The following is a 144,179-nucleotide window of genomic DNA, read 5'->3' on the forward strand; positions in this document are numbered from 1 at the left end:
TGAGAGTTGTTTTGGATACCCTTTTGGGCGTTCTTCGACCTTATGTTGTTGCATTTTGAATTCTATCGATTTCTCTTGAAATTCAATTTTTGTGTTTCTATTTTAGTCTCTTGGGGTTTAAAATATATCGTTTAAGTATAAGAAATATATGTCAACTTATACTTAAGATATATTCTAATATATGTGACAAATCATTTGAGATAGGTTTCAAACCTCTCGAAGATAAGTTATGGATTTTAGGAAAATTCAGGGCTTCAAAAATCCAGACTTAGCCAATTTTCAAGGCTTCAAGATTTTAGGCTTAGCCAAATTTTAGGATTCTGCATTTTACCCCAGCTTGGTGTTTTTTTGATGAGTGGTCATTTCTTGTGCCCTCATCTTGTTGTTGTGGTTGTTGGCTTTTGTTTGCGTGTGTCAGTTTGGTAGTGGCGTTCGGAGATCTGTTGGTTGCTGGGATTATGGTGAAGTCTTCCATTGTGATCGTTGTGATCCCTGTATGATGTTGTCATGTGCATTCATACTTGTAAAAAAAAATATCTTGGATTTATTTGAATCCTTGTTTCCAAGGATCTCTGGGCAGGGCATTACATGATGTATACTATGGTATGTACTAGGCCAGATATTGCACATGCAGTGGGAGTCGTTAGCAGGTATATGAGTCATCTAGGAATTGAGCATTGGAATGTAGTCAAATGGATTCTCAAATATTTGAGAGGCACATCCAGTAAGTGTTTAAACTTTGGGGGCTCTACTATTGATTTACAGGGCTATGTTGACTTGGATTTGCTAGGGGATATTGATACCATGCAGAGTACTATAGGTTATGTCTTTACTATTGGTGGGGAAGCCATGAGCTAGGTTTCTAGATTACAGAAGATTAATGATCTATCCACTACAGAGGCAAAGTATGTTGTTGCTACAGAGGTAGCCAAGGAGATGATATGGCTTTAGTTCTTCTTGGAGGAATTGGGACATTCTCAGAAGGATAATTATTTGTTTACAAATAGTCAAAGTGCCACTCATCTTGCAAAGAATTCAGCTCTGCATTCTAAAACTAAACACATACAATTGCGGTACCATTTCATTCTATTAGTTTTAAAAGATGGACAATTAAAGCTAGAGAAGATACATACAAATGACAATCCAGGAGATATGTTGACAAAGGTTGTAACAAGGGAGAAGCTAAACTCCTCTTTAGCTTTGGTTGGTCTTCTAGACTGAACATGAATGAAAGAATAGCAGAGTCCACGGTGGTTTGATCTAGTGGGAGCCCTATGTGGTAGTGGTATTGCTCCAGGATCAATCTCCAAGTGGGAGATTTTTGTTTAGTGTGGAGCCTAATCAGTCCCCAAGTGGGAGATTGTTAGATTGTGGTGACTAATCAGGAAAGTATTGTACATACTTCATAAATTCTTTGGGGTTCGGGGCATCGCCACAAAAAAAATTTTGGGCCATGGTCGATGTTGTAGCTGACATATGGTCGACATGTTGTAACCCTAAAATAGCATAAAATACTTGTATAAAAGGGTTTAGGGTTAGGTATTTTCATTATGATGTGATGCAAAATTGGTTCTTGTAGTGGTATTGAGCTATAAGGGATTACAGATTGTAATCAAGTTGTAATCACTGGATTGTAATAGTATCAAACTTGCAATTTGGTGGACGTAGCCCAAGGATTGGGTGAACCACATTAAATCTTGGTGCCTTGTGTTCATTTCTGTGTGATCTATTATTTTCTGTTATTGTTTATTTTTGCATGTAGTTTTTATTTCTATATGTGGTTTATCCTAACAAAATTCTCAATGTCTCTCTAAATTTTAGAATTTAAATCATTTCAATAATTAATTGGCATCTTCCACTTAACTTTTCAAAATAGTTATTCCATATCTTATTAACAGTTCTACAATTTCTTTCTGACATTTTATCATGCATTGTTTATTAATGTCAGTTAGAAACTGTGGCTTTCTACAAATTATTCTAGGAGGTGTAGACAATGGTGCTTTAGGTGAATTCAGTGCATTAGGTGAAAATGTGACTAGGAAAATTAAGTGCATTAGAATAAATAGGTGTGTACTCTTAATTTTTAATTGGTGTATGCTCTTGAATTTCATTTGCTACATTAGGTGCATTCATCATTTCAATATCAATTAGTGCATCCTCACCACTCAAATTGTGTGTGTTTGATGCTCTAGCTTGACATAATCTCCTCATATGCTCCCTTTTTTTTTCCTTCATTGCCTCTTGTACCTCAATTGATCTTCTCTTGATCTTTCCCGTTATTGATAATCTACAAAATAATAGCAAAATTGTAACATTTTGTTATGATCAAAGCTAAAATTGGTATAATTACATGAACATAAACTCAAAAGATAATTCAATTCAATCATTTTATAAAAAGGTGAAGTTGCAATGACTATAAAAAGTGTTAGACTATGGTGACTAATCAGGAAAGTACTGCACACACTTCATAATTAGTGGGGTTCGGGGCATCGGCCCGGAAAAAAAAAAAAAAAAAAATTGGTACTATTCGTAGATTCGCCACTAAAGTTATGACTAATTTATGGCCGACATGTTATAACCCTAAAGTGGTTTAATACTTGTATAAAAGGGTTTAGGGTTAGGTATTTTCATTATGTTGTGATGCGAAATTGGTTCTTGCGGTGGTATTGAGCTGTAAGGGATTACGGATTGTAATCACGTTGTAATCACTGGATTGTAGTAAGATCGAACTTGCTGTTTGGTGGATGTAGCCTAGGGATTGGGTGAACCACATTAAATCTTGGTGTCTTGTGTTCATTTCTGTGTGATCTATTATTTTTTGTTATTGGTTATATTTGCATGTAGTTTTTTTATTTTTGTCCATGGTTTTATCCTACCAAAAAGGTGAAGTTGCAATGATTATAAAACATGACCAAGATACCCAAAAATAGGAAATTTCAATCATTTCAAAGAATGAAGACATAAACAATGTGTGCACGTAGCAGAACACCTTGTGTCATAGCAGCAGGGCCTTGTAACAACTTGCAATGGTTGTTTAAGGTCGTTAGGAAGTTAATATATGCATCATGTACAAAACATGATCACATTATGGATATCTAAACATAATGTTCTATTTTTCCCTTAATGTGTAAACATAATTTATATTTTTCGCTTAACACAATTGGGTTTTGTCCATTGCATCTAGTTCTGCAAAATGTGATCACGTAATGAAGAGCTAACTATTTCTCCATAACCCCATCAAGTTATCCAGACCCAAAAGCAATGAGAGATATTGAGAGTGATAGAGAGTGCTAGAGATTGAGAGAGCTCTAGATGGAGAAGGGGGGGATAGGATGGGGAGAGAGAGAGAGGGGGGGGTGGATAGGATGTAGAGAGAGTACGAGATAGGAAGAGATCTAGAGGGGGAAGAGAGAGTGAGAGAGAAGTGGATAGGAAGAGAGCTTGATGAGATAGGATGGTGAGAGAGAAATATTAGAGGATAGAGAGAGAGAGAGAGAGAGAGAGAGAGAGAGAGAGAGAGAGAGAGAGAGAGAGAGAGAGAGAGATGGTATATATAGAGAGCTCATTATAAGGAAAGGGAGAGAAGAGGATAGGATGGGGAGAGAGATACAGTGAGAGGGAGTGATAAAGACAAGGGTATAGGAAGAGAGAGGGGATATGATGGAGATAGGGGGGAGTGATATTGGTAAGGAAGGAGAAAGCAAGAATGTAGCTAGATGATATAAACATATTTTTATATGTATATATCTAGAGACATATTACATGTATATTTATATATTTAAAGATAAACAAAATATAAATATGTTAGTAGATATATATAATATTAATTAGAAGTTGCAATTGACTTTAGTTTTACATAGATATAATGTGATCGCATTAAGGCTAGTATGACAATTTATTTTTACTAGATTCATAACACAGTCACATTTTTTAAAACATAAAAGTGTGATCATATTTAGGATTGGTAATATGCCCATTAAGCTACCCAAAGGCTTGGGTTGATGTTTTCCCTCCATTTTCAATGTTTTATTGTTTTATCATCTTCTAAGATTAATTATCATATTTGACTTCATCAAGTTTGCAAATGGCGAAATGGGTATCTCTAAAATTACCATCATAATCTCAAACATTTTCTTACCTTTCTAACCATATAATTTTTATAATTTTTTGACAATATTAGCATTGTAAAGTTAATTTTTCAATATTAGTGTCGTTACAATCCTCTCAAACATATGTTTATCATTTTTTAAATAACTTTTGATCTACTTAACCAAATGGAAAATAAAGTATATATTATTTTTGTACAATTGATTATATACACTTTTTTTTATAAAATGTTGATTTTAAATTATTTTGATTCAAGTTATTGTTGGAAACTACAATTGGAGAAATGGTTATGTTGTCATTGATGTTAAACATATTGGTAAGACTAAATATCAAACCTACTAGATAGATATTTAATTATAGTGTGGAGTGTCATATCATTTGATTGATCAAGAGGGTTTGAAAAGAAAAGATCATGAGATGACCTAGTGAAAGGTTTAGTTGAGATGTGATCAGTATCATGGAAATACAATGATCACTTGATAAATTAGTCCTTGACAAGATAATGTGTTGTTCAATCAACACATGAAGTGAAGAAGAAATTTGGATGAAGCTTAGAGTTGAAACAAGTCAAAAGGATAAGCTTGATTGAGTATCCATTTTGCTTGATTAATGAAGGAATGAAAGAAAAAGTTTAAGGAACCTAAGTAGAAGCTGAAAAAAATATTTCAAGCCAAGTATTATTTATTGCCAAGATAATTTATGAAGAAATGTTAGTAGTGATCGAGCATAGTAATGGTTGAGTAAATCTATTGATGTTGAGTGAGAAAGTGTAGTGTATGTTGAGCTGAAAGTGTAGTGTATGTTGAGCTACACAGTGATGACCCAAAAGAAGAACACAGTGATTGTCAAGTAACAACAATAGTTATAGTTTAAGAAAGATTTCAATTCAAGGCTGACACAGTTGGAATTTTGAGTTAGTCAAAGCACATGGAAGATAAGAATTGATGAGTTGGCATATTTAATGCATGGGGAAATTTTTTTATGTGATCAAAGGCAAGGATTTGATTAGAAGTTTCTAGAAGAAGAAGGAAAACAAAAATATGGAAGGATTCAATGAATGTGACCTAATCCTAAGATCAATGGTGATGCTTAAGAGGCAAAAGATCAAAATTACTTATCTAAGGAGGCATAAGAGATGTTTTCTAAGGTTGGTTCTTTGTTGATTGGCAATATTAAGGAGAAGTTGTGATGAACAGAACAACAAAGGTGAAGTGTGAATAGAAGTTTGAAGAGTGATTTCTTGAGGAGATGCCAAGTAGATCAATGATGGTGATGGAGATGTAAATGGAGGTCAATCAATGAACCAATAGATAAGCGAATGGATATCTAAATTTGAAAAGTGAGTTGTACTTTACATATTAAACCTACTATTACATTCTAACCATTGTATTAGTCAAAATATTTTAGTCAAGGTTGACCTAACAACCATTTTGTAAATCATTTAATCAAGGTGACATTCTAATGGAATGATCCAAAGTCCTCTAACAAGGACACTCCTAACAATATAATTAAATCCTTTAACAAGATCACATTTAACACTATGTTTTACAACCTTCAATAGGGTTGACTCTTAACTGAGCTAAATAGAGTTAAGTAATTACATGAAATATTGATTTATTGATGACATGCTATAGAGACTAAGTGGGTATCTAATATTGATTGAGTTGTTTGAAGTAAAAGTTGAATTGGTACATCTAGGGTAGAGAATAATGGATTCACACCCCCCCACCTCTCAGTTATTCAAAATCATTATAATAATTATACCCAACACACAAAGAGATACTAGAATTTTAGGATGGGGTCACTTCAAAAATCATAGAAAAAAAACTACTCAATAGAAAATTGTGAAAAAATACACAACTTCTAGATCTCACTCTTACCTATCATCCTACCAAAGTTTTCTTCAAAATACTATATATAATCATTTTTTTTTTGGAGTGGATGAAAACAATTGTTAGATTATGGTGACTAATTAGGAAAGTACTGCACATGCTTCATAAATTCTTTGGGGCTCAGGGCATTGCCCAAAAAATAAATTTGGGCCCTATTTTATCAGGATTTTGGGCCGAAATGTAATTATTAACTATAACCCTAAAGCTGTAAAAATACTTGTATAAAAGAGCTTAGGGTTAGGGATTGTTTTATAGTGGTGATGAAAAAATTGGTTCTTGCAGTGGTATTGAGCTATAAGGGATTACAAATTGTAATCAGGTTGTAATCACTAGATTGTAAAAAAATTGGACTTTTTGTTTGATGGAAGTAGCCCAGGGATTGGGTGAACCACATTAAATCTTGGTGTCTTGTGTTCTTTCTATGTGATCTATTATTTTTTGATATTGTTTATATTTGCATGTAATTGTTATTTCTGTCTATGGTTTAATCCAAACAACAACTATGTTATATTTTTTAGAAAAAATAAGAATAGTTTTGTGCACGTGGAGTTTGACCCTCTTAATCTTGTCCACTTTTTATTTGTAGTTTAGAAACTAGATTCGAGTTACTACAATTTTTTTACACATTTTCTCATTTTGAGTGCATGACCTTAAAATAATTCTTCCAAGATCAAGTTTACCTAATTTTAGAAAAAATTTGTCCACTCATACCCTCCTTTTGTACACTGACTTGGTGCACTTACCTGAATATGGTATGCTTTCTCATCATAAAATATCTCACTCTGGAGGGACATTTTGGTGTTATCTGTTATTATCACTTCCCTCTCTTAAATTATTTCCATTTCCATGATTTTGTCTCTATTTCTTTTTTTCTTCCTTCAAGATTTAGAAGGTTTTGTTATGGAAGTCTAAGAATGAAGGACTCTAGGCAAGAACTATGTCATTCTTTATTAAGGCTTAAATCTTATGCATGATTGATTTTTACTCTGCACTCTTCCCTCTTCTCAATAACATTATCTAGAGTGTTCCTACTAATACTAATATTTCTTTTGACCCATGTGATGGTTTTTCTACCAATCTTACTCCTCCACCATCCTATGTGGCTACCCCTTCTAACATTGGCAATAAAACAAGAACATTACCCATGTTTAGTCTAGTTCTAATAAAAAACCTAAATTAGATTCCCCTATAGACCTTGGTGGCTTAGATGTGGAAATTGGTGAAGGTCATAGGCACTCCAATAGGGTTGCTTTGAACATAAGGAAGAAGCAAATGGTGGTTAGAAATAAAAATGTTGTTGAGGAGGATATGGAATCAGGGTCTAAGGAAAGTGATAAATGAAGGCTAGTACTAGACTGAGGGAAAATGAGAAGGTGGTGAGGAGTGGATATATTGTAGAGGAAGATGAGATTTTTGAGCCCAAAAGCCACAATGCCAACCTAGAGGTCAAAACCATTGCCAACAGTAGGGACTCTACGCATGTGTTTGCTAGCTTTAAAATCAACATTGTTGATTTTACAGCCCCTAAGGGCTCTAAAAGCCTCAAAGATTCTTAACCTATGAAAACCACTTCCCCACTTGGTCCTACTAATAAAGATGCTTCACTTGTGATAGACACTTCCCCCGGTGGTCTTACTGATAAGGCGAAGAAAATTTTAGATGATTTTCCTGACCCTAGTTGTGTGCGGGATGAAGCTAGTGTCAAGGCTAAAGTTAGTTGTCAGGATTGTGGTTGCCTCATGGAAAAGGTGACAAATTTGAAGAAGGAGATGGAGAGCATTTATGGAATGTTCACTGATTTGGATGATAGATTCTCTACCTAACGAACCTTTCTATTAAAGTTATGCACCTAGCAGCCAATACCTTGCAACTCCTCATGTGAGAGAAGGAGAAGGGGTTGGAAGACAATAATGAAGGAAATTCCAAGAGGTTATATAGGTTCTTGGTGAATGACTTTCTGAGAGTTTTACTCTCAAAATGCCTAAAAACCAGTACTAAAATGAAATGAGTTTTTCCAATTTTTGTTTAATGTTTCTCTTTAGTTTTGTAGTTATTGCTCTCGAGTACTTCCCGAGTGTAACACTTGTTTTTAGCATTTCAAACTTTAATAATTATCATAGTAGTATGTTTATTCTCTTTATTTTTATGAATTACAATACTCTTAATTGGGATAGTTAGTTTAAACTATTGTTACTGGATAGATGGGATGGGATTTTTATATTAAAAGGGGGGATTGGTTAAGATTGTGTTATTTTTTGTTTTTTATTTGTGTTGTTTGATGATTTGCCTCCTAATGGGTCAACCCCCAAGTTTTAGTTGCTTTTTATATAGAAAATAATAATATGATTTTTTATAACTAAATATTAATCTATTTAATATTTATATAGTGATTGTCATCTTAAAATTCGATTATCCTACCTATGGTATAAGGTGTAGTCATTTCAATGTCTCTCATTTTACACTTTTAAGAAAAACATCTATTATCCAAAATATTGGAAAGTACATAAAATTAAGAAATAATTATAAACTAGTAATAATATTTTTTTTTTAAATCCTAAACAAATTTTAAATTAATATGTTCTATTTTAAAAAGACTCTAAATTAGATAAACAAATAATAATAATAAAACATAGTAACAAAAAAATCATTTAATAATTATTAATAACATATTATAAAAAAATGAGAAAAAATAAACTAAATTTTAAATATTTATATCTAAATATATTTTAAATAAATTTATATTTTATTATAAATATTTTAAAATAATTTGTGTTTATATTATAAAGTAATATAACATATATTACTTATAATTAATTTTAACAATTTATTAATAATTAAAAATTCACATCTAAGAAGTTTTCAAACTTTCATAATGCCATATCACAATCATTAAAATATCTTCCAAGAAAATAAATATCTCCCAGCATTACATACTCACAAATACCCACGAGCCACACCAAATTTGATAGCTTAAAATTGCTCCAAATACTCACCAAATTATAGACCTAAAAATTCCTCATTATATTCTAACAAAATTTGTCATTATATATGACAAATAGTCAACACCAAAATCTATAACACCAAAAATTATCCATACAAAAATTTATGGCCACAATTGCCTATAGACCCACTTACAAAATTCACATTGAAAACAAAAAACCTCAATCACTCCCGAGCAGGCTTGAAATTTGACGGCTACTCTTGCATGTGATATGATTTATTCATATTGATTAATCTTTTTCGTACTTTTAAGAAAAAATTTGATTATCAATTTTTTAAAAAATAATTTAATAGATTATTTTAAGTTTATATTTTAGAAAATAATAAATAGTAATTAGCTACTAGAATAACTTATAATTATAAATTAGTAATCTATACAAAACTCTAAAATAAAAGAAACAAGTTTCTAAATTCATGTATATACTTTAACAGATGTTTAAATTAATATAATTATTTTTTAAAAATAAGTTTTTAAAATTCATTATATTCTATTTCAACAAGTTTGTAAATTAGTATGATTATGCAATCATCAAAATACAAAATAGAAACATACCTAACTAAAAAGAAAAAAGAGAAACATATAAATATAAAATAACATATATGTATAATACATATATTATAGATATTATAAGATCACATTTATGTATATTAAATAAAATACCAAGTTGCCTATAATAAATATTGATGGTTTAGTAATAAATGTAGTTGTCATATTGACCACTCTTTGAAAACTTAGTCTATCAATTCATACAGTCTTACAATTTTTTAATCTGTCATATACAATTCAAAAGTACAAAAACAGCCAATATAGACATCAAATTCAAGGCCTACTCCCAAGTCCCGAGTGTATGGAAAGACGCTAGATGACAAATGACACGTGGCATCCCTAAAGGCTCTAAGCAACCGTGAAACAAGCTCACTAAAGACTTTTCAAACTTTTTGTTTCCTTCCACATTCATTTTGCCACAATGTTAAACTCTCAACTTAATCTTTTTCATCATTTTTTTCTCTTTGATCTTATTAATGTCTTTAAATTATGTAACAATATTTTATTTTAAGAATAAAAGATTACAATGTTATTGTGAAACTATTCATTTTTAAAATTAGTTGCTATCTTTTTATAAAGTTATTGTGAGGCCTCGCCCTGACCCATCCTAGCATCGATGATACATTATTATTTTGATACTCATGACTCCATATGTCAGAACATTATTGATGCACTGAACATTAGTATGCTATTTATGATGTGTAATGCTTTACTTCAGTTATTTGATTTCGTCATTTAATGCTTTATGCACATGTTTAATGATGAAGTAAATGAATGCAAAATTAACACTTTGTTTTTCCAATTTTAATGAATAGAATGAGGTAAAGAATTGATTTGTAGAAAAATGGATGTTTTAATTTACATGAATTTCTTGATACGTATTCTTACATACATATACATATACATGTGTTTCTTGAACTACTGATGTGTGCAATGAGTGTGCAGGAAATTTAGCTGAGAAACCTCATGGAAAGACGGAACTAAACCCCTTGATTTGTGCTATCTTTGCATTGTCTTTATTTGAAGGTTGTTAATTGGTCTTAAAAATCTCCTAGCTTTTGTTGGATTCTATTAAGTCTTTAAGGCCTAAAAACATTAAATTTAAGTACCCTAGGGGTAACGGTATGGGTGGGGAGTACTTTCCACCCCTTTAGCCTCCTTGGTTGACTTTTAGGGTCACTCAAAAATCCAATTTTTGGTTGATTGCGAAAATTGATTGTATCTTACATGAGTTGGTGACTCAAACTCCATCTTGAGTTACTTGAAGTCTAGTTGAGTTAAGGATCATAATTAGAGACATTTTGGAATAGTTTTGGAGTTGTTACCCAATCTCTAGTTTTAGAGAAAGTTTGAAGATTGAAGGAAGATAAGGAAAAGCTCTTCTCAACTTTCTATTTTACCATAACTTGTTGTGAAGGTAGGAATTCTTCACTCTTTTTGAATTGTTTCTTCATGTTGTTCATGCTTGAATCATGCATAAGGCATTGTGTTGTTCTTGGTTTTTCTTGCTTGTGTGTTGGGATTGATTTGGAGAGAATTTAACTTGTTCTCAATGTTATTATTATGCTTGCTTTGATGCTTTGTTTTTTAGGGTATTTCATGGGGATTGTTTTGGCATTACTCACCTTTGGATAGGGAAGAAGTGGCCATGTATGGGGGGAAGGGAATTAGTTGGACCTCAATGGTGTAGAGTCTCCTCTCATGGTGAGAGGAGGGAAAGAGGGTAGGGTGTATGGGCCTCTACTTGTCATCACATACCTGGTTTGATATTGTGAATTCTTGATATGGAAAGCAATAAAAATCTTTGTGGTAATAGCCTCGAAAGGGCCTTGTAGAAGAACGGAAGTTTTTAAGATTTAGCCTCAAAAGGGCTATGTTATGGTATGGTGATTGACGTCTCCCATTGGGAAAATCCACCTCCCCCCTAGTCAGGTTCTATGCTTGGACCTATTGTGTAAAATTGGATTGGGGTGCATGTTTGAATTGTTCATCTTAGTATGTTGTTTTACCTCCATGTTGGTTCTTGTCTTTCCCATGGTTCCCTTGATGCATTGAAGACATTGGAAAAGATCTCTTGTGAAAGCCCTTGAAGAGAATTCAATTGAATTGTAATATTTGTAAAAATGTATTTTAAATTTTGATGTATTTGGCAAAGACGTCAAGTTTTCTTACTAGTTCTTTCCCGATGGAGCCTTGAACCAGGATGAATAATAGAGAAAGAGTAAAAAAAGATTATGAAAATATCCTTGCATTGCTCTTATTTGATTTCAAATTATGCATATGTATGTGAGAGATAGATTAATAGATAATGTCTTCAAATTATGAATTCTCAAGTTTTCAATTATGTTAAGGAAAAGTAATTTGATATGTTGAAGTTTCCAATTCGATGTTTTATGTATTAAGAGGAAATAAAAATCTTACATTGTGGACAATGAAGTTATCTCTCTCCTTGTTGAATTTCATATTTGACAAAATCAAATTTGATTAAGAGATTATGCATCTCCTTGAATTTTAAAAATAAGGAACATATACCTTTGTATTATGATGAATTATAAAACATAAATTATAGGAGAGAAAAGAAAATATAACCATATACTCATCCTTGTATTAGTATGTGTTGGAAATGATTGAAAAGATCATGAGGAAAGTTGTTGGAATGATCATATGGAATTGGTAAAGAATGTTCTCAATCATTGTTTTGTCATTGATGCCAAACTTGCTACTTGCAGAAATGACAATTTCTTTAGTGATCCAAATACTATCAATTAGTTGATTGACAAGAAGGAGGCAATCAACAAGATGTAACTAGAACACCAAGAGAAAGGTTGAAGTTATGATGTTGTAATGAAGTACAAGGATTAGTCAAGCCATTGATGAAAATAAGTGTGTTGATGGCGTACTATAAGACACAGAGAATGGGCACACTGAAACATATCAAAGATGTAAGGTTTTAGCTAAGTCTTTTGTAAAGCCCAACTAAGATTATTAGAGAGAGGGAGTCAAGAAAAGCTAATAGGTGCTGAATAGATTCCTAGTTGAAGCCGAGCAAGTTAAACTTCAAATGCTGAGTGATATCAAGTGCCGAGAAAATACAAGTGTCGAGTGATATCAAGTGCCGAGCAAATACAAGTGTTGAGTGATATCAAGTGCTGAGCAAATACAAGTGCCAAGCAGATATAAGTGTTGAGTAATACAGAGGTGCTAAGCACCAGTAAAACCAATAGTGCTAAGTAACACAGAGGTGCTGAGCACTAGTAAATCAATAATGCTGAGTTGCTACATTATTTTGAAAATTGAAGATTCGCCAGATCTAAGCCAACAAGGTTGTTATCTAAAAGTTTGTGAATTAAATGGAAGATAAGAATGATGAGCTAGTGGCACAGAACACCATATAGAACATTTTTAAAAGATACAACTGACAAAGTTTCTAGATAAGAGCAAGATATGGGGTAGATTAATTGTATCCTACCTAATTCATTAGAAACCCTAAAATTGGAGAGGGAGAATCGAGCGGCAAAGGCAAATCAGATTTCTATTTAAGGAGTCATAAGTCCATAAAGGAGAGAGAGAAGTGGTCAAGCATGAAAGCATAAAATGCTGAAGGAGATGCTAAGGAAGAAAGAGAGGATAGTTACTCTGTTTCAATAAGAAGACCTCAGATATGGATGCATTGGTATGATGAGTAAGAAGACTTAAGGAGATGAAGCTTGAGAGAAAGACAAGCAGTTAGAGCTGAAGTGATTGAAGCCAAGCAAAAGATTGAACTAAAAGTGTGATCTGAAATCTGCAAAGTATGTTGTAAGTTGTATCAGATCAAAAAGCCATTATCGTTACTCTCTAGCAATTGTAACAGTTAGTTTAAATCTTATGGACTTAGGTTTGTTTAATAGCCATGAAATAAATCTTTTAATAGGGTGATATTCCAAGTGAATATTCTAAAGTCCTTTAACCAGGCCCATTCCTAACAGTTTGGTGAAATCCTCTAACAAGGTCACATTTAATAGTGTGTTGTAAGCCTTTAACAAGGCAAGCTTTTAACAGGGCATCATTTTAGAAGAGTGAAAATCAAGTAGCATGTTATTGGTGGTTTTTTCCAAATTGGATTTCCACGTAAATCATTGTGTCATGTGTTGATCTTGCATGTCTTATCTCTGCATGTTGATTTACTGTAACTTGCTAATATGGTTATTTTAAGTTTGGATGAATGAAAAGTGTATGGATTCATTCAAAGTAGTGAAAAAGTGTTATTAGGGCATTTGGACCTTGGATAACTAATTCAACCCCCCCCCCCCCCCCCCCCCAGTTATTCTAAAGAATTCTAACAATTGGTATCAGAGCTAAACTGTTGATTCAGTTTAAAGGGACTATAAGCAGAAAAGATCAAAATGCCTAAGAGAGAAGTTCCCAAGCTCAACAAAGACAACTTTTTTGCATGGAAAAGCTTGATGAAGTTACATCTTGGATCCATAGGAGATTATGCCCAAAATTCAATTGTCACTGAACATGTAGATCCAACTGGTACTCTTACTGTAGAAGACATGAAAAACAAACAGGAACACAATCAGACAATGATGGAGATTGCTTTTGCACTCCACTATGCTGAATTTGATGATATCAAAGGTTGTGACACTGTATTCAAAATGTGGAAAGCCCTATCAGACATCTATGGAGGAGATCAGAATGTACAAAGAGCAAAAAGAGAAAGTCTTAGAGGAAAGTTTGATGATATGAAAATGGAGGAAAATGAGAATGTTGCTCAGTATGGCGCAAGAATAAAGGAAGTGGTAAGTGCAATAAGATGCTTGAGTGGTCAATTGGATGAAGATAATGTTAACAGTAAGTTATTAAGAACCTTGCTCCCTATCTATGCTATTAGAGTATCAGCAATACAAGAACTAAGATGTGTGCCAGGAAACAATCTAAGTTTTGAAGGTATAATAGGTAGACTCACTGCATTTGAGTTATCTAATTTTGACAACTACAGACCTGAGAATGTTGAATCTTCTTTTAAGGCCAAGCTATCACTGAAAGATGCTGAATAGGTGAAATCAAAGAAAGGAAGAAAAATGAAATATGTATCTAGTGACAGTAGCACTGATGAGGAAGATGTGGAACAATTGGAAGCATTGCTTGTTAAAAAATTTCACAGAGGCAAAGGAAAATTCGAAGGTAAGATGCCTATCATTTGTTTCAATTGCAATGAAGTAGGTCATATTGCTGCTAGGTGTACATAGAAAAAGGATTACAAGGAAGGAAACAAAAACAAATTCAAAAGAGATGATGACAAGAGAGAGTACAAAGCAAAAGGAAAAAAGTGTTATATTCTTGAAGAAAATTCTGATGATAATGATGATGAAGTTGTTTATGTAGCCATGAAGGACCAATCTGATGAAGAAGAGCCCACAACACTGGTAACATGTATGAACAAGAATGACAGGTGGAACATAGACAGTGGATGCTCACATCACATGACAGGAGACAAAAGCAAGTTTGTTAACTTTACTCAGTATGATGAAAATAGTGTTAGATTTGGTAATGATGCTCCATGTCAAATCAAAGGAAAAGGTTCCATTAAGCTCATAGAGAAAATTTCATGTGATAATGCATACTATGTTGAAGGATTAAACTACAATTTGCTGAGTGTCTCACAGTTAGGCAATATAGGATGCAAAGTAGAATTTGGAAACAAAATTGCAAAAATCTATGATACTGATGGTAAATTGATAGGAAAAAGAGATCAAACAAGGAGTAATTTTTTTTACCTTGATATGGATGATGTTTCTTGTCTCATTGCAAAATTTGATGATGAATGGTTATGGCATAGAAGGCTATGTCATGTCAACTTTGATAATCTGGTCAATATCAGTAAAATGAAGAAAGTCAGAGGTTTACCAAAAATGAAGAAGCCTGATAATATCATGTACAAACAGTGTCAGCTAGGAAAGATGACAAAGTCAAGTTTCAAAAGCAAAAACTATACATCTAGAGAAGTACTTGAGTTAGTTCATATGGACTTATGCGGTCCAATGGAAGTACAAAGCTATAGAGGAGATAAGTACATAATGTTGTTTGTTGATGACTATTCCAGGATGATGACTGTTATGTTCTTAAAGAAAAAATATGATGCTTTTCAAATGTTTAAGTGTTATGTGGCTAGAGTTGAAAAGGAAACAAGAAAGAGCTTGAAATGCCTGAGATCAGACAGAGGTGGTGAATTCACATCAAATGAATTTGAGATATTTTGTAATGATAAAGGAATCAAAAGACAAACGTCAGCTCCTAGAACTCCCCCATAGAATGGAATTGCTGAAAGAAGAAATAGATCTATGATTGATTGTGCCAGAACATTACTGATGGAAAAGACTGTTGCTCTAAAATATTGGAGAGAAGCTGTAAGTGTAGCTGTTCATACACTGAACCGAGTACAAGTCAAGAAAGGTATAAATACAACACCTTTTGAATTATGGTATGGTCACTCACCCAATGTAAAACATTTCAAAGTATTTGGTTGCAAATGCTTTATCCTTAAAGATGCTAGAAATGAAAAATTTGATGCAAAAAGTGATGAAGGCATATTCCTTGGTTATTTCACTAGAAGTAAGGCATGCAAGTGTTTGAATACTAACACTAACAAAATTGTGGAAAGTGCAAATGTAAAATTTGATGAGCACATAGAAGTCCAAGTTCAAGAACCAAAGAAAATGGAAGAATACAGAACCTTTGTGTATTCTTATGAAGGAATGACTTTTGATGAGGATGATGTCAATCAAATTGAAACTCAACAACAAATTTCAGTTTCAGTCGAGTCCCAACCAGTGAATGCCGAGTTGCATTCAGAAGTCGAGTTGTAGAATGAAAAAAATGCACAATCTAATTCTGAAGACAGTACACATGAAATAAATGAAGAACATCCTGACAATGAAGTACATAGTGATCCTGAATTTGAAAAATCAAACATGGAAACAATGACAGAGCCAAGATTATCCAAATATGTAAAAAGACATCACCCTGCTGAACAGATAATTGGTGACAAAGATGCAAGACCAATGACAAGGAACAAACCAAGACATGAATCATGTCTGATCAACAAATCTAAACCTAAGATAGTATATGGTGCATTACAAGATGATGACTGGTATAAAGCTATGGAAGAAGAGATTGATCAAATAAAGAAGAACAAAACTTGGAGTTTGGTTCCCAGACCAGTTGACAAGAATGTGATTGGCACCAAGTGGGTATTCAGAAACAAGCTAGATGAGAATGGTGAGATTACCAGAAACAAAGCTAGACTAGTATGCAAGGGTTATGCTCAAGAAGAAGGACTAGACTATGGAGAAACATTCACCCCTATTGCTAGAATGGAAGGAGTAAGAACTTTACTTGCATATGCTGCATATAAAGATTTTAAAGTCTATCAGATGGATGTAAAGTCTGCTTTTTTGAATGGTATACTAGAAGAAGAAGTCTACATTGAACAACCAAAAGAATTTTTTAATGAGAACAATAGGGATATCGTTTGTAAGCTACCTAAAGCACTCTATGGTTTGAAACAAGCACCTAGAGCATGGTATGAGAGACTTCACAAGTATCTAGTGCAAATAGGATTTGAAAGAACTGATGATAATAGCAACATGTACATCAAAGCAGAAGAAGGAAAGGATATTAGTGTATCTAAAATTTTTGTGGATGACATAGTGTTTGGTGGAAAGGAAGTGTTTTGCAAAGGCTTTGCTGACAAAATGAAATATGAATTTGAGATGTCTATGTTTGGAGAAATTAAATTTTTTGTTGGATTGCAAGTACATCAACTCAAACATGGTATATTTTTGACACAATCAAAGTACATCAAAGAGATTCTTAAAACATTTGGATTGGAGGAGTCCAAACCAGTCAGCACACCAATGGCAACAAGAAATAAGCTATCCAAAAATGATGAATCAACTGAAATTAATCAAACAATGTACAGATCTATGATTGAAAAACTACAATATGTTGTACATAGTAGACCAGACATAGCATTAGCAATTGGAATAGTGGCTAGATTCTCTGCTAATCCTAAAGAAAATCATCTCATAGTAGTAAAAAGAGTAATGAGATATCTTAAAAGAACTGATAACTTTGGTCTATACTACAAAAAGAATGAAAAATTTGAGCTCAATGCATATACAAATGTAGATTGGGGAGGCAACATTGATGACAGAAAAAGAACAAGTGGAGGTGCATTATTTCTAGGCAAAAGGCTAGTTACCTGGACTAGCAAGAAACAAACATGCACATCCCAGTCCACTGCAGAATCAGAATATGTGGCAGCAGTAGTCAATTGCATAAAGATTGTGTGGCCCACACATCTATTGAAAGGAATGAAAGAAGAGGTAACAAAACCTGTGATATTGTATTGTGATAACACAAGTGTTATAAACATATCCAAAAATTCAGTAATGCATGCAAAAACCAAGCACATCGCAATCAAGTATCATTATGTCAAAGAATTGGTAGAAGACAAACAAGTGAACTTGGAATACATTCACACAAAGGAACAAACTGCAAATATCTTCACCAAACCATTGCCCAAGGATGCTTATGAATATCTTAGAGGCAAGTTGGGGGTAATACCCCTAACTCAAGCAGTTTAAAGCAACAAGGAAGCTGCCCTACATCACCATCAATAAATCATTGAAATATCAATAGATTGATGCAGAGGATGATAGTAGGAGCAGAAACTCCAAATCAGTCACAAGGATGGTGACAAAGGGAGAAAACATCAAGAAGCCAAAGCTTATATTTTGCATGATAAAGATGCTACATCTTTGGCATTTATGTCAAAGAGGGAGAAATATGCAGAAACCTGATCAATACAAAGCAAGAGGGAGATATATATGAAAGAGGGAGATATATGAGATCAGTAGTAAAGATGCAACAGCCAAGAAAAGTAGCAGACGACGTATACAATCTTGGTGGTAACTAAGTTGATTAATTGATCAGTTTGGTTTGCCATCAATGCCAAAGAGGGAGATTATTGGAAATGATTGAAAAGATCATGAGGAAAGTTGTTGGAATGATCATATGGAACTGGTAAAGAATGTTCTCAATCATTGTTTTGTCATTGATGTCAAACTTGCTACTTGTAGGGATGACAATTGCTTTAGTGATCCAAATACTATCAATTAGTTGATTGACAAGAAGGAGGCAATCAATAAGATGTAACTAGAACGCCAAGAGAAAGGTTGAAGTTAGGATGTTGTAATGAAGTACAAGGATCAATCAAGCCATTGATGAAATAAGTGTGTTGATGAAATACTATAAGACACAAAGAATGGACACACTAAAACATATCAAAAATGTAAGGTTTTAGCTAAGTCTTTTGTAAAGCCCAACTAAGATCATTAGAGAGAGGGAGCCGAGCAAAGGTAATAGGTGCCGAACAGATTCCTAGTTGAAGTCGAGCAAGTTAAACTTTAGATGCCAAGTGATATCAAGTTGCGAGCAAATACAAGTGCCGAGTGATATGCCGGGCAAATACAAGTGCTGAGTGATATCAAGTGCCGAGAAAATACAAGTGTCGAGCAGATATAAGTGCCATGTAACACAGAGGTGTCGAGCACCAATAAAACCAACAGTGCCAAGTAACACAGAGGTGGCGAGCACCTGTAAATCAATAGTGTCGAGTTGCTGCATTATTTTGAAAATTGAAGATTCGCCAGATCTAAGCCAACAAGGTTGTTATCTAAAAGTTTGTGAATTAAATGGAAGATAAGAATGATGAGCTAGTGGCACAAAACACCATATAGAACGTTTTTAAAAGATACAACTGACAAAGTTTCTAGATAAGAGCAAGATATGGGGTAGATACATTGTATCCTACCTAATCCATTAGAAACCCTAAAATTGGAGAGGGAGAATTGAGCGGCAAAGGCAAATTAGATTTCTATTTAAGGAGTCATAAGTTCATAAAGGACAGAGAGAGGTGGTCAAGCATGAAAGCATAAAATGTTGAAGGAGATGCTAAGGAAGAAAGAGAGCATAGTTACCCTGTTTCAATAAGAAGACCTCAGATATGGATGCATTGGTATGATGAGTAAGAAGACTTAAGGAGACAAAGCTTGAGAAAAAGACAAGCAGTCAGAGCTGAAGTGATTGAAGCCAAGCAAAAGATTGAACTAAAAGTGTGATCTAAAATCTGCAAAGTATGTTGTAAGTTGTATCAGATCAAAAAGCCATTATCGTTACTCTCTAGCAATTGTAACAGTTAGTTTAAATCCTATGGACTTAGGTTGGTTTAATAGCCATGAAATAAATCCTTTAACAGGGTGACATTCCAAGTGAATGTTCTAAAGTCCTTTAACCATGCCCATTCCTAACAGTTTGGTGAAATCCTCTAATAAGGTCACATTTAACAGTGTGTTGTAAGCCTTTAATAGGGCATCACTTTAGAAGAGTGAAAATTAAGTAGCATGTTACTGGTGGTTTTTCCCAAATTGGGTTTCCACATAAATCATTGTGTCATGTGTTGATCTTGCATGTCTTATCTCTACATGTTGATTTACTGTAACTTGTTAATATGGTTGATTTAAGTTTGGATGAATGAAAAGTGTATGGATTCATTAAAAGTAGTGAAAAAGTGTTATTAGGGAATTTGGACCTTGGATAACTGATTCAACCCCCCCCCCCCCCACCCACCCCCCTCTCAGTTATTCTAAAGATTCTAATAGTATGCTTGTTCAAAGAAATCTATGTTGTTACTAGGAGAGAAATCACTCCTTGTATAAAAAAAAATATAGCAAGAAGAACATATCAACACTTAGAAAAATTGGCTTTCAAAAATAAATGTGCATCTCCAGGAGTAAAAAGTTCTCTGGAAAATGTATGAGAGGAAATTTTAATTCCCCCAAGTTCACAGAGAATATTCTCTGAATTATTCATCTTTGAAAATTCAACAAAATCATTGTTAATTCCTTATGCCATATAAATTAAATAAATTTAAAATTAAAACATTTAAATGTATATCTTATTGTATCTCTCAACAACAAAACTTTAGCATTAAATCCATTCTTCTTGAGAAGGCAAGGTACTTGCCTAGGTCATTATACCTATTCATTTATTAATCAAAAAAATTTAAAGCTACCCACTAAATTAACTTCTCCCCACATTTTCTTACCATTTTCTCCAATCCTATTACAAGCTAGGCGTGGGAAATGCCCTATCACCTACAGCAAGTACATGTGTCATGTTGATTTTGGGGAGGGCAAGAAAATTGTTTAAATTTAAAATCTTACCTTCTAATATTTTACCCCCCCCATATCTCCCCCACTTTATGTGCTAACCTCCCACTTGGACAAGACACACGCAAGGGGAAGAGGGCAGGCCTATCAGCTTATATTGTGGGTGCCTAGGGAGAAGGATATCCCATGTTTAAAAACTTATAATCTCCACACTTTTCCCAACTCCTCCTGTCCTATGCACTTGCTTGATGAGGGTTGCTCGCGCGTCAGGGAAGGGGGGGATAGGTCTGCGCCTGCAGACTTGGGGTAGCGCACAATTCTTGGGGATTCGCCCAAGTATGTTGGTGATAGGTTTAGGTGGGTGGTTATGGTAGGTAGGGGAATCCACTTGCCAAGTGGATTAGAGGTAAGTAGAGGTTAGTGGGAAGTTAGTGTAGGTTACTATGTTTTTAAGATAGTAAGTTAGTTTTGTATTAAGATTGTTAGTTCGGTATTAGTTTAGTAGGATTAGATGTTAGGTTAGTTTTAAAATTTACTTAAGTTAGAATGTTAGTTACCTTTATTTTAGTTTAGTTTGTTTTGTCATTTAAAATAAGTTTAAAAAAATTGGTAGAATTTTAATATGTACATTTAATCATGAATTAATATTAGTTAGTTAATGTTAATATAGTTTAGGTTATTTGCCTTTAGTTTTGATTTATGTTAGTTTTAGATTTGTTATAGTTTTAAATAAAGTTTAGTTTCCCTTATAGATTTAACTAAAATAATTCTACTCTTCAATTTTATTTGTAATTGATAGATTAATAAATTAGAATGTCATAAGTATGTTGGAGAGAATTATAAATTAAAATGTAGATAGTACATTTGAAAATAAAGTTTACCTCTATTGAACATGTATATCTAAGGTTTGTTTAGATTTTGGATTAAAATTTTAAAAAAATGTAGTTAGCATAGTTGAATAGTTAAATTTAATTGATCTTCTAGAGTTTCAAATTCTCTTAATGTTAAATGATTAAAAATTGTAATGTCGATCAAGCTATTAATTTAATAGGAGGGACTAGTTAATTAGTTAATTATAAGGTTAGTGGTATTTGATCATAATCAAATTGATGCTAAACAAGGTTATATAATTAAGAGATAGATGTCACTTTAGTTAGTAGGTCATTGTGACATAACGAATAAGTTGTTGTGTTAATCTAGTGTCATCCTTAGGAGGTAATATTTTAAGGAATTATCAAAGCAAATAGATGGATTAGGACTTTAGTTAAATGGATTAGTCGTTTAATTTAATTAATTGATTTACTAAGAAATTTTCAGTTCACCCAAATAATCCCTTCTACAAAATGTTCAAACTAAGTTGTAACCTTTTTATATCATTGGGAACTTGCATCTAGCTTCAAAATACCTATGGTTATCTTAATTTTAAACTACTCGAACAATTAGTTCCATTATAGTTAAACATCTAAAATCTTTTACGACCTTAATATCTTATTTAATCATAGTTCTTAATTTTTAAAAAAAAATTGTTGTGTGTTTTGCCCATGTATTTTGGGCATGACAGTTATTAAAAATTAAGGGATTTAATTTATAAAAAATAATTTGAAATCAAATTTAATTGTATTTCTAAGAGATTTGAATCTTTGTAGATGACATAATATTTCATAATCTTATTAATTGTGCTCAACTAATTAAAGAAGCAGCTAATTGATATTGATACTTATCCAAGACAAGGTGAGATACCTTTTAGATCATCTAAGACAAACACGTCTCACCTCTTAAATTCAAAAGCAGATTCTACCCACAAGTCTGAAGCCAACTCTAAACTTTTCTCAATTGTATTTGTTATATATGTAAAATTTGTTCATATAGATACATGAAAATTCATACAACTTAAACATCACACAGTAAGACTTAATTCCTAGGTTAAAAGTGTTACAAAGTCAAAGTTGACTTATATTTACAGACTTAATTCCTTCCTTATTGTATTATGTTGATGACCCATGAAAACCTCAAAAGAAAAATGTTCCTTGCAAAATGTAAACTAGTTAAATTCTAATTTTATAGAATAAGATGTTTGTGTGAGGGGCATTGATGGATAGGATTGTGTTCCCAACATTTTTATGTTGTCATTCTAGGCTAATGAGATTAAATTTGGAGACTCTAATGCATAAGAAAATAGAATCCCTTCATACACTAGACAAGTCATGGCAACGTGTGAGCTCATCTATCAACTAGCACTTGCACCCAAAGGAGTCGCAAGAGGTACGCCGATAGTTTTAAAAAAAGTGTACGTCTATATATAATAGCCCCCCACATATTTTTCTTGTTAAACATCTAATATAATATAAAAGGAAATGTAAAAGAGGAAAGCAAAATAAAAATAGTTAAATAATATAAGGCCTAGTCGCATACATAGTTTGTTCTTGAATTCACTTTTCTTGTAGCTTTACATTGTTAGATATTTGGGCATTATTTCCTCAATTGAACCTTATATTAAGGATATATGGTTTTGGATTTTTAATGTAGGACCACTCTGATAAACTTCACCCAACCAAGGTCCTGATACAAACTACCTCACACTTCGGCGATCTGCTTGTACACTCAGGATCTCCTGCTTTGATACCACTAGTGTAGATACGCTCTGATACCACTAACGAAGGTACGCTCTGATACCACTGAAAAGGGCCACACCACCCTTACCAACTCATGACAAAGAATGCAACAAGATCTCTCAAGATCTAATCCAAACCCAAGCTAGCCCAGATCCACACTCTGGTAGAAACCTCAGAGATCTCAACTTGTGCTCGCAAGCCACCAAGCAACCTCCTTATTTCAAAACCGCAGTCACTAGCTCTTCTCCAACTTTATCTAAGATCCAAGTGTAAACTGCCTCACATTCGGCGCTTTGTCTACACTCACAAGTCCATCACAATCCTGCTGTAGACTGCCTCACAAGTTCAATCTTCCATCTTCACATCCATTAATCAATCTGCATGTCCTCCCAAGCTTTCACTTCTCAAGCTTCTACTCCTCGAGCTTTTCCCTTCTTCTCAAGTTTCTCCTTGAGCTTCTACTCCTCAAGCTTCCACTTCTCAAGCTACTCCTTGAGCTTCCACTTCTCAAGCTACTCCTTGAGCTTTCACCTTCTTCTCGAGCTTGATTAGAAATGCTCATATGCCTTGCTTAAATAGGCACTTACCACCCAATACATGACTTATCCACAACCTTCTAGAATTCCTCCACAACCTTCTACAACTTCCATAACCTTCTACAATATCCACAACTTTCTACAATATTCATAACTTTCTAGAATTCTACCCACACACCTCGATAAATGGAATGACAACCATTTTTATTTTATTTTTTCTATTATGCCACCTATGCACCTCGAAAATAAAAATTTCTCCTTTTCTCCTTTTTCCCATTTTTTTTTAAAAAATTATTTCTCCTCTAATTTTCGTCACTTTCTCTCTCCTCCACAATTTTTTTAATTTTTAATTTTTTTCAATTTTTTTTTTGTTTTTTCAATTTTTTTCTTTTCTTTTTCCAATAATTTTCCCATGCAAGATGCTCCTGCATCAATTTTCTCTAAGATTAAATACAAGCATAAAAAATGGAAACCTCAACTATTATCTTTTGCTTGAAGGGTTCAAATTGTGTAAAAAGTTTTATCATCTTATGCAATCTATTACTTATTTGCTTGGTTGTTTGCCAATTATTAGTTCAATATGCTAGAAGATATTTGAAGAGACTTTTATGGTTTGATGGATTAAGTAAGAAAAAAAGGCATTGTGCCAGCTATGATTAGTGTTGTAGATCTAAAGTACTTGGTGTGTTGGGATTAAAGGATCTTAAAATGTATGGTGTTTCTCTTGCTGCCAAATGGATTATCAAGGCCTTGGTTGGAAATGAGCCATGTAATTTTTTATTAGAATTTTTTTTTGTGGGTCTAATATTAAAAAAAGGTAAACAATGGAAAGATGTCCCTACAAGTGATATTATTTTTGGGGAATTCGACATGAACATATTTGGATCTTCCATCTTTCATGCCTTATGGAAGGCATGAAAATATTTGGATCTTCCATCTTTCATTCATTATGGAAGGCATGGTGTCAAGTGATGAAGCTTCTCTGTTGCACAAAAATCGTTAATAAATCTCATGCATATGTTGTCCTTGAACAAAAAAATGCAATATTTACTCAATCTTCCTGCTACACTTAGTATTGTAGTAAGAGAACACCTACAGCCAAACCTTGATATTCAATCAACTTCCAAAAGAACTTTTTCTATGTAAAGGCCAACGAACAATGTTAACAAAAAACCTTTGGATTGAAATGGGCCTTGAAAATGGATCACTTGGGGAGGTGGTAGATATTGTGTATACATCAGGTCATAAACCCTCAGAACCACCTCTATATGTGGTTGTCTAATTTGATAATTGCAATGACCCACCTTGGCACCAAGATGTCCCTACAAGTGATATTGTTTTTGGGGAATTCAACATGAACATATTTGGATCTTCGATCTTTCATGCAAGAGTTCAAATGTTCCAAAATATTAGGAGTGATGGCTATGGGCAAAGTTCAAATATTTATTTACATAGTCGGAATTAGATCAATTATGGTAACCCCTCTAAAGGCGAAAGTTAAAATAGTGTCAAAGTGTAACATTTTTGGGGCAGTAAAGACCAAAAGTGATCAACCACTAGTTGGGCCCTAATAGAATATAAATTTTAACCTTTTCAAATTGTACACATAAATCCACACCAAAATAGAAAGTGATGATTTTTGGGGACCTACAAAAACTTGTAAGAACAATTTGGGCTCCACACACCAAATGGGCATGTAACTTGGAATAGAAATGAGAAGATCCACACATTAATGGAAGCTTTGACTAACAAATATAACTAAACCACACAATAATATAGTCTGACACTAGTGAGATCTCAAAAGATAAGGACGCAACTATCCTCCCTACAAACTATACAATGACTAATTTTCAAAAAATCAAAAACATCATGGATTTTTTTGAAAATTTCAGCATTTGGTCTTCACTACGTTTTTGTGAATCTAGAAAAAAAAAAATTGACTTCATTGTCTTTAGTACATTTTGTCTGGAGATTAGTCTATCCCAAGACATAATGGATAAGAATTACTTTCATATAAATTTGAAATACATAAGGCAAAGAATATGTCAATTTTTGTCTGCTGGAATCCTTTCTAACTCCTAGTTTATGAATGCTCATATGACAGGTTGATAGTGTTTGAGGATAGCTAATTATATTATATACTTCCCCAACATATATGGCCTTGGTATTGTTGTCATTTCTTTGCTCCACATCAAACTCCTATTATTCATCCTCCAACAAGCTTTGCAAGTCATCGGTATGAAAGGATGACTACTGAAAAATAAATCCTCATAGACACCATGAGATGTAATAAATCCACAACTCCTTCATGTTTTGAAACAATTCATTGTTTCACACTTTTTTTTTGCAATTACTACATTCACACGTTGAAATAAAATAGAAAACTCCCAAATTGACAATAAAAGAGACGAAATAAAACCTCAACTACTAACATCTAATGAATCGCTTCATTATGTACTATTATTTCTCTATTGTGCTTGATTGTTATAATCATTTATTTTTATATATAATTTTGATATACAGTTTAAGTTGATGATTTATCTTCAAGCTATTATTTTGAATGTTACAAATTATAGTATTTATATGTTAGAACTCATATTAATGTATTTTCTAATACTTTAAAATTAGTATGATCGATGAGAAAACATTTTCTTTGAGTTATTCTTTATATATTTATTTACTAATATCCTAATATGTCTTGTCAAAAAATCAAACAATTATAAATTATCAAAAGCTTAAATGTTCCTTAGCCTAGTTGTTCTTTTCATGTTCTATAATCTAGACATCTTTCTTGCAAAGAGAACATCATAGTGTTGCAGATCCTTCATTTCAACAAAAAAAATTGAACTTTCTAAAATTTGTGAACATGGAGAACTTGATCTATCCATTATGCACTTGTGTATCTTAACTAAAATTAGCAAAAGAAGTTTTTTCAAGAAAAGATGATGTCCGTCAATTATAGGCTTCTATACAAAGTAAACAATTTCATATACTAATCAACCATTCAAGACTACCAAAACACCCTAGATCAACATAAAACTAATCAAATGTATTAAAGACTGACTATATTGCAATTCAAAAACATAAAGAGAGTATAAACTATAAAGACTGTCAAATCTCTTTTCTTGCTTTGTATTTTGATGAAAGATCATAGTTTTTTATCTAATATATTGGCGACAAAGCATATACATGATTTGATAAAAAAAATTAAACGCACATCCCATTTCTAATAGAATTTATTGTGTTCTCTAAATCATTTTGGTTTCTTTGTATAATTATTTTTCTTTATTGACTTTGAGGGTCCACTTAAATTTGATTTTCTATATTTAATTTGGTCAAAAATTTGACAAATAATTCTATATATTGTTTACAAATTTGCACGTCAACGTTCATTTATTTGAGAGTTCAAAAATTAAAAATTTGACACGAACAAAAGACTCATAGTGAGTTGACGGCATTCCAATGGCAGAATTCCCCCACCATATTGTGAAAAAAGTAGGGAAAGAGTCAAAGTTTCATACACTAACAACATTTATTCTAGTCTCAGGACAGATCACTTGACAAAGCATTCATTCCTCCCCTAGCTGATGAATCCACTGCTCTTAAGGAAGACATCTTAATGTCTAGTAGCTTACTCTGTATGGGTTTGTTTGGTTCGTGGAAGATGATAGGAATTGGCTTTTTCAAAATCCGGATTTGAAATTTTGTGTTTGTTGCAAAATTGGGAAAATGAAATTAGAATACCAGACTTCTAATTTTGTCTCAAAACTAGGTTTTTGGACTTCCTACTAGCACGTAGGAATTGAAAATCAAAACTTGGTTATGCTTTTTGAGGAGTGTAAAAACAATAGGTTGGACTACATTTTTGGAGTCTACTTGCAACTCCAAGCTTACACATAAAAAAGTGCCTTCCTACTCATCTTCCAAATAAAACAAATGGTGCAAGTAAAATCCCACAAATATGAATGAAAATTTGCAAAACCTTGATTTGGTTAAATTATAATTGTAGTCAATAAAAGTAACGAGCTTATCAATTAACTCATACTCTACAAGAAATAAAAGTAGAGTTCATTAAATGATATTTAGAAGTACATTAAATAGTTGAGAGACTCACATTTTGAACTTGCCAATCAACCTTTTGATAGTATACTTGTCCCACATTTTTAAACTGGAAAGATATGGAATGAAACATTTCTATTGCACCTGCAAGCTTCTTGTGGCATAGAAAACAAATATGTAATTGTACAAAAGATAATCTATTTCAGTTTGGTTTGGATTTTGTAATTATCCACTCAGAAAATCAGAACACATTAGCAACAAAAGCATCGCTGTTGAGAATGTGGCAAAATATCTTCATTGCGAAAAATGGGGAATTGCTCAAATGAAATAACATCAATGCTTTGTCTCCATTGAATAATGCTTTGAGGAGAAAGCTATGATGCATTTACCAATTTAATAAAGAGGTATAGGCCTTCAACATGTAGAATATAAATAATGAGAATGCCATAAGTAGAACTATAAATGGTATCTTACATTGTCTCTGATTTATATAAATATCAACCATATTACTATGATCTCCCCAAAAATTCAAACAAATCATGTTATATAATGGATAGTATGTTTCACAGTTGCAGAATTGTATCTATTTTTGTACATCAATTTCATTCATGCCAGTTGACCGCACTATATGATATTCGTACAAGGTTGCAAACCTTTGGGGGAAAATTCGTGGTTGGAAACATATCTATGCTATCAAACAACATGCAAAAGCTATTCAAGATTTCAAGTTAACAGTTGTAATTTACAGTCTGAAACCAGAGCAAGCAAATTTTTTCAAATTCCTTTGATCTTGCGATAGGATGATTTATGATATGATCTCAAGTGTAGTAATCTTTTATTGCAAAAGTGCTTGAAATTCCTGATTCAACATAATTGATTCCATACCACATTGTTAGTCAGGTGCTTGTGCATTCTATAGCCACCTGAATGTTGCAGTTTGCTATTTTTGTCAAAGTCTAGAGAGGACTTCCTCCTAATCTGAAGACACTCAAGTCCAGAAATATGAAATATATATATGTCACCTTTATTGGAAATCTGTTGGCTTACCAATTCCACTTCCTTGTAAATGTCTTAGTGTGTTCACTGAGAATGAGACAACAAAATGTGCAAGATCCAAATGGAGATACAAGATTCCAATTCAAGTTTAATGAAATCTTAATTGCTCTATATTTCCCATGGGTTTGTAATTACATATTCTATTATGAGAGGCTTCAAACTATGTAGTTAAAGGAAATGGAGCACATATCTAAATGATACAATCACATCCTTCAATAAACCAAATCAATCTAGAGCATTCTTACAAATGTCATTTTCTCCATATGTTGTAATCATATGATTTCATGAGATGGTACTTCTTTGAAGTAATTTGTTAAAGAATTTATAAGATTTGTGTATGCTTCGACATTTGACATACATTCTATCACTACAACATCTGAAAAGAAATCCACTGTTTATTTTTCTTTGCTGAATGCCCATATCCTGTAAGAAAGTTTCTAATTTTGGCACAGGCTAGAGTGCAGTATGAGTTTACACCTGCTTATTGCATCTATTTAAAAAGTTTAAGGAAATCCATTTTGTGAACATCCGCAATAATGGCAGTCCATGAGACCATAGTTTTTAGACTTTTTGTCGAACATGTAACACACTTTATGAATGATTCCATATTTTGGATACATGAAAACCAAGGCATTTACTAGTACGATATTTTTCAGAAAATCCCTTTCAATTATGCTTCGATGGATGCTCATTCCTTGTTCCGAAGCTGCTAATTTGGCACATACTGAAAGTATGCTGGCAAAGTTTGTGGAGTAATACTACATGTTTTAAAGCTTCCAAAGCCTTCTCAGAAACCCACGGATTTTATTATTCCCCTGTTTCGTCATTAAATTGGGGATTTATTTGCTCCATGCATTCGAGCAATTTGGATTGAACAGCACCAGAAACACACTTCTCACAATTGTTTTAGAGGAAATTTCCTATCCCACTCAGGATAGGAGGCTAGTTCCAACCTTGTTTTAGCCACAGATTTCCTCGGATGTTATCGAGCACCCTACATACAAGCGTCACTAAGGGTTTCTAAGCAATATTAGACAATGATCTTTGAGCTGGCATATCTCTGAGCTTGTGCAAGGTATAGAAAAATAGTCAAGTTCTATAGGATCATTTTGTTGAGCCCTAGAGCAACCTATCTCAGTTTTAGGAGATCCCACTTTGTTTGGATCCCCTATCCAAAATATTCATGCAAATCGCTTTAAGGATTTAACTCAAATCTGATTTCTTGGATCCGTAATGGGTTTAAAGTTAAACACTTTAGCAACTCGAGAATGCGAAGGAATAGGCATGAAACCTGAAAGCCTATGCTTTCACTTTCTTTTCCAATACTTCTAGAATCAGAAGTACAATGGAAAACTGAAATTACTAAATGCATGGCAGCCCAACATCTATAACCAAAATCCTCAAATCTGATATGAAGCTCAAATAAAGTCAGTCTGCAAGCAAACAAGAACAATCAGGAGAAACTATCTCGTTCCCCTCATGTTTCTACTACAGTCTAACTTCCCAATTGCATAGTTGGTGTGAATCACCATCACATAACTACATAGGCCTCAAATAAACATCTCCAATCTAATAGAAATCAAATAATAAGCAAGAGGAAAGAACAAGGAATTCATCCCACACTTGATCCATAGCTACATTTGTCCTTTACCCTGCAACTATCATTCTAAATCCTGTCTTCAATCTTATGAAATGTGATGCTATGAATAACTCCCCTGTTTCCACTGAATGCTGTCATAATAGACCAACTCAACGTTCACCAATCAGAAATAATATAATACATTATATGCCAAACATTTGTCAAAATACTGCCTCCAAATAAGAAAGCCACCATAAAATTAATAACTATTAATAATAAATAAAATAGAAGATGCTTCATAAATGTTCTCATTAGCCAAATCCTCTACAAGCGAATCAAATTGATCAACTATGACAGCTCCATAGCTCCAAAATCTGTAGCAAGACTTCCAGTTCTACTTATCACCTGGATACCCACTTGTGAAGAGATGCAAATTTGTGTTATACAATAGCCACAACCACGAATAGCCAAAAGCAGAAGCTCCCACAAACTATGTCAAGAAGATGCCGCTGAGCTGACATGTGTCAAACTCATATGTTAGATTGAATGCTAGGGCTTGACCAAATGATTTACCAGATATTTTAGGCTTTATTATCTAGGATTTATTAAATAAATAATTTAAAACTAAACTCTTGCAAAAAATTGAATAAAATCTTTTTATTGATACAAGTTGCCCTCACATCCCAGGAATCTACTGCATCAGAAGACACTAATCGATACTCACAACGCTTGTGTGAAAGCTTTCCTCGGACACAATGTCCTGCCTCTTTTATCTTCTAATTAATACCTCTTTTGCTTCAGGTAAACATCCGTTTTTAGGGCAATGGAGTGTTTAAAAGGTAGGATTTGGATTAGATTTCACCTAAAAAGGAACACAATTTGTATACAGAATTGAGATAGATAGGGGAGAGGATCCAGTAGTTGTGCACCTTAACTTCACGCTTCTCAAAATCCTATGTGGAAATTTCAAATCACTCTCATTTTTTGATAGTAGCTTACTTGGCAAGTCCGCTGCTTATAACTAAGGTTTCAGAGCCACATCATCAAATATGATGCCACATCAGCATGCTTTTTGTCAAAGTATCCAAAACAGCCCAAAAAAAAAGTGAGACCAATCATAGTGCATTGGAGACCCCATACTTGTGCAGCTGACGTGGCATCACACTATTGGTTGTTTTTTGGGAAAAGGGACACTTTTCATTCACTTATGGGTAATCATCATTAACAAAAATAACTTTAAAGTCACATCCATTAGTACAATCTTGTCAAAAATATTGGATATTAAATCAACAAGTATGGGTATTAAGTTAACAACTACTGTCACAACTATTAGAATGTGCACAACTATTGGGTCCTCTCCCCTAATCCATCTAAAGATTTCAAGGATCGTGCACAGATTTGGGACAATCAATCTAAAGATTTCAGCGATCTTATAGAGATTTGTTGAGATCTTTCCAGCTTTAATGCAATTGATTTTATATGAGATTGTACATGGATCTTCATTTATTGTTGGATGGGTAATTTCTGAGACTAAAACAATTAATGGTATCCGGTTCGAACAGGTTTTGGTGAAATGCCCACCTATAATAGCCTATCCGCTAATCATTGACCCTCTTTTGCTTTATCTTTGTCCTGGAATGTGTAAAATATAATTTGCATTTAGCCTCTTTTATTGTTTCGCTCCCATTTATTTAGTTGATTTCCATTGGAAGTCCTATTTTCTCAAGATTCCTAATACAAATTTTAGCTTCATCAATTAGAAGGGTTTGTATTGGAAGTCCTATTTTCCCAAGATTCCTAATACAAATTTTAGCTTCATCAATTAGAAGGGTTTGTACATTTTAGCTTCATCAATTAGAAGGGTTTGTATTGGAAGTCCTATTTTCCCAAGATTCCTAATACAAATTTTAGCTTCATCAATTAGAAGGGTTTGTACACTGGAAAAGAATGAAGCTGGAGAGAACGGCTATGACAGATTGGGATGATGTTTTACTTCCAGATCTGCCGATGTGGCTTTGTTTTTCTAAATATTGGGAATTTTTTCCGTAGATATATCAAATCTTCTACTTCCAAGATTTTCAATGGCATTCAACGGACTGTCTTGAAAACTCTTGCAGACTGGGTATGTCCCCTGCTGCTCAAGTCCTGGAAATGGCTATGTATTCAAGCGCGAAATTCTTCTTTTGTAACACAGTTTTAGTGTTAAATTTTTTAATCAGTGAATTTGTTTTGCAACCAACCTTTTCTATCTATCCTCTTATCATTAATGCAATTGGCAGATTTGGATGATAAGGGACACTGCTATTCTCCAAACAAAATGTTCCTGTGATTAAAATTGAAAAAATCAAAAACACTTAATGAGATTTTATCATTTGTTCTTCATAATCTATATGTTTTGTAATTTAAAACAACAAATTTTTTTAAACAAAAATCACTGTGTATTGGGAGATTCGTCTGGAGGATAGCCTGCCTGGATGATAAGTAAAGGTCAGGCTAATGATGATAAGTAGAGGTTATTGTTATTTTGCCACTTTTATAGATTTCACTTCCACTGCTTGTTCGTATAATCACCTTTCCAAGAATATGTTTCATGGGAATATGTAACATGAAGAGCTAACTGAATGAATTTGGTATGTTCTCTTTCACAGTCCAAGGGATAAATATAGTGCCAATGCCTAGTCTAGAGCATACATATTAAATGAATCTATTGTTTTATCTCTCACTTAAATCACATATAACGTGCTGAGCTATTGTTTTAGTTTCTTTCGAGGATTTGGAACTAATGAGAAGGAAGTCATAAACATATTGGCTCACAGAGGTTTGATAAAGGAAATGAATGAGAAAATGGAGAATCAGGATCTTTTGAAGCGGTTAGAATCAGAGCTTACAAGAAAGTTTGAGGTTTTCTTCTTCATCTTCTCATTACTTTACTTTTTAGACTTTTTGTCGAACACACTTTATGAATGATTCCACATTTTGGATACATGAAAACCAAGGCATTTACTAGTACGATATTTTTTCGATGGATGCTCATTCCTTGTTCCGAAGCTGCTAATTTGGCACATACTGAAATTATGCTGGCAAAGTTTGTGGAGTAATAGTACATGTTTTAAAACTTCCAAAGTCTTCTCAGAAACCCACGGATTTTATTATTCCCCTGTTTCGTCATTAGATTGGGGATTTATTTGCTCCATGCATTCGAGCAATTTGGATTGAATAGCACCAGAAACACACTTCTCACAATTGTTTTAGAGGAAATTTCCTATCCCACTCAGGATAGGAGGCTAGTTCCAACCTTGTTTAGCCACAGATTTCCTCGGATGTTATCGAGCACCCTACATACAAGCGTCACTAAGGGTTTCTAAGCAATATTAGGCAATGATCTTTGAGCTGGCATATCTCTGAGCTTGTGCAAGGTATAGAAAAATTGTCAAGTTCTATAGGATCATTTTGTTGAGCCCTAGAATAACCCATCTCAGTTTTAGGAGATCCCACTTTGTTTGGATCCCCTATCCACAATATACATGCAAATCACTGTAAGGATTTAACTCAAATCTGATTTCTTGGATCCGTAATGGGTTTAAAGTTAAACACTTTAGCAACTCGAGAATGCGAAGGAATAGACATGAAACCTGAAAGCCTATGCTTTTACTTTCTTTTCCAGTACTTCTAGAATCAGAAGTACAATGGAAAACTGAAATTATTAAATGCATGGCAGCCCAACATCTATAACCAAAATCCTCAAATCTGATATGAAGCTCAAATAAAGTCAGTCTGCAAGCAAACAAGAACAATCAGGAGAAACTATCTCGTTCCCCTCATGTTTCTACTACAGTCTAACTTCCCAATTGCATAGCTGGTGTGAATCGCCATCACATAACCACATAGGCCTCAAATAAACATCTCCAATCTAATAGAAATCAAATAATAAGCAAGAGGAAAGAACAAGGAATTCATCCCACACTTGAGCCATAGCTACATTTGTCCTTTACCCTGCAACTATCATTCTAAATCCTCTAAATCCTGTCTTCAATCTTATGAAATGTGATGCTATGAATAACTCCCCTGCTTCCACTGAATGCTGTCATAATAGACCAACTCAACGTTCACCAATCAGAAATAATATAATACATTATATGCCAAACATTTCTCAAAATACTGCCTCCAAATAAGAAAGCCACCATAAAATTAATAACTATTAATAATAAATAAAATAGAAGATGCTTCATAAATGTTCTCGTTAGCCAAATCCTCTACAAGCGAATCAAATTGATCAACTATGACAGCTCCATAGCTCCAAAATCTGTAGCAAGACTTCCAGTTCTACTTGTCACCTGGATACCCACTTGTGAAGAGATGCAAATTTGTGTTATACAATAGCCACAACCACGAATAGCCAAAAGCAGAAGCTCCCACAAACTATGTCAAGAAGATGCCGCTGAGCTGACATGTGTCAAACTCATATGTTAGATTGAATGCTAGGGCTTGACCAAATGATTTACCAGATATTTTAGGCCTTATTATCTAGGATTAATAAAAAACTAAAACATTTAAAACTAAACTCTTGCAAAAATTGAATAAAATCTTTTTATTGATACAAGTTGCCCTCACATCCCAGGAATCTACTGCATCAGAAGACACTGATCGATACTCACAACGCCTGTGTAAAAGCTTTCCTCTGACACAATATCCTGCCTCTTTTATAATACCTCTTTTGCTTCAGGTAAACATCCGTTTTTAGGGCAATGGAGTGTTTGAAAGGTAGGACTTGGATTAGATTTCACCTAAAAAGGAACCCAATTTGTATACAGAATTGAGATAGACAATCCATCTAAAGATTTCAAGGATCGTGCACAGATTCGGGACAATCAATCTAAAGATTTCAGCGATCTTATAGAGATTTGTTGAGATCTTTCCAGGTTTAATGGAATTGATTTTATATGAGATTGTACATGGATCTTCATTTATTGTTGGATGAGTAGTTTCTGAGACTAAAACAATTAATGGTATCCGGTTCGGACAGGTTTTGGTGAAATGCCAACCTACAATAGCCTATCCGCTAATCATTGACCCTCTTTTGCTTTATCTTTGCATTTAGCCTCTTTTGTTGTTTCGCTCCCATTTATTTAGTTGATCTCCATTGGAAGTCCTATTTTCTCAGGATTCCTAATACAAATTTTAGCTTCATATTACAAGGGTTTGTACACTGGAAAAGAATGAAGCTGGTGAGAACGGCTATGACAGATTGGGATGATGTTTTACTTCCAGATTGCCGATGTGGCTTTGTTTTTCAAAATATTGGGAATTTTTTCCTTAGATATCTCAAATCTTCTACTTCCAAGATTTTCAATGGCATTCAACGGACTGTCTTGAAAACTCTTGCAGACTGGGTATGTCCCCTGCTGCGCAAGTCCTGGAAATGGCTATGTATTTAAGCGCGAAATTCTTCTTTTTAATCAGTGGATTTGTTTTGCAACCAACCTTTTCTATCTATACTCTTATCATTAATGCAATTGGCAGATTTGGATGATAAGGGACACGGCTATTCTCCAAACAAAATGTTCCTGTGATTAAAATTGAAAAAATAAAAAATACTTGATGAAATTTTAACATTTGTTCTTCATAATCTATATGTTTTGTAATTCAAAACAACAAATTTTTTAAACAAAAATCACTGTGTATTGGGAGATTTGTCTGGAGGATAGCCTGCCTGGATGATAAGTAGAGGTTATTGTTATTTTGCCACTTTCATAGATTTCACTTCCCACTGCTTGTTCGTATAATCACCTTTCCAAGAATATGTTTCATGGGATCTTGTTGAGCCTAAAAAGTCACTGGTTTTTTATGTAACATGAAGAGCTAACTGAATGAATTTGGTATGTTCTCTTTCACAGTCCAAGGGATAAATATGGTGCCAATGCCTAGTCTAGAGCATACATATTAAATGAATCTATTGTTTTATCTCACTTAATCACACATAACGTGCTGAGCTATTGTTTTAGTTTCTTTCAAGGATTTGGAACTAATGAGAAGGCAGTCATAAACATATTGGCTCACATAGGTGTGATAAAGGAAATGAATGAGAAAATGGAGAATGAGGGCTTACAAGAAAGTTTGAGGTTTTCTTCTTCATCTTCTCATTACTTTACTTTTCTTGAGTATGATGCTGTTTTAGCAGACGAAGCCATTAAAAAGTGGAGTTCAAAAGACACTCTTCTCATAGAAATTTGCTGCTCTGGATCTGCAAGTGAAGTGCTGCTGGTGAGGAAAGCATGACATTGCTTCACATGCAACTGGGGATTTCCAGAAGGTATTGGATGTTGCCATTAATTCTTCATGTCAAAGAATAACTTCCATCAATCAAATGGAACATGAAGAATTTTTAAGGTTTAAGACAGATAAAAACTTATGATCATGTTCTTTGTCAATTTAATAAGTTGGATTTCATGGATTGTAGAGGCTTGGTTTTTTTTTGACTTCTCTATCTGTTTGATAACAGAGTATTTTGTATATGTTTGTAATTGGCATGGCTGGAAATTGTAAGAAAGATAAATGATACAGAAATTGCATAGGAATAAATCATAAAATGCATTGGTTTGGAATAAAATTAATCATTGTATGTAAGTTTGTGGATTTGATTGTAGAAAAGATTTTAAAAATTTTGGATCATATTTTATGATCTATTATATTAGTAACATGAAGGAGAGTTCAAGAAAATTTGAAATTTGAAATGTTTGTGAATTTGATTGTTGGGAAGATTTTAAAAATAGCGGCTTCAACTGTTTTTGTAAGGTCTACTACATAACTTTATCAATAGCTTCTAAACTGTTGCATAATCTTTGCTAACATTGATTAATTTTGACTTGTTTAGCTTTTGAAGAAATCTAAGTCAGAAGAGTTTCAGGATGCAGTTGAAAGAGCAATAAAATGTATCCGCTGCTCCACTAGGAACTTTCCTAAGGTATGAACCACATAACATTTTTATTATTGTAATAAAAGTTTCAAGTCAATTAGTTATAAATTACAATGTTTAATGCTTTATTTGATATTATATTATAATTATTTCATAATCAAACATATCTATCAATTTTTTAATGCAAATTTTGATTTGATATACAATGTTGTTCATGTTCCATATACATTTAAGATATATCATTATTTGGTAGGTTGTTATAATTAAATATGGAAATTATATTGTACTTCACAATATTGTTTATATTTTTATTAATACTATATAATAATAGACTGATTCTTGATGTTTTACATATATTAATCTATGTTGTTACTGTGACTTTTTATAATCTTGTATACCTTATTTATTTTATTTTAACTTTAAATTTCTATTAATTCTAATTATAATATTCTCTTTTTTATTTTACTAATTTCTTAATTCTAATATTCTCCATGATTATTTGTTATTAATCCCTGCCTTATATATAAGGCAGGGAACTAATGTTCCCATTTGTGATTGAAAAATTGATGTTGACTTTGTTTCTATTTTCATAAAAAAAAAATTGGAAATTTAAGCAATCACAAGAAACAGATTATTGTACACCCAATCATTTTTCCTATTTTAGACATGTCACCGTCACAAAGAACAGATCTATCATTTTAAACAATGATATTCCACTCAATTTAGGTATATTCAGGCATTTGTATGTTTAGCACAAAATTTGAGAAACTCTCATAATTTGTATGTATTTATATGCAATAAATGAGAGGTACGAGTGTTTTGACAATTTATTTTAGAAAAAAGGTATCATATATTTTAAAAGCATTAAATTTTTCATCTTTTTCATCCTAGTAATTTTAGATTATTTTATTTTAATTTTCTACTTGTGTTTTGTAAGACATAAAATTAAAATTAAAATAAACTTGTATAATATATTTTGTTCACTTAATTTGATACTATTTCTTGAAAATATTTTTTTTTCTATTTTTTTTTAATTTTATATATTATGTATTTATGTTAGCATAAATTTTATATTTATTCGCAAATGGATGTTTAAAAATTGATTTTGTGCATCTATTTTTTAATTAATTATTTATATATTGTCAAATTAAGATTAAAATGGCATAAAGTAAAAGTGACTAAAATGAAATGACATAAATATAGACAAATGAAGACGAAGTAAAAGTTAAGAAATAATAACATGGTGTACTTATGTAAAAAAATAAATTTGGAATCAAATATCAACAAATTAGAATATTTTTATTAAAAAATTTATTTTTTTTAACATTCTTCTTTTTATTATTTTAATAATGATATATCAATTAATTTGATATTTTATTGTTTAACATACATATTTAATTACTATTTTAATATATAAAAGTTATTTTAACAATTTTTATTACATGTTTCAAAATTTAAAATCTAACTGTTTATGTGTTCCAACTTCATCCCTCCTCTCATTTATTCGAAAGTAGGGATTCCAGCTCACCAAGAACTCTTGTTTATAACACTAAATTCTCTAATACACATCTCAAAAATATCTCGTAACAAATACTCAACACTATATAAGATTAGATAGCTCAAATATATCCATAAGAAAAACTTGTGGCCACAATTCCTTATAAACCCACTCCCACCAACCAATCAAAATATCCTAGATGACAAGGGACACGTGGCATCCACTCAAGGTTGTCAACAACTATAAAACAATGAGTTCATCGCATACCTTTTCACCTCCTCTTTTCTTCAACATTTAGTTTGCGTAGGTGTTAAACAGATGTCTTTATCTCATGCGAGGTTCCATTGAGATTATCTATATTATTCTTTTCTTAATTACAATGGAGATGGTATTTTATTTTTGGATCGCAGATTATAATATAGTTTGAGGATATTCAGATAATATATTTTTATTAAGTTTTTTTTAATTTAGAAAATAGTGAATTCAATTATAAGTGTTACTACCACATATGACTTATAAAGACTACATAAATTGAATGACATTTTTACACTATTGAAGCTAATGTTCCACCTATTTATTCTTGTTGCATAAATTTTAGGGCTGTGACAAAAGAAAATTCATGTGGAGAATATTTCATGATGATAATTGTTAGCAAACATAGCAACACATGTTTTGCTAAATATTTTTTAGAATAACTTGTCGAATAGAATCAACAATTACATAATTCTGCAAGCGAGGGTCAAGAATAGCTTCCTTCCAATTCAAATCATGATTAAAAATTGCTAAGAGATCTTTAAATATAGCAGATTATTGATTTTTGACATAAAGGCAATTGCAAAATATATGTTACTCTCAATACCATTACAAAAGGGGCAGTTTGCTAGTTGGGACTATAAATCTCATACTATCTCCCACTAGTAGCTTACAATGTAGAATTTTCCAAGAAAACACTTGTGCATCAAAATCAACATTGGATTTCCATATTTGAACACTCATTTTAATTCAAAACTTAGAACTAAATAAGCATTTCCATTTACAATTCAGCTAAGGAGTAGGATGCCAGCTAGGAAGTAATAGAATATGAATCTTCTTTAAAGAAAAGTAGTTAAAGTGAATGTTGGAGAACCACTTCCAATCCTTAAAAGAAGTAACAATCCCTTGAGGTACAAAACTTCTTAGTCAATTGGGTAGAAACTAATGAATAAATAAAAATTAAATAGTGCTTATATTTGTTAGTTAAACCACAATGAGTCTTTACATTGCCCTATGAAGCCCAATCAAGTATACAAGAGTCTCAATTATCTTTTAATTGTCTTATCCCTTTTTTAAATAAGTAATGTGCTTGTATTGGGAAGGAAATAGTCAAAGAGTGGTTGTGATAATTAATAAGCTTATTACACCAAATTGAAGCTAAAACAATTTAGTAAACCATGTTGTAGTGAAGAACCATTCCATTCTAAAAATTTGCAAACTTTGTGTCATGTTTTCCAAATATTGAAGAGGAGGTGAAAAGATTGTTACTATGACACCCTTATGCATCGAGAAAAGACATTATCAGAACTACGATGAGCCACTCCCCTAATGCCAGCAAGACATAAATTTCCCTGGGAAGAACCATCAATGTTGACTTTTAGAACTCTAGGAGGTGGAGGAGTCCAATGCCCCTCTCGATTCACCCGTTGCTCGAACCCCTCCATGAAGATGAAATTGAGGTGATTGCAGATGGTAATGTCACTAGGATCCATACCCCCTTCTAATACACACTTAGCCTGAATTATCTCATGTAGAGAGTGAGAAGTCTTCCACCAGAGTTGCATAATTCCAGTCAGAACATTTTGAAAGATTCTCATGTTCCTCTCCAACCAAATATGCCAAAGAATGAATGAAGGACCAGTAACCCACTCAATCTGAAGAGGAAATGCTTTAGTGGGGGCACTCCTCAAGTAATCCCATAAAGCAAACAAGGAGGAAGCATGCCTACAAGGACAACCCCAAGCATTCCACCAAAGGTGCCAAATCTGGGTAGAATAGGAACAATGGAAGAAAAGGTGGGAGACCGACTCCCACCTTTATTGAATATTTCATAATCTTATTAAATGTTCTCAACCAATTAAACAAGCAGCCAATTGATATTGTTACCTATGCAAGACAAGGTGAGATACCCCTTAGATCATGAATAGGCAAACATCTCACCTCTTAAATTCAGAAGCAGATTCTACCCACAATCTGAAGCCAACTCTATTATCAGTATAAACATTTTTCAATTGTATTTATTGTATCTAATTTTAGATGAAATCAAAATATTAGTACAATAATTAATAATCTAGAATGTACAATTTATTCATATAGATACATGAAAGCGTAAAAAAAAAACAAAACCAAAAAAGTTCCTTACAAAATGTAAACTAGTTAAATTCTAATTTTATAAAATAAGATGTTTGAGTGAGGGGCATTGATATATAGGGTTGTGTTCCTGAACATTTTTGTGATTTCATTCTATTGAAATGAAATTTGGAGGATCTAATGCATAAGGAAATCGAATCCCTTCATACACCTGACAAGTCATGGCAATATGTGAGCTCATCTATAATCATTGACCCTCTTTTGCTTTATCTTTGTCCTGGAATATGTAAAATATAATTTGCATTTAGCCTCTTTTGTTGTTTGGCTCCCATTTATTTAGTTGATTTCCATTAAAATTAGTACATTATGTCTAAAAGATAGCGGACACCCATAATAAGTACAATTCAGACTAATGAATTTTTTCCATTTCTTTGAATGGGGTTATTTTTATTTTGCCACTATCATAGATTTCATTTCCACTACTTGTTCGTATAATCATCTTTCCAAGAACATGTTTCATGGGATCTTGTTGAGACTAAAAAGTCACCGATTTTCAATGTAACATGAAGAGCTAACTGAATGAATTTGGGATGTTCTCTTTCACAGTTCAAGTGATAAATATAGTGTCAATGCCTAGTCTAGAGCATACATATTAAGTGAATCTATTGTTTTATCTCTCATTAAATCGCATACAATGTGCTGAGCTATTGTTTTGGTTTCTTTCAAGGATTTGGAACAAATGAGAAGGCAGTCATAAACATATTGGCTCAAAGAGGTGTGATAAAGAAAATGTATGATAAAATGGACAATCAGGGTCTTTTAAAGCAGTTAGAATCAGAGCTTACAAGAAAGTTTGAGGTTTTGTTCTTCATCTCCTCATTAATTTACTGTTCTTTTAATGCCAACTTTCAAGGGTTGTAGTTAAAGCCATTGGATATGAAAAAAATTCCATCTCACAAATCTTTTATATTCTTCTATGGATTTTGGAGCTTGGTGAGCATGATGATGTTTTAGCACACGAAGCCATTAAAAAGTGGAGTTCAAAAGACACTCTTCTCATAGAAATTTGCTGCTCTAGATCTCCAAGTGAAGTGTTGCTGGTGAGGAAAGCATATCATCTCAAGCATAAGAAAATCTGTGGAAGAGAACATTGCTTCACATACAACTCGGGATTTCCAAAAGGTATTGCATATTGCCATTTATTCTTCATGTCAAAGAATAACTTCCATCAATCAAATTGAACATGAAGAATTTTTAAGGTTTAAGACATACAAAAACCTATGATCATGTTCTTTGGCAATTTAATAAGTTGGATTTTATAATTGTTCGTTGACATTATGGACTGTAGAGGCTTGAAATTTTTTCAGCTTTTGTATATGTTTGATAATAGAGTGTTTTGTATATGTTTGTAATGGGAATGGCTGGAAATCGTAAGAAAAATGATACAGATGTTTCATAAGACTTTATAGTTTGACAAAAATAAATTATGAAATGCATTGGTTTGCAATAAAATTAATCATTGTATATAAGCTTGTGGATTTGATTGTATGTGAGGCTTTAACTTTCTAATATTTTTTATTATATTTTAGGGGTGGGATAAGCTCCGGATAGAATGCACTCTAAAACAAAAATATTATAATTTGTTTTCTTGACATTTGCGAAAATACAATGATTGTTTTGCAGATTTCTTATTATTTTCTATTAAAAATTATTCAGATCATGCAGAATTAATCTTGAAATTTTGGTAAAAATTTACTTGTTTTTCAAATTTTGAAAATTGGACCACGGCTTGAAACTTGGCTAGGTCCCATATTTTATGGTCTATCAGAAAGATGAATGAGAATTCAAGATGTGAAATCTGAAATGATGATGATTAAAAAATTTGCCCACAATCAAGTCTAAATTTTCTCTATCTTTTCCTTTTCTTTATTGATTATGTATATCGACCTCATTTGTTTTAATCTCTACTACATTTCTTGTTGAAATGAAGTTGACTTATATTTAGACCATCTTAAGAAGTGGCCATGATATTCTGTAAAGTTTTAACATTTGTTTTGTTTTCTCTGTGTATGGTGTATAGTTGTTTGTCTGTCTGAAATGTTTGTGAATAGTGCTTTCATATGAAAATAAATATGTTCACATTGCCAATGATGTCTAAACATGTAAATCTTGTTCAAGGGGAATATTTAGCTTTTGTTAATATTTACATTTATATGACTGATATTTTAATTTGTTACACTTAGTTTTTGTTAACTAAACATCTTAATTTGCTATTTTGCCAATTCCCAAATTGTTGAGTGTATGAAGTCCAATTGTCATTAATTGCTGATCTTCTTCTCTTTGTTTCTTCCTACTGTATTTTCATATGTGGAAATTTTAAAACTAACTCATTGAGATGATATCATTTGTAATTTGTTGCGACTAATAATTGTTACTCAGATATTTTACTGCTAGAGTTAGTTAAATTAAGTACTAAAACTTTTCTCTCCCCCCATACAAAAAATTCTCTCTCTACGTACTTAAACTTTTCTCTCTCCGTGTACTTATAGTCATTCTCTCTCACTATGTACTAAAACCTTTTCAAAGGTTAAGATTAAGATTAAGAAGTTAGGGTTTGGCCGAACCACATCTAGAACTTTTTGCCCTAATCCTGACCCATACCTTGTCAAGATTCCTGACTCCAACCAAAACTCTCATTGTGAAATAACTATCATATTCAAAGATCTAAACAAGAACCAAAGTATATACATTCGGGAAAAGACTATACTTGAACCACGAAGAAGATGGTGCATTCAATATGTAAGCGAAAGTGTGGAGCAAAATATTCCCAATTTTATTTTAAATTTGTGGCTTGTTGTCTGCATCATCTGTCAATAATCTTGTTTGGTATAAGCAGGCCCGATAGATATCATCATGTGGAGCTCATCGGCAACTCTAAATAAGTTATGAATTTGTCTTTGCGTATATGGTGGGAGTGTTTGAAAAGCTTTTTCAAACTTAGTAAATGGTGAGAGCATTCATGTATGGGAGCCACAGCTATGCACATGGACAGTTTGGCATAATGCATTGGGAAGAACAAAATGAAGGGGAGTGTCTGAACCGCCGGGAGAATTGCAAAGTATTTGACTGGAGACTCCAAACCCCAGCCTATGGCCTAGTTCCACTAGTCAAGAGCCTCTTTCAATTTTGGAAATGAAGATGAAGAGCACCCTAGTGCAGAGCCATAGGTGCCCAATATGTTTGATGAAGTGCCTAATTTGGTGCCATTTGAACACTTCAAATTCAATTGCTATGGGAACATTGGTCACCGTTGAGATTTCAGAAGTCTTTGAGCCACGCAATTGGCTGTGTGTGGAGTCTAAAGTTATCTAAGATTTTATCTTACCTTCCTCTGAAATTGTACATGAATCTCACTAAAGTCAAAGTAAAACAGAAATACCAAAAGAAGTCTTCTAAGTAATACTGGATAGCAATGTATTAGAGAAGCCTGCTAATTGTTCGACATATCGTCTCAAAGAGAGGGCATCTCATGTCGTGTGATAGTTGGAGGTTCTACATGAAAAGAGTTTTGGCTAGATTCTAAAGAGTAGCAATTGGTTAAGGTGCCCAACTACTCATGCCACCTCCACAGAATAATTGATTTGAAGTGAGTTTTGTCACAGAGCCGACCATGTTTCCAACTAAGATCTTTGATGACAAATCATCACCCATGGTACCCAATGAAGGCATTTAGGAAATGATGAATAGGAAAGAAACCAAACGGTCTAGCTTGTGGTCGATAGCATCAAGATGTTAATGGTTACTCAAAATATCTGATTTGGGAGCAATCGATGTGATGAAATGCATATATAAGGTGGAAGCATTGAATGAGCATGTGAATTGATGACTCTGTAAACATCATCTCACATGGTACCGAGGTTTCATGGTTGAACACTTCTATTAGAACATTGAGGAAATGTATTTGTTTAAATACAACTACTACTGAGCTTGTACAGCCGCATGGATATATGACAAACAAGACAATTTTTTAAGACACCAAGCACGTGAATTGTTTGACTAAATGCCTCAAAGTGTTGGCCATCTCATGGGCATTGAGTATAGAGAACATAAGGGTAATCTTTCAACTCAACAGAAGCTAGGAAGTGTTGGTAAAGCATAATGTTGCACATATAATCCTTGATCTATAAAGAGTATGGGCATTTTGCAGTAAAAATATATGATGAGACATCTTAAAAGCCACAGGATATAAATGATAGACAAGGTAGTGATGTGTTTGATAAAATGTCGAAATTAAAGATTTGAAAATGTGATTGGCAAGAGTATGCATAAAATCAAAAAAATAAAAGCTTGCTAACCTCTCCCAACCATGTTGTGAAACTCAAATGTCACTAAGGGAATCAAAATATGCAAATAGATTTTTGGGTGTGTAGTCAAAGACTTCAAAGCTCATCAACTCTAAAGCATGAGATCAAAACTTTTGAAATTCCAACAGCAACCCAAGGAAGACAGAGGACATTAATAATGTCTTAAGTTAATCATTAATGCTCCATTATCAATTAAATATGAAGATGGAAGGCTACCTCAACAAAATCAACATTGTGGTCTTATCTCCACAATAGATTTTTAATTATCTTGTGGTGAAAAGTGACTTATGCCTCTTATTGTAACTAGAGTTAGGATCTAGAGTTTTTATTAATATGGGTTAGAGTTAGAGTTAGTTTTCAAATGCATTCCAAATTCAAAACTCTAACTTTTTGAGTGGTTACGAACCCAAAAAGTTAGTTAAGCCAAAATGACATATAAATTCATAAACACTACATGTAATCGGGGACTTTTTGGATTTTGGAATAAGGGGACACTTATATTTTCGATGATAAGACAATTTTTGGAAAGTTTGTACAGAGGTTGTCTTTGTAATCAGTTTCTTCTTATGTTCTTGGTGCAAGGAAATAAAGGAACATACATTTTGTATTGTCTTTTCTTCAAAGTCTGAACTGTTTGGTTGTTGATTTTGGTTGTAATTAATATTTTCACAGTATGATGCAGATGTTAGTGAATGATCAAATCATCACTGAGCTAATGCTAGCATTCAAGCGTAGTTCTTGATCGTTATTATTAGCGGTTTAAGTTATTTAAGAAGGCTGTGAAGTTGTTTGGTGCATTTGTCGTCAGTAGCTTTCTCTTTAAACTTTAATTTTGAATACATTTTATTGAAAAATCAAATACACCCATCATGCGAGGGAGTTGCCCCTCTCAAATGCAGATGAAGATTGTAATCTGGTAATGATCAATTTCAATCTCTCCAATTGTTGGCACCATTGTCACTGTTCATAGGATCAATCTTAGAAGTAACTATCATAGTGACAAATGTGTTTACCAAATATAATAAAACAGAGGTTGCCCTGCTTTTTGAGTGGATGTTTATTTTGTTGTATATTTCCTTTTTATGTAACAATCACTTATCAAAATTATAATGTCTAATTTAAAATAAAATAATTTCAATTGATATCTTCCTACATTATTTTAGGTAAATACATTTAAGATAAGTATGAAACTAGAAGTTTCCATGAAACAATAAAAGATAATGCAAAAGACAGATGATATGATCAAAATAATCAGCACAATCAGCAGAAGGAGCAAAGCTCAATTGAATGTTGCATTCAATCACGTAAAGAGATGATTTTGGAAATAGTATTAACTATGTTAGATGTGCTTTAAAAATTAAGATCCATATCCTTTCATGACTTCTTCAACTTTTTTTTAAGGTCTACTACATAAGTTTGTCACTAGCTTGTAAACCGTTGTATAATCTGTGGTTCAGAATTTTGTATAATTTGTCGTTCAAAATTTTGCTAACACTGAGTAAATTTCATTTCTTTAGCTTTCAAAGAAATCTAAGTCTGAAGACTTTCAGGATGTTGTTCAAACAGCCATAAATTGTATCAACTGCCACACTAGGTAATTTCCTAAGGTATGAACTAAATAACAATTTTACTGTAATAAAAAATTAAAGCAGATTTGTTATAAATTACAATTTTTAATGTTTGGTGTGTTATTAGTACTTGTTTAAAGTACTATTTCGACATATGTTAAAAGTAATTATTTTTAAGTTTTATTATAAAAATAATAAATTGTTTACAATATAGATGCAAGATTTTTTAACTTTATAATTTTTACAAAATATTTTCAATTAAAAATGTTAAAACAATAATATATACTTTTATATTATATAACATTTTAAGAAATACTATTTTATATTATTATTATTAAAATTATTATTATATTGATATTAGAATTTCTTTATAATATGATAGTAACATATCAATACAAAATATATATACAAATAAAATAAAATTTAAGATTTAAATTAATTATACTTTATAACTAACAATTGATAATTATTTATATAATTATAATAAAAAATTCTTTATTATAATAATTATCAAAACTATAACTATATAATACTTTTATTACTTTAAATATTTTATATATTATAATAGATTCATTAAATTGAAATAAAGTTTGTAGTAAAGGCAAGTATTATGGCACTTGTTTAATATTAAACAATACTTTTTTTGAGAAATAAATATATTGACCAATTTATGTAAAAATTATTTAAATTCTAATTTGATATGTGTTGTTATGTTTGAGACTTTTAGACATCACATAGTAACAATTGATTTATATGCAAAAAAGAGACAGTTAACTTTTTCAAACATAACTTTTCCATGTTTAAGAATAGCTAATTATAATTATATATAAGAATTATATTGTACTTCACAAATAGACTAATTTTTAATGTTTTGTATGTATTTTTTATTTATGTTATTACGATGACTTTTTATAATCTTCAGACCAAATTGTTTAATATAATCTTTGAAATACTATTTAAATGTATATCTTATTTATTTTAGCTTTAAATTTATGTTAATCTTCACTCTAATACTCTCTTTTTCATTTTGATAACTTCTGGATTCGAATATTCTCAAATTCATTATGAATATTGATTATCTATAACATCAAATTTCAGGCCTGAGCTGATTGTTGATAAACACCTCAAAAATTTCTCCCAACAGTGTATACTGACAAACACTGAATAAGACTAGTGCTTGCACCAGAAAGAGGTGCAAGGGGTACGTCGATAGGTTTTATTAGAAAAGAAAAAATTAAGAGATGTAAAATTAATGGAAAGGTTTTAAATTGATAACATATAATCAAATTTTTATATAGAATAGTGGCATATACACATCACTAATCTTTTTAGAGGTTCAAACATTGTACAACATCCCAATTCAAGAGTTGATTTGAATAGTACATTTTTTGAAATATTTTTTGAACTATAAATACATTTAAATGAAACATTTGTAATATCATGCAATTAGTCATGTGAGGGTTTTTTCTTTCCAAATTCATTGAATACAATTGCACAATTCCTCAGCTGTAGCTACTCCATCTCGTATGGACTCTTTGGCTTCACACTTTTCCTCATCAATTCCTAACTTAATAAGAATTATACGAACCTCAATCAATTCCATTTTCATCTTGTATATGACATAATCTTGTATAAAATAGTTTAGGATTAGAGATTCCATGTGGCATGAAAATTTGTCGATTCATAAAAATGTCAGGACATTTGTACATGCTCATTGAAACAATGTGCATGATGCAAAGCCACTTTTCACAATGCATGTTGACAAAAGACGTCATGAACATTTCATTTGTTTCATTAGTCCTTCTTTTTACATACTTTATTTATATATTTTTCTACTTTTTGCTTTTTCCTAATGGAATTGGGATGTTGGAAATGATCTTGGTGTGCAACAAATGTGTAAAAAATGGGTGAAAAGTCAATAAAGCAAAAAAATGGTCTTTTTCACATGCATTTATGTAGTAAATGAGGATGAGGTTAATCGATAGTTCATTGAGAAAAGGATTTTTTTTGTTAGCAAATGTTCTAATGGACAAGTGATACCTTCAAAGGAAATATGCATCAATTTTCATGAATGTTTGAAATAAAACCTTTGAATTGTCACCAACATGCTTGTTTTATGTCTACAATGGAGAAAGGGATAAATAAGGAAAGAAGGGGTAGAGAAGAGTGGGGGTGGGTGAGGGGAGGGTGTGGGGCAAGGTCCATTAGAGGGAGTGAGAAAGACAGAGAGAAGGGGAGACATGTCTAGAGATAAAGAAGAAAGGAAGGTAAAAGTAGATGGGAAGATAGTAGGAGATTGATAAAGAAGAAGAGATAAAGAGACATTAAACATTAAATATATATATAAATATGTAAAAAATAATTTTTATATTTATGAATGAAAAATATATATATTTATATCAAACATTATAATAATAACAAACGTAACCAATGTAAAGATAATCTAATGTCAATATGTACATCCTAGATAGAGTAGAGTGCATGTCTTCCACGTTTTGTTAACACAGCTAAGGAAAATGTGTTTCACCACACAAATACATATAGTTGACCCACTTAATGATTGGCACTGGCACATTTTAATTATATAAACATTTGTACCTTCTAAATAATATTATTTTAACATTTTTATATTTAAAATACTATATTCAAAATAAATCTAGCGATGAAAAATAATTATTATTACATAAAGTAAATGTAATTAAAATGGTAACATTCAAAAAATACATTTGAGAGTTTTTAACTAAAAGAGGGGTAAAAACTTTATTGAATATCAAAGAGAGCTTAAAAACACAAGAAACAAAGAGAACTACATAGCTTTATCTTGGTCCACAAGTTGATCTAGCATCTGAGATAAATCAAGGTGAAGCATCCTAGGATCAAGAATGTTCCAAGCCAGCCCCTGCTCAAAGGCCCATTTAGCCAGGCAATCAGCGACACCATTCCACTCACGAGGGATATGCATAAAGGACACAAAATCCAGAGAATTGCATAACTGAATGATCTGGGTAATAACCAGAGCCAAACGCCAATCCACATGCACAAGGTTCCTATTATGCAATAAGTTCACAACCACCTGCGAGTCAGTCTCACAGATGATTCCTTTCCAGCCACGTAGACAACACTGTTCCACTGCAACCAAGATAGCCAGGGCTTCCATGAGGTTATTAGTATGGTAACCCTTGTCTATAAAAAATAGAAACTGGATATCACCAGAACTATCACACCCAACTCCCCCAATACCAGCCAGACTAGGATTTCCTCGAGAAGAACCATCAGTGTTGATTTTAAGAGTGCCCACCTCAGGAGGAGACCAACGTCCCTGAAGATTAACTCGCTGAGGGTGTTGCTTAGCTCTATTCCCAAAGCGGGTGTGGGGGATCGAGGGAGAGCAACCTTGAAGAGGAAAGGAGAGGCAAGAGTAAATACCAGCATCAATAGGATCCAAACCCCCACCGATGTCACATTTAGCAAGGAGTGTTTCCCGAAGAGAATTAACAATTCTCCCCACATGTGCCTGATCTCAAACTGCAAATCATGAAAGATCCTTCTATTCCTTTCAAGCCAAACATGCCATAAAATAAGGGAAGGGCCGATAGTCCAAGCAACTTGAAGAAAAGAAGTCTTGGAAGGGGAATGGTCCAAACGGTCCCAGAATTCAGACAAAGAGGACACATGCCAGCATGTGCATCCCCACACACTCCACCAAAGGTGCCAAATTTGTTTGGCAAAGGGGCACTGGAAAAAAAGGTGAGATACAATCTCTTCACTATTGCGGTAGAGAACACAGATGGAAGGCCCCTAGAAGCCTCGCTTGCAGAGATTATCCCAAGTGAGACAATGATTGTAAACCAAAATCCAGAGGAAAAAGTTACACTTAGGCCATGAAAAACTATTCAAAACTTTCTTCCACCAAGAGATCTCCACCTCACCAAAAAATTGCGTTGTCAGCGCAAGGTACCTAGAAGAAACAGAATACTTGCCAAAAGAAGCACCTTCCCAAGCCAAAACATCAGGTTCCTAAAACAAGCTGCACTCCCTAGAAGCTAATATCTAAGATAGTTCCAGTCGATCTCCCAGTGAGCCACCCAAAGGCCAATCAGAATAATTCTTCCATCTATAACCCACAGCAAGGCCCAGGTTAAAAGCCTCCTTATAATGAGCCACCTTATTCCATCCAGCAGAAAGGAAAGAATCACAAAGAGCCTGCAAGTAAGGATGAGAGGAAAGGAGAGGAGGATGCTCATTCCAAGAATCACTCCAAGATAGAGCCTTAGTGCCTCTGTTGCAGATCCAAAATAAACTTCTCTTAACTAGGTGAGCACCAATCTTGAGGGTATGTCACACCATAGAGCCTCTTCGCTCAAGAGAAAACTTGGAAACTTCTGAAGGTTCAACACTAGGTAAATACTTGTGTGACAGGATACGAGCCCAAAGCTGAGACTAACTAGTACACCAATGCCAATAGAGCTTGGCAGCAAGAGCTTGACTGCATAAGATAGCAGACTGAAGGCCAAGTCCTCCTTCCTTTTTTGGCCTACAAACAGTATCCCAATTGATGAGGCTCCATTTGGTATGTTGCAAATTTCCACTCCAAAGAAATTGGTGAGAGAGGGCATCAAAGTCTTTAAGAAAATACACCAAGACAACCTGAACCATGCTTCTGTATATGGGAAGAGCTTGAATTACAGATTGAAGGAGTGTCACCCTACCAGCAGTAGAGAGCCACCTGTGAGTCCAATTATTGGCCCTTTGTCGAAGTTTGTCAAGTAAGCTTTCCTAGAAAAGCCTAGGCTATCCACCCACCACAATAGGGACCCCCAAGTAAGTCAGAGGGAGAGACGCAATGTGAAATCTCAAGATATTAGCAATCCTCTGCTGGATCGGCTCGGGAGTGTTGAAGAAAAAAATTAAGGACTTGTGGTCATTAATTTTCTGCCCAAAGACATCCAAATAAGAATCCAAGGTGAGCTGAAAGGCTTTAGCTTCTTGAATCCGAGCTCTCCCAGCAAGGGCAGTATCATCAACAAACTGAAGGTGAGAAAGAGCAGGAAAACCATTTCCCCATTGCCATCCTTGAATCAAATTTTGGGAAACATGAAACTTGATAAGTCGACTAAGTCCCTCGGCCATAATGATAAACAAATAAGGTGAGATGGGATCTCCCTGACAAAGACCTCTAGAAGCCCCAAAAAGCTCTGTCGATTCACATTAAGGACTGAGAAGAAAGGAGTAGTAACACAACTAAGAACCCATCTAACCCAATCTTGACTGAAGCCAAAAGCAAGCAGAACTTTTCACAAGAAATCCCAATTGACTCTGTCATAAGCCTTAGCCATATCAAGCATAATAAACATAGCACGTTCCTTGGAAGTAAACATAGAGTGAATAGTTTCAAAAGTAATAACCAACCCATCCAAAATTTATTTTCCTGCCACAAAATCCCCTTGTTCCTCAGAAATAACCATAGGAAGGCAAACTTTAAGCCTCTATGCTAGGAGCTTAGTGGTGATTTTATAGACCACATTACAAAGAGCAATGGGCCTAAAAAATTCTAGCTGATTAGCCTCTTCCTTTTTTGGAATAAGGACTAAGAAAGTAGCATTCAAGGCTTGAAGCATTTCTTTGTTGGAAAAGGACTCTTGAACCACATCCAAAAGGTCATGATTCATAATATCCCAAAATTCTTGAAAGAATTCAACAGGGAAACCATCCAGCCTTGGAGCTTTGCCCTTCTGCAAGCTAAAGACCATCCCCTCCAATTCAGACATACTAATTGGCCTCATAAGAGAATCATTCATCTCCCTGGTCACAATAGAGGGAATACAAGACAAGATAGTATTCTCCTCAATCTCTATTCAAGGTAAATCATCTAAAAAAAGAGCTGAGTAAAACTGAATAGCTTCCTTGGAAATAGCTTGAGAAGAAGTCAGATGCATCCCATCAAAAGTAACAAGAGAAGAAATGTAACCCCTGTTACGTTGAACCTGCACAGATTTTGATGCAGGAGCATCGAGAGGTATAAGGGCAATCTTGTGTCACCCAAAAAAATGTACTTAGACTTAGTTTTTTTTTTATGTGTTTTCATTTCTAGATACCCATTTGGGTCAAATAAAGGTTCCAACTCTCACACTTCCACTATAAGTGTTCTAGGTTAGAGGTTTTAATCACCTTTTGATACATGTAAATGCCAAAAAAATAGGAGTATGTAATTGAGACCTCATTTTGGTAAACTAGAAGGTGTAAATTGGTCGGACAATTGTAATTGTAATTTAGAGCATTCCAAAAAAAGAATCAGGTCAAAAGGCCCCACGGTTTGAAAGTTATCATAGTTTTAAGAATGCTTCAAAGTTAGGTTAGGGGCATTAAATGACATTGAATAGGGCTAGAAAATGAGGGACAAGGGAAGCTAGTCCATTGGGCTATAGAGTGCTTCGAGAGCTTTCCAAAAATGTAAACGATTTGTCAATCGGAGCTACGATTGAAAAGTTATGCCTCCCGAAAGTTCGGTTACCATTTCTGGATTCTTCTAATTTTGTGCCAACTTCTAATGCGACTTCTAGAGCCTTCTATTTGGTCGATGGATGCCTACTAGCACTTTCTAGAATTTATTCCTAATCCTTAACCCTCCGGGGTCTATTTAAGAACATTTCTGGCATTGTAAAAGGTAGTTCAGAGTGGAGTTTGAGAGAAGGTACTGGGAGAAGAAATTATCTCCAGTTTTATGCTATTGTAAGCCCATAGGGCCTGTTTTGGAGTCTGTTTCTCTGCACTAAGTGTACTAGCATATTTTTACAATTAATAAAAATTTTCCTTTCCTATTGTGTCCATTTTGTACTTGGGTTGTGTCCACAACAAGTGGTATCAGAGCTAGTTTTCTTAACTGTGTAGACAGAGCGCCGACTATGAGGCATTTTGCACTAGGACTGTGTGGTTGTGGGTTTGAGTTAAGAAGATGCCTCCATGAAGAGAGCGTGGTGGAAGGGCCAGAGCTATTAATCCTGAGGAGGTTAGAGCCCTCCAAAGGAAGGTACAAACATTGCAAGAGGAGCTCCGTAGAGGAACAAATGTTGCTGCAGGTGACGAAAGTGAGGATGACAATGAAGAAGAAGAAATTGGACCATAAGGGGAATTTGATAGGGAAGTTCTAAATCAGGTAGAGGAGAGGCTTTTTAGGGCCATTACTAAGTTTGGGAAAATACCTACAATTGATGTGGGTGTATTTTCAAGAAATTTGAAACCAGATGAATTGATCGATTGGATCAATGAACTGGAAGAGTACTTTGAGTATGAGGATATCAGGGATCCAAATAGGGTTAAGTTTGCAAAGGCCAAAATGAAAGGCCATGCCAAAATCTGGTGGCAAGAGGTTCAATTGGAAAGAAATAGAAGAGGACAGCATAAGATCACAAGGTGGGATCACATGGTGGACAAACTAAAGAAGCAGTTCATTCTTGTTGATTACGAGCTTGATTTGTTTAAGAAGATGCATAGGTTAAAGCAAGCAGGAAAATTAATCCAAGAATATACAGAGGAGTTTTATCAACTTCTGATTAGAATAGGGCATGCAGAAGCAAATAAGGAGAAGGTTGCTCCTTATATCAGTGGGTTGTGACCTAGCATCCAGGAGGAATTAAGTCTGGTAAGAATGACCAGCGTTGAAGAGGCATACGAGTTTTCCCTATGAGTTGAAGAGAAGCTAAATAAGAGGTTTGAAGGGAGACAAAGAGGGTGCGGTCAAGGAGGAAGGCGTAGTGGTAGGTCATCTGGAGGCTGGAATGAAACCCAAAAGAAAAATGAAGATGTGGGTACTAGCAGGAACCAGAGGAACGAGGGTTTCAATCGCTCCTGAGATCAAGACTTTGGAAATCAAAGAGGAAGAGGTAGAGGACAAGGACAAGGAAGAGGAGGCTTTCATGGTACCTGTTTCCATTGCAATGAAGAAGGTAATCGTGCCTTTGAATGCCCTCAACGACAAGGAAGGACAGATAAGAGAGCTGAGGGTCAAGCTAGGGTTGCTCATGTGGATGAGGATGCATAATCATCACATTCAGAGGATGCAGAAAGAGGAGAGACTTTAGTAAATGAAAGGGTCCTACTAAGTGGTGAGATTGAACTAGGACAAAGGAGGAGTTTATTCCATACCAGGTGCAAGTGTGAGGATAAATGTTGTGATGTGATCATTGATGGTGGTAGCACTGATAACTTGGTATGAGAGGAGATGGTCTCTAAGCTGAAGCTCAAGAGGGAAAAACACCCCCAGCCCTATCGGATTGCTTGGCTGAAAGATGATCATAAGGTCCTGGTAAGTGAACAATGTTTAATGAAATTCAAAATTGGGAGTTACCACGATGAAGTTCTCTGTGATGTTATTCCAATGGATGTTTTCCATCTATTTTTGGGAAGACCATGGCAGTTTGATAGGCATGCAGTACATGATGGTCATACAAACACATATTCTCTGACCAAGGATGGAGTTTCCCACAAACTAAAGCCCATGAAAAAGGAAGGCAAAAAGGTATGTAGCAGTGCTAGGATTTGTCTTGTTGATGGAAGGAAGTTTTTAGATGGCATGAAACATCAGCGTATGTGCTATGCTTTGATTCCTAGGAAAGATAAAGAAGGTAGTAGTGAAATATCACTTGAATTTTCAAATTTACTAGGTGAGTTTGGAGATATCATTTCTGATAATGTTCTAGAAGGATTGCCACCAGTAAGGCAAATCAGTCATCAGATAGATTTAATCCCAGGAACTAGTTTGCCTAACAAGGCTGCTCACAGGATGACTCCTACTAAAACTGAGGAGCTAAACAGACAAGTGCAGGAGCTATTGACAAAGGGCTTGATTTGGGAGAGCCTAAGTCCATGTGCAGTACCTACAGTACTAGCACCAAAGAAGGATGGAGAGTGGAGGATGTGTACAGATTCTCGAGCTATAAATAGGATAACCATCAAGTATCAGTTTCCTTTGCCAAGAATAGATGATCTTATGGATTGTTGAAGTGGAGCTTAGTACTTCACAAAGATAGATCTCAAAAGTGGCTATCACCAAATATAGATTCAAGGAGATGAGTGGAAAACAACCTTCAAGACCAAGGAGGGTCTTTATGAGTGGTTAGTCATGCCCTTTGGATTGACGAATGCCCCAAGCACCTTCATGCAGCTTATGAATGAGGTACTTAAGAAGTTCTTGGGAAAATTTGTTATTGTCTATTTGGATGATATTTTAATTTTCAAAAAAACTTTGGAAGAACATTTATTGCATATTCGTAGTGTCCTTGAAAGGTTAAGGGAAGAGAAACTGTTAATTAATCTAAAGAAGTGTATCTTTGCAAAAAGGGAGTTAGTCTACTTGGGCTTTGTTATATCACCTGAAGGTCTCAAAATGGATCCAGAGAAGGTAAAAGCCATCTTGGAATGGCCTACTCCAAGGTCTGCTACTGAGGTAAGATCATTTCATGGTCTGCTTAGTTTTTATAGGAAGTTTATTAAGAATTTCAGTGGCATATGTGCACCCCTAACTGACACAATAAGAGGGGATAGAAAAGAGTTCAAATGGACTGCGACAACTGCGAGAAGTTTTGAATTGCTGAAGAAGAAGGTGACAGAACAACCTGTGTTGGCATTTCCAAATTTTAGAAAGGTGTTCCAGGTGGATTGTGATCCTAGTGGCAGCGCTATTGGGGTTGTCTTATTGCATATTTTAGTGAAAAATTGAATGATGCAAAAAAGAAGTATTATGTTTATGATCAAGAGTTCTATGCAATAGTTCAGGCCTTAAAGAAATGGAGGCATTATTTATTGCCAAAGGAATTTGTTTTGTATACTGATCGTCAGGCATTACAGTACCTAAATAGCCAAGGTAAATTGAATCAGAGGCATATGAAGTGGGTAGAGTTCTTGCAGAGTTATACATTTGTGTTGAAGCATAGAAGTGGAAAATCTAACAGGGTTGCAGATGCACTAAGTAGGAGACAATTGGGTATGTGCAGGATCATGGTGTGCCAAAAAGTGGCGATGTGAAAAAAAAAGAGTTTGAAGATGCCTAAAAGCGCTTCAAAATCCGCTCTGACTTTTTTTCACCTATCTAGGAACCAAACCTGGAAGGTAAGGCCAAGCCTTATCGGATATCCGATATAATATTGGATATCCGATTTTAAATCGAATATCTGACATGTGACTAAATATCTGATAATTAGAGTAATAATATTATACCGTTATTATTATTATTATTTAATATTATTATAATAATTATTATTATTATAATATAATAGTATGATATATTATTATTATTATTTAATATGATATTTTATTTAATATTAATATTTACTACATGATATTATTATTATTTAATATAATATTATTTAATATGATATATTATTTAATATTAATATTTAATATGATATTATTATTATTTAATAATAATATCATATTAAATATTATTATTAAATAATATATCATATTAAATAATAATAATATTATTATTATTATTATATTAAATAATATTAATAATAATATTATTATTATTATTATATTAAATAATATTAATAATAATAATATTATTATTATTATATTAAATAATATTAATAATAATATTATTATTATTATTTAATATTATTATTATAATTATTATTATACTATAATATAATATTATACTATAATAATAATATTATAATGTATTATATTATAATAATATAATATAATATTTAATATATTATAATATATAGTAATGTAATATAATATATATATAAGATATAATATAATAATAAAAAGTAATATCTTATAATATAATATATAATAAAAAAGTATAATATATTATAAATCTTAATAATATAATATAATATTATTATTATTATATAATATAATATTTTATATTATAATATATAGTAAATTAATATAATATATATAAAATATAATATAAAAATATATAAAATGTAATATAATGTAATATTTATTATATGTTATATGTTATATTATATATATTATACTCATTATATGTTATTGCGGCCATATCGAATATCCGATGTTATATCGAATATCCAATATAATATTGGATATCCGATATAATATCGGATATCCGATACCTATGCATTGGATTAAATAAAATCACAGACCCATAGGCCCTCATTTTACGTGAATTTGGGGCTAGTATTACCATTATCGATCGAATATTAGATATTTAGGTATGTTTTTTTTTTTTCCAACTCATTTTTAACCTAAATTTAATAGATTTTAGGATGATTTTGTTTGTTTTAGTTGAATCTAGGGTTTTTTTGACAAAAATGGTTAAAATTTAGATTTTTTTTTAATATATACTACGTTTTGCAATTCATTAGGAATGATTGATCATAATGATGACTACTGAGGTAGGGAATAATATTCCTCGTAACCCACCACTAAACAATCCAGTATCCCCACCAAATGATCCTCTACCTCCTCAAAACCCTCCTCGAATCAAAGATTTGATAAATGAAAATCTCACCGAGTTGAGAGGTTTGCATAGAACATATAATAATGTACCTGCACTGGCTCCTATGTTATCCACGTTAAACACCATAGTGGATAACATTGAAACCCTTATGAACCAACAAAATGCCGCTCTTCGTTGGCGTGATGAAATGCACCAGATGTTTGATGATGGTTTGGATTATGATGAAGTCGCGGCCCTCAACATAACTAAAGATGATTTGGCTAGCCTTTTTGCTAACCCAAAAACGGGTATACTAGTTGACCTAAAAAAAACCAAACTATCGATTAAATGGTGCACAAATGATGCCATACGTGCAAATTTTTTGTATTGTTGGTGGATGGTCTTTGATATCCCCCCACATGGCAATTTAGACATACCATTTTATTTCCTTAGAAAATTATATGCAGAATTTGTGTTGAAACTTAAAGTGAACTATTGGAGCATGAAGCCCAACATGGGCTTAGGACTAGGAGCTCCTCGGGATAGACCCTCTTCCCAGAGGAAGAAACTTGGCACTTTTGTCCCCCCCCTGATATCTCCCCCCCTCCTCAAGTGCAGCATCCAGATATTATGGCGGAGGCTAGCTCTCAGACCATCAAAGCCATTCATAGGGTGAGTACCCTAATGATATCTCAGGCTAGGTCAGTCCTGCCTCCTCGTGTTGATGATGTTGGTGCCAATTCATTATCGGCTAGCTCATCACATGTTTGTGTGCCTCACACTTGCATTACATACAAGAATATATGCCTCAGTCCCATAGGTGATCTTCCTGAGTATCATTTTGTATTAGACAAGGATACACCAAACGCACGTGCAGAGGCTACAGACCCTGATGCAAGAGAGGAGGGGAATGTAGAGGCATGGACTCCTTCAGTGTCGGTACGTGTATACATTTTTTTGTTATGAAATATGCAATTTAAAGTTAATTTTTATAATAGAGTAATTTTAATTTTTAAGCCATACTAACTTTTACGTGTATGTGATTTTCATTCATGTTTAGTTGATGACCGAGGAGGAGCTCAGACAGATAGACGATGCTACACTCTCGGCCATTTCATTTGGCCTTGAGACATCTACGGTACATTATGTTGTGTTCGCATTTTTTTTTCTATTTGATATTGTAGCATATATGGTTGCTAATCTTTCTTTTATCTTGCAGATACCACCTACCCCGGGGGGACAAAGTGTGGGGGGTGAGCCAGCATGCACTGACAAAAGAAAGGTAATTAGATGTTTTCTAATTGATTAAATATCGATGCATTCTTGTAAAATGTTTTTGGTAATCTCATTTAATTACATTCTTTATTGTATATAGGGTGTGGCTACTAGCGATGAGCCTATACAGATTCGACGTCCTAGATCATCAGGGATTTCCATTTGCATAGAGAGCCCCATTGTATGTATAAGTATGATTTATTTTTTATTTTTCTTATTGATGCAGAGGAAAGTATGATTGTTGTTCTATACAATTTCTGTGATTTTTTTCGTACCAATAATGATTCATGTCTTGCATATGTTCATTACAACTTAAATAGGCTTATATGCACTTGTCCAGCAGACCAAGTTGGTTACAAAGGTTTATTTAATCAAACAAATACCAAATTACTACTTTCCCTCCAAAACTAATATGACTATTTGAATTTGAAATTCAAATTTCAAACTATAGTTTTTATGCATTCCCTAACTTTCTAAACTATTCCATTAACTCAAAATTGGTCATATGGATTTATTAAATGCAACTAAGTATGAAACTATCCTAAGACTACCCCATATGGCTCTTTTGGCCATTTTACATCATGTTGCCCTTAGGTCCTTACTAGGACTTTTATGACTTTTGTCTTTCAAAGTACATTGTTTATTACATAATTCCATTATTGGTTTTAATATATCTCAATTAACAATCAATGATGTCTTTGATCCTCTATCTTCATCTGGTACCAAGGCTCTCTTAGATGATTTAATAGGTGCCCCTGCACCAAACACCCCACCTTCAAAGCAACTCTTGTCCCAAGAGTTAAGGGGTACTATCTTCTTTCCTCCCATCCTTCTAGAGGGATGTCTGCAACTTTGCACATGCAATGTATTACCCTGCACACCTGCATACAAATCATTAGAAACAAAAAGCATTGGATCCTTGTTACCAATCATGGTAACCTTACTGCCTGCTGATTGTGAACAGTCATGTTTTATCCTTGACAAAGGCTGAATAACTTGTTGTCTAAGGTCATGTTGACCTTGCCTCTTATCCTCCATGGATATGTTCACTTCTTTGTTCACTCTTGTCACCAAAGGACACCATACTATTCCTATCATCACTCCTTTTTCTATCACAATCTGCTTGTAAGCAGAATTCTAAGTTTTGTCTTGAAGAATCTCATCCTTCATAACCAAAAGAGATGGCTTCAGTGGCAGATCTGTCATATCATTTTTACTCTCCCTTTGCTCCTGCAAGTCCACAAACTCTTTCTTGCCAAAACAAATAACTCTTTCCTCATCATGACCAGTCAAAGGATTTAGCTTAAACTTCACACCATCTTTGTGTACTATATAAACATTTGATGAGCCAAAATGAATAGTGTTCCTTGAGGCTTGCCAAGGCCTTCCAAGGATTACATGGCAGCATGTCATTAGAATGACATCACATATAACTTGATCTTTATATTCTCCTAAAGAGAAATCCACTATTGGTTGCTCCCTTACAACAATATTTTGTGCATCACTGACCCAAGATGCCCTATATGGTCTATCAATAGGATACTTCTTCAATCCTAGTTTATTTACCATTTCATAAGACACTAAATCATCAAAGGAACCAGAGTCTATTATCATCTTACAAATCTTACCATGGCTCATGCAATTTGTCCTGAAAATGGATGGTCTAGTCTCCTTTTGCTGCTGCATTTGTGGTCCTCTTCTCACCATCAAAGATTCTCCTTCAAGTTCAGGGTTTGCATTATCGTACTTCTTTTCTTCCTCTTCTCCTTGGGTCAAGGTGACTCTCCTCTCCTCCTTCCTGAAATTCACACCTTTCTCAGGGAACTTGTAGGATTGATTGCCTACTCCTCCACATGTGAAGCATTTACCTGTGAAAACACTATTACCTCTTCCACTTCCAAATCTTCCTCCCCTGAAACTTCCTCTTGTCTCAGATGTAATCTCTTTTCCTTTATCTTTTTCTTGATTTTTTGAAGTGTCAAACTGACTTCTTACACCTCTTCATCTCATTGTTCCACCTCATCTCTGATTTGCTTGCCTTTCATTCTTTTTTTTCAACTTCTCCTCTGCCTGGATTGCCAACTGAAAACATTCTCCAAGTGTCCTTGGTACATTCAATCCTATTTCATCTTAAATATTGTACTTGAGGCCATTAATGTATCTAGCCACCTTCTCATCTTCATCTTATAGTCCTCCCCTAATACTCAAGGTATGGAATTGCTCAGTATAGGACATGACATCCATATCCTTTTGTTTCAAATTTTTCCTTCTTATCTTTATTTGGATTGCTAAATCAAATGGCAAGAATTGATTTCTCACCATGGTCTTCATTCTCTCCCAATCTAAAATCTTATTCAATCCCCTTTTGACACAGAGTCTACAGCAACTACCTTCCACAAGCCAATAAATGGCTGTCACAATCCAACTTAGGATTCTAGGACTTCTCACAAGTCCTCTTACCCACTCTAGGTATACTCAACCTCCAAGTCAAACAAGGAAATCCCACTTCAAAAGACTCACCAAATTTCACTAGAAATGGAGACAATCATGGACATATTTTTCCAACCCAAAATCATCAATTTGTTTGGTTCCACCAAACTCTCAACACACCTTTGCACTTCTAGGCCTACAAACCTTGTAGCCTTCCAATTAGCTTCTTTGCACTTTTCTCCCAGTATCCCTTAACAGCATAGGGACTTCTCCATAGGTCCAAACACCCTTCTTGGCACCTACTAAGAATCCAAAAGCTTTTGGGCTGATCTTGCTCCAGCACCCTCCAAACTGCTTCTTGGTACCTAGGCCTAATTGATCAAGTTAGGGTAGGGCTTCAAGGAAGAATGGGCAAGGTGGGTTCCCAAGACCCAAAACACTTAAGGCAATCTCCAACACACTCAATGCATCCAACTCCAGCACTCAAACGTATCAAAAGTGCCTGCAACCATGACTGTCACCAATTACCTTGCAAAAACCGGTCAAACACATGGGATTGCTTGACCTAGGGCTGATTTGGAAAAATAGTTGCCCTTCTCTCTATGCCTCCAACCTCTGGCATTATGTTGCCTAGTCTCCTAACTTGCATATCCCTCAGTTTTAGAGGGTTCCACCAGTGGGAATGCAAATTAGGGATGCATTTGTTGAAGGGTCTAGGAAACAAGGCTTTTTAGACCACCTTCTACTAAAATGCAGATAACTTTTAAACCCCAACTCTTTTTTGAGTCAAACCAAAACCAAAAGTTTCCTAACTCACCCCTGCAACTATTTCATACACTTAGAAATCATAAAAGGTCTTTATGGATCTGTACCAATGTAACAGCCAAGCGATTACTAGTAAATTTCCAAAAAATTGAAGTTTTTATTGTTTTTTCTCCAAACCACCGTACTCTCTTATCTCCCCCTTTCAACTGAGATCACATATGACATATATAAAGGTCTACATGATCATTGGAACAACCATATAGGAATTCCCAACCATAAAACAAACAAACAACCACTTTTTGCTAATACTATTTAGACTCTAAATACCCTATTCTAAGGCCTTTTGGTCCCATGGAGTCACTTGGTTTATAACCACACCAAAATGCTCGTGGGCCTTACATCTGCCTTTATTACAAAACATAGACCAACTTGTAAAATATGGACCAAACCTTTATTCCAACTTCCTAATCTACTTGAATCCTCACTTTCATGGAGTGGCAAGGTGTCCGGCAACATAGATACTTGTTCCCCCCTGCCACATAGGTTAGGTTCCCTACACCACCTTTCCTCTCTCTTATTCTAAACAATAGTCCACCAAGTGAGTGTTGTTCCTCTTAGTCTTGCTTTTGCTACTTTTACCTTCTTATCTGCCTCTATGTCTTCAAGATCAAAGTAGTTCTCAAGGGCCTCTAACCACCCTAGCACTTCTTCACTATCCATTTTACCCTGGTATATTGGCAAATCAATATGGTTCTTCCCACGATTACCTTGTACTGCCTTAATGATTCTCATAAATATCCTTTCTTCAGGATCATCTGTTGTCTCATGCTCTTGCCTTGCATTACCAACCTCTTCTTCTTCATGGTTCTCTCCGTGATTTCTTCCTCTAACCTCTTCTCCTCTAGATTCTATCCTTTCCTTTTATAAGGATTCTATCCTTACAATAAGCTTCAGCCTCTCTCTTCTCATATATCTTTCTTCCCTCACTCTAGATGCTTCAAGTTCTCTCCTCTCTCTTTTCTCTCTTGCCAACTCTTCTCTCAATTCTTCAAGTTCTCTAGCCATTTGATTTTTAGGAGGCATTTTCACAACAAGTTTTCTTCCTTCCCAAGGGCCAACTCATTGATTCTCTTTCTTTCCTCACCAAGAAATCTCTGGACACCACTTATGTACCTTTCAACTCTAGGACACACAAGGAGGAATTAGACACTCCAAGGCTTCAACAAAGGGATTAGCACACTAAGGATGACAAAGACTCCTATGATGATGAAACCTAAAAATTATCTACTCCCAAAAGACCTTGTTGATGCTCTGATACCATTTGATGCAGAGGATGGAGGATCTAACCACAAACTTGCAAATTCAAGCACAATATGGGCCCAACCCCTATGTTTCAATGGTGTTCCCATATGCACACAATGCCACCAAAGACTCCAAACTTGGATTTACATTCACCAAGTGTTCCCTCCACCTCTAAACACCTTAAAAAACTTCAACCAACATTTTTCTAAGGTTTACAAACCCACAAATCTTCAGTAGATACAAAAGAGACCAGTTTTTCCCTTTACTAGGCTATTCTCTTCTTTGGATCAACAGACCCTATTTTCTTGATTTTTTTCTCCCAAACTTCCCAAAACACAAAGAAAATAAACTAGCTTTTTAGATACCCTTTTTTGAGTTTTATAACATATCCAAAAATCAGATATCACTCCTTTGGAAAGATTGTACGAAACAGGGCAGTTTGTTTCAGAATTAGGCCTAATTAGACCACTTTTACAAAGGAAGTACCCTTCAAACTTGCACTCTGACTTAATCCTTTTTTATAGTCTCTATTAATGATCTAAATCAAAGGATTTTCAAGATTATAGGTCTTGGTCACACTCCTAAACACCCAAACTTCAAAACCCTCCTTAAAATGGCTTAAAAACTAGGGCCTGCTTGTTCAAACCCCAAAACTCAATTCTAGAACTTCTCCTTCAGCATTCACCATGAATTTACATATATAAGATGATATTACCACTCATTCCAATATCAAGAAGCACTTACAAAACAAAGGATTCTTCAAGTTGCTCTTGAAAACCAAGCACTTTCTTTCAATTTTCTGAGACAGTCTGTACAAATTTGACCCTCCAGGCCGTACAATCACAATTTATAAGTTTCAAGGGATGGTTAGTTACCCCCTCAACCACCTCCAATCAGTTTCATTTGTTAACTCTTTATAAAATTTAAATTATGGAGTTTCCCTGCAAAAAACACATAACCATTACTATTCAAATTTCTAACTATTAAACTATACTTTTAATGGGCTTATTGAATGTTTTGACTTGTCTAATGACAAGATATGATCATGAAAACCTACATGAACCTATCAAATGACTCATCTACCATATGAAATCCTAAAATCCTATCTCATGCCCAATTACAACTTTTTTCCACATATGAGTCCAACATTATAACTTTGTATGCTTCGATGAGCCATAATTGGTGCAAGGATTGCCCAATTGACTTCAAGAGATGCTCCATGACCTCTGTAATGCCTTGGATCTTCAATGTTCCCTTGATGAGCATGGGATGCTCTTGCATCACTTATCTTCATAAATAAATTCAAAACTAATTTCTGTGATATTAACAACTATTATTTTGTATCTCATAGGAGACTCCTAGTGCACATGAGGTCCAATGGGACAGTTATGTAGATTTGATGACGCAGCCACTCACTCCTGAGGAGGAGCCTACAATAGTAAGTTGTAGTTTGAATTCATGATTAAATATGTTATAAATTTAGCATGCTATGAATTATGTTGTTATAGTTTAAATTGTAGATTCATCTGACAAAGGTATTTGAACATATACAGCCCACAATCAGAGAGGTACCAGCATTGCCAAGGGCATACGAGAGGACTCCTAACCGGCATAAGAGGTCAACGAGAGAGGTATTTATTATGAAATTTTGATAGTATTAATCTCCATTACGGAAAAGATCATTATGTATTTGAGTAATTCAATGTTAGATACGTAGAATCATATAAATTTAGTAGCCTAACTTTGGGTTTTCCTTTTTTGTTTATGTAGGAGGCATCTGATCCACCTAGTGCAGCAAAGAGGTTGCATTTTGATCATCCACCAGCACCCTAGGATAGTATAGTTTTCGTAGGATGCATCATGAGACATTTTGAGATGGCATATGCCACATTGTATACAGAAACATTGATATTATACACATTCTGATGGCATGATCAGCCACATTTTGTATATGGATCTATGTATTTTGATATATATTTGAGTACTTTGTCTATGGATACATGATCTTTGATATATATTTGTGTAAAATTTTGTCTATGGATACATGTATTTTGATATATATTTTTGTCATTTATGTGCACAATGATATACATATTAATTTAGTATCTAATATTGTTCAATTTATCATGGATCATGTGTCATACCCTAAATTTTACTAGTAAAAACACAACAATTTTTTATTTTTTTGTAGCTTATGAAGTCGCATAAGAAATTACATATTGTAAAACAAGGTTATCATTGAATAGGAGTTCAAGATTCATGTGGATAGTGTCATCTGGTTGTAACATTTTAGTCACAGGTGGTTTTCAAATAGATTGGATGACAGTCTAGTTCAAGTTAGTGTCATGAAATGTCCCTTTTCTGATTTTTTTATGATATTTCCAACCTCTAATCAGATCTTTAAAATCAAACAGCTAATATCCCAAAGATCCACCAAATTCCTCAAGAAACCCCAAATCGGGTATGTTGAAAATAGTGCTAAAAGCTTCACAACTTCACAAATTATTAATGAATCTGAAAATGGAAATTTTTACAGAACTTTCAGTAGCATAACAACCTACAAATTGACATTTCCAGATCCGTATAGCCTTTACACAACAGCTCGAAAATGTAGGACCAAAACTATGCTCATCGGGCTCCCGAAATAGCACAAAATATGCCCGGAAACACCACAAGAACACTAATAATCTATCTCAGAAGTTTAATCACGTCCCAATATATATATTCAGCTCTATTTTAACAGCTTAAAGTCTAAAATACAGCAGCAACCAAAACTGATATGAAATACTCAATCGGAAACACCAAAAAGGCAAACTCTGTATGAGCATGCACATGGAATGGCTTCAAACTCCCGTCCTTAGCCTTCTTGGAAACCTGCAAACTCCCGTTCTTGGGTCTCCTTCTCCACAGGTTTGGCAGCCTCTGAAGAATAACAAAGAATGAGCGAAAATCAAGTCTGGAATCCCCCCAAAATGCCTCCAAACCTCTTTAAAAAGGGCATAACTGTAACTCACGTCCAAGAGAGGTTAATGAAACATATTTTAATAATAATTATCATTTATTAGTCCAACGGTTTCCAAAGATTAACTTCCTTTTTCCGAAACTTCACTTTCTTGGGCCTGCCTGCCTTAGCAAAGATTTTCTTTTTTTTTTAAATTATTTGAAAAGGGGACATGACAAGTCCTCCCCTCCCAATCATTGCTTGTCCTCAAGCAATGGCTGAACAATAAACCAATCAATCCACCTGGATCCCAAATGTAGTCATGAACTATACTACTACCAATTAACATAGGCTCCTGCAATATCCTTTGCAATATGACCAAGAGGAATCCATAATCAAATTGACAATTATAGCTCAACCAAACTCCGAAATCACCACTACCACAAACAAAAACCCATGAGGCACAAACTCTTAGAACATCAGAACCCAAGTAAAGTGGACAAATCAAACTACCAACACAGTAAATACCATCAACGCATCCCACTGGCCTATATGGAATGTACAATCCAACTCTGAAACAATGGTGAACCCTCTTGAATGAAACTGTACCAATTATGGAGAATCCACACACTGTACAACTCTTGCAGTCAACACAACTCTGCAAATCATCGGCCACTATCTCATAACCATAACTCCCATACATTGCTGATGGTGAAAAGACATTACAAGATAAAGAGTAAGAAATGGAATCCAAACCAAATTTGTCTACCATCAACTCCTCAGCACAAGGATCAAATGCTAACTGATGTACATACCCTGCAATATAATGTTGATAAAAAAAACCAACCTCAGTCAACAGCTCACCATGAAGAAGTGATACAACTCACTGTGACTGATCACCAGCTAAGTCAAGAGATGTCATATCCAAAGGAGTAGAATCAATAACAACACCTACTGAAGCATCACTCTGAAACTCCTGCTCTAAGTCATGTATTATCAAGCTGTCAACTGTAGAACCTATCGCCATGTCATGCCCATCACAACTCTCATCTTGAGGCATCAAATTGTCCCATAACTGATGATAAGCACTAGGAACCAAAGTACATCTCTGTATCATCATCTCATCAACATGGTCATCAAAGGTAGATAGATGAGCATACCTCACAGTGTAATGCCGATAGAATGCACCAATCTCAGTCAGTGGCTCAGACTGCAATCCAGATGTAACTAACTGCAATTGATCATTAACCAAATTGGAACTGACTACTACCTCTGAAGACATTGCGAAGGGAGTAGTATTACTAGTAGGAACCATGCCAACTATCAGCTCACCAATGTCACACATGGTCTTTGATACAACATCTCTAGTCTTCGTGCCATTAGTACTAGAGGTCACCACCATGTCAGGCATACAACAATCTGCTACAACACCCAACTCAATTGAACCTAACTCTAGTGGGAATGAACCTGATATTCCAATGTTAGTATCAAGAATGGATGCATCCCCATCTCCACTGTCTCTGACAATCTCGGCCATGGACATCCTCGGATCACCAAACACCACTGCTTGTGACTGTATAGAATCAGGTGAAGACTGTAGTCGCTCTAACTCCATGGTCACCTTAGCCAAATGAAACTGTGACTCCTTGAAAGCCAACTGTGTACTCTCAAGAATCTCAGAAGTCACCACAAGCTGCTCAGTAATCTCACTCACCTCATCTTCCTTGGCCAACAATGCATCATATGCTGTACTGCCCCACTTCATAAGATAATCTCTGTTGGCTACCAACTGCATATAATCCTGTCTCAGAATCTGGATAGCCTCCCATAAAGAGTGGAACTCTGTCAAGGAAAGATAACTGCCTCCCTGCTCATCACTAGTAGGAGAACCCCATCCATAAACTGCTAACAACTAACGAGTAGCATCGAAATGCTGGCAAGTGATAGCAATGTCTTGGTCACTAACTCTCAACTGATTAGACACATGATGGCACTGGCTTGACTGTCTCCTACAAACCTCCTCTGATGCACTATCTAAAGGAGTATCCTCAAAGTTACTAGTCTCTAGAGTATTACCATCCATATCCTGTGAATCAAATCTAAAACTCATATCAACATACAGAGTATCAAAAACATTAGCATTGCTGTCCAACTCCTCTATACCCAAGGAAACTAAGTCTTCAAAATTGCCCATTGCATCCTTCTGGATGTCATCAATGCCAATATGATCCTGGGACTCATCTATACACACTGCCAAATATGAAATATCATCAACACATTCCAGCAAGTATGGCCGACTGGATATATGAACAAGGCCCAACATTGGTGTATAAAAACTAATACCAACATCAGACAAGATACTGGCACAAGAAAAGACAACACCATGTAATCTGCTAATCAAATTCATGATAGCACCCAAACAAACACTGCTACCAAAAAGTGTTAAAGATCTCCAGTCAACTGAATCCCAAATGCCAATATAACAATCTCGAGTCCATATCCGTAAACTAGAATCAACTGGTAACTCAAGAAAACTCCTCACCTGAGTAATATGACCAATACCAACTAACTCCACATACCTGTCATGATGAGATAATGAAGTCACACTACTATCTTTGTTCACCTTCAGCTAGCTGGACAAATCATGTGAAGTACTACCAGCCTCAACCTCATGTGATGAAGCATCTAACTGTGTCTGGTACTCTTTCTCAGCAAAGTCATGAATGCTCAATGTCTGCTCATCTCTACCAGGTATCTCACCATCCTGCACAACAACATCCTCATAATCATCATCTGAACCCACTACACTGTAGTCACTGTCTGTTGTAACTATACCATCCTGAATACCTATGGCATCACCCTTTGACGACCTGTAAACAATTGTCTTAATTTGAGTATCAAGTTGACCGTTACTATCAATCTGTGTAATATCCTTTCCCACTACCTCCTGTGGCAGAGTAGAATCTGAGACCTCTACCTGGCTATCAGCTAGTTTCTCAAACTCCTCATGCAAGTTCTTGGGAATTGTGTCATCTGTCCTGTGAGAAAATCTGCCAAATAGAAATCCAATCAACTTATCCACCTTAGCTGGGTCAGATAACATGTCATTTATATGGTGGTGCTCAACCAACTGTTTAGACATGTCATGGCTTATTTTCATAAGTTTATCTCGAATGTCTAAATAACCATCCTTTCTATTATTTTGACTCTGGCTATCAATTGTCCAAGATTGTTCCCTCTGAGACTCTGTACTATACCTGTCCATTCTGGATAAAGTAGAGTGTAACCCCAATAGGATATAACTTCTTCAAACACCAAGAACTAACATGCAAATGATTAGAAGTAGCATGCAACCATAGATTTGGACATGCAACTGATTAGAAGCAACATGCAACCACCAAATTATGACATGCAAGATCTGGGTACTTGTCAAAACTGAAATGCAAACTTCTACAACCACCAAATTCACCAAGAACTAACATGAAAATGATTAGAAGTAGCATGCAACCATAAATTTTGACATGCAACTTATTAGAAGCAACATGTAATCATAAATTATGACATGCAAGATTTGGGTAGTTCTCAAAACTGAAATGCAAGATCTGGGTAGTTGTCAAAACTGACCTACAACTTCTACAAACCCTCAGGCTGGCAAGATCATGGCTCTGATACCACTGAAATGTCCCTTTTCTGATTTTTTTATGATATTTCCAACCTCTAATCAGATCTTTAAAATCAAACAGCTAATATCCCAAAGATCCACCAAATTCCTCAAGAAACCCCAAATCGGGTATGTTGAAAATAGTGCTAAAAGCTTCACAACTTCACAAATTATTAATGAATCTGAAAATGGAAATTTTTACAGAAATTTCAGCAGCATAACAGCCTACAAATTGACATTTCCAGATCCGTATAGCCTTTACACAACAGCTCAAAAATGTAGGACCAAAACTATGCTCATCGGGCTCCCGAAATAGCACAAAATATGCCCGGAAACACCACAAGAACACTAATAATCTATCTCATAAGTTTAATCACGTCCAAATATATATATTCAGCTCTATTTTAATAGCTTAAATTCTAAAATACAGCAGCAACCAAAACTTATATGAAATACTCAACTGGAAACACCAAACTCTTACAAAAATACACCCGAAAACTCACAAATCTGCACTGTTCAGCACAAAGGCAAACTCTGTATGAGCATGCACATGGAATGGCTTCAAACTCCCATCCTTAGCCTTCTTGGAAACCTGCAAACTCCCGTTCTTGGGTCTCCCTGGAAACCTGCAAACTCCCGTTCTTGGGTCTCCTTCTCCACAGGTTTGGCAGCCTCTGAAGAATAACAAAGAATGAGCGAAAATCAAGTCTGGAATCCCCCCAAAATGCCTCCAAACCTCTTTAAAAAGGGCATAACTGTAACTCACGTCCAAGAGAGGTTAATGAAACATATTTTAATAATAATTATCATTTATTAGTCCAACGGTTTCCAAAGATTAACTCCCTTTTTCCGAAACTTCACTTTCTTGGGCCTGCCTGCCTTAGCAAAGATTTTCTTTTTTTTTTTTAATTATTTGAAAAGGGGACATGACAGTCACGAGTCAAACAAGAAAGTTCAAGATACAACACTCATAAATTAGTGAGGTAATTCATATCCTAACAAGCCTCTGATACTAATATTCTATTAGGGTCTGTCGGTTGTATCATATGGACTAGGTCGTGATTCTAGCATGTAAGAGAAGGGGATCAGAATTACTTATTATCCTCATTACCAATGTACACACATTCATTAATCATTACAATATATATTAATGTGACAATTACTATATGGTGTGGAAGTGTAGTATATCTTAATCAATTAAACACACGTATCTAGAGAATTTAGATTTAGTACTCATCACATGAGCACCCTTAGTCAAATAAGAAAATGTGCACTTATCTACCACACTATATCGGATCTAACCATTGGAAATTAGAAAAGATATGCCCCAAAGGTAGCTTCGAAGTCTACATGATGGAGAAGGGGCCACTTGCATTGATAGTATCCATCATTCAACACATTAGTTACACAACTTATGGAACAAACAATTTGTTTTATGTGCCAAACGTGTATCATGTGCTTGCATCCATATCTTACTAGTTACAAGTCCTCTCGAAGATTGGACCAATACTGAGTCATTTTCTCCCTCTTTACTCTATTTAGTCATCCTTATGCATTCTATCAACATTGCTTCCTCACCAAACTAGCACTCACTATAGTTTCCTAAACACAAAAATTACTATTTCAATACATAAATTAAACTCACTCTAACAAAAGACAATTACTAACTATCCAGCTCATCAACTACTAACTAATCTAGCTACATTGCCATGCTTTTACATTTACTATTTTAATTACTATAATTACTATACTATTACCTTTACTTTTTACATTATTACATCTAATTATTCACCATAAGCTCACTTTCTCACTATCAATATTATTATTATCAAAGCATGTTAAGATTCAAAGTAGTTTCATAGTACGAATTAGTAAGCACATAAAATGAGGAACTCTTATTAAGTCTAAGGGCCAATTCAAAGTACTTAACTCAATAATAATTCACGATCTGTATTTAAACACATCCTACTACACCATCATATTGAGTGTGTCAATTTAAATTTGTTAGATGAATTGTTTATGCAAGGATTAGGTGCAAGCGTATAAATAAGGTTTGTATATAGCATACCTTTTCGTTCTGACATATATGTATTCATCATTTCATGCAACTAACCTAGTAAAATGTGGTGTACATGAATCATATTATCATTAATTATACATAGGGTACATGAGCTGACGAGCTACCTCTAATAACATGCCTATTGACCCTTATTACATACTAGCTAACTAATGCTTTATTCCTACACTACTTTTTCAAATTGGTATATATATTCTATCGACTTTGATATTCTACTAATATCTTCAATCGAATCCACAACATTCATTATCCAACTAACATTCCCTAAAGCCAAATATAAAATTCACTTGACATTAAATCCAACACCTACACAGGTTTGTCATGCATTCAATTCTATCTAGTAACTCTTATCTATCAATGTGCTTTATTGATTAGATAAAACTAGATTTGAGTTATTATTTTAATCCACCATCCATCCTTATCCTTGATTCTCCAATCCCATCTTCCCGACAACTTACTTCATATTAAACCTATTATATGTACATCCAACTATCCTAATTTACAGTCTTAACACTAATTTAATTAAACCCTTCGTACTTAACATCATGTTCAATTATATATGCATTCTCGTAAACTTATTTATTTCATTTAATTTATTTTCCTATATTGAGCTTTTCCATTACCATATGGTTTAATTGTTACATGTTTCTAAATTAGCCCCTTGATATAAACATTACCCTTAAACTAAGGTCAAATACACTAGGTGTCATTATCCTGTAGTCAAGACTTGAAATGATTAAATAATTATCTGATAAAAATAATGATAAAAATAAAAATAAATCTAAAGGGTGAATCTCCTATCTATCTTCAATCCTCATCATTCCCTAACTCTTACAAAGGCCACATTTCATCCTACACGTGGTCCCCACAAGGTCCCACGTGGGTCATGTGCAGAATTTTGACTAATCCAAGCCTTAGGACATCTTCTTCCCATCCCTCCAATCAACAATCCTAATGTGAACAAGTCATATTAAATGTCAACTTCACATTCTCCTAAGTACAAATCCCTTGGGATTGCTATCCCACTAACCCTTAATTTCAAGTCAACTACCTATGCTTGGGAACACGTGACCACTGCTGCAAGAAATTTCAAGTCGACTACCTATGCTTGGGAACATGTGACCACTGCTACAAGGAGGGGACGACTAGTGCATAAGGCAAGGATGTGACATAAACCCTTTCTCCTATGCACCCAAGTATATTAATGGGGATGAGACCCCTTTTCAAGAAGGAAAGCTCAAGGATAAAAGTTTTGACATGACATGTCAAAATGAATGTCAGATTTAACAATACACCTTGGGGAGTGGAGAAAACTTTTTGCATTATGATGGCTTAGGAAATGTTGGGGGCTACTATAGAAGGGCGGTCAAGATCAATCTTGGCTTTTATTTTATTTTTGAGTTAAATATTTAAATTTGTCATATTCTCTAACATGCACACTAATATGCCTTTATTTATTTAATTATTAATTTATTATTTGAGTGTTGGATGTGACTTAGAGGTCACAAGATTGTAATGTGTACCATTCTGTCACTTAGGAAATATATTAGTCTAGGACACTCATTAATCTCTATATGCTATTATTATTTTTATTTTTATTGGATAGCAGTCTAGAATCTGGGAATATTCTTTAATATTTTATTGCTCTATATTATGGAAGGGATTTATTTGCCTTTACCATACATTTTCTAGAGAGGAAAATGCATGCCTACAGCAATGTATCTCATAGATTTTATTATGTCTTCTCTTACAGCAAACTTCATTTTGTTATATCATGAAATTAATTTGGTGATTTCCTTGCTTAGAATTGCATTAAGCTTGGTAATTAAAATAAATGTTATCCATGCATGTGATATGAACATAAAATTTTCCTTCCAAATTATTGAGTGCACAACAAGATTGTAAGCAATCTACTAAGTTTTAAATTTATACAATCAATGGTATCACATATCATCTATGGATTGTTATTATCAACTAGTCATTTACAATACCACAAGGAGAAAACTTTCTTTCACATTTTAAAATGATAACAATGATGTCAAAGCAAATCTGTGACTCATACCAATGCTTTCATAACAATATAAACTCCAAATGAAACATGCATATACAACCTTATCAATTATTTCCTCTACACATACATTAGGTAACAATGATACAATCTCCTTCCATCACAATGAGGCAACATAAGGGACTTTTCAAAATCATAAGGAACATGAACATTGAAAGATATGGACAATGAGTAGCATGAACATTGTCCAACATGATTGTTGAGAACATGAACAAGCTGGTGAATCCTCCTTCACAAATGAGGGCACAATGTCAAGTTTTCTCATCCAACATCAATCTGCAAGATGATCATTCCAAGCCATTTCCATTGCTCCCTTGGACACAAATCTGCATATGCAACACAACAAAATAACAAGGACCATGGGTGCTTTCCACCCAACCATAGGCATCAAAGAGACCACCCCCGCGCTAGGGAACAAGGCTCAAACTAGGATACACATACAATCTTTCAATGCATAAACATTACATTTCAAACTTGAACAATTTCCCCCCAAGGCTATTTCACAATGGCTTCATAGATGGAACCATAAACATAGGGTGAAGGTGTGTTCTAAAATGGAGACTTGCCATACCAAACCATATCTGCAATAAACAATTTTCATGCCCTCTTGAGGCTATCATAAATCAAAAATTTAATGCCCTCTCGAGGCCTCCACATTTCCTCCTCCAAACCCACTACCATTAGTTGTAACTCCTCAAACTTCCTTTCTACACCATACTTTCCTTATCACCCCCAGCAAGATATGGAATGTTATGGCATACAATGGAGCCCATACTCCAAGGTTCTCAATACATTTTTCAAACCCAACTTAAGCACTTCACCCTGGACTTCTCTTCCCTTCCCACAAGGGTGAGTGTAAGTCCCACGCCCATAACAATACTCAAGCACAAAAAAGAAAACAAAACCAAGTAGAAATAAAACAAGAAATTTTCAAGAGCACATCACATTTTCACAACACAATATCAACACCCATAATAAAACAAGGAAATAGATGAAATCCAAACTTCATACTCACAATACTCCACACAATACAACAAGATGCACGATGGTGTCACACTAATCTACATGGAATGAACACTATTCAAGCACTCACATGAATGCTACTCCACAATGCAATGCAATGCATACTCCATTGATAAACTCCACGCTTGCATATTTGGTTAACCATGCTAAAAGAAAGAAATGGAAAAGAAGCAAGTTTGAGATACCAACCTTGGTCCATGCTAGGGTAAGGATAGTTGTAGTAGAGCTCCCCTAATCTCCCTCCAAAACCTAACTGTCTCTAAAATTAGAGAGTGGGCAAACACCCCACTAGTTTGGCCAAGACCCTCTAATAAAGCCTTCCCACAAACTTATTTTAGCAAAAACACTAAGCCACTACTTCTTACAAACTTGTCTCCTCTAATGGTTCATTGATAGCCCTCACGAGCTCTGTGTTATGACCCTCGAAGGATCGACCTCAAAATGTACTTAGAGCACCTTGGAGACTCCTCGGTACGGGGTGGCCGCAAATTATGGATGGTCTTCATGGCCAGAACAAGGGTGTGACTAGGGTTCACCCGCCCATCTGGAGCTAATCGCACTGACGATTCGATGCCAAGATCAACGGTTTCAAAGTTATGTTGTGGTGCACCTATGAACCGAGGCACACTGCGAGTTTTGGCATCGAGTGAGATCGTTGTTCTGAATCCAAAAAAATGTGATCTCTCAAAAATGAGATAGGTTATTTTAGGCATCAGTATCACCATCATGTAGCATTTGATATTTCATTGATAGCCCTCACGAGCTATGAGTTATGACCCTCGAAAGATCGACCTCAAAATGCACTTAGAGCACCTTGGAGACTCCTTGGTACAGGGTGGCCGCAAATGATGGATGGTCTTTGTGGCTGGAACAAGGGTGTGGCTAGGGTTCACCCACCCATTTGGAGCTAATGGCACTAATGATTCGATGCCAAGATCATCGGTTTCAAAGTTACGCTATGGTGGACCTATGAACTGAGGCACACTGCCAGTTTTGGCATCGAGTGAGATCGCTGTGTTGAATCCAAACGGAATGTGATCTCTCAAAAATGAGATAGGTTATTTTAGGCCTTAGTATCACCGTCCTGTAGCATTTGATAGTTCATCAATAGCCCTCACAAGCTCTGAGTTATGACCCTCAAAAGATCGACCTCAGAATGCACTTAGAGCACCTTGGAGACTCCTTGGTACGGGGTGGCCGCAAATGATGGATGGTCTCCGTGGCTGCAACAAGGGTGTGACTAGGATTCACTCGCCCATTCAGAGCTAATGGCACTGACGATTTGATGCCAAGATCAGTGGTTTCAAAGTTACGCTGTGGTGCACCTATGAACTGAGGCACACTGCGAGTTTTGGCATCGAGCAAGATTGTTGTGTTGAATCCAAACGAAATGTGATCTCTCAAAAATGAGATAGGTTATTTTAGGCCTTAGTATCACTGTCCTGTAGCATTTTCCAGTTCATCGATAGCCCTCACGAGCTCTGAGTTATGACCCTCGAAAGATCAACCTCAAAATGCACTTAGAGCACCTTGGAGACTCCTCGGTATGGGGTGGCCGCAAATGATGGATGGTCTCCATGGCTGGAACAAGGGTGTGACTAGGGTTCAACCGCCCATCTAGAGCTAATGGCACTGACGATTTGATGCCAAGATCATCAATTTCAAAGTTACACCGCGGTGCACCTATGAACTGAGGCACATTGTGAGTTTTGGCATCGAGCGAGATCACTGTGTCGAATCCAAATAGAATGTGATCTCTCAAAAATGAGATAGGTTATTTTAGGCCTCAATATCAACGTCCTATAGCATTCTATAGTTTATCAATAGCCCTCACGAGCTCCAATTTATGACCCTTAGAAGATCGACCTCAAAACGCACTTAGAGAACCTTGGGGACTCCTCGGTACGGGGTGGCCACGAACGATAGAGGGTCTCCGTGGTTGGAACAAGGGTGTCACTACAGTTCACCCACCCACTCGGAGCTAATGGCACTGACTTGTAGTTGTTAGGAGTTAGATTTTGAAAAGTTGTCAAGAAAGGTTGACCCCTTTGACTTGTATCATGAAAGGTTGCTTTGTGCCTTGCTTGATTGTTTGAAGACTACTCCATGTGTCACTATCTTTCTTGGAAAAAAAAATTCTTTTGAACATCAAGCTTGCAATATTATAAATTATTGTCAAACTTTTTCAACCAAGTCAAAATGTCAAGTGCAAATATTTGTTTGCATTTTTTGGTAAGGGGAGTTTCATAAATTGACTTTGATTTTCTATGTCTCTAGTGCTTGAACATGCTTAAAATGGCTCTTTGGTCTTAGAGCTATTGGTATTTTCTAACTTCATGGTCTATGATATGCATACTAAGAATTTCTTTCACTAAATGGTTTCCTTGATCTATTGACTACACTTAAATTTGTTCACTTGTCATCTCTCTTTCTTTATCTACATTGCTATTTGGGATTTTTTCATAGCTCTTGACTTGAGTCACTACTGTTGCAACCTGCTTGGACAATTTGTTTGAAAAGTCACTCATTCATTTCTACCTCTCTAGTTTGGATATCAAGTTATCTTGTGTCACCTTATTAGCGTCCTCTAGTCTCCTTCATACTTTATTATCTATCTACCACTATGGTATTCAAACCTTGTGCTACCAAACCTCAACCAAATCTAGATGATCATGATATCCTCCATGCCACTAAAGAGTTTCAAGATCTATATGTTCAATACAAAGAGTTAGAAGAGACAAATAATCTTTCTTACCTTCATCTCTCTAAGCACATGATAGGAATCAATTCTAAACTTGAGAAAAGGTTAAAGGAGAATATTGCATTCTTAAATTAATCTCCCTTAAGAACTTTACATAAACACAAGTCATCTTCTTCAAGGTCTACATATTCTACGCCAAGACATCAAATATCTTCATCCTCTAGATCTAAAGACCTCTTTAGAGAACAAGCAAGTGATACCTCCTTTGAGCCTATGCCAAACTTTCATTATGGACCTATCTTTGACCAAGATAGTGATGAAGACATGGATGCATTCTATTCACTTAAGAAACAACAAAATTATCATGGAGAAATTTTTGAGAGAACTTTTACTCCATTGGAAGATTCTCATGATAACATCTTGCAAACACTTCTTGATAATGAATCCATCACATTACTAGACAACTCTAGACCTTATGAACCCAAAATCAAACCTCCATGGTGGAGAATTTATCATTATTGCCACTTCCATGGAAGAAAATTTCATAAAACTAAAGATTCCATAGTGTTGAAACATAAAATCCAAGATCTCATTTATGATGGTATTGTTGATACCTCTAATGACTCATGTGTCACAAGATCATGCTGATGAACCTATGTCAAGTGATGATTTCCTTGACACCTTCACTTCTTATAACACTAATGAACCTCCTAAAGTGTTAAAGCTTTTGAAAATGCCTCCACCAAACAAAGAACCTAATTATTTCCATATAGACCATGCGTACCCTCAAGGGCTACAACTAAAAGAAAATCAAGCTAACCTTCACTTGTCTACAAACCTTTTCCATGCTACTAAGACTAAAGATCCTCAACATTCATGCAATACTATGATTACTATGCCCACTTTAGCTAATCCTGCATTATTTCTTTAAGATTCTATCATGCACACCTCACATTTTTCCTTGTCCTTAGAAGGTGCTCCATATCAAGATGACTCTCAAAAAGAAAAATATATAAATAAAGATCAAGATCAAACACCTTTACATCTCATCCAAAATTTTACCTTTCTATATCCTGTGTGTTACCCACCTCCTACATATGATGAGGATACCATTTCCACTACCTCCGTTGAGCTTACTAAAACTTATGGGAAAAGTGATCCTTCTATGCTATATAAAGAAAGATGTCAAGATCAAAGTGTCCCCTCATGTTCTACTTCTCCATATTCACTTCAAAACTATTCTCAAGATTCAAACACTCCTACCAAAGGTCTTTCTCCTATAAAAGGTGCTCATGAGTCTATTGATGACTTTGGTCATGCTACTCACTCTAAAGATGTTGAAATCCCTAGTCACTATCCCTTTGCATTTCGTAATTCTATCCTTGGTCCTTATCCATCTAATCTAAAGTCTTCAAACCTTCTCCTACACTTTCTACTTCTAGCTCTCCTAATGTACCTCAAGATCAAAGAGACATTCATCCTAGAAAATAACCGTCCACTCAACCATCTAAACCAGTCATATTAGCCTTATTCATCCATAAGTCCCAAATCTTTTGGAAGTAACTTGGATGTTAAACACAAGAAATACAATAATACATTAAAAAATAGAGATCATTATGTCTCATCTAATCAACATGTGAATGGACATAACGAAAATATATTGAAGATACCACAAAGGTTCACTATTCAAAAAGTGAAATCAAAGAAAATATGGGTTCCTAAACCCATTATTGAAGAAATGTGTCATAAAGTATCCAAAGGAAAATCTAAAGCTATATGGATTCCAAAGTCTCTCTTGAAAGACTTTAATATTGAACATAAATCTAAGTTGACATTCAATATTTTAAAGGCTTCCACTCCATTTTCTTCCAAACATCTTTCTCAAAAGCTTACAAATATTCCACTCAATCTTCTTCTAACATTTTCCTACCAGCTCATACATCTAAACCTTGATCCATTTCCTCCATGATTCCTCCATCATTCAGAAACCCTCCAAGGTGTGTGTGAATGTTGATCTTCCCCACTTTGTCACCTACCCTTATGCAATGTTTTCAAAGCTACACTTACCTACTATCCATACTCATACAATCCTTCTAAGGAATGAACTCTTATCCTACTATCATCTCACTTCCTTCACCCTATCAACATCACTGAGTATACTTATCTATGGTCTTGGATTATCATAACTTATCTTTCCTTTAGGAACACTATCTAACTTGAAAATAGTTGACCTATTTCTAAAAAAGTTTTAAAAAATAGAAAAGAAGATAAAAAATGTACCTTGGTGAAAACCATTATTTGATCCATGAGATTCCCTATTTTACTTTCTCATTCACTCATAGCCTTCATATCTAACTTCATATCATATCATTATGCATATGCTATCTTGCTTATTGGCTTTAATTGCTTATCCTACATGCTATCTTCTTTCATGGATTTCATGGCTTATCCCAAATGTGCTTCATACAACTTTTCAATATGAAAGTCTTTCAAAACATTATACAATATTATGACTCTTTATGCTTTCAAATGCTATGATTGGTTGCAAAATGGAAGAAATAAAGTATTCTAATTGTTCATCTGTACTTTTTAGATTTTTCTTATTTGATTAGTTTGATAAAAATAGTTTTAATAATCATAATGTCAGCTTTATGTCAAATAAGGAAAAAACCAAAATTGTAATAAGATATCCGCAAGCAATTATCTTTCATATAGTTATAAATGCTCTTAAAATTGTCCTTATAGCCTTGTATCACATGCAAATATGATTTGCAAGAACTTGTTCAATATCTTCCTCTTATAATTCCTTACAAAGAACCTACCAAAATACAAAAACCATATTACAAAAAAAGTACACATTTTACATCATAATACATCATAAATTTTAGAAATTCTCTCCAATACCACCCCCCTCCAACTCTTCATGATGTACCTACATTCCAATATCATAAAAAATTTAGTAACTTATTGTATTAAAAAAGATAATCATCAATTCATTAAATCATTATGAAGAAAATAACATAAGAAGTATATATACCTAGTCGAGTATTCCAATAGGGTCCTCTCTCTGTTTTAGGGTCTCCAATAGGGCTTCATGATCAGCATTAGCAATAGTAAAAATTTTTTTTACTTTTGGTCTTCCTTGATGCTTCAATAACTTTACATTTGTTGCTATAATAAGATGCGAATATATGAGAATTACTTTGTGCTTCTGATAGTCTTCGAATGTAGGAATTTTGTTCCTTCTAAGCATGTATGTCCACAGCCATGTTCCAACAACAACCACTAAACCAGTAGGATATGTGAATCCATCATCATCTGTGATCGGTTGTGCAAGTTTTTGTTTTCCTCTTACACAACGTGCTAACCAATAATCTGATTTCTCATCATTCCCCTGTGGTGCAACTAATGCAAAGACATGTCCTGGCTGAAGTAGATCTGATAGATGGTTATGCTCAAGTGAACTTTCCATGTCATCATTTTTGATAGAGGGTATGATAGACAATGGAGTAAGATAATGTGGAGCCCATGTGTCCACCCACTCACTTGACTCACAGTGATCCCAATCACACTGAAAACAAGTACGACAAAAACAAGCTAGTTGTCGTGTCCAAATGGTCTGTGTACTAGAATCAGAGCTCCAAAATGAATGCATTTTTTATGAGTCTCTCACTATAGCACAATCTGATCTATCACCTATGGACCCTTCCTCAACCAACCAAAAGAACCTGCATACCACTGAATCAAGAGTCCCCCCCTGTGATAATGCTAAACTACACCAATCAACAATGCTACGAGCATCAAGAAGCTCTGTTGTTGAAATCATCAGTTGCTCCTTAACTAGAGCTCTCTTCACACATGCCCCTGCTCCATCATGTTCCCCTTTTCCATGGCCAGACTCAAAAAAACTCCAAATATGAGGCACCCCTCTCTCTACGTGCATCCTACACAACCAATAAAACATGCAAGCATTCTTGAATTGACCTGTACAGTTATCTGACCAAATGATATGTCTATCCATAGCAATTGCATGCTCATGTAAGAAATCAAAAAAATTCTCAAAACAATGTTGCACAAACTCGTGAGAGTGAGATCTATCATCACTCATAAAAAAATGATACTCTCTAATAATCTTTCGATTATCTTCCGCACTATCAGGGGCATGTCTATATGTTATGTGAACAAAAATTGCAATTTGAATGGAGTTGTAATACTGAGATTGTGTCTCATTTTGAGGTTGCAATGTGTAGTTCTTAGCAAAATCAACAACTGATATAATAGTGCCAATGGAAAAATTCTCCTTACACGTTCTAAATTGTTGATCCAACCACTGAGACTTGTGACTATGTCTTGCATACTTGTAAAAAAGATTTGCCTTGAAATCTGAAATAAAATTAGCCACACTGATATCTTTTCCAACTAATTCACATCTAGACCTCTCACTCCCACTCTTCAATGTGTATTTCACTGTTTCATATACCCTTTTTTCAGTATTGTCTTTCCAAGCTCTTGTTCACACCCCTCATGGAAACATGTGTCAAACTTGGATAAGCCACCACATTCTGAACACTTCTCATTTAAGAAAGCATTTCTATAAAAAGAACAACCATCAACTCTACAACATAAGAGTTGATCTAGCAAGTCTCTTGATGATTTTGGAAGCCCACTAGCCCCACAATTCTCCAACATTTCTTTACTATGCAAAGTAGAATGGATGGAGTGTAATAGTTCATGGTGCATAGAAAACTCAACATGATATTTGCAATAACATGTATTTCAAATTTTGAGTGGCACACAATAAAATGGCTTCAAAGATTCAAAAGCCCTTTGTGATATATGAAGACTTGGATGACTCTCTCTAAATTGTTTGAACAACATAGTTTGACTTACCTCTAAATGGTTTTTAGGATGTGGTGTGCGGTCTCTGATGCCAATTCTCAACTTTAAGACATCTTTAGCATTGAGTGATACTCGTGAGTTAGAGTGCCAAAATTGTGTAATTTCTTCCTTCACATCGTCAGATAGCTTCTTATCAAAACGTGGAAGTCTCCCACCAAATGCCCATGTTTCATTTTGAAGAGGATCATCAATTTTCTTTTGTCAACTAAGTGCTCTTCTCAAAGTAGTATGATTTAGATTCAAATCAATACAAGTTTGTCTCATATATCTACCATTTCTCAAATGATGACTTACCAAAGAGGTTGTAATAACCCTTCGAGCAGCTCTATTATCCTTCTCTATGCTATTTTTTCCAATGCTATTGAGAGCACTAAAAAGATCTTCAATTTGGAAAGCATAGGTCTCATCTTTTGCATCTTTAATAAGTGCATGAAAAGCAGACATTGCTCTACCACTGTCTTGTTGCTGAAAAACATTTGATATAGTCTTGAAGCCCATAACCAAATGGTTCTTTCTGATTTTTATCCTTCCAAACTAGTAATAATTGTTTCATCAATTTCAATTATCCATTTTGGTGTTTTAGAACGTTCATGTCGATTATAATTAGGAGATATGTAAGGTTCTTGTGCATTAGGTTCCTGTGCATTGTCATCTTTGACATGGTCAATTATGCAATTTGGATTATGACTTGGTGGCATTTCTTCTTCAAAATTTTCATTCTCCAAATTTTCAATTTTGGCATTATCGTTTTCAATAGGTACATTTTCATTCCCCAACTGTACATATTCATTATCTGACTCTATGATTTCACCTTCGAATAATTCATCATCAACTTGACTGATATTTAGTATACTTTGTCTTTTTCTTCGATGTTCCATTTTGTCCCTTTCCCTATATGTCGCAATGTCTTCATTGGATATCTTCCTTTTGCATTTATCCTTTCGACAACTGCTGCTCCCCATTCAGATGACAAATTCGAACACCTAAGGTTATATTTTCGAAAAAAAATTGATTGGTTGGCCCCCAAAATGCAATTTTTTGTAGAACCCATGAAAAAAGAAGTGAAAAAGTGATATTGTCGGGTTTGCAGGGACAGGAAAATATTGGGAATTGGAGCAAGTAAAATCGGATATCCGATTTAGGATCGGTATCCGATTTTGTAAAGTGAATTTTTGGGAGGAAAACTTGCTATAATTTCCCTCCTTTTTCATAATTATATTAATATTATGAAAATCATTGGAGGGAAACCGATTTTGGTTTATTACTAAGTTAATAGTATAGTAGTATTAATATATAATAGTATTAATATAAAGTATCAATAGTATTAATATATAATAGTATTAATATATAGTAATATTAATATATAGTATTAATATAGCTATAGTATCAATATTATTATTATACCCATAATAGTATTAATATTATTACTATAGATATAATAGTGTAAATATTTAGTGTTTATTTATATTATTATTACTATTATGCTACAATATAGTATTAATATATATATTATTATTATAGCTATAATAGTATTATTATTACTATAGATATAATAATATTAATATTTAATGTTTATTTATATTATTATTATTATCATAAAATAGTATAAATAGTATATATATATATCCTATCATTTTTTAACCCATATACATACGAACAATTCGAATATGTCCCTATGGGTCCTAGGACCCCTAGGGACATATGTCATCGTTTAATGGGTCAAAGGGGGTCATAAGGCACCCTATGACCCCCTTTGACCCATATGAACAATTCGAATATGTCCCTAGGGGTCTCATATGTCGTCATTTAATAGGTCAAAGGGGGTCATAAGTCACCCTATGACCCTCTTTGACCCATATGGCTCATTCGAATATGTCCCTAGGGGTCCCCTAAGGACATATGTCATCGTTTAATGGGTCAAAGAGGGTCATAGGTCATCCTATAACCCCCTTTGTCCTATATGACCCATTCGAATATGTTCCTAGGGGTTCGAGGACCCTAGCGACATATATCGTCATTTAATGAGTCAAAGAGGGTCATAGGTCACCCTATGACCCCCTTTGACTCATATTACCCATTCGAATATGTCCCTAGGGGTTCTAGGATGCCTAGAGACATGTCATCATTTAATGGGTCAAAGAGAGTCATAGGTCACCCTATGACCCCCTTTGACCCATATTATCCATTCGAATATGTATCAGAGCTGATTTTCCTAACTATGTAGACAGAGCGCCGACTGTCAGGCATTTTGCACTAGGACTGTGTGGTTGTGGGTTTGAGTTAAGAAGATGTCTCCACAAAGACAGTGTGGTGGAAGGGCCAGAGCTATTAATCCGGAGGAGGTTAGAGCCCTCCAAAGGTAGGTACAAGCATTGTAGGAGGAGCTCCGTAGAGGAACAAATGTTGCTGTGGGTCACGAAAGTGAAGATGATAATGAAGAAGAAGAAATTAGACCAGAAGGGGAATTTGATGGGGAAGTTCTGAATCAGGTAGAGGAGAGGCTTTTTAGGGCCATTACTAAGTTTGGGAAAAGACCTACAATTGATGTGGGTGTATTTTCAAGAAATTTCAAACCAGATGAGTTGATCGATTGGATCAATGAACTGGAAGAGTACTTTGAGTATGAGGATATCAGGGATCTAGATAGGGTTAAGTTTGTAAAGGCCAAACTGAAAAGCCATGCCAAAATTTGGTGGCAAGAGGTTCAATTGGAAAGAAATAGAAGAGGAAAGGATAAGATCACAAGGTGGGATCGCATGGTGGATAAACTAAAAAAGTAGTTCATTCCTATTGATTACGAGCTTGATTTGTTTAAGAAGATGCATAGGTTAAAGCAAGCAGGAAAATCAGTCCAAGAATATACAGAGGATTTTTATGGACTTCTGATTAGAGCAGGGTATGTAGAAGCAAATAAGGAGAAGGTTGCTCATTATATCAGTGGTTTGCGACCTAGCATCCAAGAGGAATTAAGTCTGGTAAGAAGGACCAGCATTGAAGAGACATACGAGTTTGCCCTACGAGTTGAAGAGAAGCTAAATAAGAGGTTTGAAGGGAGACAAAGAGGGTGCAGTCAAGGAGGAAAGGGTAGTGATAGGTCATCTGGAGGCTGAAATGAAACCCAAAAGAAAAATGAAGATGTGGGTACTAGCAGGAACGAGGGTTTCAATCGCTCTCGAGATCAAGGCTTTGGAAATCAGAGAGGAAGAGGTAGAGGACATGGACAAGGAAGAGGAGGCTTTCGTGGTACCTATTTCCATTGCAATGAATAAGGTCATTGTGCCTTTGAATGCCCTCAACGACAAGGAAGGACAGATAGGAGAGCTGAGGGTCAAGCTAGGGTTGCTCATGTGGATGAGGATGCACAATCATCACATTCAAAGGATGCAAAAAGAGGAGAGACTTTAGTAAATAAAAGGGTCCTACTAAGTGGTGAGATTGAACTAGGAAAAAGGAAGAGTTTATTTTGTACTAGGTGCAAGTGTGAGGATAAATTTTGTGATGTGATCATTGATGGTGGTAGCACTGATAACTTGGTATGAGAGGAGATGGTCTCTAAGCTGAAGCTCAAGAGGGAGAAACACCCCCAGCCCTATCAGATTGCTTGGCTGAAAGATGATCATAAGGTCCTGGTAAGTGAACAATGTTTAGTGAAATTCAAAATTGGGAGTTACCACGATGAAGTTCTCTGTGATGTTATTCCAATGGATGTTTGCCATCTATTTTTGGGAAGACCGTGGCAGTTTGATAGGCTTGCAGTACATGATGGTCATGCAAACACATATTCTCTGACCAAGGATGGAGTTTTCCACAAACTAAAGCCCATGAAAAAGGAAGGCGAAAAGGTATGCAATAGTGCTAGGATTTGCCTTGTTGATGGAAGGAAGTTTTTAGATGGCATGAAACATCAGCGTATGTGCTATGCTTTGATTCCTAGGAAAGATAAAGAAGGTAGTAGTGAAATACCACTTGAAGTTTCAAATTTACTAGGTGAGTTTGGAGATATCATTTCTGATAATGTTCCAGAAGGATTGCCACCAGTAAGGCAAATCAGTCATCAGATAGATTTAATCCCAGGAGCTAGTTTTCCTAACAAGGCTGCTCACAAGATGACTCCTACTGAAACTGAGGAGCTAAACAGACAGGTGCAGGAGCTATTGAGAAAGGGCTTGATTCTAGAGAGCCTGAGTCCATTTGTAGTACCTACAGTACTAGCACCAAAGAAGGATGGGGAGTGGAGGATGTGTACAGATTCTCAAGCTATAAACAGGATAACCATCAAGTATCATTTTCTTTTGCCAAGAATGGATGATCTTATGGATTTTTTAAGTGGAGCTCAGTACTTCACAAAGATAGATCTCAAAAGTGGATATCACCAGATATGGATTTGAGAAGGAGATGAGTGGAAAATAGCCTTCAAGACCAAGGAGGGTCTTTATGAGTGGTTAAGCATGCCCTTTGGATTGATGAATGCCCCAAGCACCTTCATGCAGCTTATGAATGAGGTACTTAAGAAGTTCTTGGAAAAATTTGTTATTGTTTATTTGGATGATATTTTAATTTTCAACAAGACTTTGGAAGAACATTTATTGCATATTCGTAGTGTCCTTGAAAGGTTAAGGGAAGAGAAACTGTTAATTAATCTAAAGAAGTGTATCTTTGCAAAAAGGGAGTTAGTCTACTTGGGGTTTGTTATATCACCTGAAGGTCTCAAAATGGATCTAGAGAAGGTAAAAGCCATCTTGGAATTGCCTACTCCAAGGTCTGCTACTGAGGTAAGATCATTTCATGGTCTGGTTAGTTTTTTTAGGAAGTTTATTAAGAATTTCAGTGGCATATGTGCACCCCTGACTGACACAATAAGAGGGGATAGAAAAGAGTTTAAATGGATTGTGGCAGCTACAAGAAGTTTTGAATTGCTGAAGAAGAAGGTGACAGAACAACCTGTGTTGGCACTTCCAGATTTTAGAAAGGTGTTCCAGGAGGATTGTGATGCTAGTGGTAGTGCTATTGGGGCTGTATTAAGCCAAGAAGGTAAGCCTATTGCATATTTTAGTGAAAAATTGAATGATGCAAAAAAGAAATATTTTGTTTATGATCAAGAGTTCTATGCAATAGTTTAGGCCTTAAAGAAATGTAGGCATTATTTATTGCCAAAGGAATTTGTTTGGTATACTGATCATCAAGCATTACAGTACCTAAATAGCCAAGGTAAATTGAATCAGAGGCATATGAAGTGGGTAGAGTTCTTGCAGAGCTATACATTTGTGTTGAAGCATAGAAGTGGAAAATCTAACAGGGTTGCAGATGTACTAAGTAGGAGACAATTGTTGCTTACAGTAATGTAGGTTGAAATAGTTGGGTTTGATAAACTCAAGAATCTGTACCCTGAGGATCTTGATTTTGCTGAAGTGTGGAAAGCTTGTAAAGAGCTTGTTGCTGTAGACAGAACTAAGTGGTTAGACTATATTATTCAGGATGGTATGTTATTCAAGGGTAGTCAATTATGCATTCCAAGGAGTTCCATGAGGGAAAATCTGATTAAGGAGAAACACATTGGAGGGATGGCAGGACATTTTGGTCGAGATAAGACCATTTCCATTCTTAGAGAACATTATTTTTGGCCTCAGATTTCATAGGATGTGAAGAAGTTTGTACAAAGTTGTCAGATTTGTCAAGTTGCCAAGGGATTTAGTCACAATACTGGACTATATCAGCCATTGTCTGTTCCATCAAAGCCATGGGAGGACATAAGTATGGATTTTGTTCTTGGATTGCCAAGGACACAAAGGGGTAATGACTCAGTATTTGTGGTGGTTGATAGGTTCTCCAAAATGGCACGTTTCATTCCATGCCAGATGCTGTCCATATTGCACACTTGTTTTTCAGAGAGGTGGTAAGACTACATGGTCTCCCAAGGAGTATAGTTTCTAATAGAGATAGTAAATTTGTGGGGTATTTCTAGAGAACATTGTGGAAGAAGTTGAGAACAGACTTGAAATTTAGTTCCACACATCACCCGCAGACTGACGGCCCAACAAAAGTGGTATACGTATAAATGCCAAAAAAATAGGAGTATGTAATTGATCTATCATTTTGGTGAACTAGAAGGTGTAAATTGGTCAGATGATTGTAATTGTAATTTAGAGAATTCCAGAAAAAGAATCAGGTCAAAAGGCCCCACGGTTTGAAAGTTATCGCAGTTTTTCAATTTTTGGAGACCTCCTAAGAATGCTTCAAAGTCAGGTTAGGGGCATTAAATGACCTCAAATAGGGCCAAAAAATGGGGGATGAGAAAATCTGGTCCATAGGGCTATAGAGCGCTTCGAGAGTTTTTTGAAAATGTAAATGGTTCGTCAATCGGAGCTACGGTTCAAAAGTTATGCCTCTTGAAAGTTCGGTTATCGTTTCTGGATTCTTCTAATTTTGTGCCGACTTCTAATGCAACTTCTAGAACCTTCTATTTGGTCAGTGGATGCCTACTAGCACTTTATAGAATGTATTCCTAATCCTAATCCCTCTGGGGTCTATTTAAGAACATTTATGGCATTGTAAAAGGCAGTTCGGAGTGGAGTTTGAGAGAAGGTACTGGGAGAAGAAATTATCTCCAATTTTATGCTATTGTAAGCCCATAGGGCCTGTTTTGGAGTCTGTTTCTCTACACTAAGTGTACTAGCATATTTTTATGGTTAATAAATTTTTTCCTTTCCTGTTGTGTCCATTCTGTACTTGGGTCGTGTCCCCATCAGATTTATGGAAAAATGCAGTGTTCTTGTCCCCTTCCTGAAGCCAGTCAACTCGAGCCTTCTCTTCCCAATAGATTTCTTCTCTAAGATCCCACTCAACTAAATCAGTAGAAGCTTGGGATTCTGCAATGCCAAGAGCTTCTGAAAAACCCAGATCCCGAATCTGCCTAGTAATAACATCAAGACGATCTTGAGCCCTCTTCTTCATAATATGGAGATTACCAAAACAATTCCTATTCCAATGCTTCAAATTCCTTTAAAAAAATTGAAGTTTTTTAGAGAAGGAGAACATAGCAGTGCCATAGGCAAGGCCTCCCTTTCTCCATCAGTGAGCCATTAAGTCATGAAGAGAAGAGTCTCCAAGCCACATCAGTTGGAACTTAAAGGGAGGGTTCTTGGGGATAGCAACATAACTAGCTATGAGCTTAATAGGCCAGTGGTCAGAACCTCTCCAATCAAGAATTTCAGAGGAGAGTTAAAGAGAACCAGAATTCCAAAAGTAGGAAACAAGGAACCTGTCCAAGCGTTGTGAGATAGCATCATTTCCAACTCTTCAATTATTCCAAGTAAAGAGCCCATTGAGAGGTTTGACATCAGAGAGATGTAAAAGATCAATATTTTGTTGAAGAAGCTCAGAAGAAGGACCCAAGCGAGCTAGCCCACCCCTCTTCTCCTCTAAACTGAGAACAGAGTTGAAGTCTCCAGCCACAATCCAAGACAAGAAAGGATGACAACTTCAGACATGCTTAATATGATCCCAGAGCTTAGACTTTCCAGGGAGATCAATAGGACCATACACATTAGTAACAAGAATCATCTTGCTAGTCTCTAAAGAGGACGCAACCATTGAAAGATACGAGAGGCAAGAAACCGAGTAAAGTGGCGTAACTTTCCTAGGATCCCAGCTGATGGCAAGAGCACTAGAGCTCCCCAAAGCACCAATACACTGACATTAGCCTAGAAACCAAATGTTAGGAGCACATCTAAACATAGAGTCCACTAAAAGCTTGGTCTCCTGGATACAAAGGATATCCAGAGAATGCTCAACCACAAGATCATGAATAGCTTTTTGTCTGGAGATGCTATTCAACCCCCTCACATTCCATGAGAGAATAATCATTGAGTAGAGTGGGGAAAATGCTCATCCTAGGTCCTAACAACCCCAGACTCTACCAATAAATTGCTGTAAGTTTTTTTTTTCTTGATCCTGCTTTCACCCAACTCTTGAGGGAGTAGTAAAAGAGACTTTCTTAAATGGTCTTTGCATCAAGCCCAAAGCAAGAGAAGATTCCTTTCCTTTACCAGAGGCAAACACATCTTTAACCAAATTTGCCAGAAGAACATCGTCCTTTTCCTGTGGAGTAGGAGAAACCACAAGGGCACCAGACTTAGGGCCAATAGAAGTCTCCGGTATATGCTGAACTACAACATCTTGGTTGCCACTAAGAGTAGAATTCCTCCCCTCTAAACCAGTAACTGCACTCGGAGCCTTTATAGGAATACCTTCTTCTGTAACCATATTGTCAAGAACCTCAAAATGATTAAACCCTGAGTCCACTTGCCGATCTAGCTGAGATTTTTTTTGACCCCGCCCCTTAGCACAGTTTCGAGCTGGGATAAAACCATCCTTATCAGGACCAGTAGAACTAGATGGCCCTGGCCCCTGACTTGAAGTGTTCATATGAGCTTTCCCTATACCTACACTATCAAACTGAGCATTTCCTTTTCCACTAACATTTGGACCATTCCCCTTTCCATCATTAGCCATCCTTGGGCCAAAAAACCCAACAGGGGTACCATTTCCTTTGGAGGCTTGAGGGAATTGACGCTGTAAATGACCATACACATGAAAAAGGTGGCAACAAAAGGGAATAGATTCATAGTCTAGCTATTGGATCCAAGAAGAAGAGCCAAGGAAAATTTCTAGAGAATCTAGCAAAGGATTATTTAAATCAATTTTAACACAAATACAAGCATAGGAAATAACCTTTTTGTCCAAAGATTGGTGGGCTATAACAATCGGCTTTTCAAGCACAATGACAATCTATTGCAAGATATCCTCACGCCAGAACTCCAAAGGAAGTTGCGGCGGGCGGACCCAAACAGGAACTCTCGAAGGAAGATCCTTAGCGAAATTGAACCCCGAATGCCAGGGTTTGATAAAAAGACCTACTCTATCATAAAAATATGGGCCTCCCTCAAAGACCCAATTTTGATTTGACATGCAAGAGAAATTCACCAAAAAGTAGCTATTTCCAGCCAACATAATGTCCATATCACCTTCCACCTGCCAAGAACGGTGAATCCAAGCTTCCAGAGCTACCAAGGAAATCTAAATACCAAGAAACTTCCATATCAATGCATGTGTGGCCAAATAGTTCACATCCTCCATTACCACTTCTAGAGGAATAACCAGCACAGGCCGATCCTAGCTACGCAGAAAACAACCATTAACTTTATTTAACTTTTGGCACTCACTAACATAAAATGGCTCCTTCTCCTGTGAACGTGCCCCGGGAGAAGATCCATCACAACCAGAGGCTCCAGCAAGAATGAGACTTGTGGAAACCCCACTCGTAGCCATAATAGCCAGGTAGGCAAACTTTGAAAAAAAGCTCTTAAAATTTTTTTTCCACAATAAATGCAAACCCTGCACAACAATAATTGACCAATATTGAAGCTACAAAAGGTCTCACCAGATAGTTTCCTACTTAATTTTTTACACAATTTTATTCAAAAAGATATTCATCAGCTATTACAGACTATGTAGAACTTAAAAACCCAAATGCTGAAATTTCTTAGCATCCAAACAGGTATATCATTTGGCAAACTGGCAGTGACAATTTTGATGAGATGGACAGTCTTGTCAAGGATCATCCTCATTTAGTACTAACTGCGTGAGTAACTAAACTTCTTAATAGAATTCAAAATTATGTACGTTATGCAATTAGAGCTTTTGATTATAGCATGATTTTGTTCTGAAGCCATTACAATGGTTGATTTAGAGAAAATTTGCAGAAACTGATGATAAATGGGGAGCTCTAAGATGGTTCATTAGCTTTTCCAGCACCAGATGTCTTGGAATTAAAGTAATGATAGAGATGAAATGGAACATATGATCTAAATATTAAATAAAGAGAAATAGATAAAAAATGGTGCAGAGGCAGAGTACCTGATAAGAAGGATGAGGTTAATTGTGAAATCATGTGGACATTCAGGAACATTGCATGCACTACATGGTTGATTTTCATTATCTGGGGATGGACTTCAACTATAGATCCCCTATATCTATATTTGTTAAAAAACATAATGAAATAACGAAAAATAAATGTCTTCTTTCCAATAAGAAATCACAAATACCTTAATGTCAATCATCTAGTCAAGTGACCAAGAACATGCAAGATACAAATTTTACAGCACATACTAAATAGTAAATACCCACAAACATTATGACAGAAGAATTTTCAAGGTTTAAGACAGATAAAAACTTATGATCATGTTCTTTGTCAATTTAAAAAGCTGGATTTCATGTGTGTTCGTAAACATTATGGATTGTAGAGGGTTGGTTTTTTTTTACTTCTCTATCTGTTTGATAACAGAGTTTTTTGTATATGTTTGTAATTGGCATGGCTGAAAATTGTAAGAAAGATAACTAACACAGAAATTTCATAGGAATAAATTATAAAATGCATTATTTTGGAATAAAATTAATTATTGTATGTAAGTTTGTGGATTTGATTGTAGAGAAGATTTTGAAAAAATAGGATCATATTTAATGATCTATTATATTAGTAAAATGATGGAGATCTATTATATTAGTAAAATGAAGGAGAGTTCAAGAAAATTTGAAATCTGAAATGATGATTAAAAAAATTCATACACAATGGAATCCAACTTTTCTATCTTTTTCTTTTCTTTGTTGATCATGTATATTTACTCATTCGTTTGTTTGAATCTCTGCTACATTTCTTGTTGAAATGAATTTGACTTATATTTAGACCATCTTAAGAGGTGGCCCTGATGTTTGGTGAAGTTTCAACATTTATTTTGATTTCACTATGCATGGAATATATTGGTATTGCTTACCTGTATTTTGTGAATATGAAAATAAATATTCACATGTCATTTAACTGTTGGTCTTCCTCGTCATTTAACTAATAATAAAACAAAGACTGCCCTACTTTTTGAATGGATGTCTATAGTGTTGTATGATTTTTTGTGTAACAAGAGCTCATCAAACTTTGAATGTGTATTTATAATAAACTAGTTTCAATTGATAGTTATTTATATTATTTTGATAAATGTATGTAAGATATCTATATTAATATTTAACATCTATATCATATGATTAATTGTTATTATGTTTCAGCTACTTTGTGTTCTTGTTAGATCCTTCCAATAAGAAGGTCATGAAGTGGATATACATCTTGCAAAGTGTGAAGCCAAAGTTCTTGGTGAAGCAATAAAGGAAAAAGATAAGAGTGATGATATTATCCGGATAATCAGCACAAGGAGAAAAGCCCAATTGAATGTTGCATTCAATCAATTAAGAGATTATTTTGGCTATAGTATTAATCAGATTAGATGTACTTCAAAAGATTTAAGATCCATATCCTTTCATAGCAGCTTCAACTATTTTTGTGAGGTCTACTACATAAGTTTATCAATAGCTTCTAAACTGTTGCATAATCTTTGCTAACACTGAGTAATTTTGACTTGTTTAGCTTTTGAAGAAATCTAAGTCAGAAGAGTTCCAGGATGCAGTTGAAACGACAATAAAATGTATCCACTTTCCTAAGTGTGAACCACATAACATTTTTATTGTAATAAAATTGTCAAGCAAATTGGTTTTAAATTACAATGTTTAATTATTTGATATTAAAATATAATTACTTTCATAATCAAACATAACTACCAATTTTTTAATGCAACTTTTGATTTGATATGCATTTTTGTTTATGTTCATATACATTTAAGATATATCATTATTTGATAGGTTATTTTTTCTAAGTAAAAATAGGATTTGAAAGGTCCAGAAACCTTGTACAAAGGGACAAGAAAGATATAGCAATGAGGACCAAATACAACTGTGGAAAACCACCTGATAAACTAGAGGGAAACACCCAAGTTCCCTACAAGAGGGAAAACATCCCAAGAAACCAAAGTCCATCAAGATTTACATTTAGGTCCTGACTTATTAGAACGAAAAGCCATATCAATAGAGTGAATGGTGGACTTGCATTTTTTTCCTTTAACTGATGTCCAACCATCCTCCACCTTCCCAGCAACCTTTAGCCAATCCCCACTAACTCCCAAAACCCTAGCTACAAGAAAAGCACTAGCAATAGAGTTCTGGCAAGAGTTAGCGATAGGAAAAGGGCCAACATCAACTTTCTGACACAGAACCGCCAGAGGCACATCAAATGAATCAATAGAGTCAACCCCAGGAGAAGAGCCCTCAACAAGAGAAGTGTCAACAAAAGGGACAACATTCAAAGTGCCAGAGATAGCAACTAGAATCTCATTTGAATCAATAGGAGAAGAGTGGTCTGACTCATCAGCCTCTGAAGACACATCATTAGCCTTCGTAGACACTTTCTGAACCGTATAGTGATCATCTGAAACCCCCAACCACCAAGAAGGTGATTTCATCGAAAGAACTTTGTCAAAGGAGCAATGCACTGCAAGATGCCCAGTCAAATGACATTTCCTACATCTAAAGGGGATACCCTCATAATCAAGAGGTTGAACCCAAGACCCAAGAGGAGAAGCCAGCTTAATCTTTTCTGGAAGCCCCTTAGAGACATCAATCTCCACTAGAATGTAGGCATACATTGTCCTATAAATGTTGGAGGAAGCCACATCAACCATCAAGAAATCTCCAAGGGCATCCCCCATAAGCTCCAAGACTAAATCCAGCCAAAAGCAAAGGGGGAGGTTTGGCAACCGAACCTAAATAGGAAACTTATTGAAGGTTTCAATATTCGGATTAAAAGTCAGATACCAAGGCTTAGCCATTTTATTTGAATAGGTTGTTATAATTAAATATGGAAATTATATTGTACTTCACAATATTGTTTATATTTTTATTAATACTATATAATAATAGACGAATTCTTGATGTTTTACATATATTAATCTATGTTGTTACTGTGACTTTTTATAATCTCAAACTAAAGTGCTTAATATTCAAATGTATACCTTATTTTAACTTTAAATTTTTATTAATTCTAATTATAATATTCTCTTTTTTATTTTACTAATTTCTTAATTATAATATTCTCCATGATTATTTATTATTAATCCCTGCCTTATATATAAGGCAGGGAACTAATGTTCCCATGTGCGATCGAAAAATTGATGTTGTTTTTCCAATCTTTGTAAATTTGATTTTTAAATTCAACTATGATAAACTAAATTTAATTTTCTTATTGGCCCATGGGTAATTTTGTGGGCTTTTTTTCTATTTTTGTCAAAAAAAAATCAAAAATTTAAGCAATAAGCGGTGCTGGCATGTATTAGGAATGAAAAAGATCTGTTTTCTTCAACGAGTGGCAACCACAAAAAATAGATTATTGTACACCCAATCATTTTTCTATTTTAGACACGTCACTGTCACAAAAAATAGATTCGTCATTTTAAACAATGATATTTCTCTCAATTTAGGTATATGTTTAGCGCAAAATTTGAGAAACTCTCATAATTTGTATGTATTTATATGCAATAAATGAGAGGTACGAGTGTTTTGACAACAAAATTTGAGAAACTCTCATAATTTGTATGTATTTATATGCAATAAATGAGAGGTGCGAGTGTTTTGACAATTTATTTTAGAAAAAGGTATCATTTAATTTTTCATCCTAGTAATTTTAGATTATTTTATTTTAATTTTTAAATTTATTTTTCTACAAGACATAAAATTAAAAATTAAATAAACTTGTATGATATATTTTGTTCACATAATTTGATACTATTTCTTGAAAAAAAAAAATTATATTTCTTTTAATTTTATATATTATTTATTTATGTTAGCATAAATTTTATATTTATTCACAAATGGATGTTTAAAACTTGATTTTGTCTATCTATTTTTTAATGAATCATTTATATATTGTCAAATTAAGATTAAAATGGCATAAAGTAAAAGTGACAAAAATGAAATGACATAAATATCGACAAATGAAGATGAAGTAAAAGTTAAGAAATAATAACATGGTTTACTTATGTAAAAAAAAAAAAAGATTCAAATATCAACAAATTAGAATATTTTTATTATAATTATTATAATTTTTTTACATTCTCCTTTTTGTTATTTTAATAATGATATATCAATTAATTTGACGATTTATTGTTTAACATACATATTTAATTACTATTTTAATATATAAAAGTTATTTTAACAATTCTTATTAAATGTTTTAAAATTTAAAATCTAACTTTTTATGTGTTCCAACTTCATCCCTCCTCTCATTTCCTCAAAAGACAGATTCCAGCTTACCATGAACTCTTGTTTATAACGCTAAATTCCCTAATAAACACCTCAAAAATATCGTGACAAATACTCAACACTATATAAGATTAGATAGCTCAAGTATATCCATAAGGAAAACTTGTGGCCACAATTCCTTATAAACCCACTCCCACCAGCCAATCAAAATACCCTAGATGACAAGGGACACGTGGCATCCACTCAAGGCTGTCAGCAACTATAAAACAATGAATTCATCGTAAACCTTTTCACCTCCTCTTTTCTTCAACATTTAGTTTGCGTAGGTGTCAAACAGATGTCTTTATTTCATGCGAAGTTCCATTGACATTATCTATATTATTCTTTTCTTAATTACAATGTAGATGCTATTTGATTTTTGGATCATAGATTATAATATTGTTTGAGAATATTCACATAATATCTTTTTATTAAGTTTTTTTGATTTAGAAAATAGTGAATTCAATTATAAGTGTTACTACCACATATGACTTATAAAGACTACATAAATTGAATGACATTTTAACACTGTTGAAGCTAATGTTCCACCTATTTATTCTTGTTGCATAACTTTTAGGGCTATGACAAAAGAAAAGTCATGTGGAGAATATTTCATGATGATAATTGTTAGCAAACATAGCAACACATATTTTTCTAATATTTTTTAGAATAACTTGTCGAATAGAATCAACAATTACATAATTCTGCAAGCGAGGGTCAAGAATAGCTTCCTCCCAATTCAATTCATGATTAAAAATTGCTAAGAGATCTTTAAATATAGTAGATTATTGATTTTTGACATAAAGGAAATTGCAAAATATATATTACTCTCAATACCATCACAAAAGGGGTAGTTTGCTGGTTGGTACACTATAAATCTCATACTATCTCCCACTAGTAGCTTACAATGTAGAATTTTTCAAGAAAACAATTGTACATCAAAATCAACATTGGATTCCCATATTTGAACACTCATTTTAATTTAAAACTTAGAACTAAATCAGCATTTCCATTTACGATTCAGCTAAGGAGTAGGATGCCAGCTAGGAAGTAATAGAATATAAATCTTCTTTAAAGGAAAGTAGTTAAAGTGAATGTTGGAGAACCACTTCCAATCCTTAAAAGAAGTAACAATCCCTTGAGGTACAAAACTTCATAGTCAATTGGATAGAAACTAATGAATAAATAAAAATTAAATAGTGTTTATATTTGTTAGTTAAACCACAATGAGTCTTTACACTGCCCTATGAAGCCCAATCAAGTATACAAAAGTCTCAATTATCTTTTAATTGTCTTATCCCTTTTTTAAATAAGTAATGTGCTTGTATTGGGAAGGAAATAGTCAAAGAGTGGCTATGATAATTAATAAGCTTATTACACCAAATTGAAGCTAAAACAATTTAGTAAACCATGTTGCAATGAAGAAACATTCCATTCTAAAAATTTGCAAACTTTGTGTCATGTTTTCCAAATATTGAAGAGGAGGTGAAAAGATTGTTACTATGACACCCTTATGCATCGAGAAAAGACATTATCAGAACTACGATGAGCCACTCCCCTAATGCCAGCATGACCTAAATTTCCCTGGGAAGAACCATCAATGTTGACTTTTAGAACTCTAGGAGGAGGAGGAGTCCAATGCCCCTCTCGATTCACCCATTGCCCGAACACCTTCATGAAGATGAAATTGAGGCGATTGCAAATGGTAATGTCACTAGGATCCATACCCCCTTCTAATACACACTTAGCCTTAATTATCTCATGTAGAGAGTGAGAAGTCTTCCACCAGAGTTGCATAATTCCAATCTGAACATTTTCAAAGATTCTCATGTTCCTCTCCAACCAAATATGCCAAAGAATGAATGATGGACCAGCAACCCACTCAGTCTGAAGAGGAAATGCTTTAGTGAGGGCACTCCTCAAGTAATCCCATAAAGTAGACAAGGAGGAAGCATGCCTACAAGGACAACCTCAAGCATTCCACCAAAGGTGCCAAATCTGGGTAGAATAGGAACAATGGAAGAAAAGGTGGGAGACCAAGTCCCACCTTTATTGAATATTTCATAATCTTATTAAATGTTCTCAACCAATTAAACAAGCAGCCAATTGATATTGTTACCTATGCAAGACAAGGTGAGATACCCTTGATCATCAACAGGCAAACATCTCACCTCTTAAATTCAAAAGAAAATTCTACCCACAATCTGAAGCCAACTCTATTATCAGTGTAAACTTTTTTCAATTGTATTTTTTATATCTAATTTTAGATGAAATCAAAATATTAATACAATAATTAATAATCTAGAATTTAAAATTTATTCATATAGATACATGAAAGTGTAAAAAAAAAAAAACCAAAAAAGTTCCTTACAAAATGTAAACTAGTTAAATTCTAATTTTATAAAATAATATGTTTGCGTGAGGGGCATTGATAGATAGGGTTGTGTTCCTGAACATTTTTGTGATTTCATTCTAATGAAATGAAATTTGTAGGATAATGCATAAGGAAATCGAATCCCTTCATACACATGACAAGTCATGGCAATATGTGAGCTCATTTATAATCATTGACCCTCTATTGCTTTATCTTGTCCTCGAATATGTAAAATATAATTTGCATTTAGCCTCTTTTGTTTTTTGGCTCCCATTTATTTAGTTGATTTCCATTAAAATTAGTACATTATGTCTAATAGATAAAGGACACCCATAATAAGTACAATTCAAACTAATGAACTTTTTCCATTTCTTTGAATGGGGTTATTTTTATTTTGCCACTATCATAGATTTCATTTCCACTGCTTTTTCCTATATTCTGTAAAGTTTCAACATTTGTTTTATTTTCTGTGTATGGTATATAATTGTCTGTCTGTCTTAAATGTTTGTTGGTGTTTGTGAATAGCGCTTTCATATGAAAATAAATATGTTTGCATTGTACGTAGATCTTATCCAGGGGAACATTTAGCTTTTGTTAATATTTACATTTATATGACTGACATTTTAATTTGTTACACTTAGTTTTCATTAACTAAACATTTTAATTTTCTATTTAGCCAATTCCCACATTGTTGAGTGTATGAAGTCCAAGTGTCATTAATTGTTGATCTTCTTCTCTTTGTTTCTTCCTACTGTATTTTCATATGTGAAAATTTTAAAACTATTTCATTGAGATGATGATATAATTTGTAATATGCTATGACTAATAATAAAATAGAGACTGCCCTGCTTTTTGAGTGGATGTTTATTTTGTTGTGTCCTTCTTTTCTATGTAACAATCACTTATCAAAATTATAATGTCTATTTAAAATAAAATATTTTCAATTGATATCTTCCTACGTTGTTTTAGATAAATACGTTTAAGTATGAAACTAGAAGTTTTCATGAAATAATAAAAGACAGATGATATTATCAGAATAATCAGCACAATCAGCACAAGGAGCAAAGCTCAATTGAATGCTGCATTCAATCACTTAAAGTGATGATTTTGGCTACAGTATCAACTAGGTTAGATGTGCTTTAAAAATTAAGGTCTGTATCCTTTCATGACTTCTTTAACTTTTTTTAAGGTCTACTACATAAGTTTGACGCTAGCTTCTAAACCGTTGTATAATCTGTGGTTCAAAATTTTACTAACACAGAGTAAATTTCACTTCTTTAGCTTTCGAAGAAATCTAAGTCCGAAGATTTTCAGGATGTTGTTCGAACAGCCATAAATTGTATCAGCTACCCCACTAGGTAATTTCCTAAGGTATGAACTACATAACAATTCTACTGTAATAAAAAATTAAAACAAATTTGTTATAAATTACAATTTTTAATATTTGGTGTGGTATTAGTACTTGTCCTAAGTACTATTGTGACATCTGTTAAAAGTAATCATTTTTATGTTTTATTACAAAAATAATAAATTTTGTACAATATAGATGCAAGAGTTTTAACTTTATAATTTCTACAAAATATTTTCAATTAAAAATGTTAAAACAATAATATATACTTTTATATTATATAACATTTAAAGAAATATTATTATTATAAAAAAATTATTAATTTTGATATTATAGATTCTTTATAATATAATAGTAACATATCAAAACAAAATATATATACAAATAAAATTAAGATTAAGACTTAAATTAATTATATAACTAACAATTTTTTTCTATTAACTATAGAAAGATCAAAAAAATAACCATAAACATGGAGTTCACTGAGAGGCACAGTTTCAAACCGAGTTCAAAGTAGCATAATTACATATCAAAATATAAACATATGTAACCAAATATAAGCATAATTACAGAAGAAAAGACAAGAAGCACTAGTAGAGAACATGAGGAGGAATATCCCTCCATGCAATCCATCGGAAGGGACTTTCCATCTAAACAATATTTTTTCGCTCCTAAACCTTGGTAAGCATAAATAGCTCCTCTTTTCTAACATTCACATTCTCCCTGATTTCTTTGTTTAGCCTCATGCAAGTATGCTCAAAAACCCGGAGATCATCAAGAGTTCTCCTCCATTGATACCCATACTTTAACTCGTAGAAGAAGAACGTAGCGTGCCCATCTTTTAGGAATCTTCTCAACTTCTCCTTCTCAATCATCATGGTAGTTTAGATATAATTATAATAAAATTTCTTTATTATAATAATTATCAAAACTATAACTATATAATATTTTTATTACTTTAAATATTTTATATATTATAATAAATTTATTAAATTGAAATAAAGTTTATAGTAAAGACAAGTACCATGGCACTTGTTTAATATTAAACAATAATTTTGTTCACAAATAAATATATTGGCCAATTTAAGAAAAATAAATTTAAATTCTGATTTGATATGTGTTGTTATGACTGAAACTTTTAGACATCACATCTAGTAACAATTTATTTATATCTAAGAAGTGTTACACAGTTAAAGTTAACTTTTTCAAACATATTTTTTTCATGTTTAAGAATACCTAATTATAATTATATATAAGAATTAGATTGTAAAAAATAATATAATATGATAATAGACCTACTTTTAATATTTTTTATGTTTTTTTAATTTATATTATGACTATGACATTTTATAATCTTCAAACTAAATTATTTAATATAATCTTTAAAATACTATTTAAATGTATATCTTATTTATATTTAACTTTAAATTTCTACTACTCTTCACTCTAATATTCTCTTTTTCATTTTGATAACTTGTGGATTCCAATATTCTCAAATTCATTATGAATATTGATTATTGATTAGCTATAACATTGAATTCCAGGCCTGAGTTGACCGCTGATAAACACCTCAAAAATATCTCCCAATAGTGTATACTAACAAACACTGAATAAGATTAGATAGCTCAAAATTTATCCATAAGAAAAACTTGTGGCCTCAATTCCTTGTAAACCCACTCCCACCAGCCAATCAAAATACCCTAGATGACATGGGACACGTGGCATCCACTCAAGGCTGTAAGCAACTATTTAAACAATTAACTCATCGCATACCTTTTCACCTCCTCTTTTCTTCAGTAAGTAGTTTGTGGCAGCATTAAGCAGATGTACAGATGTCTTTATTCATGTGAGGTTCCATTATCTATATTGGTTTTTACCTTTTTCTTAAGTGCAATAACCAGATTACATAGACGGTATTTTATTTTTAGATAGAAGATTATAATATTATTTTTATGAAAATTTAGATGATATCTTTCTATAAGTGATTAGAGGTGAAGCAATTCTATTGATTAATCTTATTCAAAGTTTGAATTTAATTTAATTGTACATCTTTGTGGATGACATAGTTAGTGAATATATCATAACCATATCAATTGTGTTCAAACAACTACTTGATTGATATTATGATTAACAAGAATAGTAATAATGTCCATGTTACTTTTAAATATATGTAAACTATTCATAATATTAGATATTCCTAATAAGATGAATATATTAATTATTATTATTTTTCAATTGTAGTTCTTACATTAATTGTGAATGAAATCAAAATATTACTAGTATAATTAGTAATCTAGAATGTAATATTTGTCTATGTATCTATATCAAGAAAGTGTCAAAAGGAAAGAATTCCTTGCAAAGTGTGGAGTCGTTAAATTCTAATTTCATTCTCATAAGAAGCACATAGACATTTGTGAGAAAAACATCGATGGATATAATTGTGTTCACTAGTATTGTTTTGATGTTGTCATTCTAATGAGATGAAATTTGGATGCTTTAATACATAATAAAATCAAATCCCTTTATGTGCATGATAATTAGGTTAATGCTCATATAGACAAGTCATGGCAATATGTGAGCTCGTTTATCAATCATTGACCCTCTATTTCTTTATCTTGTTCTAAAACATGTAAAATATAATTTACGCTTAGCTATATTTGTTGCTCCCATATATTTAGTTGATCCCCTATACATTTTGTAAGTGGATGTCCAATTTTCTAAGGATTCCTAATACAAATTTGAGCTTCATCAATTGGTGTGAATTTTTTTTATTTTATTGAACCTTTTTTGAAGATTGTGATACTATATCTTTTTAAATGGCCTCAAAATTTATCAACCGTATTATTTATGTTAGTGTTGATAGTATGTTACCTTATGTGATTTTTTTTTAATTCAATTAAGAATTTAAAATGAAAATATCCAACTCAATACATAAATATTGAACAATGCCAAAGAATGGTGTTCTTATTCCTCTAAATAGTCCATTCATCTAGCAACATATAAACAACAACAAGGAGACTTTATATTTCTTGACGAAGTGGTGGTACATTAAACTCAAGGCACACAAACAATGAACAAGAACAATTTGAAGTACAAATTGTACACTTGACACAAAGACATATTGTCCACATAACAACATATAAATAGTCTTCAAAATTGAAATACATTTGCATTGCATAAAATCTTGTTGTTTTTGTCCAATTCTTGTTATCGTTAAATATCCAAACCTCTTCCATGGTAGAAAAAAATTCCTTTCTTTTTTCATGAAACCTTCAAATTGCTCAAAATTTCTAAAGATATCTTCTCTATAGAGTACAAGGCACATGATCTATTGTAGCAACAAACAAAGTTGACCTCAAATTTTTATCTTGAGCATTGAGTAATTTTTTGGCATGAAGTTGAGACTTCAATTGATTCACCCATTGGAAATCAGCATTAGCAACATTGTTTTTATCAACATATGAAGCTATATTCAACACTCGGGCATGCAACCAAGAGATGATATGCATTTTGATCTTGAGTGTCAAGAAAGAGAGGGACAAGGTAGCCTAGCTACAGATCTTCTAAAAAATTATTATTATCTAGTGAGCCTACAAGAGCTATATAGCATGTTCTGATCTTTTGAGGTCCTTGGAAGATCATATTTCAATGTCCAAAGAAATAAAATTAGGAAGGAATGGTTGCAAAAAGATATTTCCATAGTAGTTTAGCATGAGGACAATATTAGAAATAGTGTTTGAAAGTTTCAATCTTACCACAAAAAGGGCAAGAAAGAGGAGATTGCAGGAATTTGGGATGAGATAGCACTAGGAGTTTTGCATGGATATGCTTCCAAGAAGTAAGTTGGGGTTGCATGTAAATATTTACCTTGCAATACAAACTGAGTTTATTCCATGTAGATCTATGGAAGTTACAATTCTAGAGAAACATTAGTTGACTTGAAAGGTGCAAGTTAGGCATGAGTTGTTTATAGAGGATATTAAGAGGAAAATTGTTGATGTTGTTTCCATTAGGACACCTCCAATCCTTATATTAAAATCTTAAGCGGAAGCTAGAAGACATAAAGATAATGAGATTTGGGGCCACAATTTTTAAAAATTCCAACACCATGGATTTGTCTGTATAATTAAGATTAAAGTTGATTTCATAATCTCCATGTAAATCTATAGGGGTCTCATATGTCCCTAAACACTTGAATGCCTTTATTAAATAGGATTATGCCTTTGAACATATGATTCTTTTGCTAAGGCATATTGGTGACTTGAATTAAATGATTCCAACATATAGAGTCCATGTTCTATTACTAAACGCATGACAAAAAGATTGGTTAGATCAAAACAAATCAGGTGCAACAATTCATCAAGCTTTCCAAATGCAATCAAGAGGCCCTTAACCATGTGGCTTGAAGTATTGGGTGATAAGAATCTTGTCATGCAAGTGAACAGACCCCAACATTTATCTACAACATTTATTTGTATATGATATCTTATCAAATATTTCCAAATATTTATTCCTTCCAAAGTTTTTCTAGTCCACTTAGCTAATGGATAAATTCCATGTGGAAAGGATCAATGATATCCAATACACCCTTCTCCTTAGGAAGGATACAATGAGACCATGCAGTGATTGGCATTCCCTTTGTGTTTCCCCATTTGGACCAATTATAGTCACATATGAGCTAAGTAAGTAGGTTATAGAAAGCCTTTTAGGTAACCTCGAAATAAGAGATGTAGACATGGCTAGGTAAGAGAATTTTATTAGAAACTTGTGAACCACTATCCATGGAAAGGAAATAACAAGACCAAACTAGTAATTTTGATTTGAATTTATTTAAAAGTCACCTCCACATATATTTCAAGGAGACCCCATTTTGAAAGGTATGTTGGGATGCCTAGAAATGGTAACATGTTTGATCTCTTTGCATTATTTGGAATCCACAATTGATGAGGGCTAGGATTTGTCATCCAAATTTCTATTTTATGCATTGTTAATATGGAGCTTGTGACATTGTAATAAAAACTAATGATATCAAGGAACTAATTGGTGCCTTTAGAAAATTTGTGAATGAATATCATATTTCCATCAGCAAAGTTGGAGTTAAGTGCCACACTATTATTGGGTATAGATATTCCATGAATGAGAGAGTTAGGGAATGTTGGAGGAGATCATCGATAGCATTAGTTGTCTACACATATAAGAAAGGAGAAATTGGGAAACCTTGTTGAATATCCTAGGGAATTATTGTTGAGATAATGGGTGTTGCACACATTGCATAATATTGTTATTTTATTATTTTATTTTATTATGTAATGTTGTGCCTAGATGGATGTGCAACATGTAAATATTCCCATGGAATATTCTTGACGAGTTGTATTGTAACATTGTAAAAATATTTTATGTAATTATTTAATATTGGGGAAAAAAAAGAATTAAATGCCCAATATTAAATGTGGGGTCAGTGAGTTAGGTAGCACATGGTTTATGTAATACCACTTGGTGTTTTTGTGGGACTTGCTACTATATAAGCAGCCACAAGGGTAGTTGTTGTATAGAGTAAGAGTGAGAAAGGCAAGAGTCGAGCATGACAAGGCTTGACAGGTTAGCCAAGGGAGCATTTGTGAAGGTTGGAAGCATGGCATGGGATGTGTAGATTCATGTTTGTTCACATAGTTTTCTCGGTTGTGGCTATGGCCATGAAGGCTTCCATGGTTGTATGGCAATGGTATTTTTGTTGAATAATACATGGTGATGGATGCTTTTGGAGGCTGGGTTTTTCCCTCAATGAGGGTTTCCCAGGTTATATCTTGTGTCACATTCTGTGGGTATGTTGTCTATTCTCTTGCATGTGGATTTTAATTCCGTGTTTATTTTCAGATCTATTATGGGTTATGTGGAAACGGTTATATTCTTTATTGCCAAGTTTCCTTACAATTATTGGAAAAGAACTTCATTAATATCCAATATTGCATTAGCATCCATGAACAAAATTCAAACACAAGCACAAAAATTAAGCCCAAATTCTAGTCACTAAAGCATCTTGAAATTGAATGTCCATCTGATATGATCATAATCCTTATAATCAAAGGCCAACTTTATGATCAAATCATATTGAGATGGTTTTTCATCCCATTCATCAATTTTCCAAGAAAGAATCAGATTGGCTAAAATAAATCTACCCCCTAAGGAGCCAATTTGCTCAAGTCTAATTATTTTTTGAGTTATGGGTTTAATTCTTTTGGCTAAAGCTTTAGCTATGATCAAATATGAGGTGTTGATAAAAGTGATGGGGTGTCATTAATTCATTGAATCTTTGTGTTTTCCTTTGGGAATAAGTTTAAATAGACCTTATTCAATCAAAGGACCAAGAGACCTAGTCTTGATGCCTTCATAGTACATTGTAGTCTAATCCTCCCTAATATGTGGCTAGAGTGTACGAAAGAATTCAACTAGGAGCTTTTCTATAACGCCCTGCCAAGGGATCCAAAAGAAATAACCTAAATTTTGACTAAGTTTGATAGCATTTTTTTTTTTTTGAAGTAAGGAAGTATAACATACACATCAAACACATAGTAGTAGAAGCAATAACATGTAATCATCAACAAACATACATAACAGGTTACATTCCTTAAGGATCCCAAGACATTGAGTCACATTTAAATCTAATCTAAAACTAAGTCCATCAAATGTCACATCCATATGAAAGAATAATTATAAAGTCCAATGTCCATTTAATATACATTTGTTCTTAATGCCTCTTGGAAAATTAATTCGGAATGCTCATTCATCCACTATACATGTCATAGGGTATGAAAGGCTTAAAAGAATACACATATGTAAAAATAGATATACATCATCCTCTTTAGATCCATGATACATGTACAATAAAATAAATGAAATCATTCACCATACATGATGCATCCATACATCCATAATGATAAAACATCCATCATAAAATCTAACCATCCATCATAAAATCCATGAACAGAATGAAGGTAAATGCCAACAAAGAATACTCCAACCACAGTGTCTCAGATGGATCTCAATGGTAAGAGTGAAAAAGCACTACTACCCAACTATGTGGAACCTAAATGGCCCACTCCCACCGCACTGAGGAGATAGTCTCAAGTCCCAAACAGGATATCAAATCACATAACACATATACTCTCTAAGTCTAAGAAATCCTAAAAGTATGCTAACTCAAAGGTTCCAACACAGAGATTGACATCTACACCCAAAGGCATAAGAAAGACATGTAGGAATCTACTATGTAAGCGGGAAAGTGTCATTGCACAAATCACGTTTGAAGTTACTCAAACAGTCCCTTAGGACTCTCGGGTCCCTAGTGATACCTGCGGCCACTAGTATCCTCTCACACTGACAAGGCATACTACGGAATGCAAGGTCATAACCAAGCATTCTCTCTATTCCCATCCTAGTCTGTATTAGCACTCGAGGCATGGGCGAGAACATACAATTATCTCTTATTAGGTTCATTTGAGTTAGTATTAAGTGTAAAGTTATCACTTATTAAACAACTTACAATGGGTTACCCCCGGGACCACTTAGGGTCCCCGGCCTCCATTGCAAGCCACTTCCTGAAACTGCATAAAGATAACCTACCCTAAGCTCATGAAATCACAAATCACATAATCATAGCAAAATCACCTCAGTCCTATACAAGTGGCTAAGAAGCATCATAAAGATAATCATAGTAATCACATCAGTTCTCTACGAGCAACTAGAAAGCAAAAAGATAAATCACAATATCCATCAGTTCTCAACGAGTAACCGGAAAGTAATCCAACAATACTGATCAATGACTCAGAATGGTTAATCAAGTATCTCATAGCATACATCCCTCTATTCCACAAAGACACTGAAACATAGTAACCAACAATAAAACATACTCATCATAAGCATACCATCACATACATGGTTGAGCAATAATGATCGAGATCAAGTCAACATGATACCACACTCACAAAACCCCCTAGCCTCTAGTAGACATCCTATAACTAGTCAACAATCTAGTCAATCCCAGAAAAAAAACCCCAAACATAAATAGCATAAAGAAAACAAGATACATATACATGTTTTGGTTTGCTTATACAATCAAATATGAGGTTTCAATTTTCATTTTAGACATGCAATCAAGTAAGATAGATCCTCCATTATCTTATAATTAACTCAAGTATTTGTTTAAGTAAAATAAGGATTTACCCCACAGTTGAAAATCAAATTTTTTTCTAAATTTACTAAAGGATAAATATTATATTTATTCCAAGTTTGCTAGCATCATAGCTCTACTAAAGTCGAATTAATGCTCTTAAAAGTTTCCCTATCTTGCTAATTAATACTCACATTCAATTAAATTAAATTTTATTTGGGTAAGCTAATGTTCATTTATCAATATTTAATTAATATTTATTAAATTTATTTCAATTAAATCAACAACTATATTAAATGTTATTTATTATTCAAAACTATTAATAATTCTATTAATTAACATAATATTTAAAATATATTATAATTATATTATTAAAAAAAAACCTTTTATAAAAAATATATATATATATATAAACTTTTTTTAAAAAGGCGTGTTTTTAATAAGCCTGCCAACTTAATTCAAAGGGCCTACGGCTTGTCACAGTACCCTGCGGTGGTAAGTACTTGGTACCTATCATCGCAGCACCTGCGACGCAAGTACTATCACACAGAGCTGCGGCAAGGGGGTGGAGCACAAGGTAATTCCCTCTCCCCCCATAATTATATTTTTTTTAAAAAAACATTTTTTTTTCTCAATAACAATTATAATGTTTTTTCAAAACATTTATATATTTTTTATTTTTTTAACATTTACTATATATATATTATTTTAAACATTTTTCTCAATAACGTTTATATATATATATATATATTTATTTATTTATTTATTTATTTAATTTGAATTTCCAACACTATCAATAAATACAATATGGATTTACTTCTTTTTTTTTAAAACAAGATTTCTCCATTTAAATTCAACCATCCAAATTTAGAATTTCAATCTTAGATTCAACCCTTCTCGTTTAAATCATATGTATACAAAAGTTAATTGACAAGCATATGATAAATTCCAATATTGAAATGTTTAAACATTCATCATAGAGAATTCAAGTCTACAATCCATAGACACAAAGAAGATAGGAAATAGGAAAATTGCGTAAATAATCAGCGATCAAAACACAAGACCCTACTTGATCCTGATGCTAATACGAAATCTTTGAAAAAATATGAGAGAATTCCCTCCCCTTCAATAACTTTTCTCTGTAAATCTTTTCTAGAATTCTCCTTCAGAAATTCACTTCCAAAATTTGTCTCCCAAAATTCGTGTCTCCAAAATTCGCAATCCCTTGAAAAATGAACCCCCAAGTTATGATAAAGAGTTCTTTCCCTAAAATTGGGGCACTAATTGTGCGTTCACCCGAGAGGACTCTTTGCTCAACTGAGTTAACTCTAAAATTAACTTTTATTTATCTTATCTTTTATCTTTTCATGCACATTCAATAATTAATTAAATTCCTTTATTTAATTTTTAACTCAACTCCTTTTTAGATTAATTGATTAAATTTAAACTTATGCATGTATCATGCAATCATGGAATTTTTAATAAATTAATTTCTTTTCCCACTTCTAAATTTATTTTCGAACATTAACTTAGATAACTATTTATTAAATTAACCAATAATATTATTTAGCATTTACTTGAAAATGATCTCTAAATATATTATTAAATTAAATAAATATTATCTCGTTCCAAATTTAAATTTATAAATTTTCATCTTCAAATTTAATTCTCCTTATTTAATTAATTTTCCAATTAATTAAATAAAATTAAGTATTAAAATATCATATTAATTTTCCATTACATTAAATCATTAATTAAATCTTTTAATTAGACTTAATTAACAAAAAATTCACAAAAGACTCCCAAAATAAAATACGAAAACCCATCATAGAAAATTTCATACAAAATCAAACTAAGGGTTATAATTACGAATTATGTCATCCGACGCATTCGAAAGGTACATGACTCAGATACTTGTCCTAAATGTCAATTAGGATGAATGGCTCAAAGGTTTGGGATTTGGACTTAAGAATTTATCTCCCCTTTCTTACCATTGAGATAATGCGATAGGGTACACTCATCCTGGCAATTCAGGGAAGTCGATACCCGGTACCTGCAACCTACATAAAATCCACGCATGTACATACACATTATATACTAAGCTAAACAGGCAATGGCAGGAAGTGGTGCATCGTGTAGATCCCGACTAACAAGTGACTATGACTCCCTTCCTTAACCACATCATAAACACCATACATAAAGAAAACAAAAGCGCACACCATACACATGCAGTATGGGGTAAGTATCCATAAGAAAACACATATGATAATCATCTAACTAAACATCATCAATAATTTAATAGTATTTTAATAATCATCATGTCCACATGAAGTATAGAGTACCAAGTAATCTCATCATATATCAACTGAGTTTGAAACAATATCTAATAATCTTAAGATAATGCTACTAATCATCAAACATAAAAATGGCCTAAAAGAGTTTGGCAATAATAGCAGAAATGTAAACTAGGGAAATGTAGACTAGGGGCAGGCACTACATTTTCCATACCAAGGATCTACTCTATGGCCAAATTATACATAGCTTCGTAAATTTCTTCCAAGGATAGATAGTGGTCAATTTATTTGCTATAGTCATTCTTTATTTTACAAGAGATGTACAATTAGGTATATTGACTTCCAAGATGGGAATCAGAGGATTACTGGTAGAGCCATCAATGAATAATTGGTTATAATGAATAAAAATATTTACCATGATTCTTTATTGGTTGGTCTACACCCCACCATCATCATATTTAACCATGTAAATATGTTCCTTTTTATTTTTATGCAATAGAAATTGAAATAGCTTTGATCTCTAATCACCATCTTTCAAAATTTATAATAAAGCTCTCAGTTGTGCACCTTTCCTTTATAAGAATCCAATTTGTAAAGAATTTTTTTATATGTATAATTATTTTTTGTAAGGGAATATTCTAGATATTAGTGTCTAAACTTTTTTTTGGCTTGAACAAGCTTGGCTTTAAGAGAATTTTTGAGTCTCTAACACTTAACAACAACTCTTCTACCAAAATCTTGGAGGACAAGAGTACAACAAGAAATTTTTCTTTCCCTCCAATATACCTATCTATAATTTCAGGGTTTAGGTTCATATTTCAAAATATAAATCAATCCATCAATAAAATATTAACTTTGGAGATGACATGTATTCAATTTATAACCTAAAGGTCATGAGGAAAATTATTAGCTACATAAAGAGATAATAAAGTGAATATGATGAGGTGATCTAAAAGAGTGGAAGATAAGTCTAGATGAATAGGAAAAAACCAGATTGGGAGAAACATATAAAATATGTCCAAGTGATGTACATTTTTTGAAAAAAACCTTCCATCATAGTTGCTCCATGTGAACCAATGGGGTTTATTAGAGTCCATTTTTTCCATGATGGGATCATGTACACCTAATGAATTTTTAGTAGGCTTTCAAGATTCATACTCAACAGGAGGCAATTTGGGCTGGTGGTCCCAACTATGATTAGTTCTTGGTATTCTACCATGTTGAAATCACCATCAAGAACCCAAAAAACAATAGGCTATTGGGTATATAATCAATCCCATAAGATAGCTCCTTTGGATGAGCAATTAGGATCATAAATGGAACAAAAGCCCAAAATTTTACCTTTAACTACCCATACACAATAGTTACAATTGATTTAGCTAACCAAGTAGAAATACCCAACATGGCCCCTTCACTACCTATTGAGTGATTAGTATGTAAAAGTGGGTCTCTTTCCAAATAATAGAAAGTTGAGTATCAAGATAAGATTGACTATTTTTTTATTTCTTATAGCATTAAGAAATCTCCATGGTTGTCCAAGATGGATTGTTTAACTTATATTTGTGAGATGGGATTCTCAATTAAAATTTATTAAGAGATAGGAATATTCTCATTTGTGAAGAGAGTCTTAAATTAATTTGATGATAATAAGGAATGAGGGCCAAGAGAACCATCCACATGAGTTTATTGGAATATTTCAGAAAGACTAGATGTTATCCTTAAAACTTTTACACTTTTTCAAATATGTTTTTTTCCTTATGACTTATCAACTCAATAGACATGCACATTCATAACTTCAATACTTGAAATGAAAGTAAACATAACTAATCTACTTCATCATAAGCATGTAAACATAAACCATAACACATGATACAAAGATTTTGGTTATGCAAAAACCCTTGGTTAGAGGGAAAACTACGGTGGGATGACACCCACCAATACTTCACTACTGTAGTAAAAGGTTTCCTTATTGTTAGTGCTAGAATGTTTTTCACTTCTGGTGACTTACTCTATTAGGAGTAATAGAAAAAGATTTGTAAGAACCTACCTTTCTCAAGGAATTTGCACCACAATACAATGTGAGCACTCAGTTAAGAGATTTATAAATAGACTATTAAGCCTACCATGTTAGAGTATTTATCTACTACAATGGTTAGAAAATAGCAATAAATTTTATCTAATTAGGTGCAACTTACTTTTTTGTCTAGATATCTCTTCTTCTCAATACCTTATCACCTCTTGTGACTGATGTATCAAATCCTTCCTTTTCTTCATGGTACTCTATTGTGCAATAGATTTATCTTTTCATTCATCTATAATATCCCCTCTTCAACACAACTTCATCAGCAGCTTCAACAACAACAACAACCTTAAACTATTCCATGTAGGTTCTTATATAGAAATCTATTTTCCTATTTTATCTATGACCTAATTAGGGTTAATATAAACTTTTAGGTTATGTCATTGATCAAGAACTATGATCTAAAATTTTCCTTATCATCTTCATTTGATGTAGGAGCATCTTGGGTTGCACTACTATCCTGCATGTTTTCAGTTTTTTTATCTTGTTGCTGAAACTAGGTTCTGTTGAAACTGCATTTTCTAATTTTTGGGTGCTTTTTGTAGACCGTGTAACTAATCTTTTATAATTAATGAAAGCTTGCACACTTTATGGATTCAGGAGAGCCTAGATTAATACCTATGATCCAAGGCACAATTCCTAACTCCTTATGAGTTGGGAGATATGGCATTTTGCCTAAATTATTGATTTCTAGCAGTTCTGCATGATAGTTTTTTGTGCTCAACTTTTGGAATGGATGTGCACTTTTCCTTGATGAATTAGACATTATTCACTTAAGGGGTTGTAGAGGACCTAGATATATACCCATAGTTCAAAGCATGAGTTCCAACTCAATCAAAGCTAGGAGATATCACAATTTTTCTTAGACATCAATTTTTGGACAATTAATTGCTAATGCAAGCCGAATTGTGTATTTAATGTCAGGTTTATTTTCATTTAATATTTGTTGAGAGCCAACTTGTGGCTTCTCCATGTTCTAAAATGATCTGTAAACCATTCTGGCTAGTATAAATAGACTATTTAGGCTATGAGCTAGGGTAGTTTTAGGGAGTTGGAAGAGAGGATTGGAGCAGAACTAAAAAGTGTGAATTTGCTATTGGATCTTTGAATATGAATGTATTTTGTATTTGGCTATAACCCAAAAGGCCTTATATCTGGGCATGTATGTTGAATATTTGAAGAATAAATAAAATTATTTTACTCTTCTTCCTCCTTTGGTTATTTTTCTTTGTGTTTTCTTCCATTGTGTTAACTCTTGCAGGGTGGTTTAGAGAGTTGGGTGTGTCATTGGTCCTAGTTTCCCCTATTCTACCTTGCATCAGGTGGTATCAGAGCTTGAGGTTCATCCTTGTGGAGATTGGATTATGTAGAACCCTAATTTGGATTTGGTTGTAGGGTCACAGATCTATGGATTTGACCTATAACTTGCAGAAGGTTACAATCTTCCAAGAACCTGATTTGTAAAGATGGTTCATGGTAGAGAAAATTCTGATAATGCTATATTGGATCAATTGAGACAAATTGCAGCCAAATTAGATGCTATGGAGATAGCCCAGAGGAGAGGAGCACATCTTGATGGTGTAAGTGATGATGAAGCAGCAACACCAAATCATAATCTAGAATTTGAAGAAGATCAAGATGAGGAAAGATTGTTGAGAGTATTGTCTAGGGAAAATTTAAAGCCTGCTATAGAAGTTATTCCTTATAATTAAAAAATGGATACCAATGTTGTGTTATATTGGATCTCAGATATGAAGTTCTTTGAGTATGAAAACACTCTTGATAATAGAAAGGTGAAGATTGTAGTTATTAGGCTGAAAGGTCATGCTTCATTGTGGTGGGAGCATTTGCAAATTGATAGACAAAAGAGGGGAAAGGAGAAGATCAAAACCTGGTCAAAGATGGTGGCCAAGGTAAAGAACAATTTCTTTCCTACTGATTACCAAGTTAGCTTGCTGAGAAAGATGCAAAATTTGAAACAAAAAGACATGACTGTGAAAGAGTACACTGAGGAATTCTATAGATTGGATATCAGATCTAGACATGTGGATGATGATGTTGAGAAAATTGCAAGGTACATAAATGGATTAAGATCTAGAATTCAAGATGAAATAATTTTTTTGAAGTTGGAAAGTGTGGAAGAAGCATATCAATATGCCTTGAAAGCTAAGGAGATCTTGATAATGAAGTAGGAACAAAGACAAAGAGGTAGAGGTGGTAGATTCCAGAGAGGTAGAGGTAGATCTTATGGTGAAGGTGGTAGATCTAATAATTTTGTGCAAGATAAAGGCAAATCTAAATGGAAGAATGATGACAAAGATAAGATAGAATGGAAAGGTGGTAGTTCATACCGAGGAGGTACTAGATCTTATCGAGGAAGAGGTAATTCTTATCCTAAAGGTAATTTTTGTGGTAATTATTTCAAATGTGGCAAAGAAGGCAATAGATCTTTTGAATGTAGATCTTCTGAAAGTAGGTAGAATAATAGAAATTTTGTGATTCAAGAGGACCTTGAGAGTTCACCAAGTGGGCTTGAGGCTAGAGAAAATTTGATGGTGAGAAGAACCTTATGTAATAAGGGAAGCGATGAGGAACTTGTCCTTAGAAGAAGTCTTTTCAAGACCACATGTAAGATGAATGGAAAATGTTGCAAGGTGATCATTGATAGTGGAAGTTCTAAAAATTTAGCATCAGAAGAGCTGGTTAGAAAGTTGCAGTTGCAGAGGCTAAAACATCCCAAACCTTATCACGTTTCATGGATCAAAGATGAGCATAAGATATTGGTAAGTGAGAAATGTATTGTGAAGTTCAAAATTGGACATTACTTTGATGAAGTGTTGTGTGATATTATGCCCATGGATTTTTGTCATATTTTTTTGGGTAGACCTTGGCAATATGATAGATATGTTGTGCATGGTGGAAGATTGAATCAATATACTCTTTGGGAAAATGGGAAGAAACAAACATTGCCGTCTTTGATTGAAAGTCTAGATGAGGTCACTTGTACTACAATAAAAGTTTACATGGTTAATGGAAAGCAATTTGAAAAGGAAGTAAAGAAGAATCAAGTTTTTTTTACTATAGTTCCTAGAAGACCAAGTGTTGGTATTAATGACCAAGCATCAAAAGTTGGTAATGGCAGAATAACATCAGAAATTGCAAAATTATTAAATGAATATAAAGATATTGTTGCTAATGATATTCCTAATGGTTTACCTCCAGTAAGGAGTATAAGTCATTGTATGAATCTGATTCTTGGAGCTAGTTTTCCAAACAAAGCACCATATAGATTGACACCTACAGAGAATGAAGAACTTAATAGGCAAGTGCATGAGTTGTTGCAGAAAGATTTGATCAAAGAAAGTTTGAGTCCATTTGTTGTACCTATTGTATTAGCACCTAAAAGGAATGGAGAATGTGTATAGATTCTAGAGCTATCAACAAGATCACAGTGAAATATAGGTTTCCTATGCCAAAGATGGATGACATAATGGATTATTTGGGTGGAGAAAAGTATTTTACAAAGATTGATTTGAAGAGTGGCTATCATCAGATCAGAATCAGAGAAGGTGATGAATGGAAGACTACTTTCAAGACAAAAGATGGTTTGTATGAATGGTTGGTTATGCCTTTTGGTTTGACTGATGCACCTAGTACTTTCATGAGTTTGATGAATGAAGTTCTAAAAAGATTCTTGGGTAAAATTGTGATTGTTTATTTGGATGAAATTCTGATATTCAGTAAGACTAAGGAAGAACATCTTGAGCATATTAGACAAGTATTGCAAAGGTTGAAAGAGGAAAAGTTACTAATTAATCTGAAAAAGTGTTCTTTTATGCAAGAGGAGATTATGTATTTGGGATTTTTGATTTTAGTTGATGGATTGAAGATGGATATAGAGAAGTTTAAAGCTATTTTGGAGTGGCCTACACCGGAGAATGTGGGCAAGGTAAGATCATTTCATGTTTTGGCTAGTTTTTACAAAAAGTTTATAAAGAAGTTCAGTGTTGTTTGTAATGTTATGACTGAGACAATGTGGGGAGATAAAAAGGAATTCAAGTGGACACATGAAGTTGATAAGAGTTTTGAGACTTTGAACCAAAAGGTTGTTGAATTACCTATATTGGCTTTGCTGATTTCAGCAAAGTATTTCAAGTTGAATCTGATGCAAGTGGTAGTGCAATAGGAGCTGTATTAAGTCAAGAAGGTAAGCCTATTGCTTTCTTTAGTGAGAAGTTGAATGATGCCAAAAGGAAGTATTCTATGTATGATGAAGAATTTTATGCTAGTGTTCAAGCTTTGAAGAAGTGGAGACATTATTTGATTTCTAAGGAGTTTGTGTTGTATACTAATCATAAAGCTTTACAATACTTGGGAAGTCAACATAAATTGAATCAGAGACATATGAAGTGGGTTGAGTACTTGCAAAATTTTACATTTGTTACTAAGCACAAGAGTGGAGTTACTAATAGAGTTGTTGATGCATTGAGTACAAGACACTCTTTGTTGACTAAAATGAAGGTTGAAGTTCTTAGTTTTGATGAAATGAATGAGTTATATGATGTTGATCCTGATTTTTTCGAGGCGTGGAGAGCATGCAGACACCAAATCTAACAAATCACATAGGTAAGTATGATGAATATTTCATTCAAGAAGGTATGTTTTTCAAAGGCATTCAGTTGTGCATTCCTAGAAGTTCTATGAGGTTGAATTTGATTAAGGAAAAGCGTAGTGGTGGATTGGTTGGACATTTTGGGTTTGATAAGACATTGAATTTGCTAAAAGAGAAGTATTATTGGCCACAAATGTTTAAGGATGTTTAAAAATTTGTAATGAGTTGTGGAGTTTGTCAAATTGCAAAAGGAGTGAGTCAAAATACTAGTTTGTATACACCTACTACTATTCCTGAGAAACCTTGGAGTGACATCAATATGAATTTTGTTCTTGGATTACCTAAGATAGTGAAGGGGTATGATTCTATATTTGTTGTTATGGACAAATTTTCTAAGATGGCTCATTTCATACCATGTAAGAAGACATCAGATGTTGAGCATGTTGCTGAAATTTTCTTTAAAGAGATTGTGAGATTGTATGGATTACCAAGAAGTATTATTTTTGAAAAAGACAGTAAGTTGTTGGTTATTTTTGGAAGACTTTATGGAAAAAGATGGGTACCGAATTGAAGTTTGTTCTACATTCCATCCACAAATAGATGGAAAACCAAAGGTTGTGAATAGAAGCTTGGGTAATTTACTGAGATGTTTAGTTGGGAATAAGCCAAGTAACTGGGAGATGGTATTGGCACAAACTAAATTTGCATATAATAATTTTGTGAATAGAAGTATAGGGAAGACACCTTTTGAAATTGTTATTGGAATGCAGCCTAAAGGAGTATCAAATTTGAGAGATATTGTTGGTGAAGAAAAGAGAAGTGTTGCAGGAGAAGAATTTTTTGATTTTATGGAGTCTTTGCATAAGGAAGTGAAGTTGAGGATAGAACAAAGTAATCAAAAGTACAAGGAGAATGTTGGTCATTCTAGAAGACATCATGATTTTTAAGTTGGTGATGAGATGATGGTTCATTTGAAGAAAGGAAGATTTCCTATTGGAACATATAGTAAGTTGAAGATGAAGAAGTTTGGACCTTGTAAGATCTTGAATAAGTTTGACAGTGGAAATGCTAATGAAATTGAGTTACCCGATGACATGGATATATCTCCTATATTCAATGTTGCTGATTTATACAAGTATCATGAGTCAGATGATGAAGTTATTGTATCAAAGGACTATCCTAAGAAAAAACCAAAGAAGTTGAATAGATATTGGATCAGAGAATTGGTAAGAGCATAAGGGAAAAGATTATTAGGAACATCTGGTGAAGTGGAAGAACATACCTATGGAAGATGCTTCATGGATTTCTCAATCTGAGTTGGATTCAGCTCAGGTTCTAAAATCTCAATGATTTAGGAGAATCATTTCTTCCAACCCTAGTTTTCTAATGTAGGAGCATCCTGGGTTGCATTGTTATCTTGCATATTTTTAGTTTTTTTATCTTACTACTGAAACTAGGTTCTACTAAAACTGCATTTTTTGGTTTCTGGGTGCATATTGCAGACTATGTAACTAATTTTTCCATAATGAATGAAAGGTTACACACTTTAGGTATTCAAGAGGGCCTAGAGTAATACTGATGGTCCAAGGTGCAAGTCCTAACTCCTTATGAGTTGAGAGATATGTTATTTTTTTTGAAGTATCAATTTCTGGCAGTTTTGCACGATAGTTTTCTGTGCTCAACTTTTAGAATGGATGCACACTTTTTCTTGATGAATCAGACTTTTTTCACTTAAGGGGTTATAGAGGACCTAGATATATACCCATATTTCTAAGCACAAGTTCTAACTCAATCGAAGCTAGGCGATATCACAATTTTTCTTGGACATCAATTTCTAGACAGTTAATTGATGATGCAAGCCGACTTGTGTATTTAATATTAGGCTTATTTTCATTTAATATTTTCTAAGAGATGACTTGTGGCTTCTCCAATTTCTAGAATGGTCTATAAACCATTTTGACTAGTATAAATAGATTGTTTAGGCTAGGAGCTAGGGTAGTTTTAGGAAATTGGAAGAGAGGATTGGAGCAGAATTGGAAATTATGAATTTGCTATTGGATCTTTGAATATGAATGTATTTTGTATCTAGCCGTAACCCAAAAGGCCTTACAACTGGGCATGTATGTTGAATATTTGAAGAATCAATAAAAGTATTTTACTCTTCTTCCTCCTTTGGTTGTTGTTCTTTTTGTTTGCTTCTGTTGGGGGTGTCATTGGCCCTAGTTTTCCCTGTTCTACCTTGTGTCATCATTAGCCTTCTTTTAGTTAATTGGTTCATATTCTACCTTGGAATCATAAACAATCAAAATTATCTTCCTAATAAATATTACCTAATATGTTCCTTGATTTTAGAAACATCTTTTCCCACTTTGTGGAATCTAAATACACAATTTTATGTAACACTCCAAAATTTTAAGTACTTCATGTCTAGCTTAGTAAATACTTCATCCATGCTCGATAGGTGTCTTGATATTCAGTCTCCTCATGACTCAATTAAGCTTATCAATCATGGTTAAGTCTTTACTTGGTGTACGTATATCTACTCAATATATATAGTTCTCATTGATAACTTGATTCATACTTATGTTCTTCCTTGGCTCTGTTAATATACTAAAGCTTGTTAACAATGCCCACCGACCAATACCTTATATTCTCACAGACCAACCTTTTTACACTAATGAAAAAAATGAATCTATATAGTAGTAACATTCCCCCCCTTTGACATTAGTGGAAACAAATTTGGTATAATAACCAAAAAAATGACTTAGAGAAAATTTCCTTAACTCCCCCTAAATATATACTTCCTTCACATCATGTCCTTACACTTGGTATAGCATGTCTTTTATAAAATCTTTATCACAATTCTTTTATGTATATCCCTTTAACATTTTTAATACTATATCTCCTAAAATTTCATATATACTCCTCCTATATATCATTCCCCCTTTACATGCATACATCTCATACAATCATATTTCCCCTTTTTTGACACTTGGCCAAATATGCATTTTTAAAAAAAATGAAATTTCTTCATACAATATACACACAATTGATCAAGAAATTTTGGTGAGTCTTCATCATAGTAGCAATAGTGGAGTCCCAGTCATCCTTTAATATTTTTAATATTTATTTCTCCACTCTCACTTTTGTTGCAAGTTCTAGCATGTGATCAACAATTGATAGTCTAGGTGTAGCTATCAGTTTCTTCACATGGTTAATGTGTCTAAGTTGCATAAGTTCAAGATGAGGTAATAAAAAAGCTTGCATCTTATTTATTTTGGCCCTTGTATTGGCTTCTTCTACTAACAACTCATGCTAAATCCCTATATAGAATTTCACTTGAGAGTAGTGAACAACATATGAACTTGGTTCAATTGTCAATGCATCTACACTTGACTTCATGTCCTCACCAATTTTCTATAGTTTTTTCTTAAGTTCCTGGGTGAGATGATAAATATTGCACAATATTTTAAACAATCAAATAGCATTTTGCACAAGATCCTCATTCTTGGTTACCAAAGGGGAAAGTTCCACTCATTGTATTACAATAGTTTGTGCTACCTTCTCCAATACTTTGTTCTCAAATTTCCTCTCTTACCTCTCTGTCATTTTTACATGTGCATCTACATTAGGCTTATTCACTTTATCAAATAACTATACTAGGTGTTCCAAGATGGGGACTTTGCCATCCGAAGTTGTATCAGGAACAACTTCCAACAAGATATATTTTTGTAATGCCCCACCAAGGGACCCAAAAGAAATGACCTAAATTTTTACTAAGTTTGGCAAACTTTTTTTTTTTAACAAGAAAGAATAACATACGCATCAACACATAGTAGCAGAAGCAATAACATACAATCAACTAAAAGCATACATAATAGGTTACATTCCTTAAGGATCCCATGATGTTGAATCACATATAAATTTACTTAATTCTAAGTCTAAAAACTACCACATCCACATGAAAGAATAATTATAAAGTCCAAAGTCCATTTAATATACATTTGTGTTGAATGCCTCTTGGCAAATTAATTTGAAATGCTCAATCATCTATTGTACATGTCATAGGGTATGAAAGGCTAAAAGAATATAATATGTAAAAATAGAAATGCATCATCATCCTTGGATCCATGATATAAAGTACAATATAATAAATGAAACCATCCACCATACATGATACATCCATTCATTAGAAAACACAACTATCCATCATAAAACACAACTAACTAAGTATGCGGTTCCTCCCAACCATCAATACCATCATAAGACCATCGTGGGCCCTAGCCATCCCCACGTGTAACATCTCAAGCCACCAATTAGATTGTCAGTACCATAGTAATAGGGATGTCACTACTAAAACATGCTACAACCTAAGCATAAGGAAATCTAACATGCAAGAATAAAGCGTAAGATGATCCTACAAAGTAGATAACATCACCTTTCACATGCTAGAAATCAATATAAGGAAATGCATCAGTAAATAACATCATCTAAACAAGATAAACAAGCATCCCATGAAGCTCCAACCATGGTGACTATGGATGGATCTCAATGGTAAGAGTAAAAAGCACTAACACCCAACTGCATGGAACCTAAATGGCCTACTCCCACCGCACTGAGAAGATAGTCTCAAGTTCTATATAGGATATCAAACCACATATCAAAAATACACTCTAAGTCTCAGAAATCCCAAAAATAATCTAACTCAAATGTTCAAAGATAGATCAACATCTAGTTCCCAAAGGCAGACAAGACATGTAGGAAACCTACTATGTAAGCGAGCAAGTGTCATCGCACAAATCATGCTCGAAGTTACTTGGGCAATCCCTTAGGACCCTCGGGTCCCTAGTGATCCCAATGCAGCCACTAGTATCCTCTCATACTAACAAGGCATACTACAAAATACAAGGTCGCAACCAAGTGTTCTCTCTACTCCCATCCTAGTTTGTACTAGCACTCGAGGCCTGGGTGAGAACATACAAAGACTCTTATTAGGTTCATTTTAATCCCCATTTAGTGTAATGTTTTCACTTATTAAAAAACTTACAATGGGTTACCCCCGGAACCACTTAGGGCCCCTGGCCCCCATTGCAAGCCACTTCCCAACACTACATGTAGATAACCTAACCCAAGCTCATAAAAGCACAAATCAATAATCATATAAAAATCACCTCAGTCATATACAAGCAACTAGAAAGCATCAAAAGATAATCCACAATATTCACATTAGTTTTCCACAAGCAACTGGAAAGCACCAAAAGATAATCATAATAATCACAACAGTTCTCTAGGAGCAACTAAAAGGCATCAAATGATAAATCACAATATCCATCAGTTCTCAACAAGCAACTGGAAAGTATCCCAATAATACTGATCAACAACTCAAATGGTTAAGTCAAACATGTCACAACATGACACCATCAAAAAAAAAGCAAACACTTTAGTCCCATCAAGGTGGCTGGAAAGTAACCCAAGTATAACTAATCGAGGACTCAAAAATGGTTAAGTCAAAATATCTCATAGCATAAGTCTTGTTATCCCAAAAAGACACTGAAACACAGTAACCAATAATGTAAACACACTCAACATAGACATATCATCACATACCATGGTTGAGTAAAAATAATCATGATCGAGTCAGCATGATACCACACTCACAAAACTCCCGAACCTCTAGTAACAACCTAAATTAGTCAACATCTAATCAACTCCAAAACCCCAAAACATAAACAGTACATAGAAAACATCATAGTCTCACAGTTTGGTTTGATTTGAAAGCATATAGTTGAGTTAAATGTAAGGTTCCAATTTCTAGTTTAACGTATGTTTCATGTAAATATGTTTCATAATTCACCTTTATGAATTAACCCATTCTTAGTATGAATTTACCCTTATTGATTTTAAGTCAATTTCCTAAAAATAATCCAAGAGTAATTTATTTAAATTATTAAAATAATACTCGTTGATTTTCAAAAAAAAAATATATGACTTTATTAAAAATCAATATTAAATAAATTTAATACTTAATTGAACATCTTCATTATTAATTAATTCTAATTAAATAAGGTTTAACCAAATTAATTAATAATTTCTTGTCTTAAAAGATCCATATTAATATTAGTTAATACTTTATTTATTAATTAATATTAATATAAATACTTATTAATTACTTTTTAAAAATAAATATTAACAAAGTTTATTAATAAAATTCATTAATTAATATTTAACTAAATTTAAACATAATTAAAAATATATTAATTAATTAATTAATAGTAATAATAAATGTATTAATAAAAATTATTATTAAATAACATAATAATTTAATTTTAATATAATTTAATTTTAACTTTTTAAATACTAATAAAAATATACTAATAAAACTTTACTATATTAAAAAAACATACAGCTTTAAAATAAACACCGACCCTTATAAAGGGTGGTTGTCATGCGTGGCAGGCCTGTTGGCAGCATATATGCCAAGGGGGGTGGGGGAAGTGGTGGCCCCCACCTCCCACTTATTATTTTTTAATAAGAAATTTTATAATAACATTTTAAATATATATTTTTTGTTGATTAAATTTGTATAACAATAACCCCCCATTTAAAATTCATTTAATTTTTTATTTTTTTTTAATAACAAACCTGACCAATCTCTGATAGGAAAAATATGGCCAACCAATCAATTTTTTTCCTTTTAAATTTTCAATTTCAAAACAAAACCTTCCTGATATACAATTTAATTTGCAAAATTATCAGACAAGGATTCTAAGATGTTTCCAATCTCTATGTATTCAGAAGATTTAACATGCACAATAGAAATTTACTATATTGAAACACTCGTCATAGATAATCATTCAATAATCATTTCATAGACACAAAGAAGATAGGAAGAGAAATTGCGTAATTAAATTGTGTGAATAATCACAAGCGTCTACTTGGACACTGATGCTAATCGCTATGCCCAAGAAGATTGAAGAGAAATCCCTCCTCTTAGAAGCCTTTCCTTTTTGAAAATTCCTTCCTCTTCCAAAATTTTGCTCTCCCAATTCACGTCCCCAAGAATGAACCCCTAAATTGTGATAAGGATTATCTCCTTAAATCGGGGCACTAATTGTGTGTTCACCACAAGAGAACTCTCTACTCATAGACTTTAACTCCTATTAACTTTTATTTATCTTTTTATTATCTCTTCCCATGCACGTTAATTAAATTATTAAATAACTTTATTTAATTTTCACTTGACTTCTCTTTTAATTAATTTATTAATTTTAATCTCATGCATACATCATGTGAACTTAAAAATTTTAATAAATTAATATATTTCATTTTTTAAATTTATTTTTGAAACTTAATTGATAAAATATCTATTAACTTAAATAATAATAATATTTAGCATTTATTTAAAAATGAACTTTAAATATATTATTATTAAATTAAATAAATATTATCACGTTCTAAAATTATCCTTATAACTTTAATCTTCAAATTTAATTCTTTTTATTTAATTAATTTTCCAATTAATTAAATATAATTAAATATTAAAATATCATAATAATTTGCCATTAAGTTATATCATTAATTTAATCTTTTAATTAGACTTAATTAATAGAAAATACACCAAGGACTCATAAAGTAAAATATGGAAACTGATCATGGCAAAACACATACAAAATCAAACTAAAGAGTTATAATCACAAATTAACGTCATTCGATGCATTCAGAGGGTACTCGACTCAGATATTTGTCCTAATTTTCTAGGACAAATGGCTTAAAGGTTTGGGATTTGGACTTAAGAATTTATCTCCCCTCTCTTACCATTGAGATAATGTGACAGGGTGCGCTCATCTTGGCAATTCAAGGAAATCAATACCTAGGACCTGCAACTTGCATAAAATTCATGCATGTACAAACACAATATATATTAAGCTAAACAGGAAATGGTAAGAAGTGGTGGATCGTGTAGATCCTGACTAGCAGGTGACTACAAGTCCCTTTCTTAACCACATCAGTGTTAGATTATGGTGACTGATCAGGAAAGTACTGTACATACTTCATTAAAAAAATTTGAGCCATGGCCGACATTGTAGCCAACATATTATGACCGACATATGGCCGACATGTTGTAACCCTAAAACGGATAAAATACTTGTATAAAAGGTTTTAGGGTTAGGTATTTTTCATGATGTTGTGATGCAAAATTACTTCTTGCGGTGGTATTGAGTTGTAAGGGATTACAGACTGTAATCAGGTTGTAATCATTGGATTCTAATAAGATCGAACTTGCTGTTTGGTGGATGTAGCCCAAAGATTGGGTGAACCACATTAAATCTTGGTGCTTTGTGTTCATTTCTGTGTGATCTATTATTTTTTCTATTATTGGTTATATTTGCATGTAGTTTTTTATTTCTGTCTGTGGTTTATCCTAACAAGTGGTATCAAAGACTAGTTGTTTTTCAGTTATCCTCTGTAGGAAAGTTTCACGGTTGAGTGGGAGTCTCATGGTTGAGTGAGAGCAATGGCAAATGAGGGTAAGCTGAGGGTTGATAGGTTTAATGGGAAAAACTTCAAGTTATGGAAGATGCAAATGGAAGATTATATGTATCAGAAGGATTTATGGAAGTCGTTGGAAGGCAAAGCCAAGAATTAGGGAACTATGTCAGATGTTGAATGGGATCTTTTGGACAGAAAGGCACTCAGAAGCATTTGGTTATGCTTGGCACCATCAGTGGCATTTAATATTACAAAATTAAAGACGACAGAAGAGTTGATGAAAACCCTAGCGACGCTATATGAAAAGCCCTCCGCTTCAAACAAGGTATTCCTCATGAAGTGTTTATTTAATATGAAAATGGCAGAAGGTGGATCTATTGTAGATCATTTAAATGAGTTTAATACAATTACTAGTCAGTTATCTTCTGTGGGTATCAATTTTGATGAAAAAATTAGGGCTCTCTTAATTTTGTGTTCTTTTCCTGAAAGCTGGAATGGCTTGGTAATGGTTGTGAGTAATTCTGTTCCTGGATCTAGTACCCTAAAATATGATGATGTGATCGGAGTTGTTTTGATGAGGAAACTCTTAGGAAATCCTTAGGTGGATCCACATCAGGAAGTGCTTTGAATGCACAAAGCAGGGGCAGAATGACTAAGAGAGGAAGTAACTCTAAAAATCGTGGAAAATCAAGAGGAAAGTCAAAAGGGAAGAGATCTCAATCAAGAGGACCGAACGACTATTGGTACTGTGAGAAACTGGGGCACAAAAAGAAAGATTGTTGGAATTGAAAGAAAAATGAAGGAGATAAATCAGATGGAGACAAGGAGGCAAATGTGGTAAGTAACAAATCCGAAGAGGATGCTTTGCTTCTGTCTTTAGAAAGTGTTGATGATTCATGGGTTTTAGATTCTGGTGCTTCATTTCATGCTACACCTCATAGAGTTTATTTCATTGATTATGTCCAAGGGGATTTTGGGCTTGTTTATTTGGGGGATAATAAACCCTATCAGATTGTTGGAAAGGGAAAAATTAAGATTAAGTTGCAAAATGGGAATCATTGGCTACTACATGAGGTAAGACATGTTCCAAGGCTGAGTAGGAATTTAATTTCAGTGGGGCAACTCGATGATGAGGGTTGTGTAGTTACTTTTAATGATAAAAATTGGAAGGTTTCAAAAGGTTCCCTTGTAGTAGCAAAAGGTGTGAAAGTAGGCACCTTATATATTTGTACAGGTCATATTGTTCCTTCTACTTTGATTGTTTCAAAGAAAAATGAATGTTCAGGAACAATTGCTGCAATTGAGCAGGGAGAACAAATAGTTGCTATAGATTCTGATACAGTGCTATGGCACAATAGACTTGGGCACATGAGTGAGAAAGGTATGAAAGTACTTCATTCAAAGAAAGTTTTACCAGGTCTAAAATGTGTTAATATGGATTTCTATGAAATTTGTGTGTGTGGAAAACAAAAGAGAGTGAGTTTTGTAAAGATTGGGAAGGAAAATAAAAAGTTGAAATTAGAGCTTGTGCATACAGATGTATGGGGACCAACTCAGGTATCTTCGCTTGGTGGCTCTCATTATTATGTTACATTTATTGATCACGCAACTAGAAAAGTGTGGGTTTATTTCCTTAGATAGAAATCTGATGTATTTCAAACTTTTAAGAAATGGAAATGCTTGGTTGAAAATGAGACTGGTAAGAAATTAAAATGTCTTAGATCTAATAATGGTGGTGAGTATTGCAGTCATGAATCTAAAGATTATTACTCCACTAATGGTATTCATAGACAAAAAACTATTCCAAGGACTCCGTAGGAAAATGGAGTGGCTAAACGCATGAACAGGACTATAATGGAGCGTGCAAGGAGCATGAGGTTGCATGTTGGGTTGCCCTTACACATGTGGGTGGAGGCTGTCAATACTGTAGTAAATTTGATTAATAGAGCTCCCTCTACTCCTTTGGGTTGTGGTATTCCAAAGGAAACATGGACTGGTAAGAAGGTGAGTTATTCTTTTCTCAAGACCTTCAGTTGTGAAGCTTTTGCTCATATAGATTTTGAAAATAGAACCAAGCTAGAAGCTAAATCAAAGAAATGTGTCTTTGTTGGATATGGCATTAATAAATTTGGTTATAGGCTTTGGGATTTTGAAAATCAAAAATTTGTAAGAAGTAGGGATGTAATATTCAATGAGAAAGTGTTGTACAAAGATTTGTTGCAGCAACATGAGAAGAAAGAAGATGATTCTGTAGTGCTGGATGATACTCCAAAAGCTGATATTCCAACCATTCCTCATGATGTGCAACAACTGCAACAACAAATACCACACACACCGGTGAATGTTAGACAATCAACAAGGCAAATTAGACCTCCACAAAGATTTTCTCCCTCTTTGTATTCTATTTTACTTACTGATGCTGGTGAACCTGAAAGTTATGATGAAGCTGTGCAGGTGGATACTAAGATTCAGTGGGAGTCTGCAATGAAAGATGAAATGGACTCTTTGCTCAAGAATAAGACATGGGATTTGTGCAAGTTTCCTATAGGTAAAAAAGCTTTATAGAATAAGTGGGTTTATAGGGTGAAAGAAGAGGAAGGAGGTAAGAAAAGATTTAAGGCCAGGTTAGTTGTAAAAGGATTTGCATAGAAAAAGGGAATTGATTTTGATGAGATATTTTCTCCTGTTGTTAAAATGACTTCTATCCGTACTATTTTAAGTCTTATGGCCATTGAAGATTTGAATTTAGAGTAGCTGGGTGTTAAAATAGCCTTCCTTCATGGTGATTTGGATGAAGAAATATATATGGCTCAGCCACAGGGTTTTGAGGTCAAAGGTAAGGAGAACTTAGTGTGCAAATTGAAGAAAAGTTTATATGGCTTGAAGCAACCACATCGGCAATGGTATCTAAAATTTGACAAGTTTATGCATGAGCATGGCTATAATAGGTGTCATTTAGATTATTGTGTTTATTTTAAGAGGTTGGATGATGATAGCTACATTATTTTATGTTTATATGTTGATGATATGCTTGTAGCTGGGTCTAACATGGATCATATTAAGGGGCTAAAACACCAATTAGCACATGCATTTACTATGAAGGATTTGGGGGAAAAAAAACAAATCCTTGGTATGAATATTTGTAGAGATGGGAAGAACAAAACATTGACGCTATCTCAGGCTGATTATGGTGAGAAGGTGTTGCAACGTTTCTCTATGGAGAATGCTAAAGTTGTTAGCACACCTTTACCTGGTCATTTGAAGTTGACTAAGTAGATGTGTCCTAAGACATAGGAAGAGAAGGATAAGATGTCCAAGGTACCCTATGCTTCAGTTGTAGGAAGCTTGATGTATGCTGTGGTATGCACTAGGCCAGATATTGCACATGTAGTGGGAGTCGTTAGCAGGTATATGAGTCATCCAGGATTTGAGCATTGGAATGTTGTCAAATGGATTCTCAGATATTTGAGAGGAACATCCAATAAGTATTTACACTTTGGGGGCTCTACTACTTATTTATAGGGCTATGTTGACTCAGATTTGGCAGGGGATATTGATACTAGGCAGAGTATGTTGCTGCTACAAAGGCAACCATGGAGATGATATGGCTTCAGTTCCTCTTGGAAGAATTGAGACATCCTCAGAAGGATAATTATTTGTTCACAAATAGTCAAAGTGTCATTCATCTTGCAAAGAATTCAACATATAGCTGCGGTACCATTTCATTCGGTTAGTTTTGGAGGATGGACAGTTAAAGCTGGAGAAGATCCATACAAATGACAATCCAATAGATATGTTGACAAAGGTTGTAACAAGGGAGTAGTTGAACTCCTCTTCAGCTTCAGTTGGTCTTCTAGAATGAACATGCATAAAAGAATAGTAGAGTCCAGGGTGGTTTGATCCAGTGGGAGCCCCATGTGGTAGTGGTATTGCTATAGGATTAGTCTCCAAGTGGGAGATTTTTGTTTAGTTTGGAGCTTGATCAGTCCCCAAGTGGGAGATTGTTAGATTACGGTGACTGATCAGGAAAGTACATATTATGGCCGACATGTTGTAACCCTAAAACGGATAAAATACTTATATAAAATTTTTTAGGGTTAGGTATTTTTCATGATGTTGTGATGCAAAATTGCTTCTTGTGGCGGTATTGAGTTGTAAGGGATTACGGACTATAATCAAGTTGTAATCACTGGCTTGTAATAAGATAGAACTTGTTGTTTGGTGGACGTAGCCCAAGGATTGGGTGAACCACGTTAAATCTTGGTGCCTTGTGTTCATTTTTGTGTGATCTATTATTTTTTCTGTTATTGGTTATATTTGCATATAGTTTTTTATTTCTGTCTATGGTTTATCCTAACAATCAAAAATGACATACATAAAGAAAACAAACATGCACACCATACACATGCCGTATGGGGTAAGTATCCATAAGAAAACACATAGGATAATAAACCATCTAAATACTCATCATCAATAACTGAAAACACTTTAATAATCATCATATATACATTAAATATAGAGTACCAAGTAATCTCATCATATAATCAACTGAATGTAAAACAATATCTAATAATCTCAAAACAATACTACTAGTAATCAAGCATAAAACTGGCCAAAAAGAGTTTGGCAATGATAGCAAAAATGCAAACTAGGGGCAGACACTACATATTTGATATCAACTAGCACTTGTGTGTGCTTCATGTATTTCTTTAATTGATCTTGATATGCCTTCATAGTCTATAATTCACCATATTCCTTCAGAGCATATGGGAATAGAGTTTCAAGGTCCCAATTTGGTATGATAGTAAACTTATCTAGTGTTATAAGATTAGACCTTGTTGATGTCTTCTTCTTCTTCTTCTTTTTCTTCTTGTCTTTTGATGTGGTAGTGTTGGTGCTTGGTGGAATCTATGGTGGCATTAGAGCCTTCTACTCCTAGTTTATTGGTTTATACTCATCGTGTTTCTTTTTCTCTCATTCCTTGTTTCCTTGATGTGTTGCTAACTATAAAATAATTGGAGTTTGTGGCACAAGGCTTAACCTGAAATTCTTTTGTTTATCCTTGTTTTCTTCATTGTCTTCTTCAACTATTAGCTTTTGTCTCCTTCTCTTGATTTTTTGGCTTGAGGATGCAGAAGCATCCTTCCTCTTTTGATAAGTTTTCACTTGTCATTGTGTGGGTTTTCTTATTCTAGCTACTCCTTTCTTCATAGGTGGGGTTGCCTCTATGGCATATTTGGTCCTAGACCAAATAGCCTTAGGACTCTATGTTGTAGCAAGTTTATTCCTCTTCCCCTTCTTATCTTTTTCCACAACTACTTTAAGTTATTTTCTTCTATCCTCTTATTCGATATCTTCACCTTTTCCCCCAAAAAATGATAATATTAATTTCTTATTTCCTTCACCGATTGCTCCCTCTAGATTGTCAATCTTTTTCCTAGTTTTCTTCTCAACTTTCAGAGCAATAATATCGAGTTTTATTCTTTTCTATCCTTTTTCATAGGTTCCAAAGGTATTATCCTTCCTATTTACTAGCTCATTCAATAATGCTTCTATGGCTTCTATGGCTTGATCAATGTCAATTTTATAGTTCATGGGCTCTAACCATGCAACTTTTGGGTCAAAAGCTTGAATCAATGTAATATTAGTATCAACAAAGAAATAATTGTCATCTCTTTACTTTTCAACAAGTTGTGGAGGTATTCTAAAGCTCTTATCATTCTTTCATTGAATTCATTGAAATATCTGGATATTACCTTCTCAAAGCTTTCTCCCAAACTTTCAATGTATCTATTAATTTGATCTATGAAAAGTCTATTTATATCCCAATTGATATAATTTTATGAATAAAAGAATTAAAATATGAAGATAGAACCATATTTGCATATGTTTATCTTTGTCACATGAAGGGTTTTCATGTTTTTTGCAAGTTATTTTAACACTAGCTTGTCAAGGTCTAACTTCAAACCTTTCTTGATAATTTTATATGTTAGATCTATACATCACCACATGGTACATTGTTTGGCTCGCTAGATTGCTATATCTTGTATGCAATTACATATGTGTCAAATTGTGTCTTGAGATCAATAATCATTTCAACTTTCAGCCCTCTCCCATCCCATACTGCATCAATGTGAGTTTCAATTTCTTTTCTTAGTGTGTCCCTAATTGCCTTGGCCTTATCCATAACAAGGTATCTTGTTACCATGTGAATTATATCTTTTATGATCTTGACTAGATCATCAAGCCACATTGTAGAGTTATGCCCTCTACTAAGTACAATATGAATCCATTTAGTCTTAAACACCGTGGGAAAATGTAGAACATGTGTTAACCCCTTTGTTTCCAAATATTTGTGTTCATATCTAAGTTTCCCATTTCACATAGTTGGTTGTACATTATTTACAATTCATGGTCACCCACTTCTCCAATTTTATAACTCATGAAGGCACAAATATCACAAACCAACCTTATGGGTATCAAAGATAATGCTCCAGACTCATTAAATTGGGCAAAAAATTTAGGGTGTAGCTTATATTTATGTTCTTCAAAGTCTTCATTACAAATTGAGTTAATCTTACTAATATTTGTTGTCTTGAAATATGCATAGATGGACACCATTACAAGAACTAGGGTTTTGGTGAATGCCTTTAAAATTAGTTTGGTTTATTCCCTTTCATACCAAATTCACTTGCACACTCAAATTCTTGATTTAATTCACTCTCTCCATGCTTCAAATTCAATTGTGCACACAAATAGCTCAAATTTTCTCAATATATCTATGCAAACTTGTAAATGTAGGGTGAACAAATGAATAGTTTGAGCCCTAATTTTTAGGTAAAATCATTTTCAAGGTTAGGTAGGGCATAATAAATGATCCATACCACAACCTTGGTTCACACACTAACTTTGAAACTCTTCTTGGTTTCTATACAACACTTTGTCAAGAAACACTTCCTTCATCAGCTCAATTACCACAATGAAAACCCCAACAACTTTACATGCTCGATCAACTCTCTGCTTCCATTGACTACTCTGCTCAATGTAGCTCATTGATTGCACTAACTTTCATCCTTCCATGTGTTCTCCTATTGCATCTTGTATTATTATTATATGGACTTCACTTTTATATTACAAGGAACTGATGTAAGATATTACAATACTAATATAGTTTCCATACCTTCTAGGATGATTTAATTGGTACTAGAGGTTTCACCTAATCCATTAGATGAGGTGCCACTGACTGTAGCATTTGATGCTCTTCTCTCTTTTTTCTTCTTTCTCCAAGTCTTACTCATGTGATTATGAATAACATCAACATCAACTTTTCTCTTCCCTTCGGTATCTTCTTTATTGGGTGCTAATGCTTGGTACCTACAGTATCTCCTTAAATAATCGACCTTATCTTGGTATCATAGTATGTCATTCCAGTGCTCCTCTAGTTACCAAGTCTTCCTCCAAAGTAGAATCTCATACAATTTTTTGCAATGTGACCATTCTTTCCACATGTAGTGTAGGTAATCCTTGTATTGTAGTCCCAATTAACTGTATTACCTTATTTTCTCGGTATCTAGTTGGATTTCTAATGTGATCTTCAATCTTGTGACTTCCACCCAAACTTATTATAGGTATAATAGTAGCCATTAAACTCATGTTTTTTATGAGACTAATTAAACATGGATCTAGTTTTATATGCTTGATGACCATACTTATTGGAACTATAACAATAACCATCAAACTTAGGAAAAACAATAGTCTTACCAACTTTTCTCCTACAGACATTAGCCATGTGTCCAAGATTTCTATAGTGGTGATACATAGGCTTCTTTAGCTTAGGATTTGTATAGAAATTTATTTTTTCAAATTTCTTAACTAACTCTCGTTTCTCAGTTGTAGATTGTTTGGTGTAGCCTAGTCTACTAGTGTCTCTCGGTCACCTCTATCCTCTTAATTGTTCATCCGATTTTGTTATGCTCTCCTCTAATCTTTTCAACATTTCATTAATGTCTTTCTCTGATGTCAGTTCACTCTTTAATTTTTCATTCTCATATCTCAACTCAATAATTTATTCCATCTTTCTGCCAATCTCATGATTTGCATTGAATAGACGATTTACTAAATCATTCTAGTTTTAGGTTAATCTCATTATTTCATCATCCTTTGCATCCATTCTTGAAATGATGTGTCGTTTATCATCTTCAATCATTCTTTTCTCATTTTTTTCTTGTCTGTTATGTTCCAAAACTTTACACATCCTTGTAGATTGCACTTATTTTTCTCTCTTCAATGATTTCATCTTCTCAGATAGGTTTTGGTTCTTCTCCATTAGATCTGATATTGTAGCTTTGGATTCATTAGACATGTTTCCATTAGATCTATCATTTGTTCCTAAAATGGTGTGTCATTCATTTGGTGTGCAAGTTCCTTCCTTTTATTCAATAATTGCTCCACCTTATTTTTCATTTCATCAACCTAACTTAGGGCCATCTTAAGTTCCAACTACTGACTCTCAATAGTCTTACCAGGCCTATACCTTTTCACATCTTGGATCTTTTCTCTGAGGTGGAAAAAAACCCATAAACAAGAGAACTAGTTCTGATACCAATTGTTCAAATATTTGGGAAAGTCAAGATGTTGTGGGGGGGTGTTGAATTAGTATCCTTAAAACTTTTACACTTATTCAAATCTGATTTTTCCTTATATCTTATCAACTTGGTAAACATGTGCATTCATAACTTCAATACTTGAAATGAAAGTAAACATAACTAATCTACTTCATCATAAGCATGGAATCATAAACCATAACATCATAACACATGACACAAAGATTTTGGTCATGCAAAAACCCTTGGTTAGAGGGAAAACTACGATGGAAATTATACCCACAAATCCTTCGCCATTTCAATAAGAGGTTTCCTTGTTAGGGCTACAATGTTTGACACTTCTTGTGATTTTCTCTATTTGGAGTAACACAATAAGATTTGTAAGAATCTACCTTTCTCAATGATTTTGTACCACAATACTAGGTGATCACTTAGTTAAGAGATTTACAAATAGACTTTTAAGTCTACCATGTTAGAGGATTTATCTACTATAATGGTGAGAAAATAGTAGTAGATTTGATTTGATTAGATGCAACTTACTTTTCTATCCAAATCTCTCTTCTGCTTAATACCTTATTACCTCTTGTGACATATGTATCAAATCCTTCCTTTGTTTCTTGGTACTTCTCTTTGCAATAGATTTACCTTTTCATTCCTCTAACATATCCCCTCTTCAACATAACCTCATCAATGACTTCAATAACAACAGCCTTTAACTATTCCCTCTAAGTCCTTATTTAGAAATCATTTTTCCTCTTTGATCTATGACTTAAATAGGGTTAATAGAAACTTTTGGAATATGTCATTTATCAAGATCTATGATCTATAATCATCCTTATCATCTTCATTAGCCTTATTTTATTTTGTTGGTTCATATTCTACCTTGGAATCATAAACAATCAAATATCTCTTCCCAATAAATCTTACCAAATGTTTTCCTCAATCTCCATAAAACCATTTTCTCACTCGGTGGAATCAAACTACATAACTTTTTGTAATATTCCAAATTTTTAGGTACTTCATGTGTATCTTGGTAAGTACTTTTTCTATACTCAATAGGTGTGGTGACATGTAGTGTCCTTGTGACTTAGTTAATATTATCTGGCTTGGTTAAGTCTTTTATCGATGTACATATTGTATACGTAAAAACCTTCTCTATCGAGAGCACGCATAAATAATTAGACATTGGTAGCATGTGCATATAACAATATCAAAATCAAGAAAACTACTAACTAACATTGTCTTTTAATACTAATACAACCGATAAACAAGAGTCCCCACACAACCTCAAAGCAGCTCAACAAGGGCACCCATAAGAGGTCTTGTTGGTGTGATTTAGTTGGAGGGATGTAGATGTGCTCTCCCAAACACAACTATTGAATTAATCCCAAAATGATAAATGAGAATGCAATGTGAGACATTAATCCAAACTAAGATGAGTGAATAATGCTTCAAGAAATGACTATGGAAGCAACTATTCTTGAGAACACTCAATGGATAATGGAAATGGATGCAAAAAATAAAACTAAGAGTATAATACTATCATGAAAATGAAAGCATAAGTGCAAGAAATATAACATCTACCAAATCTCTAAGAAAGCTCTAAAATTAAGCTAGCATGATAACAATGAAAATGAGGAAGATGAAAAATGCTTGAGACAAGGGCTCTATTTATAGGTTTGCGAGAGGCCTTAGGGAGGTGGCATCTATGTGGCATCCATGTAGGTGCCACAAAGGAGACACATGGACTAAGGGGACAAGCCATGCAAAGGTCAACATAAACCTTTTGGATGAAAGTGATGGCTCAAGGTTTACTCACACATGTGTGAGAAACCTTGGAGAAAGGAAAGGAGGACAAGTGTGTAAGAGGTGTGAATAAAATAATAAAATGGAAGCTTTATTGGATCTTGAGTTTCTCACACATGTGTGAGCAAATACTTAGGGATAAAAATGTGTTTAGAAAGGGGTTTAGGATAATTAAGCGAGATTAGTTAATGGCTAGGCTTAGAAGGATGAGAGTGATGTGTGTAGGCTAGGTTTTAGGAAGGGATTAGGATTTAACTTAATCATAGGATTAAAGAATTTTAATAAAGTGGAGGGAATTAAATAAATTAGAATTTATTTAAAAGGGGATTTATGGAGTACTATGTATTTAATATATTAGGGGGGATGTATTTAAATTAAATTTAAACACCTTAGGGGAATGACCCTATTTAATTAAATAAGTAGAAGAATATGAAAAATATAATTAATTAATTAATAATTATAATGTCAAAGGAAATATTAAATGAATTAATATAGCATTTGGGACGATTTTATGTGTCTACACATATATCTACTTAGTATATAAAATTCTTAATGACAACTTCAGTCATACTTATGCTTATGTTCTACCTTGGCTCGATTAATATACTATAGCTCAATAAGAACGTTCAATGACCAAAATCTTCTATTCTCATTAAATAATATTTTTGCACTAATGACAATAATGAATTTGTATAGAGTAACAAAGTTCTATCTCTATACTATGAATGAGAATGTGATCTCAAAGGACTTCAAGAGGGTTTTTAAACAGAATTGCCAGGCTATAAGGATGATCTCTTCACACTAGCAAGTGGGGTTCTTACAATACCAAAGGGTTGAGAAGCACTGTAATGTTTTGGGCATTAGAGAGGGTGGGTTTGACTAATTATATTTCATTTTTTTCCAAGTTGAAGGACTTATTTGAAGGATTTACTCAAAAATTGTGTTCTCATGATTAAGAGAAAAGGGTGGATACAATTAAGTATTAGGTGAAGATTCTAAAATGGGAGGTTTTGAAGAGAAGGGTTGGTAGGAGGAGTTGTCTAGAGAAAATGGAGGTTGGGTAGAGAGAATGGTTTCAGTAGATAGAGTTGGTCAAGGTTTATAGTTAGGAAAGTATCTAATGAGATGTCTTCCTTTGTGAATTTTAAAAACAAGCATTAGGCTTGTTGAGATAAATAATTCATTAAGTGAACTAAAAACTAGGTCATAAAAGCTTGATGGAGTCAGAACAGGTTTTTTTAGATCCATTTCAATGACCCTTGGATAAAATTTCATACTAGCTCATTTATCCAAGCTAGGCTTGCACCAAATGACCCTTCCTAATTGAGTGGCCATGTTGTGTAGAAAAGAGACAAAATGAAAATGGAAAATTCACCCACTTAGGATATTTAAATTTAGAGGTCCCCTCTAGTTCAAAATTAATATCCCAGGATTGGAGAAAATAGGTATGACCAAAAATTATCCAGGAACCATAAATTGAGAGCTACTTTAGCATGGATTAGGTTAAGAAATGTGTAGTCTATGTGTCCCCTACCTATACCCCTAAATGTTTATATTAACCACCCTTTTTTCTCTCAGTTTCCACAAGTCCATTAAAACAAGTATTCTATGATCTAAGATGAAGTAAAGAGATACTAATATTTCCTTATGGGCATGTATTACATATTGCAGTGTTGTCTTAAAAATCATTTGTGATAGACTTGCCACCAAAAGAGTCAAGGGTTTGCGAAGGGTGACTCTTGTTTGCATCAACTAGTATAGAGGAAGTGTATTGTCTATTGTGAGAAGAGTTTGAAAACTTAGACCCAACATTAAAATAATTAAAGGTATGTGCTTATGGTTGTAGGAAAGAATAGGAAATTTGTGTGTGATCAACATGTGTTGTCTCTTTCTAAAAGTAAACTTGGTAATCATCCAAAAACACCTTTTCCCTCACTTTTTTCCTTCATTGTTGAACTATGTTGGTTAAGAGTAGGTTGGGACCTTATTGGAGCTAATTTAGGCACTCTTCAATGTTTGGATTTCATTATTGTTGGAGAAAAAGAAGGTGTACACAAGAAATTACATTTTGAACAATAAAACTTAGAAAAAGGTGTTTCATAATGTATAAACTTTTATGTTCTTCTTCATGTGGCTTTTTCCATCTTGAGTTTTTATAGTTTGCCTATTTATATAGATTTAATAGTTTACATTAATTATTTTCCTTTTTGGAAAAAATTCCCTTTAAACATGTTAAAAGATTAGATTAAGAAGAATTGGGTCTTGTATGGGGTTCATCTTCATGTGGTATGGTTTTTTTCTCCATTTCTAAAAGTATACATGTGGAGGCCATTGTCAATCATGGTCATTGGTATGTCAGGGTGTTAATTTTTGTATTTTCAATCATACACTTGAGACTATATGGAATCTAATGAAAAGGCTCTTCATATGTCAATGTATATAGTAACCTTGAGTAAATATTTAACTTGCTAGAATTCTTGACCCTAATTTTTGGATCACTTCACAATTTTATTAGTATTGAATCTAATAGGTTATTCTTGCACTCATATACAAAGTGTGTTTGTGTTTATCCTTAACTATGTGAATACTTTAAAAATATTTTGGGTATTAAAACTAGTTATTTGGATCATATTCAATGCATCTTTCATCTTAGTTTTTTAAAACCTAATTTAGATATCTATCCTCTCACTATAAAATAAAAAAATTTCTATGGGTCTCATAAGGAATGTTCAAAGACTTAGCTTAGATAATAAATATTGTACTCAATTTCTTAAGGCTCCCCTTAAAACAATTGAGGGGTGAATGATAGTTAGAAACTATATAATGGTGAAGATCAAACCAAAAATTCAACTAATATTGGTTTCAAGTTGGGGTTTTTCTACCATCATGATATAGAGGCCTTGAAGAGAAAATGAGTGTTATGATACCTAACTTTCCTAATGCTTAGGTGAGCTAGGAAGATAAATTGATTAAAAGAAATTTTAGATAAGCATAATAACCAAACCATCAAAATAACATATGATACAAAAAGATAAACATATTTTGATTATATAAATAAGAAACTAGAATTGTATCTTTTACCATGAGATAGATAAAGTCCAAGCCTCGTATGCCACCACACTGCATGGATGTTTGTGGATCACATTGTAGTCTGTATGGACAAAATGTAGCCAAATCTTAAAGTTTTTTTATAGAAACTTCTTGCACGCTATTGACCTTCTCACCACTTCCGCACATATAGACATGGAAAAATTAAGTGGTTGTATGAGGGTTTGTCATAGTCAAACTCTTATTTTATGGTTTCTATCTCAATGATATAAAAATAAATAGATTTGATATAAAATTGATAAACAATACGATAGAAACAAACACGTCTAGATGTAGGGGAAGCCCTATTTCATAAGATATGTGATAGAAACAAACCTAGCTTAATGGAGGAAAATCCATATTACATGAGATTAAATGATATTGATTATGCAATAGAAGCAAAGCCTACTTAATGGAGGAAAATCCCTATTGAATGACATTGAATGAAAATAGACAATATATTGACTTAATGATCAATATATCAAATGATATGGAAACAAATTTATAGGATATCTAAGAGAGAAGAGATGGAATTACATAGTGAGGACCCTCTCTTGAGATGATAGTTTGTAAAAATGTAAGAAAATACTTAGATGTTGTGAGGTACTTTGTAGATTTTCACATAATAATTTTAAGAGAGCTAGAGAAAGAGCCAAGGGTGAGACTATACCCTAAAATGATTGAAAATGGAAGGTTTTGTAGTCTAAAATGAGTAGGAGTAGCCAGTACTTCAAATGCATCCATGCAAAGGGATGCTCATTAAAGTGACCAAATGTGGAATAAGATCTTTTTGAATTAAGAATATTTTCTAAACATCTACATGTTACATTGTCGTCCTACTAAATAGATCCCAAATTTGGGTTAGGGGTTGCACTAGGATTAATGCACAAGCCTCATAGATGCACAAGTTTTAATTAATGAAACTTGATATATTAAGATACAATTTGGTGAATCTTCAAAAGATTGAAAAAATAGAAACAAGTGGTTCCCTTTAATAGTGAATTGTTCACTTGTCCTAAATATTTATGTAATGCTTCAACTAAGTCTATTTTTTCTTCTTCATTGAAAATTCTTCCTTGTCCTCCTTTCTCCCCTAGATTATCCCATATTAGCTTTTTAATTTACTAAGGAACCTAAAAGGAGGATAATATATTATAAATAAAAAGAAGTGTGTAAATTTATAAGCACATAATTAGGTTATTTCTCTCAAGATGAATTTGTGTAAAATCCTTATATCAATCTTGATCAGTTGGATTCCCATAGTATTATGCCTCTTGATTCACATTAATAAATTGTATCTCCTAGGTGGTGAAATGGGGTAGAGGTCTAAATATGCACTTTAGAGTTAAAACTTACTCCTGTGCCTTTTGATTTTATTAGTAAGGATCAACACTTAATTCAACTTCAAGCCTAAAAAGGAGGCAAGAGCTGATTGTGAAGTATTTTGGGAAGATATGCCCCATGTATTTATTTGATTGATCTATGATTATGTAATAAGGATAAATTCAAGATATGAAATTATACAATAAGAAACATGATCAAAGAACTATACATGTCTGATAGAGAAATATAAAATACATATCGAGAAAGAAGCGGTATAGAGGAACCTTGTGTTGAAATTCAAGCTCAAGGTGCTAGGAATTGTTTTCTTGGTGCAATCATCCTAGCATACACAAAAATAATATCATTTGCAAATCTAGAACCAAATGTCACTCAAATGTTTCTCTTGGAGAATATCCAAAAAAAAAGTGTCAAACTAAATCTATAATCATAGACTATGTGTGAAATACAAAAGCATCCCAATCCCTATTTCAGATTCTAAATTTTCTTGTCTCAATCCACCTTCTCTACATTTGCACCATTTTATCTTTAGGTATACAAACTTGTGCACCATAGAGGAAAAATGGTTTGAGTTGTATAAGGGATTTCCTTTGTCAAGCCCTAGAGGGATTCAACCTTCCCTACAAAAGCAATATTTAAAATAATCCTCAAATCTAAATTAAAGAACATTTAATCACAATCATATATCTTATCCAATGATATTTTCTTGTCTTGAAGTATTTTAAAAATTTAATAGGTGCTAGAAAGGAAGCTCTTAGATGTGTTCACTCATGGAACAAACATAATAACTATTAGAATGATTTAGAATAACTGGGTGAGAGGGTGAATCAATTATCCTCAGGCCCAGATGTACCAATTAAACTTTTGAATACTTCAAGAAACTTAGGTCTATTCATTAAGTAGCTTGGTCTCTATCATAACTTATCAATAACATAAACTTGCAGTCCACTCTCCCAATAATCACTACTTGTAGAATGTAAAACATCTCAAATAACACCCACAAAAGTAAGACAATGGGATTTAACATGGAAACCCAATTTGGGAAAAACCACCAATAACATGTCACCAATTTTTCACTCTTCTAAAGTGAGCTCTGTTAGGAGTCAACCCTATTAAAGGTTACAATACACACTATTAGGTGTGACCCTATTAAAGGATTTAATCATCATGTTAGGAGTGGCATCATTAGAGGACTTAAGGACACTATTAGAATGTCACCTTGATTAAATGATTTACAAATGAATGTTTGGTCAACCTTGATTAAATGATTTTAACTAAGATAATGGTTAGAAAGTAAGAGTAGGTTAATCTAATAAATACAACTCACTTTGCAAATATAGATCACAATGTAGCCCATGTCCTAAGTCATTGACTGAATGCCATTCATGTCTCCATCTCCAATCTTTGATCTACTTGGAACATCCTTCAAGCAATCACTCTCCACCTCTACTTTTATTCTTCTTCTCAAACTTATGCTATAGTTTGCTAGTCAAAAAAATTAGCAACTGCTAACCTCTCTAGGTTAATCTTTAGGCATCCTTAAATAGGTAAATTTAATCTTTTACCACTTAAACATCATCGTTGATCGTAGGATCAGGCCATATTGATTGAATCCTTCCATCATTTAATTTCTTTCTTCTCCTTCTAGATACATCTCAAAAATTCTCTTTGAAGCCATGCCTAGGAACACTTAAACATGATTCTCTTACATTAAATGTTCCATCTCATCAATACTTATCCTTCATGTGCTTTGACCAATCTGGAAATTTAACTATGTTAGCTAGGAATCTCAATTCCTTCACAAACTATCAAATGTTGATAGTTAGCCAAAATGGTGTTCCTTGGCCTCTGTCATCACTAGATAACTTAATGAATACTAACTATCTTGCTCGACTTCTATTGTTCA

At 33.9% G+C, this 144,179-nt stretch overlaps 1 pseudogene; it reads left to right on the forward strand.

The window, feature by feature from the left end:
* Positions 1-32,554: 32,554 nt before the first annotated feature.
* LOC149569636 (annexin Gh1-like) lies at positions 32,555-95,595 on the forward strand (annotated as a pseudogene).
* The last annotated feature ends 48,584 nt before the right edge of the window (positions 95,596-144,179 follow it).

Source organism: Cupressus sempervirens, chromosome 3, assembly GCF_028749045.1.
Source record: "Cupressus sempervirens isolate cs-2001-9-10 chromosome 3, ASM2874904v1, whole genome shotgun sequence".
In the NCBI taxonomy this organism is placed as follows: domain Eukaryota; kingdom Viridiplantae; phylum Streptophyta; class Pinopsida; order Cupressales; family Cupressaceae; genus Cupressus; species Cupressus sempervirens.